This window comes from Caloenas nicobarica, chromosome 1 (genome assembly GCF_036013445.1).
Source record: "Caloenas nicobarica isolate bCalNic1 chromosome 1, bCalNic1.hap1, whole genome shotgun sequence".
Lineage (NCBI taxonomy): Eukaryota > Metazoa > Chordata > Aves > Columbiformes > Columbidae > Caloenas > Caloenas nicobarica.
In genome coordinates, this window is record NC_088245.1 from 106125350 (window position 1) to 106269528 (window position 144179).

Here is a 144179-nt window from a genome sequence, read left to right on the forward strand (position 1 = left end):
AGCCAGGAGACCTACATGTTGATACATGCAAATGCTGTGTGCAGGAGCCCTTACCTCTAATTCCCTTTGATGGAGAAACCCTCTATCTCTTTTCACTGAACTGAGCTTTATCGAAAAGTTAAAGAATCTCACAGGCCCTACACTGAAATAGAATCACACATAGTTCTTACTTGTAACAGCTGCAGTTCCTTAACACAGGTTAAAAGACAATTAATACTCTTGCTCTTATCTTGGGTTATATTAATCAAAGAAGTACAAACCTGTTGCATGTAGATTAAAAAGTTCACATTTCTTCTCTCAAAGCCCAGGTTTTGCTCCTCTCCATTTACTGCAGAAAGGCTATCACACATCCCTCTACATTTTCCTTCTAAAAGCTAACCATCATCTGTGTAACTGTACTGAATTGCACCATCAAGAGTGATATGCAGGGCATGGAAATCCCTTCCTATCTAAACATGCCTCATTCACCCATTACTGAATTCCACCTCCTGAATCATTCAGCCAAAGGTCATAATATAAATGAGCTCCTTCATCCATGAAAAGCTCTGCCTGTATGTATTGTGTTGTGCTATGCACCGTAATCATATCTCCCACTGTCAGCTAACATTTTCATAACCTAATCAAACCATTTTGTATTTGCTTTGACAGTGTGCCTTGGCCATAACAACATGTTGCCAGCCTTGGCAGCAGCACTGACTGGACAAAACAAGTCAGTAGTCTGGGAGCACTCTGTGTGTCTTACACCAGAGGGGACACCAGTAGGGCTGCAGCATGGACACGGAAACCGGAATAACCTTTGATGTAACAGACATATCCTCTAGCAGAAAGATCAATCCTGTCCAAGCCTGTGAATCAGTTGCTGATTTCTGAATCTAATTCTATAAACATGGCTGAGCCCTCGGGCACTGGCAAAGTTTTCCTTTGCTGGCTTTTCTTGGCCAACAAAGTGCTCCCAACAGTGTGCCCAACAAAAATGACCTTCAGACACGGGAGGATCATCAGGACATCAAGAAACCTACAATGACTAGTGTCTTCTCTGCCTTCTTTGCTGCCTCCCCAGACTCTCCCTCCCCCTGAAAACCACGGAGAGACTTAACAGATATATACGTGTATATATAAGTTCTCTGGGCCAGAGTCTATAGCCCACTGAGCAGTGCATTTCTGAGATGCAGGAGACAGACTGAAGTCTTTACTGTAAATGCACTACTTTACAGCTGTTGATTCATTCTGTTCGAGCTCAGGGAAAACAAATGTAGCCTTCCTCCTTCAGTAGACCAAGAGATAATATATAATATGAGACAACGCAGGAAATGGAGTATAAGAACCATTAGTCGATAAATAAGTGTGTGATTAGTTTAACAGTTTTCCTTTACCTTCTAGAAGATGCATGCATCAACCTAACTATGCTTAAACTAAGTGGTGATTACAGGATGTATACATTATAGAGGTGTGAGACAATGATGAGCCAGGGTTGTTTGTGGGCAATAGATTAAAAGAAATGTTCTGAATGTCAAAAAGTCAATAAGAATGTTTTTTACCTTTTTAGACTAAGAGAAAATGGCTTGATCATATCCATTTACCTTATATAAATGTTTCTTAATGTTGATTGAGATAATGAAAGCAAGGACCAGAACCCATTTTCATTCCTCTGTCCTTGAATGTGTTTCCATGAAGGGGTTCTCATCTGCAGATATCATCACCCATATTAGTTGCCGAATTTAAGCAGGAGGCATAAGATTTATGCCTACATATATATTTTCTTCTTTTAAATTTCTTCAGAATGTTGGCTGTCCCTGAGTTCACAAATTTACTTTTCTCCTTTTAGAATTGTTTTCATTTCTATTCTTTAGGCATGTCATTATTATTTAACATTTTTTGCATATTGTAGTAGTACTTGAATTTGCCAAATCATACCAGAAAATTTTGTTTTTGCTGACATAAAAGCCTAGTCTCTGCAGGGTGAGATAATTCCTCACTAGTGTTTGTAGTCAGCACAGAACAAATATGTTCCAAAACCCTTGAAGTGTTGTGGGTGGCAAAATAATTTCTGTTCTAGCACCAGTTGTAATTGCTGATCATTAATCTCCAGTTTTTCCCTACATACATAGAAGTCTTTAAAGTCCAAGCAAGATACCAATAACCTGGAAAATAAATTTGTAATTCTGCTCTGTGTTCATGAGTTATAATTTGTAATTCTGTCATGTGTGTTCTTCCAGGTGGGGCTGACAGAGTTAATCTAGTTATGAGTATATTTATGGATGCCTTTTTATATCTTCCAATGAATCTTAATCACTATTTTGAACAATTATTATGTTCTATTACTCTAAGTTTATTTCGTATCTTAAATGGGAATACAACCAAGTAGTTTAAAAAAATCCTTTCTGAGGTTATACTTTCTACTTTAACACACAAGCTCTAAAACTGCTTAGGGATGAATTAAAAGTACAATCAGAGAAGTGAAGAAAAATAAGAAGAGAAAACTATAAACTAATTTTTAAAACTCCGTTAGGAAAGCAGTCCAGGAAAAGCCAGAGGGCACTCAAGTTAGTTGACAGTGATAAGAGGAATGGAGTATATTAAGAGCAAGACGTTATATAGTAGAAGTCAGAGAGGCAGCTTGAAGAGCAGGAAACTCATTTATTCTCCAAGAAGAGTGTGCAGTGATTATAAAATACAAGCATGCTTATTTTTCCAATAAGCTATCTTATTAGCCATATAACTCTCCATGTGAATCCCAGGTCATTAAATTACCATAGCCCCTTCATTGTATAATAGCTCAAATCTTTCCCACTTTCTTCTCATAAAGTTTTAAGTCAATATTCATGACAACTGCAAAATAAGCTTTAGCTAAGATGAGAAGAGGATGTCACTGATGCATGAATGCACATATACTCATGCACACGGGTACGCGCTTATCACTTTGGTACGTATTTATAACAGCCATGGCTTTTAATTAAGAGTGAAGAACTCTTGAGAGAGTGGGTCACAATCTGCCCATCACATCATTTTATTGACCTGACTGTCAGCACACCAGATAGTAGCTGTAAGTACCAAGAAGGCAGAACTTCATTCCTTCCATTGCCTGTGTCGAATTGTCGACAGGATACAGTATAACAATAATATAAGAATCATTTTCAGCTGCCTGCCTCCCAGAGTGAAACTACCCAACAGAAAAACCACCAAGAGCTGGGTCACAAAGACCCACCGCTGACTCGGTAACCCTTGAAAACTATCAACACAGGATGGACTTCTGATCAACCTGGTAGTGTCTTTGTCTGCACAATGCATTCTCCAAAAGAGATAAAAGTTGAAGGGCTGTCTGATGAATCTGGTTCTTAACAGGGACATATACCTTCCTCTAGATGACTGAATGTGGTAAACGAGAGAATTCCAAGTAATAGAAAGAACGAAGCTCCCTATATCCTTCTGTTTTATTTCACAATCGTAATGGAGTAATAAATATGCAACTGTAAAAAGAGTACTTACCCACCTACTTTTCTGGAGTGAGCAGGCCTAGTGATAGAAGTCTTATTGAGATTAAGAATGAGGGTTTCAAAATGATTTAGAATGACTTAGGTTCAGTACTTCTGGAAAAGGGAGTAGCTGTTTCATTAAAACTGCAGGACTTTTCACCATGTGCCTACCCCCACTAAACTCCAGTGATCAGTTCAGGAACTAGAGACATCAGCTGTCAGACCAGGGGAGACAAATCTCTCTTTGTTCTTCACTGGCAGCAGATTTTAGAGTTCACTTTCTAGTTTACCATTCTGGTTGCACATATGTCCTGACACCAGCATTGCAATGCAATCTATGGGAAAGACTAAAAGGTTTCAAGAAAAGCTTGTTCGAACTTTCCACTGCGACTTGTGGAAACCAAAATTTCTTAGAAAAGTGTCACTTTTTGCTGATTTTTTGTTTCACAGGAAAACGATGAAAAGGAGAATTGAAGCTACCAAAAGAAGAGTCTCAGTTTGGGTTTTAAGTGTTTTTTCCTTTCAAAGTTGCTACAGATTAATTGTGGCAATTTTTTTTTTTTTTTACTTAAACTTGAACTAATTTGAAATGATCACAAAACATTTATTTATCTAATGGAAACACAGTTTTGCTGATGCAGCTGAGAATTTTTCTTTTTAATTATCATGCCAATGTGGGATGGAAGAGAGGCTTTTCTGGCAGTAGCAAAGAAAGAAAGCAGCAGTGTTCTGCCATATTTGGTTTTCCAGGGGAAGGACAGAGGATCCACTAAAGTTTGTTTATTTGAGTGCAGACTCGAGTTCAAGGCTTTAGTACAGAACATCCTCAACTTTTCCCTCATTTACTAGATGGGTTACCTTGTTGTAGAAGGAGATCAGATTGGTCAAACTGGACCTGCCTTTCATAAACCCTATTGATCTCCCATGTAGAGCAACTTCAGTTGCCATTCCAGGGCACTTGACAATGCCCTGGACTCCAATGGTGACAGATAGAGCAAACATGCTCTACTAAAGCGTTGGTGTTGGCCTCAGATGCATAGAGGGTAAAACTAGACTCATTTACAGCCTTTTCTTCCAGCTGTGGATTCAGCTGTTTCCAAGAGAGTTCTCAATAATTCTTGATGTATTTTAGCTTTTGTGAAACTTACAAAGCCTTTCTTACAAGCCTTTTTAACAAAAGTAACATCATAATATAATTAATGGCAGTTTGATGCAGTAATCTGAAATGATGGTGTTAAAATATCTGCAAGCCATTACCACATCTGAAGGAACACCACACTATAAATTAGAATGAGATGGGTATTGTAGTAAAATCATTTAAATAACAGGTCCAATGGATGGTATTTACTTCCATCTTAATCCAGAAGTCTATAAAAGCTGTATGTTCTTTAGTACGTAATGATTTTTTACTACATCAAAACACTTTCTAATCAACTGGGGCTGCATGATTTATCTACTTGATATGTTTTTCAGTGCTTTGATGAGGAGCAGTCCTTTAAAATAACTTGAAACAATGCAAACTTCCTACTTATGTTTTATTTAGGTAATTTCTATTTGTTTGTCCTCCCCATTCCTCAGTCATCTGCATTCACAATGTAGAAGAGTTTACTACCTTGAGCTTGCAGAAGGACTGAGAAAGGAGTTGGAAAGTCATTTCATTACATTTGTTTGAGATATAAAATAACGGTCATACTTGCACAGCAGAATTTATATTAATATTCAGTCTTGGGCACTTTGATTGAAACAACTTTGAAAGGACATCTTGGCTTATCCACTGATAAAACCACAACATGGAAGTGCCTTGACTGATTCATTTCTAAAATGTTTCAACATCTTTAAATAAAAGTTAAGGCCTCAGGATGTACCGGACAATGAAGGCTAATAGGTATAATACTTACAAATAAACATTTCAAAGATCCCATCATTTTTTATTTTCAGGCTAAATGAATATTTCCAACAGGAAAGAGTAAAAGATTAATATAAACAAACTTTGGGCTTTTCTCTTGGCTGCTACGTGCACTGAAATTTCTGGCTTCTGTTCTCAGTGGGCAAGACTTAACAGCTTGTCTTGAAAATATAGTTGTTCAAGATATGTCTTGCATCCTTTCTACAACTGACAAAACTTAAGTTTCAGTGCAAAATTTCCTTCTCTGCTTCCTACTACTTCAGTTTCCTACTCCCCTCCATTTAACAGTGGAGCTTCTAGGAACAGAAAAAGCCCCAAAGGTCATTTCCATCAAACTGATAAAATGCCACAGTCATCTTATCTGGCCACTCACACTCAGAGTATTTATTTTGTTTACTATTGGTGTTCTTTTCTAGTTGGCTTGTGTATAAAGTGCCATGTGTCTATGTTAGATGATGTCCCATATGTCTATTGCAGACAATGAGTATACTGCAATCACTTGGCAATAAGAGATATATAAATATACGGAACTTCTCCTGGGATGCGGTGCCAGAAAAACTTCAGAAGTCTGCAGATGAGATTAGCATTCATGGAAATTAAGACAGGGGATAATGCTTAGCTTTTCTTACATTACAAGCCATACTGAGAATGATTAATGGGTAACTGGTGGCCTTATATATATATCCTCTGCTGCTCTTCATTTTCCCTGGGGAATAGGCAGCCAATTACTACAAATGACTTGGGAATAGAGCCATGAAAGGCTTTCAGTACTAAAATCTTGCTTAAGTCCGAAGTTGCAACCCTTTAAAACTCATCTCATCTGGTGCTGAAAGCCTGGAGGCACATATACAAATTTAGTGCAGCATCTGTATGAATCCAAGGTAGATTCAAGTATTCCAAGTAGAAATAGTGTTCCCAAGACTTGAAAGCACAGATCGCCTTCTCTTGGCCCATTCTTGCATCCTTCTGGCACTCCTGAGCTAGATACATCTCTCTCCATGCTGACAGAGGGGCCCAATCTGCCCAATATCCTTACAACACCTGGTCAGCAAAGGATCAGCACAGTACAGCGTGGTGACAGTCATGTGGCAACATAACTGTGTTCTTCTGATGCACCCTATGTCCTCTCCCTCCAAAACCAGCTGTCTAGCTGGTATCTACTCAGACTTTCTGAAGATAGAAGTATTTCAACAGGTATATCTCCACTCATGTTCAAAGCACAACTCAGATTGCAAAATAGCCTGTAGCTTAGGAGGATTAGTTTGGAAGAAAGGAAAAAACTCAAAACAAATAAAACAAACAATAAAACCACAATACCCTGAGTAACCTGTATGCCTTTAAACCAACAACCTGAATACTCTTAGTCTTACTGCATAGGAGAAAAAGATTCTGCCTTGATGATCCAGCTGAGTTCTTATGGCAAATCTTGGCTAAGCATTTAACTGGGGAGAAGGGAGGATATGAAGAGTGGGTTCAATGTGAAACTGCCAGGTAGGCACTTGTGGCCAAGAGGTGGATGCCTACCTTGCACAGTGGATTGGGATTTAAGACCCATTTCTGTTCTCTGGATTTCCTAGTGGAGACATTAAATGCCTTATTGTTCAACATACATATTGTTCCCGAATATCCCGCTCTGAGAGCCCTCGTTTTTCCACTCTTCTGCTTTACAAAGTAGTTGACCCCATTCTGGTGGTCAGGAATCTGAAAAGTCAGGTAGCAGAGCACACTGCCCTGAAGCATCCTCATTTTCTCGTGTTTTCCACTATTGGCATTTTCACAAGATGACAACTGAGATGAAGACATAAGCTGCATTCACCCATGACCTTGTGTGCAACTTGATTGCAGGTTATCTAATAAAAAATAATCTCTAAGGAACACAGACTCACCAATCTGTGATTGTTTAAATATATGAGGAAAAGATATAAAAGGAATTTTCTGAATCTAAATAAAGTTAGGAAAAAAAAATCCAGAAATTTTATCCTTTGTGTGGTGGTTAAAAAAAAAATCCATCTTTAAAATTACTATACAAAAATAGAAAACTTAGTTTAAAATCCGGTGCATATCACCAGGTACTTCTGAAGACTCTCCATGGCTTTGTGTGCCTGTAGTCAAAGGAACCACACCATTGCAGACTATGAAATGGATGGTTTTGGGAGGGCAAATTTGCTAAATTTTCTGTAGATAGTTACCTGCTTTCCACCTAGAGACATTGAATCTTTTTAAACAAAAAGCCCAGGAGTAACTTCTCCTCATATTGAACAGAAGGGTGCCCTTACCCGGGGCGGGGGTGGGGAGAAGCAAACAAAAAAATCCCATGCCAAAATCATTCAGAACCTTACTACCACCTTCTGCCAAGTGCTGGCAGGGCACTCGCCAGCACCAAGAAAGGCATCAGCACATGCTGGAACAGGATGCATGCAGCAGAGAAAGAAACCTGGCAGACACGGGCAACTCAGGTTAAGCGTGAAAAGGGCCACACAGGAGACTGTTACAAGGTACTTTACAAGATATCGTCCTTTTTCACTGTTTTTCAGCACATAAGTAGAATATTCTTGTCTTGATAACAAACAATTTACACTATTCTTTTTTTTTTTACTATAGAATACCCTTAAATCTCTTCCGTGTGCATACAGAGGTTTTCATGAACGCTTTTCTACGAGATCTTCATCAGTCAATAAGTGTGAGGGACACCACGGGCTGAATAAATAACATGACCCTCAGGAAAAAAACACCGAACACAGAAGAAGTTATTATCCTAGATTCCCAAGCTCCAGGCAATTTATTTGGTGCAAACACCACCAACCCTCATCTGCCTAAAATTTCAGGAGAACCATGTTTGTTCCACATTTCCAGGATAACTCCCCTGAACTGGCAAAAGGCAGTTCACACGTCTCCCTGGCCAATGGTATCTTGCCTGGTGTGTCACAAGGTGTCACAAGGTGCTCATCACCTGGGAAACCGAAAAACAAACACACAAACAAACAAACCAATGAACCAAATCAAACCAAACCAAACCAAAAAAACCCCAAACAAACGAACAAAAAACCCCACCACATTTTATTCTTCAAGCAAAAATTACACAACATGTATCTAGTTCCACCTAATGTTCTTTGGTAAAAGGGAAGAGAAGGGCATCACAAAACCCCCCCCCAAAAAAAGAAAAATAAAAAAATTCTGAGTGCAGTATTCTCTGCTAAGATTTTCTGACTAATACGAGGCTGAATTAATTCACACATGGATTCATCTGCTTAATAAGACAAGCAGCTATATGTGCACTTTCACTGGGGATTATTGAAGGGCAGATTGTCATTGATAATGATGGCAATGTAACAAGGCAAGTCAGAAGCTCACAGTTGCTCAGAGTGAAAATGCCATCCCCAGATCAATAAGTAGGGGTAACTTTTCTGGTTGGACTGCAGGTCAGCCCTTGGTGTAATTTAAAACCACAGCTCCCCACTGGGAGCTGCGTGGCAGAGCTGGTCAGGTTTGCCCTCCAGAATACACTTTTGCTTTTTAACGCTGGTGTGAAAAGCTTGTCATGGAAAGCCCGGTGCTGCACTCTCCCCATTCACGGTGTTTCCACACCACCATAAGCTACGAGACCTGAAATACCCATCCCGTTACTGGTGGGGAAGATGCCCATGGGTAGAACCTCCCCAGTCACTGCACAAGCAGGGAGAGGATGGCTCTTTGTCTGACAAGAGTGCGCATGTCCCTGCATCCACATGAAATGTGTGCACTGCCATAGCCCTGCTACTCTGGATGCCAGGATGCTTCGGTGCTGACTAGGGATATGAAGAGGTCTTCGACTTTCCTTGGAAAACAAACCCTCCTTTTTCCCTGGCCCCGAATTCCACAGGGTAACACAATCCTGATAAAACACTACCATGTGGATGGACACTAGCCATTGAATTAGTAGTGAATTACAAAATGTATCACTCAGATCAAAAGCACCAGGGTAATTTTGCCAACTTAACTTTTTACATGTACAGTAAGATCCAACCTTCCTTGGGATAATCTCTTTCCAGAAGCTTCCCTACTTTCCTGTCTGTTTGGCCCCGAGGGTGAATGAGTCAGATGTCCAGAAGATCATGACCTGTTTCCCTGGGAGAGGTGGGGGGAAGTCTGAGTAACCCAGTCACGCTACAGTCGTGCAGGCAGTGGTCTTTGCCAACAGACACCAAGGAATAATGACTTTATACATAAAACCCAGTGGCTTTGCCTGTACTGCCCCTTAGCACTGCTCTGGAAGGGACCCAGCTGCGGGACCCCCTGGCACAGCCTGGAGAGAGCTGCAGCGTCACAGGCTGGTCCCACAGCACCAGGTGATGCTGGTGGGCACAGCAAGCTCTGCTTGGGGTGCTCTGGGCTGCGTGGCCTCTCCCCATGTCCCTGCAGGGACAGGGACACAGTAGGCTCTTTCAGGTATGTGCTGCTTATCAGGGACGAGCTCTTTCTGAGATGCTTGATTCAAAGCAGTAGGCTTGGTGTTTCCTGCATGTAAAACCAGAAAGAGTAACAGAGCCATACCTGGCAGGAAAATCAGATGGAGATGACCAGAGGTTTGTAAGTGAATGCTATGTGCTTTAGACAAACTCCACATAAATCATCAGAAAGGGGGAATATTTTTGCTTGTTCTCCTGTATCTAAATATAATTTCTATCAAATAAGTTCCCCACTATCAAATAAGTTCTCCCACAGCATCCTCACGGCAAAACTGAGGAAGTGTGGACTGGATGATTGGGTAGTGAGGTGGACTGCAAACTGGCTGAAGGAGAGAAGCCAGAGAGTCATGGTCAATGGGGCGGAGTCTGGTTGGAGGCCTGTATCTAGTGGAGTGCCTCAAGGGTCAGTTCTGGGACCAATACTATTCAATATATTCATCAATGACTTGGATGAGGGAATTGAGTGTACTATCAGCAAGTTTGCTGATGACACCAAGCTGGGAGGAGTGGCTGACACGCCAGAGGGCTGTGCTGCCATCCAGCGAGATCTGGACAGGCTGGAGAGTTGGGCGGGGAAAAATTTAATGAAATATAACAAGGGAAAATGTAGAGTCTTGCATCTGGGCAGGAACAACCCCAGGTTCCAGTACAGGTTGGGGAATGACCTATTAGAGAGCAGTGCAGGGGAAAGGGACCTGGGGGCCCTGGTGGACAGCAGGATGACCATGAGCCAGCACTGTGCCCTTGTGGCCAAGAAGGCCAATGGCATCCTGGGGTGTATTAAAACAGGGGTGGTTAGTAGGTCGAGAGAGGTTCTCCTTCCCCTCTACTCTGCCCTGGTGAGACCTCATCTGGAATATTGTGTCCAGTTCTGGGCCCCTCAGTTCAAGAAGGACAGGGAACTGCTGGAGAGAGTCCAGCACAGGGCCACAAAGATGATGAAGGGAGTGGAGCATCTCCCTTATGAGGAAAGGCTGAGGGAGCTGGGTCTCTTTAGCTTGGAGAAGAGGAGACTGAGGGGTGACCTCATCAATGTTTATAAATATATAAAGGGTTATATATTTGCAGTTATATATAAATATATAAATATATGTCACGAGGATGGAGCCAGGCTCTTCTCGGTGACAACCAACAGTAAGACAAGGGGTAATGGGTTCAAGATGGAACACAAGAGGTTCCACTTAAATTTGAGAAGAAACTTCTTCATGGTGAGGGTGACGGAACACTGGAACAGGCTGCCCAGGGAGGTTGTGGATTCTCCTTCTCTGGAGACATTCAAAACCCGCCTGGACGCCTTCCTGTGTAACCTCATCTGGGTGTTCCTGCCCTGGCAGGCAGATTGGACTAGATGATCTTTCAAGGTCCCTTCCAATCCCTAACATTCTGTGATTCTGTGATTCTGTGAAGTTGTTCTCTTTCCAACTGAATGCCAGGATTTGCACACAGTCCTTAATGATGCCTATTGAGCTTATTGATAAAGGCAAGGCTGGGCCAAGCTGTGAATAGGAAAAAAAAAAAAATCAAAGCTATAACTTGTAACTTTGCTATGGTATAGTTTACTTCAGAAGGTTTCAGAGCTGAGGCTGCAATTTGCTGCACCATCCCTGAAGTCAGAGATCATTTTCCTCCCAAAGCACACATTATTGATTGTTCCTCGCCCCCTCCAAATCCCAGCATCTTGAATAACTATTTTGCATTGGTTACTAAAATAAGTAATTGACAGTATCTGGAAATGCTGGGGTGGGGGAGAGGGCCTTGGGAAAACACATTCTTCTGAAAGCAGAAACTAGGCACATTCAACTTGAAATTGAAGTGCAATTAATCACCACTCAGGCATTGTAACAACTCAGCTAGAGACGTGGCAGATTCCCTGTATTTTGAAATTTTTTCCCCTGTATTTCAAATCTTTCTGGAGGGGATGATTTAGTGACACCAAGTCAAGATGTTTCATGCAGGCGTCATTGAGTAAACACTCAATATGGTTTGTATGGATAAATGACCAAAGAACTTATTTTGTCAATTTAAAAACTATTCTCTTTCTAAAAACAAAGCATATTATCCCACAATGATTTACTTTGAAAATCAAATCAAATGTTAGTAAGGGGATATTTCTCCATCAGGGCTGAGTACGATGTGTGTATATGGTTGGCCTGCTCAGAATTGCAGCCATGGATGTGTAGAAGACCCCAGACGATAATGCACTCTTGCTTCTCTTGTTAGCTTGTAGTAAACATGTGGTTTGCAACCTTTTTTAATCTGCAGACCCCTAAATGCTTTTCAGTAAGCCTCTCTGTCGTGTACTGCAGCTCGCTGAGAAGTGATTTGCTCTTCTTAATTACCATATCTATGTGCTGCAGAAATAGCCATGGGAATGGATTTATGGATCTGAGATTCCTAAAAACCAATGCGGTGAGTGACTTTTTTCTGATCCCATGACTGTTCTGAGTTCATGCACTGTTACCCTTCTGCTACTTACTTTAGTCTTCAGCTGGCATCCACATTTGCCCACATACTACAAATGTCATCCAAATCCTGTTTGATTCTCCAAAGTTTTATTCAGATGCCAGAGAATGGTGTGTACAGAGAAAACAAACAAACAAGCAAGCAAAGTTCCAATAAGCCTAAAGAAAGTAAGATCAGTTAATTTTATTCAAGTGAGAGGACAAATTCATCCTGCTTAATTCTGCTCATCTCATGTCATATATCTCATTTCCTAACTCTATGAAAGACCTAATGGGTACTGGGGGCACTTTGTTGTTACATCATCTGTCTCTCAGTCTGACATAAACAAAAATACATTCACTAACAACGTTCTTGGCTTTGTGCAACCCCTGACAAGAGAGTGAGCTTCCCCTCCCATCTTCTGCCTGATGCCTGGTTATTCATATCTGTGTAGGCAGTTGAAATTTAAGGTGGGCAAGAAGCAGTAAAAGTATAAAGAAATGAAAACAAATTTATCATATCTCTTTCCTAGGTTTTGCCAGGCAGCCAATATTTAATGAAGCTTAGCATTATCTGACAGCCCTTCAACTTCCTTCTAATTAACATGCAGCACTTTGAATAAACCCTTTGAACACGGTGGGACTGTCTGTGAATCCAGTGTTTTGCATACTGCTTCAAAAGACATTGACCTCCTTGCTGTGACTCTGAGGCCAGTTTTTTAGGTTTTTTTCACCATTAATAGCTGTTTCCCTTGAGAACTGCATTGGTGCTTTTCCCTAAATAGAGATTTTATCATACTTCCATGAGAAAGTTTAGCAGGGTATTTTCTATGCCTCAGAATTCAAAATATTAATGTATGCATTTATCAAGCAGGACTTCTTGTATTCATCTGCTACAAGTCACATTCTCCCTGCCAAACAGTGGCCAAAATGATGGGGATCAACTTCAAAATCTAGTTGGTGTCTCCAGGATCCTTTGTTTTCCCAAATGTCTGTCTTTCCCCTCCAAATAGAACTGAATAGCAACTCTCAGATGATACTTTGAGAGATAACTAACAAGAGAACGTTAATTCCTACAATCAAAATTCACTTATTATTGACCAAAAAGCCAAATGTCATGTTTTGAAATCCTACTTTAGTTCATCCAGATCTAACCCTTTGTCTCTGTGATGAAGAGCAGGTATGAAGTGAGCCACATTCCCTTTCCTCCCTTCACTCTTCTTCTGTCACAAACTAGCTCATACATCCAAAGATACAAAGTTGAAGGGTTTAAATCCCCTCGGATGAGAGAGAGAGCCCAAGTCACCCTTATCCTTAGAGGTGGCTGCAAGAGAGTGTTGTGCTGGACGAAAAGGGAAATCCTTTATTCCTGCTTCACCATAACCTATACATAAAAACCTTCCTCATAGCAGAAGGATAATTTAGAGGAGCCTACACTCAGAAGGTGTCTCCTATAGAGCAATAATTTTTCTGCTTCTTTTTTTAGCGGTCATTTCTCTTTGAATTTTGCATGTGGAGCAGAGGTTAAAAAAGAAAATATGGTGAGGATGGATTGAATGTCAGCAGATGCAGAGTTCAGATTTTCACCAGTGAAGACTGCACTCATCCTTGCCAATTACTTATACTTTAAGGTCAAGAATAATTGTGTACATACCTGAGAAAGTGTGGGTGCTCAAGATGCTACGTAGTCTCCCAGTATGTGCCACTTGCTGCAATAGACAGATGAGGCTGACTGTAAAACTACTGTTTGCTTAATGACTTATTAATTCTCAGTTATCAGTCATGATTCTCTTCAATATAGCTTAAAAAACACCCTCAAGGCTAGCTTTAATGTGACAGAAAAAGAGCCATATTGATAGCTCTTCCATAGTTGACTGAAACCCCATTTGACAACACATTTACCATAGCAACAATGCTTTAGTGTTTGTCAGTCCATGACCCACTATTGTACATCACAGCCATGTAGCTTGTTGTGTTTATACTTGAGAAAACCCTTCAAGACATTTTCAGGTTCTTTCTGTGGTTGTTCTAGTCTCTTATTAGGACACCAGTTAATAACCCAAGCTTGTATAGTTCTGCTTTTGCTTATAAAATACAATTTACCTTGTCAACTCTATTTGGCACTGGAAAACTCAAATTCTTGAGCGTACAGTTGTTCTTCTTCAGGCTTGCAACCTTCTATGCCATTAATATACAGTGTATACACCCTTCCAGGGAAATATTACTTATAAGAAATGAGGACAGCGTTCAGAGGAGAGGATCTTGCCATTAGTATTAAACATCCAGTTCTTTTGCCAGGATGTTTCCTGGGACTATGAGGTAAGAGAAAATGAGCATTGAGAAAAACATACTGTTGTTAAGAAACAGTTCTGACTGTATCTATTTGTTTCATCTATAACTTTTTGTTTCCTACCTTGCAATGAAAATCTTGAATTTGAAGTCTCAATGTTTATTTATTATTTATTTATTAGTATTATGCCTGTTTATTGCCTCAGTGGCAGAGTAAATTATGGACCAACTGAGAAACACATAATGGTCTGTTTTCCCAAAAGCAGAAAATCCAAAGAGAGTAGTGTGTGCAGAAGATCCAAAGTGGCCTACACCTCAAATATTTTGAATGTTTCTTGATGAATTGCAAAGGGATTCTTTGAGGATTGCTATTAACAAGTGCTAATGTCTGAAAGAAATTCTCTTCCACTCTTCTCTTAATGGGCATTATCTAATGTATGTCCTACAGGAAGAGAAAGAAAAGAAGTCATCCCACCTTTTTGAACAACCTGCATGAATCACACTTGCCTTAACAACAGATCACATTTCCAGAGGGTCTCATATTAGCACAGGAACCAAAGTGACTAACAATCTGTCTTTGGAGATCCTTTCTTCAATAATTTCTTGCATGAATAGGCATCTTCTTACACAATCTCAGTCCTTTTTCCACAAAGGATGCCCTTCAGGGAAGGTATTATTCTGCAAGGTCTTCATGCCCCAAAATGGCTCAAATCTCAAACTGCTTACAGAGCCCAAAGTTCCCAGCAGTAACAATGTCACGCTGTTGTCAGTGAAGAGAAAGAATGGTAGCAGAAAAATGTGGACACAGGGCTACTAAGATAATCAATATATTGTTATTTTCTGCCTCCTCATCTAGTAACAAATCTCCCCATGCAATTCCAGGTAACATCAAGGACAGTAATTCGAGGGAAGAATGGCATATCAGTTCTGTTGTTGCCCAGATCATACTTTTCTGCTTTTTGAAGATAGATGCAGTGTCAGCAATTCTCCAGTTAAATGACTCAAACTTGATAAAGTCCTTGGTAGAATTCTTGCACCTTCATATGCTGAGTGTTTCATTCTATTAAGGTAGAGGTGATCAACCCCTCAACATGAGGACATTAATCTCTTGGAGTATTGAGATCAATGCAGAGATGACAATTTTGATTTCTATGTTTTTGTTCTATTAGCTGTTTAACCTTAGCCCAAATTTTCTTCCTCGTCATCCGAGGAGAAAAATAAAAGGAAAGATATGAAAAAAATTGCAGGGTTCTGCATTAAACTCTTTCAAAGCCTACCTGCTTGAGAAGTCTTAACATTAAACAGCCTTACTGGATTTACAGACCATCGCTTGCTCCTTTCTGAAAGCTCAGCAAAGTGACAGAATGGTACAGAAACTCAAGTAACACTTTTGAAGATTTAGAAAATGAGTCAGCCTTTGCAGCAATCATCAAAACATCTTTAATTGTGAATGATTTAAATGTTAACTGTGAGATGAAACAGCATCTGAGACCTAAACTGGACTCAGTTTGAATCAAGAAGTCTTTCACATAGTTATGGTCTTATAACGTGCACTAGACCTATAGAAGTCGGTGGAGGACTTTACAGAACTACCATGGCCTGGTCTATAGTTGGTTGCAGTCATGGACATCATGAGGGCCTTAAGATCACCCCCTGTCTGTGGATTTGTTCGTGATTATCAAGTGACATGCTATAACCTGGATTTTAAAAACTAGGAATTGTTGTACTCAAAATTTTGCTCACAGGCAAAGAGGAAACACGGCTTACTTAAAAGCCAAGAATTTGTTGTTAGTATACTTGAAATCTTAATAGTATAATCATTATTAGTTCATATTTAATTGTTAGAGGTAAAGAAAGAATAACAATATAGCTGTAATTGATACACAAACAGTTATTATTTTCCACCCTTTTTGAGGGTGCAGATCCTCTCCCTGCTCCTCTGGGCCTCAGTGTAGGTGGTTTCACGCTGGTGATGGCATGGGGTTGTTACAGCAAGTCATCAGCATTTGAAGGCTTTTGCTGGGGGGAACATGACATTCACATTGACAGTTTATTCTTCCTCATCCCAGCATTCACTTGAGGGCATTTTAATATTTCCTTTTATGTGTTACACCTCTGCTCTTCAGCCACAGACACCCAGAGGTTAACGGCAGGGGTCTGGCAGGTTTCTTTGCTGCTGGCCTCAGAACCAGCAAACAGCCCCAGCATATGTATTAGCACAGCTGTAGCTTATCTGTGTCTGCTCAGAGAACAAGGCTGCTGTCTAACCATTATTAGACACCAGAGACTCCACATAGGAGAAGTCAGTAACTATTGCGTAGAGTGATGACAAGAAACTCCAGCTGGGGTCTCTGCCCCGTGAGATCTTTGGGTTAAGGACTTGTGTGCTAAAAAGGAGAAATCTTACTCTCTAGGTTTGTCTAATATTGCCCATTGAAGAGGTACTTCACCATCCATGCAGAAGAACAGCCTTAAATCACACTGTTTTTATTGTATTACTGCGGTTTGCTCCCGGTAATGTGACAAAGCCACATGGTTTCAGCTCTGCAGGAACATGTTCCAAAACATTGTTGGTGGCCAACAAGAAGCGGTGCTAGTGGAAACAGTCATGCCAAGTAAATTTTACACCCGAGGCCTTAACACCTAAGGTTTTAAACATCAAAGTCGGAGTCCTGAACTGCAGCTGGAGATCAGGTGAAACCAGACCTGTCTCAGTAGTAATGCTGCTATGTTCTCCCAGTGCCCAGTTTTTGCTGAATAATTGGGCAATTTGATTTTGCAGCAGCTGCAGCTTGAGCACTCTCCAAACACAGCTAAATGTATTACACAGGGCATTAATACAAATACACCAGTCTTGAAGTCAAGATATCTTGGATAAAAATATGTATCCTGGAGAAATAGCTAAAGCTTTTGAGCAAAGCACAAATGACCAGCAAAGTCTCCAATATTTCCCTTTATAAACAGGGGAGAACAAGGGATGTGAGGGAGGATGCATTACATTGTGCTTATTGTCCCATTGACATTCTTCTTCCTCAACAAACCTGCAGCACAAATTATTTCTTTCTTTTTCGTTTATCCACCAATATTTTTGTCATGTTTTCTCTTCTTTTCTCTGGGAGAAGCACGACATCCAATACTTCATGAAACAAACCAGCCAAATTGTTCTGATTCCTTTAAAGACAACTTGGCACCCTTTCCTTGCTCACTCACCTGTTGGATAAATAACATTACAAAAACTTTGGACTCTAGATAGATAAGGGCTGCTGACAATATCCTGTGAATCTCAAGATGTACTGAGAACAACATCTACAATCTGACCATACCACTATGTTTCAGATGTGCACGAAACATCATTCTGCTTCTTTGGTGGGTGAGATTCAGGTAAACACTGTCTCTGCTTCGTACCTGCCTTCCTCTTCAGGGAAAAACCACCCAGTCACAGAGGTCTAAACAAAGCAAAAGCATTCTCCAGTCTGGTCCCCAATGTTTACAATGGGTGAAGCAGAAATCAAAATGTGCTCTGGCACTCAGATGCTGCTCAGCCTCAGTGAAGCCAAGTCAACCATGGGCTTCTTTTCAGCAATTGTGAAACACTCACCAGATGGGAATCCTTAATTCCACTTTCATCGTGTGCTGCATTTGCATACGGATGGAATGCTGCCATGCAAGTGAAGATACGTGAACGTAATTCCTCAGGTCATCCACGGGTCAGAGGAAGGAGGTCCCCTGCAGTCACAGAAGCTGGCTGTAAGGGATCCAGGAATGACTGGGGACAGAGAGGGGACATGTACGCACCTTACACAGCAGAGTAACAGGAATTTGGGGATTTCCTTCCAATTAATTCCTGAGATGTGTTTGAAAATGCAGCAGAACTGCATAACGTAGTGAACATACCACTAGACTAAGGGCTGGCCAGCTGTCAGTCCCTAGGGCTTTTTGTTCACCCTCTGGCCCAAGTAAAATTTGTTTATTATGGCATGTAAATAGCTTTGAGGGTCTGGATGTCAAGGGAAGTTGTGTGACTGTGTCATTTGAAGCTTGAGGAATAGTTACCAGAAATTATAAGTGGTCTTTTTGTTGTGTTTGTTTGTTTGTTTTGATGTTGGTTTTTTTTGGCCTGGATTTGAATGCAAAAGTGGCTTTGAGTCAATGTATAATTCTCAGCTTTTTTTTTAATCTGTTTTTTGAACTCTTTCATAAGTGCCTTCCAAATCCCCCAACAACATTCACATCCATGCCTCCTACTTATGACACTTTAAAATACTAATGCTAATGGTCACCTTTCATGAGGCTAAGAGAACAGAAATGTCTCTTAAGTAACTACAAAATGCTGCAAACAAAGAGCTGCAAGTTTTTCCCCAATGAATGTTTCTTTGGAGATTCAGCAGCTGATATTTTACTGAAGTTGTTCTGCCTTTGGGCGATCATAATAGCTCCCAAAAAAGTAATCCACACTAAAGCTTTGAGCTATAAAGTATAAAGCTGCAGGAAATTAGGTTTATTTTGCTGCTAATGGAAAGAGGCAAAATCCTGCAGTAATTTAACTGCTTTTTTCATTTTTAAATGATTGAAAGAGATTAATAAAATTTAAGAGACAGAACAAACTTACACTTGCTATGAGTGTGAAAGGGCACTGTATACTAACAGGAAGTTTCTGGGATAACCATAAAGCAGAATTTAATGAAATTGCTTCAGAGAAATGCAGCAATAAATACATATAATGAGCCAACGAAAGGAGCCAGGAGGCAAGGTGCTTCCGTAGATATGAGTCAATAAGTGCATTAGTGAAAGAAGAATGGGATCTCAGAGAGAAAATTGTTTAAAGTGATTAGAAAAGAGAGCAGAAGTAATTTGTACAAAATTTCACTAAGAGATCTTTTTTCCCCTGGTTATATCAGAATATCTACACTTTTATAGGAGTCTGAGGAGGCTAAAAATGGTAGTTAAAACACTCTGGCTTTACTGTCAGTTAAAGCAGCTTCAAAGGCTGATGTGTGATAGAAATGAGGTTATTCACTCCAGCCCACATGCACCATATTACCAACCAACACACAAAATACAGAGCTGCTGAAGGAACAGCAGCGTCAGGATGACCACAGCTGGAGCTTAGCATTAAAATATGCATCACTTATGATGGGGCCTGTACTACACGAACCCAAAACTCTTCGGTGCATACGTCTCAGTGGTGCATGGTTTTCACCCAACTGTTACAGCACTCCCCATCTTGTGGACTCAGGATGCAACAGGGATTTCTAATAGAGCAATCTCAGAGGCATGCAGGTGATAGACAGCAAAACAGAGCTCCTATCTCCTTTCCTTTATGGCTTTTGTGGATCCAGAAGAAACTGGCGAAGGAGGTGTGCGTCCTATATACACCAGCCAGCTGCAATTTGCTGCACAGAAGCAGCACAAACACACTGTTTGTGATGCTGTTCCTGCCTCCTACATTTTTCTCACTGACATTTGCAGTACTCTAGGCAGCTCCTGTATACGATTCAGAGAAATGAGAGTGCTGTCAAAGTAACTGCCTCCTTTTGCACAAGGCAAATGCACGTCTTCAGTCAGTTCTTTATATGACTTACCAAATTAACTTACCTAGAAGGATACGTGAAGACCTACGGTAAAAAATCACAGTATATATTGCATTTAAAAGTCCCAGTCTACAGACAGTCAGTATGAGAAGGCATTTATTTCTCATACATGAAGCTGAATTAAATCATTATATGCAATACATACATCTACTGAGCTGTAGATTGTGGAAAGTGGCATAAACAAAACATTGTAGAGAGGACATGGAAATAAGACATTTCCTTGAAATCAGAGTCACTCCACAGCATGGAGCACAGATGTGACAAGTCCTGGCTGTGACACCATATGGCTTTGTACAGTCCCATGCTGCATGTTTTTTAGCAGAAAGGAGCTCCAAGGAGCACTCTCACCCGAAATAAATTACAGGAAGGACTCTTGCCTAGAGCTGCTGTCTAGAAAGCAGAAACAGCCAGCCTGTGAAATTAGGAAGCCAGCAATAGTAATTATTTCCTTAGAAGAGAGAAGGGGTTCTGAACGGTATTATACTCCCGTAAATACTCATTCTGAACACTGAGGCAGATTTCAGTGTCTAATTGGGTAATTATATGTAATTTCAGGAGGTATGGATGCTCCACTTTCTGGAACTGACATTTCTTCTGTCAGGTGTTAATGGATGTTGGGGAAAAAAAATCTTAAGCAAACTGCTATGTGAAGAACTAAGACAACGGGCAGACCTTTCTAAGACAGGGAATGCTGCAGGATACGTCTAACTACCAGCTCATTGACAACTAGTGACCAAGCGATAGCATCTGTGTTCATTTTTTCCAGAGTTTACTGGTACTTTCTTTACAGCATCTATGAATGGTAAAAATATTAGTCTTTACCATAAAAGGAATGTAAATGTAAAGCACATTTAATCCATCTGTTAAGAGAAATGCTGAGCATTTTATGTATCCTGCTGAATCCTACTTTTGGACAATCGATGCAGAAAAGCCGGGCAATAGCAGGCCAGTAAAAATAGAAAGTTGCATAGCTTTTGCCTGGAAGTGGCAATGACAATGATTCCCTGGTCCGTACGAGCCTGAATTTGTGTTCATTCCCAGCACCACGACTCTGCTAGCTCCGTTTTATTCCCTGATTATTGATCCTCTTGCAAAACTTTTCTGCGGAGGCGCGTGCCAGCAATACCATCTGCTGGCTAAACGTAGCACCGGCCAGAGGAGCAGGCAAAGGCAGAGGGGCTGACAGCTCCCTTTGCAGCCACTTTTTTGGCCCCTCATCCTCCTGCCATGTGTGGGTCTCTGTGCCTGGGGCAGCAGGCAGCCAGCCCCAGGGAGCTGCTGAGGCAGGAGGAAGGCAGCAAATCCCTATCTCAGCCTCCCAATCCAGAAATTTGTTCAGTTACTCCTGTCTCACATTTATTTCAATGTTCTGGCTTTCAGTTCATAAGAGTTGGGGGTTTGGAGGGTTTTAATTATCAGTTTTAACAGGAAAGCAATGCCTTGCCTGAACACCTCTCTGCTCAGCTGCCCAGGCACGCAGAAGAGCAGACACAAACTCCAGGCTGTACACAGGGATCATCTCTTCCATATCTCAGGAAAAGAAGAGCTCTCTGTGCTGTGCCCTTTGCCAGATCTCTGCACGTAGCAGTCACTCTTTAATCCCAGATAAGCATGCGAAACAATTAAGATCATTTTTATGGGATAAGATAACTGAAAGGAGAGAGCATGTGCAAAACCCCTTCAGGAACTCAGCTGAGGGTATTTTCACTAGATATTTCTTTTGGATTAAGCTGTCCGGTTATATAATTCAGGAACAGTGAAGCATCTGAGAAACATTAAAGAGCATGCAAACAAAGCAGCCAGGAAATATTAGATAGCTCTGGCCTTTTTTTCCTTCTCTGTTTTTTTTCAGGAGATACTTTATTTACAAATAGAATCACAATATTTTGGTCACTCAGCTTCTGTCCAAGGAGTGTCTATAGAGGCTGGGGGTCTTTGGCCTGGGAAAAATAGAGGCTATGAGGTAGGGATGAGGTAGACAACTGTCAAGGGAGTACTGAGGAGACAATAAGGAACAATTGTTAATTTTCTCAAATAAAATTAGCTGGGAACTCTTGCAGAACAAAGAGGGGGAATCAGCCATACATGAAATATGTGCTGGAACTATAGATCTCCTCTTTATAGGATGCCATGGATGCTGAGAATTTACATGGCTACCCAGATGTCGAAGCCCTGAGGGCACCAGCAGCCCTTACTGCTCCATGGCAGCCCTCTGGGGGTCCCCCAACCTGCCCGTGGCCCAAGACGCCATTTCAGCCCCCCAGGACTGCCAGCCCCTGCCTCAGGGATGCCCTAATCCAAATATTGTCTTACGCTGTTATGTACACAGGCACTATCAGTGAGAAACCTTTAGTGAATTCAAGCCAGACAGTCTTTACGGATAAATGTGGGTGAGGGACAGGATTAGATTCACCAAAATTGAGGAGGATCTATCTCCAAAGCACTAAGGATATTGAAGATAGAGATTGAAGCTATTTCATTCTAGGAGGGGATTTGAATTTACTTCCATCACCTCTAAAGAATATGTCCCAATAGCCCAACTGCTGGGTAATTTTTTAATCTGTTTTGTTCTGTTCCTGCAAGAAAAATGAGCAATTTTCTTGATTTAGATTGCACTGCTTGGGGTTGGTTTTGTTTACTTTCTAACCTCAGAAATAATAAAAGTAATTATAGCTTGGAAGGGAAAAAAAAAAAGCTGCTCCTTAACCTTTGCTCTGTGAGGAAGAGGTTTTGGGTAGGGTGTCTGTCTGGCCAAAAAGTGACTTGGAGTTGTGAGCAAAGCCACCCCTCTCCGGTAGTCAGTGAGCAAAGAGAGTAAGCTGGTATTCCCTGGGCCTGAGGAGTGCTTTGCCTTTTCCATGGGACAAACTAATAGCTCTCATTCCAAGGAAGTCAGGATATGCTCGCACCTTGTGCTGACTGAGGTCTGATTAGCTGAGGAGCAGAAATACCTTTGTTGCCTGCTCTGAATCCACAAATATGAGTGTAGGTATTACAGAAAGAGAGGTCTATAGTTCTTTTTGAAGAGAGACATGTAAAGGTGGAGGTGCCGCCTACCAGCTTATAGGAAAAATTATATATAAACAGTTGGAAGGAATAAAGCGTTTCTCAGCCTCAGTCCTTGTGCTCATCAGGAGGACACAAAAGGGTGACAAACCTTTGGGGAGCACTGGGGAGAGCAAAACACTTGCTGGGAAATTTACTACAAGCAGAACTTTGCAAAATCAGAAGTTCCTGTTTTGGGATCATTATTTAGTCAAACACAAACCCCACACAATTCCTATTCCCTAAAATAAGTTTATAAAAAGAGCGGTTTCAAAGACAATGAGACAATCTTATATTTGTTGTATTCATAACATCTTTCCAAGGTCTGTATGAACCTTCGGCTTTCAGAGACAGCGTGCTTTCATGAGACAAAGAGCTGGTTTAACTGCTACCGCTGTATTTTTCAGAGCACAGAAAGGAAAGCTCTAGGGATTTCAAAAGCCCTAGACTCAGCAGAGACTCCACACTTTAATTTGTGAAGTGAAACAGCTGACAGATTTCCAGCTCAATTTTACTTCACAGGTACTAAAGCCATTCATCTAGTCCCGTGTCTTTTGAATTGGGAATGATTAATGGGTTTCAGGACCTTTAAAAATACAAAAAGCAGTAGTTCAGAAAGTAAAGGCTTCACCTGGCATAGAAAGGAAACAAGACATGGTTGCATGGTGACATGACCCAGGTATTGTCCAGGTGTGCTACCTGAGCACTCAGGTAGAACTGGAATAAAGTTTACTGTGTTGAATGGGGATATAAAAATTTGAAACATTTATCTTCCTAGCAATAGTTCCCTGCTGTCATTTTAAAGAAAAGTGGACTCCCTGAGGCATCCTAGAGAGCACTTTTGCATCGTTTTGCCTGTACACATGAAAGCAAGCATCCCTGGAAGCAGTGAGCTGAGCAAAGTATCAAAGAATGACAAATAATTGCTCCATATGCAGAGAAATAACTCCCAGGAATTTTTATCCAAAGCCAGCAGGATTCAGGCTGGGACTGCAGGGCAAGGCAGTCTCCACTTTGACAGATAGACTGCATGTGTTAAGCAAGAAAAAGTGGTTTCAGGAACATCAAGTCCTGGACCTGTGGCTCTCAAGAACGTGAGTCTGAGGGGAAGTGAGTATATTCCGACTTAGGGATACAAGCACTCTTTTCTCTCTTCTAGGACCACTAATCTACTATTTTGCAGATGGTCCGTCCCATTTTGCTAAGCCAGTAAAGTAAATTTTATTTCACAGAATTTCCCTCTTCATCATCTGGAAATGAACTCATGTCAGTGGAGAGGCAAAAGGATATTCTCTGCATATGCTTCAAAGGTGCATATTACATTTCCTAAATTAAGATGCCTACAGTTTCCAGTTAAGAGAGAAAAATGAAATGGCAAGAACTGGGCAGGGTAGCTGTGGACCTTTGCATGCAACTGCAGAATGAAGAACTGAGTCCTGGGACATGGCTGATCCCACCTGGCAACTGCCGTAGAACCAAAACTACTTTGCAATGATTTGTTGAGTCAGACATCTTTTAATAAATCAAAAGAAAAAAAACGTTGCTTAAATCAGTTGTCTTCTTTTGTTGAGTTGTTCATTGTTTAGTTCCACAGCTTTCATAAGCAGCTCTGTACCCAGCAGAAACAACAACTTGTAAAGCATCTTGGTGGCATTGCCCTCTCTCTTTCGGCTGGCTTCTGTGGGCAGAGACACCCAGGGATGCATCCATTGGAGAGGGAATTGCTGCTCTCCCATGTCTCTCCAGCCCCACAGCGTACCCGTTGGATGCTGGCAGACACCCCGTGGACTTCTGACCCTACAGGGATCTCCACATGTTCACTTCCATTAAAGGGTTCCTGTTGTCTGGGCACACGTGAAGGCACTCAGATCATTACACTCCTCTTGCTGAGGAGATAGGAGAAACAAACTGATGCAAATCAGTAAAAAGAACCAAAACAAACAAACAAACAACAAACAAAACCAATAATAACAACAAAAAACTAAAGAGTGCAAGTATCTTCATTTACATATTTTCCTGCTTTGTGAAGTCTCTGGATCCTTTTCGCTAACCCTCAGCTGAGCAGAAAAAGAATTGGAAGAGTCCAACTTTACCTTAAAACATCAAAAAAAGGCAAGATTTGCACTGTATTTGCATTTTACTCCTATCTTTACTATACGTCTATATGAAGGAATTATTCTATACACTACCCACCTCTAGGCAGGATTGCACAACACTAGAGTTCAGTCCAAAACTCCATAGTGCCAGACAATCCACAAAATTAGTGCTATCATTTAAAAGATGAATGAAAATTAAAGAAGAGTATAAATCATTTATTTTTGAGCAAATATCCTATACAATTGTGGCTTGACTACCATTAAACAGCTAACAAAATAATATCAAGGAATCTGATAAAATATATTCCTGACAATCTTTCAAGTCCTGCATTACATTTCAAATGGTTTCAAATATAAGAAAAGATCCAAACCTCACGAGCTTATTCAGGTTGAGCTTATTCAGGGTGCATCTTGTACAACTTTCACAGTTCCTAACGGGATAAGTGTTGATGCATAAAGTTGTACTTCACCAGTGTTGATCACAATTTATATTAAAATAAATAAGCAAACGATGACACAAGCTGAGCATACAGAATTCATTCTAATTACACTTGATCAGGGGGATTCAAGTAAACAGAGTCACACTATGAAATTTCTAGAAGAAAAGCAATCTGGAAGCAACACTTTCATCACCTTCCCAGAGCAGTTTTATCCTGGTATTAGCATTACTCTTATAAACCCATTGGCTGAGGTTACAAAATAAGGTACTTAAAGGTGAATAATAAAACGAGAACATAAAAAATGGTTTTTCATCATCTAAAATATAATAAGCTGGATCTGCATCTTTCAGATGGGTCACCAATGCAGGGATTCTTCACACTTTAATCTTAAAAATTTAAGCATTAGGTTCGTTGTCTCTTCCCTGCCTCTTCAATCCAGATGCAGCTTAGCTAAGATATATGTGATTGCTGGCGTTAATGATGTCATCACAATTTTTGCATACCAAGCCCACTCTTGCGGGAGTCTTTACAGTGAAGTCAGGAATAAAAGTATCTCCAAAATCACCAAAGTCCGTGTTCCTGCGCCTCTGATGCGGGGGTGACACAGTGGGCAGAAGAGCTGGAGCTTCAGCATCTTCACTCCCATGTGTATCAGGCACCTGATATTCCCAGAGGAGTGCCTGGGAGAGCACAGAGTGGTCATAACAGCACTTTGCTTTGTGGCAGCAGGATGCGTTTCTGAGAGGGAGAGAAAAACACCCAGTGTTAAAGTTCAGCTGGAGAAAATATTTATCCTTACAACCTCAGTGGAATAAGAACCACATGTTATGTTTGTTTGAGAGACACGTACCGTGAGCCAGCAGCTCAGCAGCTGAGAGAGGGGGCAGAAATTATCTGTTATCTTTTTAATTTGGAATAGACTATAATTTCAGTACTTTCATTGTTTGTTTCATGACCACACATTAGAGGTGTTATTATTATCGCTTCCATGGAAAATGTCATAAATGGACATTTCTTTCCAAGGAAAAAAAAATATCTCACTCTTAAGATGATCTCTTTCCTTGAGTGGAGAAAGGGGCTGGAAGCTGTTGTTTTTTTCTGATGCGTGCAGAGAAATGCTTAGGAAATATCACCTAATTGTCAGGGCAGAGAGGAGGAGCACCCAATGCCTGCAACTGATGGCCTGTTAGACTGTGTCCTTGAAAAATAATATGCTACAAGGAGAAAATGTGTAGTACTGAAGCGTGCCTCCCTTATGTCTCAAAGCATCAGGAATAAGTGATTTTAATAGATGATTAAAAACTTTCCCCTCTCTATTGTTGCTCTGTAGGGAGTTGCCATCAGCAGTGACCTACTTGATGTCACAGCAGAAACACCCGTTTCAGATGCTGGCCTAAATTCAGATGATTGCTGGTTGGTGCTCATCTATCCACAGTGTGATATACTTGGAAAATAAATAACATTTGCCAGAGGACTCCCTTTCTTTATCTGTGCAGCGGTGTGGGTACAGCCCTCGCAAATGACAGGAAGATGAATGCCGCTCACAGAGAAAGTGCAGCTCTCCTCAATATCCTTAATATACATGTGAAGTGCTATTAGTGCTAGGTGGGGATACATGTTGTCTCTGTAAAGGGCTATCAACCACAAGCCCTCTGAAACTGTGCCAGGATACAGAGAATCAAGAGATCTATTTTAAAACTCTGTGCTCATTTTCTATGCTTCCCAGGGGGTTCTTCAGTCACGTTTTCAAGCTTCAGCACGCAACCATGAAGAACTGCTCCTTTCCAAGTGATGGATTTGCCAGGGGTGGTGGCAGTGAGGACTGAGTCGGTCAGTCCTGTGCTTCTTGGACCCGGGGATTTACTAGAGACCAGCAACTATCATAAATTAACATTGCAGGCATTGGCAATACTACTGATTAGAAGAGTCTTTCCTCAACAAACCTGGTTGCATCTTTAAAGGCACCATTTTGAACATGGAAGGCTTAAACATGGAGAAGGAAATGTTTCAGCTCATCTGGGAGGAGAAGTCCAGTTATTTTTTGATGTTGCTTGTGTCCAAAGCACCTCCTGATGCACAGGCGGCACAAGTGCATCAAGGACAGCGGCCCTGGAGAAAGAGCCAGTAAGAGGTTACATGTGTGGCTTTATCACACCAAAACTGTAAAGCTGAAACAGCAGCCGTGCATTGCCATTGCTCCCAACTCCTGCAACCCACCTCGCACAAGGCGTGTGTGGCCACCCCAGGATGCTCAGCAGTGAAAATCCAGACCTCTGCCCACCAAAGGACATTAGCCCACCTGTGATTCAGTTCAAACCTAGTCACTCTGTCACTACACAATCACAATTAGCATTAGCAGTGCCAGTCTTTCTCTTTTAAGCTCCATCAATGTGAAGTGGTTTGTGCTGTCTGAGACAAAAAGATGATCGATGCTTTCTTCAAAGTCCTTTGCTGCCCTGATTCCCCAGTGAGATTCAAATTTGCAGCCCACCACTTTCTTGAGATGTATTTCCTAATAGTGACAAACACATAGTAAAAGAAATACTATATAAGCCTTTTTTTTAAAAAAACGTTCTAGATTAACTGATATTGAGAAATACAAACCCTGCTATAAGATTTATGCTGGTTTTTCTTTTATTGAAGTATAAACATAGATTCATAGAATCATAGAATAGTTTGGGCTGGAAACGATCTTCAAAGGTCACCTAGTCCAACCCCCTGCAATGAGCAGGGACATCTGCAACTAGATCAGGTTGCTCAGAGCCCCGTCCAGCCTGGCCTGGAATGTCTCCAGGGATGGGGCATCCACCACCTCTCTGGGCAACCTGGGCCGGTGTCTCACCACCCTCATTGTAAACAATTTCTTCCTCATGTCTAGCCTGAATGTCGTCTCCTTTAGTTTAAAACCATTACCCCTTGTTCTAACACAACAGGCCCTGCTAAAACATCTGTCCCCATCTTTCTTACAGGCCCCCGGAAGTCTGCAATAAGGTCTCCCCAGAGCCTTCTCTGGGCCGAACAACCCCAGCTCTCTCAGCCTGTCCTCACAGCAGAGCTGTTCCAGCCCTCTGATCATTTTTGTGGCCTCCTCTGGGCCCTCTCCAACAGGTCCATGTCTTTCCTGTGCTGAGGGCTCCAGAGCTTGGGAGGGGCTTATCCTTTTCACAAAGAGGTGTACCCTGTGCGATGCTTTTAACTGTGGTGCCTGTCAATGTTCAGCCCCCCATTGTGTCATTTGTGCCCCGGTGTGCAGCACACGAGGGTCACAAGCGCAGAGGGTCGCAGGGGGGCTGTGGGAGGGAAGAAGGACAAAGCGGGGAGAGAAAATGAGTGGATGTGGGGGTTGGATGCTGGGAGTAGGGAAGGGACAAAAAGAGACACAGAAGAAAGCGAGAGGGAGGTCAGTGATCTGGGAGGGGACAGTCTGAGTGCTACCCACCACGTCTGCCTGCTCAGTGGGTAAGAGTGCTCACCAGAGAAGCAAAATGTTAGTGCTGGAGGAGGAGTGAAGTACAGTAGGAAGGAAACAGGGGCTGCAGCAAAAATGCAGTGAGGTGGCAGCTTTAACCAGCATTCGAATCTTCCCTCGTGCAGAACACCACCTTTCCAGCATTCCTGCAAGGCTGAAGGTCGCTGCGCTATTGTAAGGACTGTGCTCTCCTGCTAGGAGTCAGTGGATGAGTTACCCTGTGCTTATGGAAAAAGCAACAAAGCAAGTCGATACCGGGCAAGCGAGACTGGCTATTGCAGTGTCACTCTACACATGTGTTTGGTCACTCATATCCCACAGATAAATGTCCTGTCTGCAAACATCTCATTTCAAAAAGGTTCCATTAAAAAAAAAAAAAAAAGAAAAACTAAAGACTTATCAATACACGAGCAGTGTCAGTATGCTGAAAATATTTAGCAAGGGCGACCAGGCTTTTCAAAAACAGTGCATTTCTGGATCCTCAGCTAGTCTTCCCACGCACATGTATGACTTTCCCTGCAATGCAAGCAGGGTAGGCGGTGGTCCGGCAGCGTGGTGAAGTCCTGGGAAGAGAGACCACCAGACACAGCATACCTGCTCTGGGCTAGTCCTGGGGCAACTCTGGGTCAGTGCACTCACCAACCCATCTCTAGTGGAAAAACTCGCTCCCTCCAACTTGCTCTGGCCCTGGGCATGGGGCTGCTGCCGTGCCAGTGCTGAGGTGCCATGGGCCTGGTGAGGTGACTGTGATCCCTACAGCATATTGCCAAACTTCTGCGTGAAATGTTTGCACCACTCCTACAGGCTGCAACCATTCAGCCAGCCAACCAAGTTAGACATCAGGTGCCCATCAGGCATGAGCCTACTTGGAGAAGGGCACGTTGGAGAACATGGTATAAACAGTCTTCAGCCGCAAAATGCCCTCCAAGCATTTATAATTTGTGATTTTGGTTGCTGAATTTCACTTTAAAAAGTTCCTTATTGCCCAAGCTGCCAGCTCAGCCCAAACAGAGTTTCTTGGCCCAGCTCCACAGGGTGTGCCTGAAATGTTGTTTGGTTGGTTGGTTGGTTTTTTTATCTCAAATAAACAGGGCACGTGTAGTGCCATGGGAGTCAGGAGTCCAACACAGCAGGGATTGGTGTTTGAAAAGATTACTACTCTGTGCACCATAGATTAGGCTGGGAAACCAAATATCCGTTGCTCATACATAAAATGCACATCACAGTTGTTTTCACCCTATTATTTTCATGTTACTGTCTCAAGCAGGTCCTGATTAATCAATTTATTATTCCAGTTTTACCTTGGTATAAATCTATTCGTGACAGCAATCACATCAACATGTAACTGGAATAATAAGAGTTATGGGGCACACCGTCAGCAGCTTGTTTAACATAATGCAAATCCAGATTATCTAATAATGTGTATAGTTTACTGACTGAATGAGAACATCTAAAGAAGAACACAAGTACACCAATTATTAGACACAATAGACCGTATTCTAATTTTTCTGAAGACCAGTAAGTTAGATTTCTCTCATTAAAGTATTCATAATCAATAAAATAAAATGGACTGGGAACTATTTCATTTACAGGTACAAAATAAGCACTTCCTAAAGGTTAAGCTTACAGTTTGATACTGCTGGGTTATTCAGCACATAATGTTGGCCTTTAAAAAAAGACTAGCTTATAAACATATAAACATATATATATATTCATAATATTATCCTTGTGCAATTTTCCTTAATGCCCACCAAAACCCTAACGTAGAGTCTTTAATTTTAAAGACACATTTGCACCTACATAAGAACTTGGCTCAACAATAAAAGGCAAAGAACTAAAAGAGTCTTTCTATATATTTTTTTTTTTTTTTTTTTTCTGTATCACATGCATTGAATTTTTTCTGGTTGCAATTTTGCATTTATGCTGAGACCAGTATCTGGCATGTACCTGACATCAGCATACTGTATAACTAAACATCCCAGTCCTAGAGCTCACCAGCTAGCCTCAACTCTCATCAGAGGCGATTTTCTGCCTGCGTTTGTCAACACGCTCCAGATAACACCTCTTGCTCTACTTCCGTCTCAGAAACAAGGGAACTGAGAGACTCTCAGTAACTTCAGTACTTTAGGTAATGAGAAAAAGCCACCATTAATTTCCAAGGAGCGTTTTGCTTGTTTTTTCACTCTAAACTCTATTTTGCATTATACTGCAAGCTCCATACAGTTGTTCCATGATGCAGCAGATACACAATCTGGATGTTGAAAGATGGGTTGTTGTTGTTACCATTATCCCTATAATGCACCACTATATTCTGGTACTAGAAAACATAGCATCCATATGTCACCAAATGGAGGTAAGCTTAGTTATCCTCAGCTTTGTGGTGCTTGTGGCATGGAATAGCATGGCCTTTTGCAGCAATTTGTGTGGTACTTCCCTAATGATTCTCAAGTGAACAAACAAAACAAGCAGTAAGAGGTACCTTCTTTCTGCAAGAATAGTTGGCCCACAGGGCTGCCAGGTGGAACCAGCTCCATCGGCCTCTTGCTTTCAGCATTCTTCACCCAAATGTCTGCTCCAAAGTCGATCAGCAGTGTCACCAGCTCCGCACTGCAATTCCTGGCAGCCGCGTGCAGAGGGGAGTCCAGGCCCTTGCCGGTGTTCACATTTGCTCCTGAACACCAAGAGATGGCAAAGAATAATGACATAGAATAATGGCTGTTCTGTAGCCTATTTCCATTTCCTATACTAGCTGCTATTTCTCTGAATAACCCATAAATGCTGTAGCATCCACCCAGAAGTGTATTTCCTAATGCTGGGGACTGGTACTACAATTTGCAACGTACAACTCACACTGGTTGAGGTAGAGCGTGGTTGCAACTAAAAACTGATCCCAGAGGAACAGTGAATGCCTAGCCCATGGATATCTTGAAGCAGGACAAAGATGTAGTTCCACCTATGTCCCACCTTTGCTGCCCATCCCAGGGTCCCATTCTCTTAAGATACATGCAGGGTTTCAACCTGCTCTGTACCAGAGGTTTAAGCTGGTGAGATTTCCAAATGCCTAAGTATCTGTTGGGGTGAAAATATGAAGATGGAAATGTTCCAGAGCCCCTTTGTAGAGGAGGATATAAGCAAGTGTCCCTGATGAGCGTCCCCCTATCCATTATCCTGGGCTAATGGCTTCTAAAACACCCTAAGAATGGTGAGCTGTAGAACTAATTCAGAAATATTTATAATGTTTTTATAGTACATATTCTCATATATAGAAGTCAGCAAAAAACCAAAACGGTAAAAACCAGAAAATAATAGCCAAACATTTAATATTTAGATATTTGTATTTGACCTCTTCCAAAAAAAGTCAACTGTCCCAAATAGTGCGTAAGGTGATCTACATGATGCTTGCCTTGTTTTTTCCGAAGAGGCTTTGTTGGTCCATTGCTTCTGTGTGAGCTATGTGGCTACTTTAGGTTATATGGTCCTTTTGGTTAGAAAAGGTGCACTACTGCATATAACAAGAAATGGTCTTGTATAATTATCCAAGTGCTTAGATTTATAGCTAGGTTTGATTGATGCGAAGTATATAGTGCAGAATGTTTTTCTGTGTTGGAAATGTTTAAACTTTTTACGAACTCACTGGGAATGAAAACATGTTCGCAGAAATACTATGCAAAAATGATTGAGTCGATTATTTTGGATAAAGAGGAAGGAAAAGAAAAAAATTATTTTTTTTTCCTTGCCCACTCAGGTAACTGCAGCATCACACACACAAACACTGGAAGGGGTGGTGTTTGTTCCAGGCATCACCGGCCTTGTGAAATCCAGGATCACCCATCATTTTGCTGGGAGCTGTAAAGCTGGATTCCTGGGTCAAGAAGACCGTGGTTACTCTGCTACCTCAACTAACCCAGGGCTGCCATTAAAAGCAAAACATCTCCAGATCCCAGAGCATGAGTTCCTCTAAATCTTTCACGCAAAGAGAATCCAAAGATAGATGTTACAGGAAACTAAAGTACACCATCCTTTCTTTTTTCTTTTTACCTGACTCAAGTAGCTTCTTGGCACAGTTCAACTGCTGATTCTCACAAGCTACATAAAGCGGAGTACCCAGATGCTTGATGTTGTGATCTATATTTACCCCATGAGATGCGAGGAATTCAACACATTGCACATGACCTTAAAAGGGATAAAGGAAGAGTCAACTCACAGAGAACAGGGATTTTTTTCAGCAAATCCTCTATTGCAGCAGTGTAACTCGGCAAAGATTCAATGTTTTGTCAAGAGCTGGTAGTGCAATGCTTTCATCCACTCCAGTATTGCCAACCTGGAAAATGGGAGCTGCAAAGCCATGATTAGCAAAACAGTCTAAAGCCCTCACATTTTATCTGATTCATTTCAGACATCTACCAAGAATGAGACAAATCACACTGTGTTTCTGTCCATTGCTTTTGAAGATAGCCAGACGACTCCCTCAGATGTCCACATTGTAGGCAACTGACTTGGACAACGCAACCCCTTCCAGGTGTCACCATACGAACACAGAGGTCCCTGAGAGCCCAGCCGAGTTGCCCTTGGTGAGCACCAGGGGTGACAGAAAGTGGCTCAGGGGAGACCTTATTGCTCTCTACAACTACCTGAAAGGAGGTTGTAGCGAAGTGTGTGTTGGTCTCTTCTCCCAAGTACCAAGTGACAGGGTGAGAGGAAATGGCCTCAAGTTGCGCCAGGGGAGGTTTAGATTGGGTATTAGGAAAAATTTCTTAACTGAAAGGGTTGTCAGGGATTGGAACAGGCTGCCCGGGGAAGTGGTTGAATCACCATCCCTGGAGGTGTTTAAAAGACACATAGATGAGTCTCTTAGGGACATGGTTTAGTGCCGGTGTTGGGTTAACTGTTGTACTCAATGATCTTGAGGGTCTCTTTCAACCAAAATGATTCTATGATCAGATCAACTAGAAAGGTATTTCACATGACCCAAATCAAGAAAATTATCTTCTTTATCTCCCTTTCCTACTTCAACACCTTGCTAGTAACATGGAAAGGGATGCAGATGCCCATGGGGTTACCTCTCTTAGCAGCTTCATGGATGGGGGATGCCAAGTCGCAGGGTGGGTGTAGGCTGGCTCCATGCTGCAGCAATAAATTCAGGCAAGCCACACTGCCACTGACACAAGCACTAAACAATGGACTGTGCCAGTCAACAGTAACTCCATTCACCTGGGGGAAAAAAAAACCACAATCAGGCTTTTTGTTAGTCTTCTCAGTTTTTCAAAATAAATTAAAATTATCCAGTTCCTCAACAGAAAATAGGGTTCTAAATACTTTTTATTTATTTCCTTGCAAAAACTGCCCACTGCTTCTGAAGGTTACAACTTTGTATTAAAAAGATCATTTTAAAAGTCTTAAAAAAAAATGTCCCCAAGTCTTTCCTCCTGCAAATGAAAGTCTAACCAGTGCCACTCTAGGGTCTCTCAGGAGTTACCAAGTTGCCCATTTCTCAGTTATATCAGCTGAAACACACCTGCCATTGCCTGAAACAGTCCATTTTTAGCTGAAAGTGTGCAACCTCCCACGTTTTGTTTGTTTATTTTTAATAATTTATTTTAAACTGAAAGGTAATATATGTATAATTAGTTAATTTTCTTATTAGAATTTTGACATTAACTTAAAAAGTAGAGGTCAGGAGACACACCTATTTCATCACTGTACTTGCATGTTTTTTCCATTTTCTTCCCATTTTATCATCAGTTGATCCTAACAGTCTTACATCTCTACTTAAGACTGTATGTTGATGTCAATGGGATCAGTGTGTGCAGAAAAGTAAATGCACCCTTAATTGTTGCAGGATTAGAAACCCTTTGCAAGAGGAACTTATTCTTTCAGTAAACGATGGGAACATTTCACCTTCATCTGAAGAACAGTTATAAGTGGTTTTTATATTTGTGCTTTTCAGATTGCTTTATTACGAAGTGCCTTTTATAATGTGTGTACTCGAAGCTGAACTAAGTACAGAGTGTAAACCACAGTGATACACTGTCATAAAATAGTACATCGCCTAGCATTAAAATGTGATAATACAACATACCAACACTGGAGGCAATGGTCTGTCCATCATGCCCTCACCTGAGCACCATGTTTTAATAGGACACTGGCACAAGCAGCATGACCCCCTAGGCAGGCTTCATGGAGAGGAGACACCTGGTCTGCTGTAACAAGATTCACATCACTCCCCTGATGAATTAATAGGAAATATCATTACAACCAACTAACAAAACCCTCATATAAAACCAAACCAAACAAACAAAAAAAACCCAACCAAACAAAAACAAACACACACACAAAACCCACACACACAAACTCCACCAACAAACAAACAAAACAACAACAACAACAACAAAACCAGCTCTTTCTATAATGACCTTTAAAGCTTTATGTGATCACACCTTCCTCAGCTACCTGGAGTTGCTGATCTCAATAGGTAAGCAGAGAAAGAGGTCATGCCTTCTACACATCGCTAATAGGTGCAGAAAGCTGTAGTCCATGGACTGTCTGATGGGACAATAGAGGCATCCTTTTAGGAACTCAGAATAATTTTATTTCTACTGCACCATGAATAACAAATTCTGAAATGTTAAAAAAAAAAAAAAAAAGGTTAAAAATTTCTGCTAGAGTTTTTGGCAGGGTCATGACTGCCGCCTTTTTACATGGCTCAAGCATTCTGACCTCTTGCCTGCTGAGTCTGCAGCTGTTTGACTGGATTGAATCCTGAGTTGCTTTTGAGGTGTTTTCTGGTCTTTGGTCAGAGCATGGCATGCTCTGAAGGAAAGCCAGCCCCTGCATTAGAAACCATTGGTTTGATTCTACAGGAACTTTTTTCCAGCAATCTTGGTGCTCCAGAAGGTTAAGCTGGAGGAGTCACCAATAACCCTTCCCTTTCCATCAACTCCTCCACAGGCTAAATCCAAGAATTTCAAAGAAACCGAGCAGTGAGATTCAGAAATTGGTTCTCCCTAGTTGTGGCATTCTGCAGTGGGAAAAGGGGACCTGGGTTCTCTCAGGCACTTCAGAAACGAATGCGGGTAGTTGAATTGAAGCCTCAGCCAGAACCTTGCCTGAGTCTGGAGCTGCCCCACCCTGAGGAACCAAACATAGCTCACAGGTGCAGGAGCTGCAGAAGGAATCCCCCAGCCACTTGGAGATCCCAGGAACTGGGGTACCATTGCCTGCACCAGAATTAAAGTATGAGCTAGGGTATTTTGATACATCACCAGCTTAGTGCACAGAGTCAATGAACCGCTTGTAGAAAAAGAAAAATAATCTGTTACATGCAGATTTCACTGCATTGTGGTCAACACGATTTTCTCACCCTTGAGGTTTCACAGTAAAGCCCAGACTGCATTCAACAACTGAGCGAGCCCAGCAGAAACCACATCAGCCAAGCGGAGGGGTACCTGTTTAATGAGTTTCTTCAGCGTAAGCAGACGCCCATGGATGGAGGCATCGTGTAAGGGAGACCAGTCGGAAACAAGGTCTGTACAAAGAGAAAAACAGGAAAAAGGCTCTGTGGACTGTTTCATCAGTGGTTTTCTGCTTCAGCTGTGTGACCCCAGTAAAAGTCTCTGATTTATTAGACGAGCTCCCAAGCTTCCCTTGGAGCAGCTGCTGGGAGCGTATGAGGCAAGAGGACGGCTTCTCTCTGGGTGCGTTTTTAACTCATCCCAAGTTGGCACTGCGCAGCTGCGCTCCCTTCAGAACATGAGAGAGAGATTTGCAGAACACCACCGTGATCTGACTGAGCTTGCCCCTTTCTTTGAATTATTTCTAGTGCTTTTGTTTTCACAAGCTCACTGCACTTTACCAATTAGCTCAAAAGGACTATGTTTTGAAGAGGGTATGACTGCTCAATCATTTACCCCTGCTCAGAGCTGGGCTGGAGTCAACAATGCATAGCAAGAGAAGGTGCCAAAGTACAAGGAGATAAATTGTGTTACCTGTTGATTTTGCCTTTCAGTTTTCAGTGTTTAGTGTTAGCCTGTGCAGCAGTGCATTTTAAGTAATAGCTGTATTATCTGCTTTATTGAAACCACAAAGTGAGGTACAGCATGTACATAAAATACAAGTATTAATAGAAGGGGATCTTCAGTATTACTGGTTTTATGGCTGAGACCCAGCTGACAGCAACATTTCTTCTTGGAGACATTTCTCTCTTTCAGCATCAATTGCCTCAAAAACAACGTCTGATCTATGTCAATGTCCCAGGTTCCCCCTGGGAAGGAACAGAAGTATTCGCAAAGGGCATTTCACCCAGCTTCTTTTGGAAACGCATTTTGCTATACTCGCTGAACAAGTCCCACTCTCCTTCCACTAACTACAGGGTAAACCTCGATGACTGACTTGGATGTATCGTGGAGGTTTTCAGGGACTATACTAGATTACACGAGTGGAACAGGTTTATTTTGTGCCCCCTGGAGACTGATCATGACCAGAGACGGGACACTGATCTGGTGGTTGGAGCTTCTGTTATCTGGTCAGTATATCCTTCTCAGAGGTGCATTTAAGATGACTATCCATCAGCTTTGGATTCTGAAGAAGAGCCATCTTGGAGAGCAGGCTTGGAGGGACCATTAACCATGCGGCTGTGCCTCCTCCGAGCACAGGGCAGTCTCCTTCCTGCACTCTCCCTGGGGAGAAAGCTTGGTGCCTTCTCCTGCTCTTAGCATCTATTTGTTATAGCTGTGGGTTTGGGTCTTTTCCTCCAGATTATAAGTTTGTTGCCAGAGAATGGGGAAGGTGTTTGGTGATCCAACAACCATGGCCTACAGACTAGGTGTTGGGTGGACACTTTGAAACCTGCCAGCTATTCCACTACTGCCTGTGACTATGAGACAATGCAGACTTGGTAGGCAAATCTGCACTGCCAAGTAAAGAAAGCCAGGAGGATAATTCAGCATTGAGCTTTAAGCAGGGAAGATGTAAAGGCAAGTCAGTCCACATCATTTGGTCTCAAAGACAGAAATGGTCCCAATCTCTTTTATTTAGCAGTACAGAAATATCTAACAAGAAAATACTTCATGAATCAAGTGATCTTTTCCAATCTGGTACTATTTTCACTATGTGATTCATATTTGGGAGAAGCCTTAAAATTAGAAGGCCAAAGGATGGTAGAGGTGTAACCCCAATAGAGCTTTATGGGTGGTACTGAGTACATGAAATGAAAAGAGAAACAAACACAGGAAATCTGGGTAACGTACATCAATTAGTTTTTGAAGAAAAGTGTATTCTTTGCTATTGGCATAATTTGAGCTCTGCCCACCTCCTTCAGTGTTCCATGGGCCATGTCTCACAACAAACATGTAGTTCCAGGAAGTTCACAAACATGCTTTGGCGTCAGCGAATGGAAAGCCATTTCCAGAAGCTGTGGTTCTGGTCTTGTACAGAAAGCCAAACTATGCTACAAGTATTAAAGCACTATATCATTAATTGGCTAAAACAGCTTTGCTTCAAGTGATGCGTGTCATATCATGCTTATCTGACCATGTTGTTGTTCTTGCTGATCCTGCCTGTGTTACCATTGGTTGTGTATCCAGGCTCTGTAAAAAGCTTTTGATTTTCCCATTTAGAAACCAATGCAATTGCCCAATCTGCACGAGTTGCAAGGGGAGCATGTTTACAATAATTCTAAAAATCTAGACTGAGAAAAAAGTTTTCTGAGCTGCAGCTTGATCTTTTTGTGGCCACACAAATACAGGTGGGGTTTTAGGCAAGCTACCAAGTTGTTGTATTGATGTGTGAGCACTCTAGTGATAAAGAGGAAGGTGCACGGTCGGGCCATCACGTCCATGTGCAGAATTTATCCATTCAGTGCTTGCTTGAGAAAAGGCAGGTTTCTAATGAGACTCTAAAAAGGAGCCAGATCAGACCACAGTCATCTGTGGAGTAGCCATTATCTTGTAATTTTGCCAGGTCTTAACAACAAAATAAAAGATTGACCACATAAGTGTCAAAATGTGAGTGGAAAATAAAAAGCTGGGAATTCTGTAATGAGAGGAAACAAAGCTTTTTTTTCTAAATAGAAGTGGGGGCCTACAGTAACTTCAGACTAGCCTTGGATACATTGGGAAGAGGGGCTTTAAAGGCCTGTCTGATGAGTAATTGCTGCAACATTCTTCCAAATCTGCCACCGTGAACAGTGTGGCCCCGAGCTGCATTTCTCCTACCCCAGCTCCATCTGCAGCAAACACCTCGGCCCTGAAGCAGCATGCCCTGCAGGGAAAGGCAAATTTCCCCCATTCCTGCGCTCAAGGATCACCCTCTGGCAAACCACAAATTTTCTGTTTTCTGCCTGTTCTGGGCAGGAGCTTGTGTTTCTCACCTGGAAGAGGAGGGAGGCTGCAGTGGACGCTGGGGTCTCACTCCCTGCTCTGCACAGCACATGAGGCACACCCTCAGTAATTCAGATGATTAGTATTTATTATATACCATACACAGGCTTTTGATTAAAGCCTAAGCAAATGCCAATGCTAGCTGGCCATGGACTTTTAAAATCCTGAAATAGTGACTTTTCAGGAAAGTCCTCAAAACACTCTGCCCACTAGAGCTGCCTGTGAAGGAGCAAGGCCGGTGTACGTGGGTGGCACAGCTGTGTTCACTGCATGTACCATCACAGCAACTAGGATTTCTGATTGCCAAAACTATGTACAACTGCTCTTTTTCAGAGGAATGAGACCATTAATTCAAACTTGAAATTTACCTACACCTTAGACCACAGGCAAGCTGAGTCAGGTCTCAATAGCTTCAGCACCTAGAGGTCCAAAAACCAATGGCTTTCAGTGGCATTCGGTCACTTAGCTCCACTTTTACCACTGAAAATCCCAGCCAGCCCAGAGGTTACATTCTGGTCATATTTGCTCGCTTGCCATCACTTGGGCACTTAAACACTGGGAGGGTGATGTACACAGAGGGAGCCTTACGGCAATTACCACACAAACGTGCAAACCCTGACTGCTCCCTATGCACCACAGAGCATTTGCAGGACCTTTCTAGAAGAGCATTCGTTTTTGTGGTGATGGCTGAAAGTACATTTTTCCAGCCTCTGACCATGTGGAGGGTGTTGCAGACTCTGTGCCTGTCCCCAGGCTGGTTTCCTTCTGCAGCAGTCATGCACGGTGCAGCTTGCAAGGGGCTTTGAAATCCTTTCGGCTGAGGAATGCATACACATTTGCATATACATATGCCTATGGCATTATGTATAACAGTACTATGAATGGTATTTTTCATATCTAAAGGTTTTCACCTGAAGTTTTTGTTGTATGTGACCAGAGTCCAACACATTCCTGCTGTAAGTCCCCAGCAGAGCTTACTGACTCTGCTAAAGAGCAGGTAGACGCAAGAGGAATGGACCAAACCCTGATTTTCGAATTATCTATGTGCAGAAGTGTGGCGTGTGGGCTCCCCTCCTTCCAGACTCCATTTTGCTAGAGCTCATCTCCAGTGCGGATCAGGTTCACTTCACACTGTTAATAACATTGCTGTCCCTTCCCTTCCACCCCAGCCTTGGTATCTACATAGGTGACATGCATGAGAGGCAGACAACACAGCAGATATACTGGTCATCTGTTTTTCAGGTCTTATTTTTCTGTTTGGGATGAATGGAAGTGTCCTGAAAATCCCCAGAAAGGACAAAGGACAGTGTAAAGTCACATTATCTTAATTTACCTCATTCCCACTGCACTCGACATCAGCTGAAGAAGTAGCTTCTCAGAAAACAGGGCTACAGGGAACATGTCTAGCTAAACCATTATGTGAAGTCAAATTACTTTTCTTTTGTCACCATGTCATATTTCCAATGGCTCTGGGCCAGACAACAGAGCAATGATCAGACTGAGGCCATTTGCCTGAATAACTGTTCACTGGTGATCACAACATTCATTGTCACAGTTGACCACAATGCCCTGACCATTGCAGAAGAACCCGCTTGGGCTGGTGGCTCAGCGTGGGCAACAACACTTGGTTCTGCTCATTGAAAAGAAAAAGAAAAAGAGGAAAAGCAAAAAAGAGAACATTAAAAAAAAAAAGTTAAAAGCAAAAAAGAAAAATTAAGTGAAGAAAGGAGAAAGGAAAGGAAAGGAGGAAAGAAAGAAGAAGGGAAGGAAAAGAAAGAAAAAGAAAAGAGGAACTGAGCCAGTGCTGAGTTTCCAGCTGGCACTAATCTAAGTCAAACAAGCCACACTGCAACTTCTTTTTCAGCATGCTGTCGTTTGAGTACTGCATTTTTTTTCCACTTGTACAAACTGCAGGACAGCACCAGACACTCTTTTCTGTGATACACCAAAAAAACAAGAAAAAATTCAATATCAAAGAGGAACAGTTTATCAAAATGCCTTCTGAATTGCAAGGGCATAGGGACGTTGTGTGGGACTGACTGTGGACCTGCCCTGGGAGCAGGACATGGGGAGCAGGACAGCACTGAAGCCTAACCCTGCCCTGTGCTGCTGCTGACAGAGGTGAAGGCTGGCGGTGAGGCAGAAGCGTCACTTACCCCTCATCAGCGGGTTTGATAGAGATGTTGCAGATGACTGACCTCCGGCTCCTTGCAATTTGCCGTCATTTTGATCTGTTGCCTCATCATCCATCTCAGCCCCGTCTGTCCAATTTCTGTTTTTTTCACTTCATGGTTGGTCTCAAGAGTTCAAATTCCACCGTCCCCGGTGAGCCCCCGGCAGTGGGAGTGATCTGTTCAGCAGACTCCGCGCACGAGTCAAACAGACCTTGCAACAGACTGGGACGTGGTGCCAGCAGCACTTCATGCAGAAACTCGAGTACCTGGGTTGGGATTTAACAAAACAGCTCCCCAGCTGCCCTGGGAGGCAGCCAGCAACCCAGCGAAGTGAGAGATGTGCCTGATGTCACATCCTCTCCAACACAGCGCCCAATCGGGGAGCCTGCCGTCCCTTTTTTATCAGGAAGGAAATTCTTAGTTTGCCAAAAAAAAAAAAAAAAAACAAGACAGAAAGAGCCAGTTCAACTAGTTAAGCAAACTCTGCCTGCAGGGGTTTTGCAAAGAAAATCTGCAGAGATAGGAGAGCGCACGCGGATCTACACTGTTCCCCAGCAAGCTGTTTGCAGGCAACTTTGCTGCGTGCCTCCCTGGGAGCCGTACGTTGTGCCTTCCTGGGTGCCGTACGTTGTGCAAAACCACCCCTCTGATCTGCCAAGCCTGTGGCAGTATGCAAGGAATGGAGGGCCAGAGGCGTCCTGTGCAGCGGCGGCCGCCACATACCCTACGGATATTGAAACCACATGTCCGGGGAGCCGCGGTTCCCACTGGGGGCCCTGTGCTGTCTCCGTGGTGTGGAAATTGTGGCGCTGTGGGGCGCTTATTTCCTTCCCCCCCCCAGTTCAATCGATTTCACTGAGTAACAGTCACACCAGGAGTTTCGTATCTAAACAGTACCTTTTTTTTTTTTTTTTTTTAAGCAATTTCTTGGTCTGAAACAAACATCGCAAACGTACCAGTGAACGAATGGGAACATTTTTTCGGGAAGGCCTCCATCTCATTTCTCTAGGTCTGTTTGCAAAAATTCTGTTCCTGTGGATCGTCTGCATTTATACTTTTCTAAATTAGTATAATTCACAAGCGCCAAATCTTTTTTCTATCCCTGAATGCCCACTTGTGTACAAGTGCAAGTAGGCAGAACTTCCATGTGAAAGTCTAAACCATGTAAATAAAAATTAAGTTGGTTTTATTTTCAATTTGTCTACTGGAGCAAAATTTGCGTTTGTGCATTTGGAGATATAAAGTTGCTAATCATGAGCTAATTCTGATCCTAGCTCCACTGAGCCTAAGCAACCAGCTTTCGTCTTTATTCCTATTTATACCACATGCAGGAGATCTGGAATCATAATTAGGGTTTCTTTGCTTACATTTTTAATAAAAGGGCTCTCCCTGCTGAATGCCCTCCTGACTTCTGGGTTTGGCCCCACATGCTGGATGCAAGCTGACACTTTGGTTTGATTGGAAATGACATTTGTGTCTTAGCCATTGAAATTTCCACATTAAAAATGTTGTGGGGAAAAAAAAGTGTAAATGGAGAAAGGGGTATAAATATTGGTTTTGGTGATTAACATGTAAAATGAGAAATGGAAGAACATTTTTTTCCCTTTTAGTATTGCTTGAGTTTATGAGCTGGGTTGGCACACCTCAAGATGCACCTCTGAGATCCCCACAGCATATTGGTAGCCCACAGGCATACTTTATCCAGGGCTGTTGGTGTCCTGGTGCATGTGTATTTATATCTCATGGAGTAAATGGACACAACGTTCACAGAAAGAGTTTCTGGTTTGATTGTACTTGCCTTCCGACAGCATCAGAGCAGCAAAGACAAAGCAAAACCACAACGTGGGCAGGATACAGTTTCTACATCCATTCTCAGAACTGGGCCTCCTTTCAGGGCTACAGGACTACACTCTGAAATTTCATTCTTAGGGCATGATTTCTCCTCTGGATCACAGTATATTCCCAAATAACTAGACAATTATCCCCTGGGCTGGTCCTGAAGGCTTTATTTCATCAGAGAATCTTCAGTTCCTGTGATGATACCACCTGTCTTTGTTCCAGCCTAGAAATGTCTTACATCACAAAACCCTACCTGTCTGCTAATAAACTGGACAAAAGTGACCCTTACATGGGATGTAGCCATCCATTTCTTCGTGCAAGAAGAATTTCTTCAGGCATTAATAGTCCTAGCAAAAATTCTGCCCCAAATTAGGGACTCAGTTGGCTCTGGCTCTTTCTGGTAGGAGTATGAGGTAAGAAGACAGCACAGCTAGTAACTTCGAATCTACAAAAAGTTCATAAGATTAAAAATAAATTCACACTCAGTGTCTTCAAACAAGTACACTACTATTATTTCAAAATGCATTTTGTCCTGACTTTGCATCCTAAAGCGCCTACAGGCATAGATTATGCTGAGCCATGAGGTGAGATATTCATGAAATTGGTAAGTGATGAGATTATTACCTTCATGCACACAGTGGGGAGAAAACCACTATTCGAAAGAAATGCTGTAGTCCCTGGAACCACATGGTTGGATCTCCCCTGAGCCCTGCCTGACCCAGCTACATTGCCGTCTTGCACAGCAATCTTTGCAGGGAGAGGCCAGATCAGGTCTCTTTGTCCATTAGGATTTAGGTAGGGCAGGCAGCTCTGCCCAGGTCGGGGATTCATTTCATACTGTGTATAAATATGTATTTGTATGTGTATATATACATGTGTACATACATATATACATGGTGGAAGAACAGGAAAAGTACCTACTAAAGGACCTACTAGAAGTGAATGCCTTAGCCAACACCCAAGAGTGCAGTTTTCTTTGTGCTTATTAAGGCACAAGGTGGTCTACTTGGATTTACGAGCTGACCCCAGAGAACTAAAGGAAACAGTGGCTCATGCTCTCCCTCTTCAACAGGTGGTTGCAGTGGTAGTTCCCAGGCTTTGTCCCTTCTGGAAATGCTTTTGTGGTCCTCACCCATAATGAACGAGACCTTATTTTCAAATCATGGGTCCGTAAACATTTTTCTTGCTGCTTGTGAAAATGCAGGTTCCTGGGTCTCCCCTGCTTCTACATTTTCCCTGTGTGGTGTCCATCACAGCCTCTCTCCAGCACATACAAACCTTCTCCTCAAAGAATTATTTTCTTTTTGACCTTGCAAAGATTTTCTGTGTCACATACATTAATAAGTTTGGTACTTTTTACTTTTTGCAGAGAGTCTCATTATAATTTCTGCTTCTTATAGTAGAGGCACGATGAGTAGAAAGGCTGAATTAGCAACACAGAGAACAGAGTGAAAAAAGAAACACCGCTTCTCTTCCAATTCGCACAGTTGCATTCCCTTCTTTTTGCTGTGATTTCCCCCGCTACTGTATGGGCAGTCAGGAAATCAACACGTTAGGTTCCGAAAGCCTCTATTATAAAACACATACTGCTGTTTCCCAAGATTAAAGCCGTATTGATTATGCCTGCATTAGTAATGAAGTGTGAGTCCCTGGAGCTGTGAGCTCTAGAGAGCTCCAGAGGGAAGGTTCAAGCCCTGAAAGAAGTGCTTTATTGTGAGCTCAAGCTCTCCTTCATTTCATTTGGAAGTGTGGGGCATGCTCAGACCTGAGAATGTAGTCACTTTCTCTGCTGACCAAAAATCTTGCTTCTCTGAGTTAAACTGTAGATATCCTTATTATGTGCAGCCAGATTACAGCAAAGAGTAGCTAGAAACATATGGGTCAAGAGTTTGATCTCTTGAGCTCTTGCTTCAGCTAGTAGCTCAGACATACTTACAGACACAGTGTGCTGGCTTTGGTCTGGTGTGGCAAAAAATATTATTTATGATAAAATTATTTACCATTTAGAGCCACTTGCTTCTTAAGCATCATTTTGATATGAATGGCATCATCAAGCTAAATTCCCCAAACAAAACATCCCAAAGTCATGGGATTCCTATGGAGACTATACAGCTTTACTGGGTGCCGGGAATATGCAAGAAAGCTTTGATTTGTTTAACCTCCTTAGTTGCAAATCTTTCTTGGAAGCAAGCAGAAAATTCTCCAGCAACAAGGGAACATGTTTTAACATCAACCTGGATCTCAAGATAAACAGCGCGCTCCTTCAAATACAGATCAGAAACAGCTTACACAACACAGAGACACACTAGAGCTTTTAGTCATTACAATGCTATTTTCCCTTTAAATGGCACCTACATCCCTAAGTTCTTCATAAACAGAGCTAGCTACAGAAATCGCTCCATTGTTATTCAAATGCAACCATCTTCAGTGGGTAAAAGTGCACAGTAGCATTGAACCCATGATACTCAATATTACTTTTTGTGTTTACAGCATATCTTATAAATGAAATCACTTTTTTTCTCCTTCAAAAATTTAAATTTTTATAAATAATTCAGTGAAATGTTCCACTATCTTGATTTTTTCTCCCGTTTGCTAATCAGTTTTTAAGTTTTGCACATCAATTATTCATTACAGAAAATACTTCATTATTTACTATCTTGGACAAGTATAATACTTTTTATTATTGTTGTTAGCACAAATATTGCACAAACAGTAAAAACACACTGCTGGTAGGTCTCTCTTGGCATGCAAATTCAGCATTGGTTTCTGAAGATTTAAACCACAGAATCACAGAAAATGTTTAGAAAGCTGGACACAAAACATGGGATTTGTTTAATTTGACCTCAGAATCAGAGCTAGAAATCCTAGCATTCTTTTAGAGCTAATGAAGAGAAATAGGCATTTTTAAGACCATGATTCATCTGACCAATTTCAGATGTCTGCTCTGAGAGGACAAACATTGGGCCTTTAGAGTCAGCCTTCACTGACTGTAAAAGGGAGCACTAAATGATGAGCAGAGATGTGTGTATGTTTAATCACCTGAAACCCGCCCTAAAATTATGGCTATATTCACAGTCAAGTGACCCAACTCTGCCCACCCACCAGTGTTGTCGTGTGCTCTGTACTGCATGGCCTTTGGATGCAACAGCTCAGGGTGAAACCTCTTCACTCCAGCTCTCTACAGCTACCTGAAAGGGGGTTGTAGCACGGAGGGGGTTGGTCTCTTCTCCCAGGTAACAAGTGATGGGATGAGAGGAAATGGCCTCAGGTTGCCCCAGGGGAGGTTTAGATTGGATATTAGGAAAAAATTATTCATGGAAAGGGTTGTCAGGCATTGGAACAGGCTGCCCAGGGAAGTGGTTAAATCACCACCCTTGGAAGTGTTTAAAAGACATATAGATGAGGTTCTTAGGGACATGGTTTAGTGCCAGAGTTAGGTTAATGGTTGAACCTGATGATCTTGAGGGTTTCTTCCAATAAGAGTGATTCTATGATTTTATATTCTATTATGCCAACTCAAAACCCCATAAAAGCAATTTTCTTCTCTAGCCTGTAAACTTGAGCCCTGAGACACTAGCGTATGTCACATTGTCCTCTAAGGCAGTAATTTCCAGCCGATGAGCAAGGCAAACATCTGGGACAGTCATGCGTTAAAACACAGCAGTTCAATCTGCCAGGAGTACTAAATCACTGGCATCATTTCCAGAGGTACCTGGTTTTTTTATTTAGAAAGCTGCTGTGAAATCTCTGAGCAGACACAGAGTGAAGAAGTTCTCCCTTGGAGAAATTAATAATATTGTCCAGTTCTTGTATCTTTAATTTCCTTTCCTCAAATCAAGTCTCTCCTCCAGAAGCTTTCCTTCTCTTACAGTAGTTCTGAGTGTGCAGTGTTTTCATTTTCCCTTCCTCTCACCCTCACAGAAACTTCCCTTTGCAAACATCCAGTCAGCATGGTTGGGGACCAGAGAGACTTCTGCAAGTAACTGTTGTTCCCATAGGCAGGTTGGCAGTTCTGCTTAACAAGAGAGTCTCTAAATCAAAGCTGTCAAAACCTGAATCATAAAATCATAGAATCATAGAATAATTTTGATTAGAAAAGACCTTTAAGATTATTGAGTCCAGCCATTAACAATCTCAACATACAGTTGCTAGAAGGATGATGTCTGATCTCAACAGCAAATAATGGCTTTTGTCAGAGAGAAGAGCAACAACACTTTCACCATTTGGTGCCAAAAGTCTCTTAGTGAAGACCTGCATAAGTGTCTTTGTATGCTTCGAAATAAACATTGACATTGCTTTCTGAACTGGCTTTAAACCTTGTGTACTACAGTCCATGCAAAAAGAATCTGAAACCTGAAAATTCTTTTTTTCAATTCCTTGTGATTCCAAGCCTTTCTTGGGATTTTTTTTTATCCTGTCTCATGGGCTGTAATCGTGGTTTGTCAACACTACCAGGTTACTAGTGTAGTGAAATGATGTCATGTGACAAGTACAGACCAGTAAGCAGAGGGTAGGTGTAGAGACAGCAAAAACCTCAACCTAATACTTGAGAGCTGTGGTAGTTGGTTTTTTTACCACAGTCTACCAGAATTTGGCTAACTGTAAGGTAGTCTTGTCAAATACCAAATTTAAGTGAAACCCAAGTCCAGGAATAAAGCAAATTTCAATTTCCCTCTCGTCTGCTTTTCTAACTTCTCACTGTTAGTTTTAAAAAAAAGTGAAAATTCTTTGGCTTCCTGGCAAATCTTTTTGGCTCCCAAACTTTCCAGTATGAAATAGCTGCTTTTGAAGAAAGCAAAATAATTTCCACAAAGACATTAATTTGTCAGAAAAACAATTTTCATTAAAAAAAAAAAAAGAAAAAAAAAAGATTTTATAGTTTTCTACCAATCCCACCAGCGTGGAGGAAACCCAAATATATCACAAGCAAGTTCAGCACCGCATTGTTTAGCCAAGTCAGCCCTGCTAAGCAGCAGTCATGGTGTCAGGTCCCATTCAGAGCATATTTCCCACTGTGCAGACTGCCAACAAACCCATCACCTTCCCAGGCCCAAAGGCCCATAGCGGATCTTACCAAACTAAGCCAACTTCCATACTTCCCCCTAGCTGATCTCTGTTTCTGCTGCCTGTCAGCACCAGGACACAAGAACACCAACAGCTGAAGAGTGTCAGAAAGGCAGATGGGAGGGTGATAAAAGGCTCATAGGCTGGAGGTATCTAATTAAAGGGCCTCCTCTGCTCTGGTGCTTCTCTTCCCCATTTTCACTGGGGTTAGATGTTCACTGCTCATGTAGCACATTGCATTGCAATTAAGTCTTCCACCCACACTCACAGGCTGCTTTCCAGACCTTGTTGGAGCTTACCTCTAGAAATGTTCCTGATGTGACATATCTCTCACTCTTCTGCCTGTGATGGAAACAGCCAGCATGCTCCAGCTGTTCTCAGAACCATAGTCACACAAGACTTTACTACGGGGAAAGTTACCAACGCCTTATCACTACTGCAAAATGCAATTTGTGGGTTTGCACAAAAAGTAGCCCATGATCCCGTAAACAGTTGTCCTTAACTGGGGCTTCTGTTGGCTTCTGAAAATGGCCTGCAGAAAGCTACACTGCCAGCTCAATTGCTTGGGCTATAGGGGCAGAGAGATAAAATGTCGCTGGACCTTGCATCTGGTTCTGTTCCCTCCAGCATCCTGCTGATATAGCAGGTGCTCTCATTTTATTTTGGCAAAGATGATTAGCAAATTACTAAGGTGAATGAAATTACTAGACTCTCCTGAACAACATACTCGTGTCTCTGCCTTGCTCCTGAAAAATGGCATGGGGTGCTATGGAGAAGAAGGCTTGTGGAATAGCCTAAGTCAAGGCCAAATATTACCATCTGAATGTTCCCAACATTATCTTCAGTCCTAAGAAATCCGCACACCTGGTATGAGGCAGATTAGCTGCTCAGATCAGGAGCTATCCATATTTTCTGTCTTGAAAATACAAAGTTGGGACTGCAATGAGCAGAAATCTACAGCAGTAGTGTGCCTTTGTAGGTCCTTCCTTCGTTGTCTCCAAGCACAGCTTGGCTTTTGTTTTGCATAAGGCTGGAAATCCTCTGAAACAGCTAACGGATGCTGATTCACAATGCTGGTATCATAGAAATAAGAGTTTCCCTTCCTAAAGGATTATGATCTGAGCACAGTAACAAGCATACAAGCTTGCCCTAGTTACCACCCATCCAGCTTGGCCATTTATCTGAATATCTGATGGTGTGGCAGAAGGGAAACCACTTCTGGAAACTAATGTACAGAGTGCAAGGCACACCTGAAGCTGAAGCATTCCGGCCAAAGTATGTGGCAGAACCACCTGACCCTCCCCTTCCCCCAGCTGTGGGAACATCCCTGGTGCACTACAGGCTCCATCTGACCTCTTCTGAGACTACACCTAACCTGGCATGTGGGCCACTCTGTACCACATCCCAGGGTTGTCCCCTGTGTCTTAGACATGAGACTACAGAGTCTCCCTGGGACTCCAACTGCCCTTTGGCTGGCGGTGGAAAGTGAAAGTTGTGCACCCATGTCTTGCACTGGTGGGGTGAAGGGAAGCAGTGGGGGTCAGACCATGTGCTCCTGTGTTCTCCTAGCCTGCACACCCCCTCAGGCTGCTTGCAGGTGCCAGTTCTCCATGCACTCTCCCTCTTCGGGAACAGACTTGGAAGCTGCCTGCAGCTGCAGACCACAAAACAAGAGTTCCTCAAATCATTCTCCATCTTGAAAAGGTGAGTGGGTTGCACCCAGATAATATTCTCTCATCTCCTCTCTTCATGACACTGTTGGGGCAGGCATCTGAAAATTTAGCAGCCTCCTCTCTCAGCTTACTGTTTCTTCTGACAGCTAAGTTTGCTAGAGATTTATACTGGCAAAGAGAATTATCAGCTGAAATGTCCCAAAGATGGGCCTTTTTACTTGCCACACCTTAAGACACATCTGAAAAAAAAAACCAAAACACTAACAAGTGATTTCATGGTCAGTGGCAAAAACATATTTCTTTCCAAGCTGCTGCAAGCATGAAAAACCTAGGTATTTCTCATCCATTTACAATGGAACAGTAGCAGGCAGGGAAATTTTCTTCACAGAATGAGTCATTTCAGCTCAAAGACTTCAATAAATGTCAAATGAGCTGCCATTCCCCCCAGATTCCTGGCAGAGCATCTGTGGTGCCTTGCTACCACGGCTGCTCACAGTGGGTGGGAGGGCAGTGCTTCAGGACCAGAGCCGGAAAGCATTCACTTCCAGCAAAAAAGCGGTGTCAGGCTCAGGGTGAAATTTCTGGCCCTATCTACACCAACAGCCTGTGTGAACCTGCTTGTGGAAACAAGCTGATGTTACTTGTTGGCATTGTTTTAGAGGAAAGTTTTCACCAAAGTCTTGGAAAGCCCTGACCCAAAAAATTCATTCCTGAGTCACTGTAGTTATTCAGGATGCCATGTTTCGTATATATGCCTTGCTGTAAATCTGTAGTGACACCGAAAGTGCAAGTAGCAAAACCGGAATTATCTCACTCATTAGTTAGGGGCTAGTCTGGGATATTTGGGCATGAGCGATCTTTGACAGGTAGTCAGCGATGAAAGGAACAAAGATCCTGGAACAAATCCAAAATATCTTCATACACGTGTCAGGCTACCGGCAGCTGGAACTCACCTTCTGCAACTGCTAAAAGCAAGCATCTCTCTGCAAGATAATAAGGCACAAATAATAAGCAACGGATGTGCCTTTGTGCAGTGTCCTTTAGAACATTTCAGCTTACATTGCGATGGAGACAGCATGAAAAGGGAACAGTAGTGTTTACACAGAGTTTGAGGATGATCTTCAAGGAGCCAGCGATTCACAAAGGTCCATCTGAAAAGTGGGCATATTCTTTGAAACCTATTTGGGGATAGCTATACCCTGGTTTAATATTTGAAAATGCAGTAAAATGATGAACTTTTTAGTCACTCATGTTCTGTGCCCCTGCCACGTTCCCTGTCCTCAACCAGTGTTACACTACTATTAATATTCTTCCTTTAATACTTCTCTTGCAATTGCCATAATCAGTTGGTATACTATTTTTTTTCTGTTAATGCATAAAATGTGAAAAAATACGCCTTATTTTCGTCGTTAATAAACCCTATCACTCTCGTGGGGATTGCTACACTAGCCTTCAAAGAAACACAGGTCCATTGTCACTACCAATAACCATTTGTTCATTGTGACTAGAGTAAAAGAGCTATTTAGTCAGCAGCTATTGCGAGAAAAGTGCAGTGCTAACATCTTAGCTCTAAACTAGCTTCCTCCAGGATTCAGTAAGTTCATGTGTCTGCCTTCACCAAATACAAAGCATAAAGCATGTTCCTCACCATTCTAGAAAAAAAACCCAAAAAAACCCAAACCAAAAAACCAAAACAAAACAACAAAAAAAAAAGACTCCACATACAACTTTGGAATAATGTTTGTGAAGTTAGCGGAGCACAACATGGGCATCGTACAATAAGTTTCAAGGACTGTGGAGCCTTTAACTCTTCTCTTCGTAAGAGAAAAAGGCATGTTTTACTCACAAACACTCCTACAACAGGAAATAAATGTTAGAACAAGTTTTCTCTGGAAATCTCTAAATCTCCCTCCCTTCCCATCCTGTCTGTTATGGCATGTTAACCTCTATAGCCAGCAGGTAGACCTGGCAGGAAATGATCCACCCACCACAAAAACATACTGCTAGCAAGTCCCTGGTAACACACGGCTGAAAATATGGAAGGATGCTGCAAAAATGCACCTACAAAATGCCAAAAAACTCAGCATGTAGTCAATACAGTGGGTTTTTTTCCTTACTGACCTTAGTTTTCATCTTATTTTCTACAAGTTTGGGTTACGAGCATCATAGGCACTAGTGTAGCTGGCTTTGGGCTGGCACCACGCTCCAACATGATGCACTGTCTTGCTGGTGACGGCGGCGGCAGCAGCAGCTCCTGGCTTTAGGCAAGAACGGATGCCTGGAAAGGAGAAGACAACCCTCATCCTACCACCTCGCTGGGGCTGGGATGCTAAGAGCAGTGGAGCAGCTCCCAGAGAGGCTGGCTGGGCAGGGGAGGCTGCTTGACCTCCAGGTTTTGTGACACACGCCGTAGCCTAAAGCATGGTCTTGGTTAGGGCAATTACTGGGCAAGGTCCTGTGGCTTGTGTTATGGAGGAGATCAGACAAAATAACTGCAGCCTTCAGGCCTGAAAAGCTATTAAAAAGCAGGATATTTCTTCTCTCACTGTCTTCAGATCTTTTTCACTGAATCTCTACTTCTGGGGTAAAGGCCAAAACTAGAAAGCCATGTATATTAGCTCATTAGGTTGTTTCAAGAAAACAAGGGTTTATACCCAAACCTTCCTTTCCCCACAAAGACTGGTTTGGGAGTGTCATTTTTCCCCTGTTCCTAGTCACCACAGAGTTTGGTACATCTTCTGGCTAAAAGCATTAAATACCTCGTTACCATAAATACCAAAGTCACTTTATTTTTTTACATAGATAAAACATAATTGGATTCCTCAGATCTCAGTTTTGTGCTTGAAAAAAGTGAGCCAAGTTAGGCTTTGTGATTCTGGGAACCCAAATTTGTAAAAGATAATATCACAGACTAGGGGCATAATGCCAAAAATTGTTATATCGATTATGTGCTGGCGTTTGGCATTTATAGTAGTTTTGTTCTGATTACTATGAATTAAATTTCTGGATATATAAGTTTAATTAACTGAAAAATAAGTTCAAAACCTTTCACACGTGAAACTTTGTCCATTCTTATTAAGTATATATATTAGGTGCAATGGTTTGTTGACTACTCTTGCTTTAGCTGACTTGTTAAAATGCTAGAATGACATGTTCTGCTGATTCATCTCTCTCCCCGCTTCCAGATGTTATTCTCAAATGAGTATGCAAATTATGCTTTCTTCCACAGTTCCTGGCACCTTTTATTGAAGATTTTTCAGTTCCAAACCTGGCATAGTTTCCTGTTTGCTTGCAAAGTGCATTATGAGTTTCTACAAATGGTTCAAAGTATAAGGACAAAGGAATTTTCAAGAAAGAGAAATCAAATTAGGCAGAATGTCTGTGTAGAATAATCTGTATTTGACATTAACATACTATACATCTCTTGTGAAACATTAAAAAAAATCCCAGTGAGGAGCAATTGGTGTGCGAAAAAAGTCAATTTCTGAAAAAAATATGCAAAGGCATCACGAACTGTCAGCTCAGCATATAGGTCAGTGTCAGCTGGATTTTTCAACCAAGAGTCAGTGAATATGTTTCATTTTCATCAGTATCAGACTTGCCGTGTTGCTGTGCTGAGACACACCACCGGAGTTATCAATCCAATAAAGACTGGAGGGTTGTTAAATGCTAATAGCAGAGTTGTGCTGCAGGAGGCAGAGGTCATATTTGGGACAGAAAGGTGTTGAACATCTGCTGGATCTCCTGCCTTGCAAAGTGGACAGCAAGGGGAGGACAGAGAGTGGCACCAAGGGGACAATGTCCCCCTTCGCAAGGGTTTGCACAGGGGAGCACAACACTAATTTCTACTATGGGTGGTGAGAAGTCTAAATAGCATTAGATGGATGTTGACCGGGCTGGAGTTTCCTGGAGGAGGACAGAGTTGGGAGGAAATGAGCTCCCAGTACCACCATCCAAAGTGCCATGGGCATGTCCCATCACAAGAAAAGGGAGCACACAGGTGGACAGATGGACAAAGAGCCTCCCTCTGAGCCTGCTTCTGCCTGAGAAGATGGGATGTTGGCACCTCAGGGCAGATGTGGGGAATTTCAGCTCCTACAGTATGATCACAAGTTTCAGCAGCTTAACACTTTCTCCTGTTTTTAATTTCAGTCTGTGAATGGGAGATTCAGTCGGATGGACAGAAAATCAGGGACTAGCACATCTGCTATGAAAATTTGAATCCTAGAGTGGATGAAGGGTTGTTAAATGCCAATAGCAGATCCTAGAGTGGATGAAGGGTTGTTAAATGCCAATAGCAGAGTTGCACTGTAGGAGACAGAGGTCACCTTGAACACGACAGGTTGGTCAGGAGATCAAAACATAGATCTTTCAGGGGATAAATTAGCAAGTAACTTTAATTTTGTACCTACCATGAGAAACTTTGCTCATTAAACCCTTTCAAAATGTGTTGGTCTATTTATTTTCACTGTTGTATGCCCCTGAGGAGATGACTCACTAGCCAAACTGCTTGCAGATAACTCTGGGAAAAAGTGATCTTAAGCTACAGAGAAACCTATGGAGCCAGGTTTTGGGCCAGGATGCTGAGTTAACAACCAGGGGGGCATCAAGAGCATCGATCTCCACAAGTGTCTTCACAAATTAGCGCAAACCTTGAACAGCAGCATGTGTCCTGCTGTGATCAGACACAGAGAAAACCGGTTATGCGCAGCCAGGCAGCAAGCAAGCAGAGATGCCATGCCTGGAGATAGCCCAGACAGAACCTGGCATGGCCCAATGTCTTGCTCCAGCTCTGCAGGAACACCGTGGCCAGCACAGTCCTGCTCCCCCAAGGATGCACCAGCTGAGGAGCCTGTGAGCAGGACACATGCCATGGGGGTGATGGCTCTAAGCACGAAGGCCCTGCCCTGGGGCTAGGAGAGGCTGAGATGTGCAGGTTCGGAGTGGGGGGGAACCCCAATACAGCAGAGTGGGGAGAGAGGGAAATAACACATCCAACACGAGGAGACAGGCTGACCCTCGCTGAGATGGCTGCTTTTGAAGTGTTAGACTCCTCAAGGAGGAAACTAAAAACCATTTTCTTAGTGACAGAGAAGAAATATGTGAATCCAGGAGAGAGCTGATCAGGAAAGATATGCTCATGAACAAGACTGTAGTGGTGTGAGAAAGATACAGTGGAAACAAAACAAAACGGGAATTGCAAAGGTGCTTGGAGACATGGGAATGCATCTACTGGTACAATGTTGATTGTTGATATGAAGACTCCTTATTTGGAAGATAGGGCTGATACAAAGCCCATTTAACTTCATTTTGCTTTCGATCATGAGCAATGATAGACATACACTGAGTGACAAATGATATCTCGAAGTCTACATCTGGTTAGGTTAAAATCTGTGAAGTCCTCATCACTGGCATTTCTGAGTTCACACTGGATCTCTCATAATACGTAGATAAGAAAATTGATAACTGGCCCAGCAGATTAACAAGAACAGAAGGAAGTCTTTAGGGTTTATTTTGTGCATCAGTAACCTATTTAAGCCACTCCTGCAAAATACTTCATGGCTTAGCAAGCATCCATAGCCCAAGCTCGTGCTTTACGCTGCAAGTCAGTGTCTGTACTTAGAATCAATGTTCATGGTTCAGAAAAGGTTTTCCAATGGCCAGCTTGTTGTGTAATCATTCCTGTGGAGATATGCAGTGCTTTCCACTGAGGGAGATAGTACTGGCAGTTGCTATGGGTAAAGTCATAGAGATGTGGTATAGCAGTGGACATTGCAGTCTTTGTTCCCAGGAAAACCATATATTACCCAAACAACTTGTTTCTGTCAATGATCATAGAATGACAGAGAAGACACTACCTGTTTGGAAGGAAAGAGACCTTGTGAGATTAGTCAGCCCTTCTACTGCCTGAGGAAAAGAAGCTCTATCCTCACCTGACAGATGTTTTTCAAACTCATTCTGAAAAACCACCACCAAGTTCAGTAGTCTTCTAGAAAATTGTCCCAGTCTTTCCCTGTCCTCACATGAGATGGCACATTTGCATAAAAATGAAATACCTCCTCCAGTTGTTTCCTCAGTAGTATTTGCATGCATTGTTACAACACAAAGCAAAGTCAATGAGAATTAAATGGGTAACTTAATCTTTTGAGACGGGAGCAAGAAAGTCTAGGTAAAGTTTCTAATAAAATTTCTTAATGTCAGGACTTCTGAGCTTCTCTTCTGATTTATGAAGGCTCTGTTCCCTTCAGACTCTCTGATATACAGAATTTCAGGAAGAATGATGTCTCCAGGAAGAAGGAAAGGTGAGGTGATTTTTTGATGGGAAGCTAATATCAGCAATAAATATAGGGCAGCTTCTGCTGCTTCTTAACATTAACATTTCTGAGAGGCTGAACAGACTTTGCATTTCCTAAATGGAGATACATTTTTTCAATTTAAAATCCTATGCAAGTGAAATACTGCTTTCATTGATGATCACAGTAGGAAATCAATTCAGTATTGCACATTTTGAAATAGATCCTATAAATTGCCTTAGCTCCTTGATTGCAGTGCAAGTCTGACAACCCACACAGCTGAGTCTCTGCCTCTCTATTTAGATAGTGGGTGGTATTCTGACTGCCGTCTTACAAACAGAGCAGGTAAGCTGGCAGAAAAGACAAGACTGAGAGAAATCTGCTGACATCAGATTAATATAGACATTTCTTTCTTGATAGTATTTGATTTTCAGAAGCTCCTGAGAATTTATAGTTCAAATTTCTGAGATTCATTATACACTGTACTACACAAGGTCATTCATGTCACCGACAACTTCATAGGCAGTAGCTCTTTCCATCAGATAGCACTCAATATGTGAAAACACAGGCAGCAAACTACATCAATTTTTGGCTATAACATTGCAGGTCTGGTCTCATGAACTGCTGGGAGCACAATTTATCTTACTTGTGCTGAATTAATCGTAAGAAACTACGGGAAATGTTAGACCTATGTCTCAGAGAGGGAAACTGTCACGGTGAAATGAAGGGATTAGCACTGAACCAGAGAGGCGGCTGCTGCCGGAGCAGGGACAGGATCTCCAAGGCTGCTGGAAGCCAGGCCCATATTCAGGCTCTGGCAGGCCAATTCCCCACAACTTAAGAGGTATGGGCAGTGAAAATCAGTACTAGCACGCACAGCTCATAATGAAACCACTACATCTCATAGCCTGAAAATGTGTCATCAGCCTTTTGGACCTGTGAAGTTAAGTGGAGACAGACTCTTGTTTAACTCTACTTCCCATTTTACTACAACTAGTGGAACAGCATTGCCTGTCTCGTGATAGAAGTTTAGCAAAACTCAGGTCTGAAGAAACATTTCTTCCCTTCAAACAACCTTCACAAGAAAAACACACAAACCTTTACAGAGTCATGCAGGCATTGCACCAGTCACTGCACCCCAAATTTCTGGATTCAAAGAGGTGTACATTTTTAGCTCTGCTGTGACCAGACTAATAACCCTGTTGATATTTAAACTACTATCACAATGGACAAAATCTCTTCTCCCAAGGAGGAGGTAATGAAAGCCTCTGGAGTAGAGGATGAGGGAACAGACAAGATTGCAACTTCTCCTGGTGAGCAATATCCATGAAGGAGAACATTTAAGTGATGCACAACCATCCTTAGGGGCCCCGCTTCTCCCTTGCTCTACAGTCTGAGGACTTATCTTGAGAAACATCAAAGCATACAAAGCCCAGAAGGAGAGCTACAACTCATTCCTTTGCTTTTCTTTAAACCTTGCAAAGGACAGACATTGAAAGCTGACCTACTGTGCCTACGAAAACATTTGCGGTTCTGTCTTGAAATTAAGCTAAGAAAAATTATTCATGTAAAGAACACAGACAGATCTCAGGTGACATATCTTAGGACTTTTTTAGAAGAGATGAAGGGTTTTTAAGACTTGCACACAAAACCTGCACCTGCTTTGGTCACGTCACTTGCACCTCAGAGGACAAGATGTGTTAATGTCAGGGGCATCTGGGCTCAGGGCAAAGGGACGTACAGTAGCTGAACAGCCAGAGCCAGCTGGAAGTCCTACGGCTCCACTAGACCATGGGAAAGAGGCACAGGATGTGAAGTCGAAGTGGACAAAAGATGTGCAATATATTAAAAACAGCTGATGTTGGGCGCTGAAGGCTTTCATTCTCACAATAGTGGAAGAATAACAGCCACTACCTTGATTTTGATGGTGAGATTGGATAGGCAAGAGAAAGCTGCACAGATACTACAGGAAAAAATATAACATTAAATGCAGAGGTGGGTGGATGTGTGCATGTGCACCTACAAACACGTCAAGTCAAGTCACGTCAAGTGAGCTGTTCATGTACCACAACTCAGGATAGCATAAGTGCATGTGGCAACAGACTATAAGGGAACTGTATCCATAATATCATTCACTCTCTGTGAAAAAGTGTTTTCCATCGGCATCAATTTAAACTGTCACGTAGCAGCTAGCATTTTGTATCCACAGCAGACAGTAAATGATGTCTCTGATTTTTTTTCTTTGATATAATAACTTTGGAATAAACAACCCTTTGTTCCTCTTTCTTTTCTAGTGTAAAGATAGTCACAGACTTATCGATAAAGGAGAAAGTTCTCAAGTGGCTCCGGCAGGTGCAGCTTTCGGATTGCATATAGGCACGACCGACCCAGATGCTTTCTGATACGCAACCGGCACAGCTGGGCAAGGCTGGCAGGACCTGATTAAAAAAAAAAAAAAAAAAGAAAGAACAAGCACCCCCCATCATCAGTATATGGCAGAAAGCAGCAAACACCAGCAAGATTTGAAAATCAGATCAAGAACTACACAATGACTTGCTGAAGTCAGGCAGAGCTAAATACATTATTGTTCATAGTTAACTTCTCTTGTCAAAATTGGTTCAGCAATTTGAAATCTATGAGCACTAAAAGCCTTCTTTTGCATGCACGGCTAGGCTCTTCTGCATCTATCCTTGAGCAAATACTTAAAATGCCATAAATATGTCTGCACTGGAGAGAGAGCCCAAGATGCACAGCCCTCGCTCAGGAAATAAGAAAACTCCCAGCAGTGTTGCAAGGATAAAGACAAGAGGGATTATGGGGAGCTGCAGAGGTGCTTAGTGTAAACCAGCCATAATAGGGTGGATATGGAAAATACAATTAGTTGTTCATATATGCAGAACATGCTTCTTCCGGCTGCTGATGTCTCAGCAAGTACTTGCACAAGTAGTAACTGCAACCTAGCCTTTTTACATGACCACAGTGCTTCCCAAAATAATTTCTTAATGTGTCATCCAATTTTAATTAAGTCTGACTCGCATCTCAAAGATAGAAAGTCTCCCACCCAAACAAAAGGCACCCTGGGTAAAAAAAAAAAAAAAAAAAAAAAAAAAAGGACTTTTTGCCCTTCCTTTGGATTGAGAGAAATACTCTTGTTAAACATCAGAGAGCCCACTGATAGGAAAGTAGGAAAGCTGCCAGGGGACTCATCAGGGTGATGGTGAGGCCAGTTTGGGCAGTGGCTTGCATGGCACCGCACAACACGGTGCTGCCCCGGCGGCTTCCCTGCAGAGTGGCAATGCAGGTGTCCCCAGCCCATCCCACCGCAGGTCAGGTGAGGGGCACAACAGGCACAATCCCACTGGAAATGAGGCTTCATTGCTTCTGCAACTGCATGCTTGCGCATGCAAATGCAACTTGCTGGTGACCGTGTCCCCGACTCCCCTTTGCTTTCCTCTCGCTGGGGCTGCTCCATGTTGAATCTTCACACCTGCTCAGAGGTGCTCAGTTTTAGAGCCTTGGCTCAGCCCTGCCCCTCCAGTTTCTGGCCAAACACTAGTGAACACATCAGTGTTTGGTAAGCAATGGATGGAGATGTGTGCTTTAAAGCCTGTCCTTATATCTTCCAGGTAAGCTTCATAATCTGTGCTTTTACTACAGGAAAATTTAGGAGCCTAAACAGACAGATAGTGTCCCTTTGAGAAGAAATTAATAGAAAAATATGGGATATATAGACAAGAGCACTGGTACTACTGTCACTGGAAGTGAAGAAAGACACCACTATCTCCCAAAGCAGTTAGAAAATCAGAAATATTTTATATTTCACATCACTTAATAGCTAAGAAGAGGAGCAATTAAAGGGGCCCATCTAAGTAACCACAGAAGAAAAGTCAGGGAGTATAAAGAAAACTGTTCAAGATAGGTCCCTGCGGTGCTTATTTCATATAGAAGAACCACAGAAAACACTGAAGAAGTAGGTAAAAAGGACAGTTGTAGATGTTAGATACAGCAAAGTATCTGAAAGCAGGACTGAAGGAAAAGGTGAGGAAACTGAGGAAACTTCATTTCTGAAAAGTGAAGAGCCAGCAGAAGCTCAAACACCCCTAGAGTACCTCTGACAGTAAGTAAGGAGAGGGTGACAAGCTGAAAATTGGAATCAAAAAGAAGGTTCTGGAAGAGAAAATTATTAATATTGGAATATCTCTTTACACAAACTCTCAGTGACACGGGGCAATGGGAGCAGGCCAACTGCAAGCACTGCCTTTGCCCATGCAGTCTGCTGCTGCTGAGCCCTGAATATCCTGGATATGGGGACAGAAGTCACAAGAGGTGAGAAGCATTCAAGCAAGAGTCCTCTCAGAAGGTTTAGACATGACAAATTAAAACTCTGCCTGAAAGAAAGCCATGGAGAAAGGGAGCAGGACAGAAGGATATTAAGCCAATATTTCATTTCCTCTATAAAACTCACCTGTGTGTGGAGGACTGGCACAAAGCCTATGGGCAACACTGGCAATATTAATTTGCCATCCAAGAGCTATTTTGCAGCTGGAAGAGGGCTCTCTGTGCACATTGTGCTTTGCTCCTCAGCAAGGAGGCAGGCTGCCTGTGTGGAGGAGCAGCATTCACCCCCTGTGCAAGCAAAGCTGTGACCTGGGGGGGCACAGATCAATTAACAGGGTACCAGTGAGCTGGGAAACACAGAGAGGGGGCGATGTAATTCAGACCACCCGTGCTACAGGGATATTGCTATTGGATGCATCAAGTTCTGGCTGCACATAGTGCAGGCGAAAATGGCACAAGAGGATATAGGTTCATTTCTGCTCAGAAGTTTCTTCCAGTAGACTAGAAAGATAACTCAAAATACTGTAGAGAGGTGGAAAGTAAGCTGCAAAGGGCAACCTGCCTCCTTGCTGAGGAGCAAAGCACAATGTGCACAGAGAGCCCTCTTCCAGCTGCAAAATAGCTCTCGGATGGCAAATTAATATTGCCAGTGTTGCCCATAGGCTTTGTGCCAGCCCTCCACACACAGGTGAGTTTTATAAAGGAAATGAAATATTGGCTTAATATCCTTCTGTCCTGCTCCCTTTCTGGTTTGTGCTGGGATTAAAGCCCCATGAACCACATGAAAGAGCTGCATGCTGTGATGCTGAATAGTCACCTGGCAAATAACTCTGCTTGCTCCTGGTGACTGAGGGCACACACTCTTGTATCAGTTTCTCTGTGGAAAGCAGGACATTGAGCCACGGTGTGAGGCTGAACACAAGATGGTGGTACTAAAGTATTATCAATGAAGAAACTATCGTGGCAGTTTTTAATCCTTGGTTCTTAGAGTCCAGATAGAGAAATAAGTAAAATTTTCATTGATGGGAAACAAAAGCACAGAACAACTAACTGAACAATTTACCCACTAAATCCCCAACGCGTGGTGGCAGATCTAGCAACAAAACAGATATTTCTTACTCATTTCTGTGTCAGGTGTTGCAGGTTTGAAATCAGTAGAGAAGCTAAAGGAAGTTATATAGAGCATTATTTTTCAAAGCAGTTAAGAAGATGTACTTAGTAAAGGAAATAAATACTGTTCTACTATTTAAAAAAAAAAAGAGAGAGAAGAAAGGAAACCATTACCTTCCCGAAGCAGAAGTGCCTGCTCCACTTTGCTGTTGGGCACAGCAAGATCCAGGGCACATTTGAGTTCAGCATTTCTGCATTTCGGGTCAGCACCATAGTCTATCAGCAAGACTACTACCTCCACGCTGGATTTCCTTGCTGCCGCATGGAGGGGGGTGTCTAATCGCTTCCCCATGTTAACGTTGGCTCCTGGAGTGAAAAAGAGTGCACAGTTAGATCTGGGAGGCAGCAGAAACTGTCTGAACTGGCATCACACGGGCTGGTTTCCACCAGTAGCCTCAATAAATGAAGCGGATGGATGGCACACAGACCTCCCTCATTTCTTTCAATAGCAGCAGTGCAAATCTCAGTAAGTCAAATACCTGCTGTATAAACATCCTTTGAGCCACCAAACCTCCCTGCAGTGGACAGAACAGAGCAGCTTGACCTTCAGTCCAATAGACGTTCAAAACCTGCCTTATGGTCTGTAAATTTGTTAATAACATAAAATCTAATACAGATTATGTTAATTTAATTACTGGAGCAAAGAAAAAAAAAAAAAAACAAACACCACAACCCTTTTAGGTATCTCATCATAATAACTCTGGGAGCACAGCAAGCGCAATGCTTGCCCTGGGCTCTCCAGGCACAGCAGGGCCACATTTCGAGCAGGTGTTAAGTCAGCTAACGCATACTGACAGCAAAAATTTATGCTAGCTCATAGGCTGTGTCCAGACCTGCAGTGATTATTCTCTCAAGCAGCTTTAGTGCTGTCTTCATCATCTGCTGAGAAGCAGGCGAAGTTAATGTTTAGAACAGCAGTTTATCACAATCAGGAGTTGATTTTAGTCCCAATATTAGCCAGCATTATCTGTGCTTCCTGTTGACATTCTAGAAAACTAAAAGTATTTTATTTTCACATTCAGACAGTCTCAGGGATGACTCTGTAACTAGGGCTTTTTTTACTGAGGAAATCATAAATTCTTCATGAATATAGGTGAAATTCTTAATAGCCTCAAACAAGCCTCACAGTCTCAGGCTGCCCCGACACCCTGTGGCAGTAACCCATGATGTTTACAGTGGAGAGGCAGCCCAGAGAGACCAGCAGCACTGGCTCACACTTCCACAGCTCTCCCTGGCCCCTTTTCCAGGTGTACCTAGCTCCAAAAGCTTCTTGACGCAGTCTGTCCTCTGGTACATGCAAGCCACATAGAGTGGGGTCCCGTGTTGCAGGTCTTCTTGGTCAATGTCAACCTCGTGGGCCAGAAGGATCTCCATGCACTCCCTGTGACCTTTGGAGAGAAGAGCTGTCACTGAAGTGCTGTAGAGCAGAATACACCCATATACAACCAAAGAGGCACAAGAGCTGGGAACAAGCCAAGTCTATTTATCTGTACCAGTACAGACAAGTTTTTGTGGAGAAAAATATTCTAAGATTAATCAAAGATGTATTCCTCACCTAGTTATTGTTAGCTTCACCCACAGCCTGAATGTTACCTCTCTTGACCGCCTCATGAATGGGCGAAGCAAGGTGGTTCCTGAGCTGCGGCTTGGCCCCAAATTCGAGCAGCATGTTGACACAGGCCACGCTGCCACTGCAGCAGGCATTAAAAAGAGGAGTGATCCCATCGATGGTGACTGCGTTGACCTGGAACAGCAAGACACACTCAGGATAATCTGATTTAAGAGGAACACCCTTGCAGTGTGCCCCATATTGCACACCAGAAATGCACCAGAAAAAGACGCTCGTCTTGTTTAATTTCAGAATTGATTTTGTTAACAACTTTCAGAGTTACATGTTGCAGCGCAACATACATAACATCCTCCTTTGAGGTCTGTCCTTTTTACCAGATAGCTCGTGCCATAAGGCAGTGACACTGTCTGCTATGAATACTCCCTCCTGGAGATGCTCAGAGGATGCAGGGATTTTTTGGTTTGGGGTTTTTTGGGGGGAGGGGGGTTGTTGGGGTTTTTTGCTTGTTTGTTTGGGGGTTTTTTGTATTTTGTTGTTGTTGTTGTTTGTTTTGGTTTGGCTTTTTGTTTGTTTTTATGTCAAGAACTTGAGTATCTTCATGACTGCCTAGTTTGCCCCAACCCAAAGCCAGAATACACTCAGATGAGGCTTTGCTTTTTAGATGAAAACATTTACTTCGTTTTTAATACTTTGGCCTGAAAACACACTTCCAGCAAAAGAAATTTTCATAGAGACATAGTCTTAACCCCAAATAGAAAAGGAGCTTGAAAGAGTTAGTGTTTATATGCATGTGTGTATAGGAAAGAATTTCCTTCCTTTGTCTCCAACATAAAGACCAGGCAAGATCCACCACCCATCATTCTCCACTGGAACAGCACAGTCCCTGGCTTGTGTTGTCATCAGCACCGTAGCTGCTGTGTTTTAAACACAAAGCAAGCCCTCAGAGGTCATTTATGCAGAAAATCTGCATGTCTTAAATTCTGTGGCACACTGGAGAACAACAATGGTTTACACAAGCACGTGGCAATTCGTGCAATTTCCAAATCATCGAGAAGAGGAAAGAGACAGGAGAGAAAGGGCTGGGGAAGTCCTGGGCCACCAGGGAAGTCAGAGGATCTTGCTACCAGTGCAAGCACAGGAGCTGCATTGCAAAGAGGTCAGAGCACCAGGGTAGAAATACCTCAGCTCACACAGTTTAACTAGCAAGATATTTTGTGTTTAAAGCAGAGAAAGGCAGTGATGTTTAAGAACCTATTGGTTTATTCTGGGTAATTCAGCAGTGGACTGTCTGCAGTTGATACCTTCCTTGGTATCATTTGTCCTTGTTGATTTAACTACTGACTTCTTTATGGTGCTGTAGGAATTAAGTGTTTTTCTCACAAGGTGCTTTTCCCACAATTACAAGCCAGTCCTTGCCATTTCCAGTGTTTCGGTCCTCACACCTTCAGCAGGCTCCAACCATGCAGCAGCCAGTGCGAGGCCACATTCCCCATGTGAAGCTGCACTTGCAAATCGGGCAGGTCACCAGAGGATGCAGCCCCTGCTCCTTAGTGCCTCCTCTGCTTGCTCACTTTCAGGGAAAACCAGTGGGGAGGAACAGATCTAGCTGGAAAATAATCATAACGAGGCCAGGAGGTGGGCAAGCCAGCACGGTATGGGGAGATACCAAGTACCACAGCATGAGAAACATCTGTCTGGTCAGATTTTAGAGCCCGAAACACAGCTTGCTCTTCCTGAAATTGCAGGGCTCTCATTAAGACTGTTTCAACAGCATCATCACTACAGATCTTGTCCTCCTCCTTGATCCTCCTCTCCTTCTGCTAATTGCTGAGCTAAACTATCCCCCCTCCTCCATAGATTCACCAAAAAAAAAAAAAGCAGCTTTTATGCTTTGGGGGTATCTATATTTCAGACAAATTATGTGCTGCAGCCCAGCACTGTATTCTCCCCAGTCTCACTGGGCAGGTGTGGCTGGAGCTGCTAGAGGCACTGGGGTTCTATCGGTATCATTTCACAACAGGGCCAGTGATTCAAGCAAGCTGGTAGCCAAGAGTAAGCAGGGAGATAAGTGAATAAGAAAAAAGTCATCTTTGCTTACCCTCTCCACTGGGCATTGGCTTAAGTGGTAAAAGAGGAAAGAACAGTAAGCTGTTGTGGAGTAAATGGTTTAGTAAAAAAAAAAAAAAAAATCATAATAATAATAATAATAATTTTTTTTTTTTAAAAACGAGAACACAGCAAGAAAGGAGAGCAGCAGAATGGCACGTGTTCTCCCAGAAGTTAGACAATGGCCTGTTGACTTTATTTATGAAGAAACAGCTAGGGAAAAGCAAAAACCAAAGGAACACCAGAGCTATATATTATACCAGGAAGAGGCTGGTTACTTAAAGAAAGCAACAGGTAGTTCAGAGATGTTTCTCTGAGTTATAAACAGGCATTGCCATTAACATACCAAAATCAAGTAAAACTGAGCAGAAAGAAGTTTTCCTTTCATCTTTCTAAGGGATTGAAATTGGCATACGGTTTAGGAATTTAACAAAAGTATTTTCTTCTGCAGAGGATAGTTTGTTTGCCTGTTTTGGTGTTGCTCAGTTTCCTGCCATATGAATATATTTCTTACATATTTCTTATATATTTCATCCACCCCTGTATCTCCATTATTAACATGTATTCCACCTTACGTTCAACTGGTGGATATGTTATTTTATTAGCAGATAAAGTGTTTCATTTCTTCAAACAAATCTATTTTTACTTATGTGAGACTTTCAGACTATCCCAAAGAAAACTGGAGGTAATTCCAGTGATCATTAGCGGGCTGGGGGGGGGGGCGGGGAAAGGAGGTAAGTCATTTTCTTCAAGGTTATTTTCACCTAGCACCTCTCATTCCTTTTCTATTAATTGTGACTACATTCCACATACAGAGAGAAAACAAAATAGAATAACAGGGTGATCCGAGCAGCTGCTGAGGGAAGGCAAACCCTTCACCTACAGAAACAAAGAACTGTTTTATCTTTCCCCGTTTCTGCCTGAGACGCTCCTGTCCGTCCACAGCTTGGTCCTGCCCCACACGCGGCCTGTCCGACATCCAAAAATCTGCGCTCCAGGGGCCCGCATCCCCAGAACTCACCTGAGCGCCGTTCTCCAGCAACGCCTTCGCGCAGGCCACGTGTCCGCCCAGGCAGGCCTCGTGGAGAGCCGACACACGGTCCGTCGTCACCAGGTTCACGTCAAAACCCTGCAAGGCAGGGCGGCGGGGGTGTGAGAGAAGGTGCGTGGGTTGGTTGGATTAATGCTGTTCAGTGCTTCAGTGCTCGTCCCCAAAGATGGTGATGAGGTTAAAGAGGACGCAAGGACGAGCTGTGTCTCCTGTTTCTTGTTCTTTACAATGCGTGGTCAATTGCACAGAAGATATCATGTTTGTTTAACTGATAAGGGTGGCATTACCTCCCCTATTAAGGCCAGCACCAGGAGCTACAGCTGGTGGGACTCAGCTCCCTGAACGGGGACACCCCTGGCACAGGTATCAGCAGCTCGGCCGGAGCCCGCAGCCCCTTCAGTGGGGAGAAACAGGCTCCTCTCAGGTATGGCTCATCCCACGCTAAAGCAGCTGTTTCTAGCGGGTCGGATTAATTGTGTCGGAAAAGTACTTCAACTGACTGTATGGGGTGCCCAGTGTGTTTCACCCAGAGCTGGTAAGTACAATGGTAGACCCGTAAAATAGATGAGACAAATCCCACCCACGAATTTGTTCCTCTTACTTGACCACCCAGACACATTTTACGTCGGAGGGAAAGAAATGTGATTTACAAATAACTCATTACAGGTATTAGCCTAAATGACAGTTCTTACATCTATTCCTGCTCAAACAGAAAACAGACATATTCACAAAGGAGAAAACAATTGTTATATGTGTTTTCCCAGAATACAGTTAAATCTGCTAACTGGCCTGGAAGCAGCTCCACCTCCTGCTTCGCATCTTGTATTTTGTAACACAGTTGGTCTCTACCTGATGTGCTATAAACGAGACAGTACACAAGATGGCAGCAATGCACTTTATGGTACACAGTAGAAAATGCGATGGGCAGAAGTAAGTATCTGAGCAAAGTAACACTGTAAAAGTCACCAGTCCCGATGCGATGAGCATTAAAAGAAAACACTTCAAGATAGAAGTGCTATGATAGAAAAACAATTGTTTTTCAGTAATGCGAAAGTATTAACATAAAAGCTATCCCTAAAAATTTCTTACAAATTACATCAGTGCCAGGGGAATAGATAAAACCTTGAAAAAAATATAGAGATAGTTCCATTTTTCTAATTGTGTAGATGTTTCATATTTAATGATCAACATATTCCTTCAAGAAGAATGTCAAAATGTCTTATAGAGAGTCCTGATAAGAAGAAGAGAGCTATTCTCAATCATTATTCAGATACATATTTTTAACAAACAAAACGCAGTCATTGCAAGCAAATCAGCAAGTACTGGTATCTTGGGTAAACAGCAATCCCTTCCATTATGAGACGGAGAATGATTTCTAGATCTTACTATAGCTCTTTGCCAACCATCGCTCCTGTTAAAACTTATTTTCAATGTATGCGAAAAATCAAACTCTTCTTTCGGTGATGCAACAGGCAGTGGTGAGTTCTTGAGCTCTTCTGAAAATCGCGCACACCATCATCCCCTTATGTCCAGATGTCCCCTGGGGAGCAAAAGCCTCACTGGCTTTCTTGAAAGCTGTGGTCCTATGGCAGAGACTTCTGAGTCTCCCACATATACCCCAAGATATAGCTCCATATTTAATTTTAGGCAAGTAGTGTAACTATATTAGAAGAAATGAGCAATGATTATGCTGCTCCATGAACAGCTTTGTCCCTACATTTATCACGCTGTGGTGAATCAGCTCCAATTCCATCTCTACAGACATTGCTGCCTCGATCTCTTTTCATCAGCAAGGACTTTCATCCTTCACTCCCAAAATTAAGTGTCTTAGTGAGAAGAAGAAAGGGTAGATTAACTAAATGATGTATGACCAAAACACTGGGTGCTTCTCCAGTGTATAACCATGACCAGTGTATAACTGGGGCATCTAGTGTATAACCACAACACTGAGTGCCCCTCACTAATAAGATGGTATAAGGTCAGTATAAATGGAAATAGAGTCGGAAAAACAGCAAAGCGCTGAATGAATAAGCCCACTTATTATCCCTAACCTTCATCACTTCCTTTTCCATAAAAATCATTTGATAGCAGCAGGTGAAGGTAAGAAGGATCAGGAAATGGGAAAGATTAAACTGACTATAAACAACAACCTTTCAGCTGCAGCAATGCCTCAGCAAATGTCTGGAGCAGAGGCTTTCACACTGGCAGCTCCACTACTTAGGGATATTATCCATTCAAGCTGCAGCCCCACTGGTAAAAATTATTTACCTTGAATATAAAAAGTCTGATGGCCAAGTCACAGAGCTTACACTCAGGGGATTAATTTCCCTGCAGTTGTCTTGATTGAGAGCAAGGAAAGCAGGTGCTCATTTCATGCCAGATGAGGGCATTGATTTTAAGCAAAGGTGGCAAGGAAGATGGTTGGCAAAGCATGAAGAACCATAACCTGTCCCTTTGCAGCTGTCCACTTTCATATCCAGCTTCTTGTCCTTTCTAGTATATTCTTTCCTCCTCTCTTTCACCTGAACCCTCAGATTCATTTGGAGCAAATGGTTTCAGGCTGACAGCTCCCTCTTTAGGAAGACCATGCTTGCTGTTTTATCAAGCAAGATGAACTTTTACAGCTTTCTACCGATTTCTTTAAATAGCTGATGTATATGTTGTCCCTATTCTCAAGTCCAGTTGCATGATTTATCATTGAGAAAGCCCAAGGATCATCATTTATCATACAGCAAGGTACAAGCTGTAACAGTTTTTTTCCTGGGCTAGTCCCCAGCATCATAACTAAGCAAATTAATTCATGCCTAAAGGCATGTACAGGGGTATATCATTTATACAACTGTATTTCTTATTCCCTGCTGCAGTCTATTACCAACTCACAGATACAATTCAACAGAAACTATGCTGCTTCCCAACCTCTACCTGTGGGCTTTTACCTGTGCAATCAAGGTTTTCAAAGACAGAAGGCGTCCTTGGAAGGCAGCCTCATGAAGAGGGGACCGGTCTGCCCAGCTGCCTGAAACAGCAAAAGCATAAAAGTTAACTTAGGTAAGCAACAAAAGCAGATTCTAGGAGGACAGGGAAAAAACAGCGGCGTGTAAAGGCAGACCATGACTGAAATCCATGTGGGGTCAGCTGTGAAACTGCTTGATAAATCGATTTCAGCAGAGCAGCTGAGGGCTCAGCACCCCTGAGAAAAGCAGCCACTCACTGAGGGACCTAAACAAAAGCTTCTTGGCAGAACTTTTAAAAACATCTGAAAACATGCTTCAACGGAGACCATGAGTTTAGTGCTGCTGGGACTCACCCAGAGACTTCACAGCCCTGCAGTTCTCCTATTCAAAACTGTATCAGCCTCTGTGTTTCCCTGGGAGCTTTTGTCACAAATCGTATTCCAGCTTCTCATGTACTTCGTTAAGAGACTCCTAGCAGGGAGAAGCGTCGGTGACTTGTCCATCAAATTAACTCTGGCATGTCCCTGGCAGTTTTATGTCCTGAACTGACAATTTCATAAATAATATCCCCCAGCTCAGACTACCAGGTAACAGGTTTCATCATTCTCCTCACTGGAAGATTCCAGAAAAGACATGGAAAAATATATTGTGCCTGAAGCTCTACTTTTCTTCCTTAATCATTTTGAGTTGTTGAACTGTTCAGACTCCTTCATGTAGACTAGCTTGCCCCTTTTCTTATCTTAATCTACTTGTGTGCCAAGAAAAACAATTTCTTGGCCTAGCCACTACCTACAGGCATAGTCAGTCAGTCCAGGTTAAATCCCTGCAACTCAAATAGAGGGAAAATTTACTTGTCCTATGTTAAAATTTATAACCACAGTGCAATAAAGTGTGTTCTAAGTATTTCTCCAAAGGCCAGCTGCATTTACAGTGCCAGAGGACAGAAGCAATACAAGTGTTTGCATTCACGCTCTACTGTACAGAAACCCCTTGAGCACAGTATTTGAAACACTTGTCCTGTTTAATTTTTTCAGCTACACCACACGCCAGAGGGAACGGAAAGAGTGATTTATCTCCATTTCAGGTGTTACCTGAGGCAGGGAGAAATCAATGAGAGGCACAGACGCATCCCTGGGGACTTCAGGCCAAGGACGCAGCAGAAGTTTTGGCCTTGGCCAAGGGCTCCTCCTTTTGTTACCCGAGAACCAGGGTGCACTTCAACTCATGGGGTTACAGTTTTAACTATAGTTATTATGCTTGTTCCTGTTTATTTAAGGAGATGCCTTAAGAGTAAGGCAAAAAGCTGGCATGGAAAGACCAGCTGATGCATTATGTGACCAGGCTCCTAAGGACCAAGCAGGATGTACCAGGTGAAATGATGAAAACAGGAACCACACTGGGACCGAGAAACGTTTTCCTGAAAACATCCAAAACACCCCACATCCCTCATCATGCTGGTGACTGAAATAGGCAAGCTCAGTTCAAAAAGTTAGAAGCCATTGTAAGTGACAAAAACCAGGGCCCTGAAACAGCAGGAAGATTCAGAAGTAACTCAGACAACAGAGCTATAGTGCTTTGTTTAACCTTTTACGCATATAGTATATGTAGCATGTGCAAGCACATTTCACATGCATTCACAATGCATGTGTACGCACACAGATGCCTCACCATGAAAACACATGCTGCTGCATACCAACCTACCTCCCTGAAACGTGTGGCAAATGTAAGTCCCATATGGGGCACATCTTCCCTTCACAGTTGTGAGTGACATGCCTGAAAATACTGCGTCTTTTAAAATTTCTACAGATAGATTAAGCAGCTCTGCTGCTGCTCTTGCTGCAGTGCTTCACTGCAAAGAGAAAAGGCTGTGAAGCTCCACCTGTAATCCAATATAGTCCCCCAGCAACAGCATCACATGATCTTATGTTTTGAAATATTATCCTTAATGGCTTTTTGCAAATGGCAACTTGCAGATAAAAATATGTTGCAGTCTGCAAAACGTCAAGGCACTTCAATAAGAACCTACATGAAGGAAAAACTGCTGTTTGCCACATGTCCGACTACAATTGCATGAAGGCACTTCATGACAGTAATAAACGAATGTAGTTCTATTCCAGAGAATAACAAAATGGTCAATGACCCAGAGAGAGACATGCCTGTACATAACCGCTTTGTAAGAAGTGCTTTGCTGCAGTATTTCTCTTGGCCAGTTCTTACTATCTCTGCTTTGGATGGACAGCTCACACCACCCATGTTCTGCTCATGTTCGTATGCCTGTTCATGGCAGCACTATTCATCATGAAGCAAGTCCCCAACAAATGAGTTACATAACAATTTCTGATGTCACAAGGTTGATATGAATCTTCAAATAGGAAAATATCTTCTCATTAGAAGTAAATTTAAAATACCGTGTCATTTTAATTAGCAGAATTACCGGGCATGCAAACACACATCTATTCATTATTATGACAGTGATATGGAGGAATAGAATCACTTGGGAAAAGAAATAAAAGAAATTTTAAAAATCTAATTTTTTTAAAAAAAAGTACTAGATGGCCTACTAAGCACAATAGACTCCCATGCAGTATATTTTGCAGAATAATTTTAGCTGCATTCATTTTTATAGTCTGATTTAACAAAACAGGGATTCTTGGCTTAGATTCATAAAGTCAGTAGTTACATCCTCCTAATATCTCCTTTCAGAAAATCAACATGCTAAAACTTTTCCCAAATATTCTCTGGCAGTAAAGCTAGCTATTTAGTAAAACTGTCTATAACCCCCACTTAAATAATGCCTTGCTTCCGAGAACAATCTTTTTATTTACCATAGCGCCTTGAGCAAATGTTGTCCTCATTCTAGCTGCGTAATTGTTGGGGTCTCATATTTTGCACACCTAAATCATGCCAACACATACTGACACTGCAAAGACCCCAGAAATGGAAGGCACTTCAGGTTAAAACATTCATCCATGCATTTAGCAACAGATTCCTCATTTCAAGCAACTCAGTGATTTAAATCCTAAAGTTAAAAAAATGTAGCGAATATACATTTAAATGTTAGAGTGTCTATATTTTCAGTTTACCTGGTACTATTCCATAGATCTCTTCTGCTATCCTGGCAGCCTCTTTTCTGTTGCCTTTAACAATATAGAAATGGGTCAGAAGAGCCAAGGAAATCTTAATTAAGAGCTTGAAACAAAACAAAGCAAAAATGGCAAAATAAATGTTAGTGAAAGCATGGAGTATAGAACCGCCCTCCATTTTGGTTTGCTCTTTGAATAGTTTCTCAGGTTGGCTAAGTTGCACCCGGCTATTCTTGGTATCATGTGTCATCTATTTTAAACCCTCCAGAACCTGCTGTTCCTCAGTTACCAAAAATACAGTCTGGTTTTATTTGGTATGAGCTATTTGATACTAAATAACAATACCAAGGATAAGGTAGTTTGAACATCCTGTGACATACAGGAAACAAATAGAAAATCCTTTCCAAACACTTACGAATTAGAATAAATTTTCAGAGAGATGCTCTCCATACCTCCTGAAAGCCTATCCATCCACATTATATTTATTCTTTGATGTAGCAGTTCTGTTTGCAAAAGCTGCACTGATAAAGTTGCAGAAATTGCTCAAAGATACTGCAAAAAGAATACTTTCTGTCTTTCCCTTCTTGGTAACAGGCCTTACTGGTACTTAGATGGAGAACAAAGGCAAGCATATCAAAGAAAAACATCATCATGAAAGAATCTGAAATAAAACCACATATTTTCAAAGCCAGGGCTAAGAAGTCAAAGTTATTCTAGATGAAGAAAAAAATATATTGAAAGTGTGTAATGAGAAACAAATGATAACATACTGGTATTTTCCATCAGTCAGGGGTAAATAATAATACCCATTAATATCTCTTGCAAACAGCATCTTACTGTTTTAAACAAATTAAAATATTTTTACGTTATCCATCATTGATTCAAAGGTGTAATATTTGAAACTGAAGAAGATGCACCCTTTCTTTAACTGTGCCTTTTTCTTTCTAAAGGCACATGCCTTCCATAAAGAAGAGAGTATTTTTTTCTGCATGTAATTAGTTGAATCTGTGTAGAATACACCATTTCCTTTTCATTTAAACTTCTCTTGATCCCTGCTTTCCTATATGCACAGCAGGAGGGAGATTTATTTCTTTCTTTGGATCAGCTCCTTGCCCAGGCTCTCTTGCCCTTCAACTTACAACACCTGTCAAGGCAAAGAGCAGGATGACTCTCCTCTATTAGCAATCCCAGGGAGATGGTGGATATTCAGAAGGAAATTTTACAGCAAATTATTTCCCTGGACATTTTAAATGAAATTTGTTTTGTTTTGCAGCAATACAGCTGGCTCAGTACCTTGCTTTTTCCAGCACTCTGCCCTCCCACGTGCACCAGAATTCTATATAAAATACGTGCAGACAGACTGAAAAAAAACAACCCCAAGATATTTTTTCATTTTTGAAGAGAACCACTTTTTTTACAAAATTCTGAATTAAACAAAGATATTAACTTTTTAGCAATAACTTAACACCTTACATAAATATTACCTATACTTTTCCTTCCACAGTAATATGATATACCTGTAGAAACAATAACACCTACAAATAAAAAAACCTGTGTAATTTTAACCACTTTAATACTGTTTGCAACAGGACAAGACACTTGAAGACACAGATTACATGGCAAGAGAAGTTCAGCTAAGGAGTCAGAGAAAAATAGGCAAGTTTGCTCAACTGTGAAACAAAAAGGAGAAATTAGCAAACAGAAGTGGACCCAAAACACTATGATCAGGTAGCCCTAGAAAAATATGAGATAATGAAAACACTCCTCCTGAAGCCAGAGGAATAACAAAAGAACAGAATATAGGATGCAGATAAAAAGAACAGAAAAAGAATTATGATCATTACAAAGAAAAGGTCAGACTAAATCATGGAGGAAACTTTCTCATGTAGGATCCACAAAACTGGTACTGAATAGGACATAAGATGTAGCAGCACCTTTTTAGAGAAAGAACATAAAACAGACTTTTGCTTGCAAAGGAGATCCATTGATCTTCTTTCACAATCAGCTTTCCAGGTATAGTAGGTAGAACTGGACAAGTCCACAACCCTCAGAAGAATACAAGAAACTGGAAATCAGACGATTTCCACTGAAATTCTCTTATCCCTTTATGAGGGTGAAACTCTGACAATAATGAAAAGCTCCTCAGGTAGTCTAAAAAGCCATGAGGAGGTTTGACTACTTGGAAGTAGTCACAGGAACATGACTGTTCCAGAAGGACAAGCTCTATTTGCGTAGTAGAAAAATCATCCTCCTGGCTTCAGAGCAAGACAACTAAAGATTTTTTTGTTAAATGATGGAGTCACTTGGAAAAAGCTCATGTTCTTAGTGCACAAGGACACTAGGAAATGTACTGTGGTGGATTAAAAAAAAAAAAAAAAAAAAGAGTGGGAAGATGGCTGAACAGCACGGTGGGAAGTCTGAATACTGGTGAAGGTGGCAGTCAGGTAAGCCATAGCAAGACCTGGTCGATCACTTGGACATGCCTGGTATTTCTGAAACTAGAGAACGGTGAGCAACATGAGTGTGAGAACACACATAACGCAACAGAAGAGCGACGACAACCCAGAAACAGGAATCTCATCTTTCCTCCCTCCCTGTTTTGGGCAGCATCATTGTGAGCTGAATGAGATGGATCATGCAACTTCATCAATAGCCTGGAGTGAACAAGTCAGCCCTGCGAAGAAAAAACATACCTTATTGAGAACTTCTGCAGGATGCCCAAACTGCTCCATGAACCACCCTAGCTTTCTGCTAGAGTAATTACTAAACTGTCAAATCAAAATATCCAGAAAATATATTAATCCTCCAATAAAATTGTCACAAGATGGTGAATGAAGTAGTTTAGCTAGACCCTCCAAAGAACTGGAAATCTAATGTTTATATATATGTATGTTTACTCTACAAACATGCAAGGAATAAGCACAAAACAAAAGGCAGTCCAGCTTAGAAGACAACTCATTCTCATTATGGTTCACCTTAACTTCAGCCAACAATGAGAAATGTCAGATGTGACCTGAAGAATTTGGCAAGGAAACAAAGATTTAGATAGATCATATTCTCAAATAAATTGAGAAATATTGTTCTATTCTTACGCTAGACATTCTATGAATTTCATTAGTGAATTTCTAATGCATTTAGTTGAGAGTTTTAATATCAAATATATTCAAAGTAAGACGATTGGGGGAAAAAAGGGAGACAGAAAACCTTTGTCTCAATAGGAAAGCCTGTTTCTTTTCTTAGCAGTTTGATCTAATAAGTTACACTACTTCCCATAGAAGCCTTGCCTCATTTTTGCATCCTTGGATCAGCACATTTACAAAATCCCTCCTTTCAGTAAGGGATAGATACAGTGACTCACCGCTTGCTCTCACACATCAGATGTGGGATTCATCTCACCTACCCACCCAGCATTACACCACTTAAGGCCAGGTTACCTAAACTCCTGCTGCTACCTGGGCAGGATTGCAGCAAATTCCATCAGGTAATTAATTAATTGCCCCCATCTGCCTCCAATACCTGTGCTAGCAGGGAACAGCTCCTTCTCCAGCTGCACACCACTCACCCCTAATTAAACAAGCAGCTTAAAGAACCTGCGTGTACAGGACAACCAGCCTATGCACAGTTGAAGTTCAGTGAATCCTGCACAAATATCGTCTCCAGAGTTATGCCAGTGTTGAAGCAAGTCAGAATCTGAAAACAATGCAATCTACTGGTTAAGTTTAAAATAAAAACGCATCATTTCAGAAAAATGGTAAATTCAGATGTAGAAATGCATTTTGCCTTCAGTTTTCTTCCCATAACAAAAACCAGCTACCTTTTATCCAACTATGTCAATGCGAACATAATTAGGAAAAACTGTGGAAGTTGATGTGCTACTGTCATTAAAGTTGCACAACAAATATGATCAGAGTAGTTTAATGGTAGTAAATCAAATATCACAAATATTTAAATATTTCTTAATTTTAAAAAGTCTGTAAAACCATTTTCTTTTGAGATTTTTTTTAATCTACTTACATAAAGTCTGTATTTTACTGGAGTAAAAAACCCACAGTTTTACAATTATTTGTTTACAAGCATATATGAAAAAAAGGACTAGCAAGGAGAACTAAATAGCAAAAGGGGAAAAAATAAGTTTATTTTTAAAAGATGCAGAAAAACTTGACCACAAAAATAAGTACATTACAGTGTATTTACCTTTAACAGATCTACCCACATCCCTAAAACACAGTTTGAACGACAAATCTTACATTCATACTTTAGTGGATAATTGTTCTGGTTTAACGCACAATTTTCAATTACCAACATTTCCATACCCTAATTCACAGTGTTTGCATATAATATATTAGAAAAACAATTTTGCCTTGTGCCTGTGGGATGGAATTTAATTGCGGATCAATGGTCCCTTCTACGAAAGGGAGGGACCTTCTATATAGAAGGTTTTGGGTGTTTCCTTCCACCTCCACACAGGAGGCTTTGCTCTGTGCAAGACACGACTCAGTATCACTCTCCATTTGCTAACATTTCCTTAGTATTTCATAACGATTAAATATTACCCACAAGCACAACTGAAACATTTTAGTCTTTTTAAATAGTGATTAATTTCTAAATATGTATTCCTAAAATACACTCATTATCCCTGCCCATTTTTTTACTACTGTGATTAAACTTTTCCATTTCACCCACTTATGCTTTTTAAAATGGTGAAGAACTCAGTGACATTGTCCTTTACTCCACTGCATGAGGTAGGTAAGTGAATCAGTCCCACAAAGAGTTACGCGCGATATAAGTTGCATCACTTGTGAAATAGCATATTTATAGTTAAACCAGTTATGGATTAAATTTTCGTGGCAGCTTGTGCAGCAAGTTTTATAATCATCATCTTTCTCATAAGAAGCCCAACCACCAGTAATAGAAAGAAGCAGTATGGAGGACATTTCTGTACTTTCTAATTGCATGTTCCCACGTATTAATGAAAAATATCGATTCTTTACAGAAAGATAAAGAAACTTTTAGATAAACTGTCACTTTGTCTTGTTAGCATGATTATAACAAGGTTTTATTATGTTATTCATAAGTACATAAAGTTCCACAAAAGAGATAAGTCTTTTGAATATATTCTCACAATCCTGTTCAAAATTTTATTTGTGTTTGTATATGTTGCAAGAAATCAAAAAGAAATAAACCAGAATCAACAAAATATTATTAAAAAAATATATGTAACATTTCCCTGGAATGGTAATCAGTATTTTTTAAAAAGTTGTTATAAACTTGAATGTTATGGAAAAAAAAAGTTTGAAAAGTTACATGTTACCTTAGTTCCACCCACTTATCCATGATCTGTGTGGCACCATTTTAGCTATCCTCTACCTTTACAGTTTGAAAAATTCAAATTGCAATACAATACATATTGTACATTACATATCAAAGGCTAAAAATTCTAGTAAAAGAAAATAGACTTTGTATATGGCATTTACTTCACATTACCTTCCTGTGTTTCATGAAAATACGTTCAATTAAATTATAAAATGTCAGTTGTTGGGTCACTACATCTCTACACAAACAAGATGATATTAACAGTAGTTGTTTTAAATACCGCCCTTCAAGGGTTTGAAAACAGTGTATTCATATTGCAGCTTTAATATTAATACAGTGCTCAACACTACATAATACTCAGTCATAAAATCGTAAAATTTTTAGTCTTCAGTGATGCTGGAAAAAGAAATTAACCCAGTGCATTAGGCAGGGGGAGTTTTTATCTAATTTATGTCAACCACCTAAACTAAATGCCGCCTTTCATGCAGCCATTCATGTGTTGTGCTGCCTGTTGTCCCAGGTATAGATTACTCAGGACTGCTAACAGATGCAAGGAGCCACTTGTTTGGTGGTGTGTGTTTGTTTTTTTCCCTCTCCACAAAAAGCATACCTATTGTTTTTTTCCATTTAAGGGACACCTTCCCAAGATTTCACTTGCAGAACCTGTCTGACAGTGTCTTTGATGTGGTCTAACTGCAATCACACACAGTAAACACTGTCCCTCCAGGAGATGGACAGAAATGCCATTTTGGTCATAAGGGGAACAAAAATTAAAAATAAAATAAAGAAAAATAAGGAGGGAGAGAGAGCACAAGCACGATGGTGCTTGTTAAGCCCTTGACAGATTTCTCTCTCACACACACACACACGCAAATGTGTTACTTCACACTTTGGCATAGTCTGCTGGAGGAATTTTCAGGCCTGAGATGTTTCTGAAGGCTGTATTATCTCTAAATAATATAATTTCTTCACCTATGTACTTCAAAAAAAAAAAAGGCTGTAAGCTTACATCACTTTCACACATGTAAGTGAACAGGACAAATTTAGCACCTCTGAAAAGATCAAAACTTCATGATGGAGTTTTGATTTAGTAATAGAATGATTCAATTCTGACTAGAGAAGAACTTCGAAATAATAATGCTATGCAGGCAAAACACTATCACTGGGACACAACTGCTAGAACCAAGTCTCTGAAATCTCCATGGTAATAGACTTAATGACTAATTTCAAGTGTGATTTTCATCTTAGAAGAGAAAAAGTGTGTTTTGTTCGTTTTTTAACTAAATCTTTTCAATAGGTGTCAAAATAAAAAATCACAGTAAATATCAGGAATTAGCAGGGAGTACTGTAAGATAATTTTTCTGGGTTGCTTTCCCAAATACCACTACAGTTTACAGTCACTTTCTGTAATATTCAAGTTGTTGAGAAATATCTTTATTTTTGTCTCAAAAACTTCTGACACATATAAAAGCCCATGTTCTCCTCCCAGCTTTAAGTGCAAAAGAGATGCCTGTAAATTTGTATGAATCCAAAACTAAATTAAAACATAATCCTAAATTGAGGTAGCACATTTAACCAAGTTTCTTTTCAAGAACGTCAGAAAGAAACTGAAGAATTTTAAGAGCAATGTCTCTATCAGCAAGCATTAAAACCTTTAGTGACCGATGTGTTCTTTCCTCTCCATTAGAGCATTTCAGGAACTTGGAAGTTCTTCTTTAACTCTTTCTTTTTTCCCCAAAAAATACTGTTTAGTCCATGCTCCTTTAGGTCCTGTGGCATCTACTGCAACATCAATAACGGAATCTGGAGTCATCCACCTCAGAAACACCAAGAAAAGGAAGTTCAAAACAGCAAGAAGAGCAAAAATACACCCAGTGACTGGGCCACAGTGAGACATTAGTCTGTTAAGTCGCTCATCCATTGGTAAAACCACTTCATCTGCAACCCTGTTATACACCTAAAAGGAGAAGAGACAGGAAGTTAAGATCTACCTCAAAAAATCAGGCAGTACTTTGTTGTCAGTATGCAAAATAAATTAGCTATTCCTGACTACTAGATGGGACAACGATTAACCCAAAATAAGCTTTGCAGATTTTAAATGCTGATTTGTGAGTACTGTTCTAGAAATGTCATTAATTTATTTAAGGAGAAAAAGGAAAATATTTTTTTTTTGACAGACCTCAAGAGTATTTCACTAAATAGGAAGGCTGCATAATTTGTCTCTCCTTTAAAGTTATATAGGGAGGGCTGGGTTTTTTTTCATTAATTGAATGGGTTTTAATCTCATAGTCACATCAGTCATAGTAAAAGAGTCTGAACATGCAATTACTAGATTTTCAACACAAAGATGAATGAATTCATAGATGAGTTGGCAGTCTTCCAAATCTCTGTATTTGAACAATCAAGCAAGTCATAATACGATACTGACTTTTATTTAAAGAAGCAATAGTAATTCTTAGTAAAATTCTTCAAATTCAATGAATGTGAAAAGCAAATACATGTTACAACTGCTAAAAAAATTACATATATATATGTGCACATATATATAATCCCATGTTTCATAGAACAGAAACATAAATACCCACTATACACCACTTAAGACAGGCTTAAAGGATACAGTTTTTTCCTTGAGAACATTTCAAACATCATCCTATGGGTAACTTAACAATAAGCTAACAAACAATTGTCTTTTGTACAATGTAAGTTGCATCCATAGGTCCTCCAATTACATCAACATTTTCCTTCACGGAGGTTTTTGTTTTGTTTTAAGAAAGGGCTATAAAGGAAACTGAAATCTAGACTAACTTCTATAAAAAAACTTTGCAACTGAAATGTTGCTTACAGTTATAAAATCATTAAATTAATTGTACCAACAGTACTTGAAAATTACAAAATAAACTGGTTGTACATGATACTTCAAGGAGACTTGAGAGATATATATCTGAGTACATAACAATGTAATTAAGAGGCATGTGATTCAGCTACTCTCTTGCCTGAAACACAGGGGCTAAAGTCAGCAGCTCAGTTCTAATTCTGAAATACGATTTCAAAAGTGTGATAATTTATTTTCATTACATCCATGGCTCATATAAATTCAGCTATATTCAGCCTACTGGCATTAAACTACCTCTCATGATTTTAAACCACTTGTTAGCAAGTGGCAGAAAAAATTAGTCATAAATTCTGTCTTTTCTTACATCCTATACAGCTTGTTTTCCAGTTATGACAAAAAAGTTACTTAAAGCAAAGACTGGAAAAAATATATGAGTAGAAATGTAACTAAAGATCTAGAATGTTCTTCAGAATGTTTATCAGCAGTTATGGCTTAGAAAAAAATGCAAATAGAAAAAAGCTACCTATCTAGGAATGTATTTGTGGAAAAAAAAGTATTTTCCGAATCTTTTAAACCATGCATGTTTGACAGGAAACACAATGAAAAATTACACTGAAAGGTTAAGACAGAGAATGTACGTAGTAGTGTTTTGAAGCAGCAGCTGTTTCCAAAATGTACTTTAAGAGAATTTAGAAGAAGTGGTTATACATACTCTCTCAGTTCTCTCTGCTACATTCCTCCATGTATAAAATGTCTTTACTTTATTATGAACAGTTTCTGGAGATGGTAGTGTTCCTGATCTGAGCTGGGCAATAGCTTTTTCTAATCCGTCACACAAAGATTTCACGGAGGGTTCACATAAAATAATTAGATTTTCTGGAAGCACCTCAGGAATCCCACCAACTCTTGTACTCACCACCTTTGAAAGAAACAAAAGAAACAGCACACATGTTGCATAGCAATAAAATAGAGCAATGACATTGCTATCACAATGTTTAGATGCAGCACTTAGGATGAATAGGGAGAAAAAAAGGAAAAAAAAAAAAAAAAAAGAGTGGTTGCCATGAAGGCAATGGCTGATACCGTGCTTTGTGAATTTTACCTGTATGTGAACTAAAGGTTTAGGCCCTAGAAAACACCTAGGACAGCAGATTATCTTTAACAATGTTCAGAATGATTCTTTAGTAGCATGATAAAACATGAGACTTGGTTTATGAGACACCTTTTCTAAAGTTGTTTGTCACAGTATACAACTAAATCTATGTAACCAGATTTTGGACTTTATCTCCATAATCCCTTATGCAAACTGTTACCTCTACTTGGAGAGGACAGTTTTACGACATCCACCTGTAGCTGATCCTTTCAGAGCTACGGAACATTTATATGAATTTCTTTATAAGTTCAGTAACTTTAATCTGAATTATTATTTTTAAAGGGAAATCAGAAACTACTAAGGCTCACATTACACAATCACCTCTTAAACAGCAGGCAACAATAAGGAAATGGCAGAACTTCCCAACCTCTAGAGGGGAAAACAGATGACAGGGGAGTAACTGCCACAACTAGGTAGTAACTACTATAAAGATATTGGAGGTAAAAAAGGCCCTCACATTTTCTATACTTCTTGTATATTAGATACTCTCATCGGTCTGTATTTTTGAAAAGTTTCTTTAGATTTTAATGTGAGAATCTCAGTTCTTTAGATATGTCTATTTAATTAGTTGTCAGTCGAGTTGCAAATAGTCCGGAAAGGGCTTTAATTGCTTGCTTTCTCTCCCCCTCTTATCTGGAATCCCTATGTGGTAAGGCCAATACATCCTCAGCTAATATAAGAAAACAAATGCCAGTTCTTGGTGCAGGAAGAAAACAGTTCTAATTCAATGTCTGACTGACCAAAGTCAATCCATGCTCATGCATCATTTATCTGCAACTGATCTTACAGTAGCGTCAAAGTAAACCTTCAGGAACACCAGCTACCCCAAAACTCTTTAAAAGAAGTACATACAAAATAACATTTTGGAGAGGCAGTCTGGTTAGTTCAAAGAATTGAGAGTTAGCAGATCTACATGCTTTTCCCAATTCTGCACAAGTTTCTTCTGGGAGCTTAAGCAGTTTAGGTTAATCCTCAGCTTCCAGGTGATCTGTAAATGGGGATAGTATTTGTTCACCTTTGCACAGACAGAGCCTCAGACGAAATCAAATATTACAAGCACAGAGTATTTAACTATGAACTTTGTTTGAATTGGATACATGCATTCTAGATAGCTGATGGAGTTTGTTTGTTTTCTAATATACCTGTAAACCACAGCTTGCTGCTTCCACAATTGCCATACAAAAGGCCTCAGTGAGGGAAGTGTTGAGAAAAATATGCCCCTGGACTAGAACATTTCTAACATCCTGGTGTTCCAAGGCTCCTAGGAGACGTACCCTGCATATAAGAAAAAAAAAAAGTTAGAAAAACACTAGATTTGTGCTCTAATAATGCTGTATAATGTTATACATATTCTGAAAAATGTACCAATGGTTCACACTTATATAGCAAGAGTAGGAACACAGACATGTTTGCCCCATTTTCTCCAGATTTTTTCCAGCAATGAAGAAATAGAAGACTCTGCTTCTTATTTTCACACTAAAATAAATGTCTGAAAATAAAGTTGAGGGGAGAAGTTGCTCTGTTTTAATTGCACTGCCTTCAAAACATTGTTACTGAGCTTTGTAGTTCTGTAAGAGAACATGTCTTCGTACAGTTAACAATTAAGATTTGTCATCCTTTCTTCATTTAGATCCATTATCTGAATTTTCAATGGGAGGTCTGATCAATCTCAAAGTCTGGGGGCAGAGGGGAAGTATTTAGGGTACAATGATCAGGACCTATTATTTTGAAGAGATATTGGGAAACAGAAAAGGACAAAATAAAAATAATACTAACAATTTTATTGCCCATCCAGAGGAATCACTGACTGAAGTACAGAGCGGGCAATAGAAAACAGAGAAAAGGAAATGGAAAATTAACAACCTTGTCCTTGCCACATAAAACTGTCTTTGAGTAACAAGAAAACCACAATGAAATACACAAGTGCATATGCATCACAGAAATATTTTGGTAACACAGTAGCACCAAAGGAACATGTTTGCAGTACCATAAAAACACATACTAGATAAGCACTACTCTGAAGAGCTTCATACTGGAATAAATTACTAGCAGTCATCCTCACAAGCAGCAGTCACGCAAACTAGCTGACTATGTCATACGGTGATATGTGATCCAAGCACCACAGCTTCAGAGAGGAATATGATAAATTTATGTCTAGGTCAGCTTCCTCCAACTCGAGCGAAGGTTCATACAGTATATTTCTATGAGTTAGCTCGCAGGATCATAGTCCAGCTCTGAAAGCCTTCAGTCAGTGTCTGGTCTATCTGCCTCACCTTCAATAGATCTCATTGGCTCCAGCCTCACGGTTTTAGGGTTTGGAGTTTTTTTAGGGGAAGAGGGGCAGGCAGAAAGGGTGTTGCTGTTGTCTTCCCTATCCCTAAAGTACATTGAAAGGTCATAGACATGCACAGAACCAACCTGTCATGTAGCTGATATCTTTCCCGGACTTCTTCCAGTACGATTCGTTTTGGTCCTTCTCCTCCAACTAAGAAATGTAACTCTGGATATTTCTGACAGAGCTCGGGAATTATACCACTAAGCAAATCTATACCTAGGAATACAAAACGTAGGGCAAGCCGCTATTGTCTTTGATTTTAGAACTTATCATGATCTAGCCTACTGCTATAACTCTATTGAAGAGAAAGAAAAAAAAGAGTTTCTTGAAGACAGTTAGAAGACAGTTACAGTGCTGAATGCAAATTTCTGAAAAAAAGACAACTTGTGAACTATTAGGAAACAAATATGATGAAAAAAATCACTTGTTTCTTGATTAATTAAAAAAAAGTTACTACACTTCTAACAGAATATATAGATTAAGGCCTAAATCGTAACCCAAATATGAGCCAAACCTTCCATTTTACTAATTTTAATTTCCAATATCTTCAATGGTACAAAAGAAATACACCTCTAAACCCAACATGTGCAAATTGAAATGTGCATTTCTTCTTGAAAACACAGACACAAAAGCTCAGAACCGCCACCTGACAACTCCTGTTGAAAACCCAATCTATACCATAGATACAGTGTAAGTGGCACCTAACCAAGACCTTTCTTACCATACCCTAACGAAGAAAATATGCAAAATAAACTTACATTTTAGCTCACATTACCTTTTCTGTAAACAAGCCTGCTGACAACAACAATTGTTATTGTGTTATCATCCCTCCTTGATGGGTCTGGAGTGAAGTCAGTGGGATCAACGGCATTGGGGATGACAGAGACTATCCGAGGGTCCAAAGCTGCTCGCAGCACTGTGTTTTCCTTACTTGTGTAGGAGACACAGATGATGTGATTCGTATCACACAGGGACACCGTCAGGAGCTTGTTGGTAAGCACCGAGCTGACGTCCGCAAACCCGAAGAGGGAATGGTCGGTGAACACCGTCCGCAGCCCCATGGTCTTGGCGTGGAAGAGGGCATCGTGGGCCATGGCAGAGAAGGAGCTGTGGGCGTGGACGATGGTGACCCTCTCCCGTACAAATATGCACCTGAGCAGGGGCAGGCTGTGGAAGAGCGTGGTGGCCGTGGACTGGTTGTACATCACCTTCAGGGGCAAGTAGTAGACCTTCAGCCCGTTGGTGAGGTAGCGGACGCCCTTCCGGCTGCCGTAGGCGTGGGTGACCACCAGGACCTTGTGGCCCCGCTCGATGAGGCACTGCGACAGCTGGTACACGTGGCTCTCCACGCCCCCCATGTTGGGGTAGAAGAAGTCCGACACCATGCAGACGCTGTGCGCCCCCTGCGCCGGCACCCTGGCCGCCATCCCGGGCCTGTTCCTGCCGGGGGGAAACACAAGGCGCCATCACCCGCCTGCGGCCGCCCGCGAGGACCCCCAGCCCCCCTCACCGCCGACGTCCCCACCGCCGGGCCCGGCCATCCCTCCCGAGCAGGCCGCACCGCGGCCCCCGCCAGCGCCGCGGGCCCTTTAAGAGGCCGATCGCCCCGGCAACCGGCGGCCGCCTCGAGGGAGCGGGGGGGGGAGGGTGGCGAAGGGGGGCGGAGGCGCGCCCGTTGGCGCGCGTGCCCGTAAACACGTACCTGCTGGCCGCCGGCGTTCTCTGGGCGCTTCCCGGCGCCATCCCATTTCCGGGCAGGGCCGCCCGGTCGCCACGGCAACCGCACGACTATTCCTCCCACACTCGCCTTCCCCGCCCCGCCCCCCCTCCCCTCATCCCCCGCCTCAAACGGGCGCTCCCGCCTCCGGCCCGCCGCAGCGCCGTGGCCAATCGCCGCTCGGCGCCGCGTCACGCGGTGAAGGAAGAGGCCAATCGGAGGGGCCGCACGTCGAGTGCGCGGCGGGGGAAGGGATGCGACGCGACGCGACGGAAGCGGGGTGGGGAGCGCGAGGCGGCGGTTGGGCTCGGCGGGCGTCGCCTCCGGTGTGCGGGTGGTGATCAGGCCGCGCTACCGGGCCCCGGGGAGCGGAGTGAACCCTCTCCTGCAGCAGTGTTGCCGTCGTTACGGTGGGAAGCCTGTCTTGGCCACTTGTTTTCAGAAAAAAAAACAAGCAAAAACCACCTTGTACACAGAAAAGTGTAGCCCGAAGGGATGAAAAAAGTGAGCAGCACATTGTAAAGTCACAGAATCACAGAATGTCCTGAGTTGGAAGGGACCCACAAGGATCATGGAGTCCAACTCCTGTCCCTGCACGGGACAACCCCACAGTTCACACCATGTGTCTGGGGGCTTGTCCAGTCTCTTCTTGAACACTGCCAGGCTTGGGGCCGTGACACCTCCCTGGGGAGCCTGTTCCAGTGTCCACCACCCTCTGGGGGAAGAACCTTTTCCTCATGTCCAACATAAACCTCCCCTGGCACATCTTCCTGCCATTGCCTCGAGATCTAGAGCTGCCTTAACGCTCCAAAGGCTTTGGCCTGCCTGCAGTGGAGAAGCTCTTCTGCTGGACTCTTTGGCTCAGTCACAGCTGGAAGTCCCAGAATGTTACCAAGTTTTTGATCACAAGTGCTGGGACCTTGCTTTCTCTAAATGAAAATAAAAATACAGTGATTTTTACAGGCAGGCCCGGAGCTTGAAAGTTGAGAAAAGCAGCTGGGTTGTGTGAGTTGTGCTCTCACACCCAAGGCTGGCATCGCTTGGCTGTGTGTTTCTGGTCATCTCAAGGAGCTTTGCAATCAGGTGTTAGTGGCTTGAGCACCAGCCCGACTGCTGCTGACTGCCGAGAAGGATGCTATCTCACCAAGCCAGGGTTGTTCATATGTTCCCTACATGTTCCCAAAATTATGTTTGGCAGTTACTTCTCCTTGCCAAGATAGTTCTGAAAGGACTTTTGTTAGATCTGTTTCTGTCATCACTCCTATGCAAATATGTGTGTCATGATTGACAGTAAAAGCTGACCTAGGCTGCAGTGCTGGCTGGATTCCTGGTTAGGTTGAAGCTTAGAGAGACATGGTTTGGAGACGCTGATCCCAAGAAGGACCAATGAGGAAATCCGGCACTTCATTTTATGACTGAAAGATGTTATTGTGCTGAATAAGAAAAACATTGTTCTTTGAATTTTTCTTGTGTTCAGAAAAACCAGTACTGGCAAATCTGACTTCATCATCTTGCTCCTCCAGGGTGGCAAGAACCTGAATTTCCAGATGAGTAGCTGAGTTTGAGGACAGAAGGGAGGAGGCTTCTCACCTGCAGTGACAGATATCCTGCTGTGAAAGGAGAAGTGACTGGGGACGAGAGAGCCATAGGGATCCTAGTTTTCAGCAGAAACTGGAGCCTGGGTGTAAAGCAGCTTCCTTAAATCCCATCTAGGAATAAAAAAAAAAAAAATATATATATATATATATATAAAAAAGTAGTGCTAGGAGAAGGAGGAAGGCACTTGGAGGTTCTCAGTTGCAGCACCCCGTGTAATAAATGACACTGGTGACCTTTTTCTTGTCAAGCTTCCCTGAAAAATCAAGCTGTCAGAAAAACAATGCTTATAGTTTTAACTACTTTGAAAATTAAATATATATATGTATATATTTTTATACCTTCTTCTGTGCTGTCTAGAGAAGCTGTAATTCTTAGTATGCAAGCCTAAAAAATCCAAAGAGAAATTGTAGCTGGTATACAACATAGCAGATCCTCTGTTTTGCAGAAGAAGTGGGATTTGATGTATTCCATAAGCAGATGCTGACCAACCACTGTGCAAATCCAGAATACTGGCACTGACCTACAAAACCTTCAAGAGGACAGATCCACTTTATTTCAGAAACCTCTTTTTATGCCACATCAGTTGTGGGGTTTTTGCCCTGTATATTTATTTGAACTTTGGAGCGGAGCCGATGCTTTCTCAGAAGCTGGCGATAGGCTCTAAATGTCTGTCTGAAGGAAGTCAGGAAAAGTATTGTGGTCAAGCCTTCCTGCCTTTGGTCTGGCACGTTAGCTTCTGTGGTGTGACATCTGTGCTCTTCATTAAACATGTCTGGTTGTGCTTAATGTCATACCTGTCAGTAGCCCAACTCAGTCCCCCTATATCAGCAGCCTCTTCCCACTATCATGTTCAAACAACTGAAAAACTTGTCTACCAAGAAGCCAAGGAAATATCTTAATGGGAAGAGGAGGGGAAGGGAAAGGAAGGGAAGGGAGGGGAAGGGAAGGGAAAGGAAGGAAAGGGAAGGGGAGGGAAGGGAAGGGAAGGGAAGGGAAGGGAAGGGAAGGGAAGGGAAGGGAAGGGAAGGGAAAGGAAGGGAAGGGAAAGGGAATCTTTGCTACTGTGAAGCTGGCTCCTAAATTTTAAGTCTGTGGCTCTTTTATGAGGATGGGGTATCACACAGTTTTCGCTGGCTGTGTTTTTGTGTTGTTTATTCATAAAATCGCCACTGATTCTGGGCAGATCCAGAGTCTGTCCTGCCCTGATCTGAGGTGAAGCTGTTGTGAAGGGACAAACAGCTGAAAAGAGAGTTTTTTTCCTTTCCAAATGCCTGAACTCGATGCATTGACTCCCTCATTTAAAGCACATACAAGGTCAGAGTGAGACTGTGGGAAATGTAAAGTAGAGAGTAAAGATGTTAAACCAGTGACAGCAGAGTAATTACTGCTTCGAAGCCTGGTCCTCGAATGCTCCCTAAAGCACCTCATAAATCGAGTTAATGGAGGGAGAAGATGGAGGAGACTTAAAGAGACTCCAGTGGCTTTGTTCTGCTGGCATATGCCATCTTGCCTCAAGGAGACCACTTCAGTGTTCTTGAAAAGGCAGGAAAACTTTCTGCCAGGTGCTCTGCTCTTATCCTCTCCCTCTCAGCCTCCTCTCATGCCAAGTTAGCTACTCTGTCCCCAGCCTGGTGGACGATGTTGCTTCTATTGTGCATCTGTCTTGAGCAAAAATGATCAGTTTGGTGAAGTTACTTTGCTGTGTGCAATAAGCTGAAGTTTTAAATTAATGCATTTGTTTACACTTAATCTGCCTAAAGCATGCACATTTATTATTTCAAAACAGTAGTAACTGACAAAACCAGGCAAAGTATGTTCACAGCAGAGTTGTGAAGCAGTGCTGCTCCAGAGCCTGATGCTATGGGAGAGGAACTGTAGCGCTCCTGGAAAAGAAACCTCGTGACATGCAGTGGTGGTGTGAAAGTTCACAACTGGCTCACAGTGAAGGACATTTCTCTCCTAGGATTCAGGAAAGCAAAAACTGTTGGAAGTCCCAAATGAAAAACAGAAAAATAGTACTGCCGGATGGAGAATCGTGACCTATAGGTGCAAGCATAGAGCGAGATTGGTGAGTGAAACCAAGCAGTAGAGAGCCAGAGACAGCCCAACACCCTGTTTGAAAAACCACAGTGTTTTCAGTTTCTGATCCTGCTGGAACTAAATTTGCTCCAAAATGAGGAAGTAAGCAGTATTTGGAATCTTTGTCCTGAAGGAAAAAATGGACTGTCTTCTCTTTGTTTTGCTTTTATATGGTAAGGCTGGAGAGCCTGTCATTTCTGCTAAGACTCCTGTGAAGAGAGAGTGAGAGCCCAACTGTCTACCTCAGCAGTTATTTTTGGTGCTAGGAATTAAAAATCAGGATCTAACAGGTTTCTGTAGTACCTTTAAAAGGCTGGGTTTGCCTGGTTTCTGCTGAGTACAGCCAATCCTGTATCTGGCTGCAACACCACCCAGAGAGCAGCCAAGAAAAATGGGTTTCTCATTCAAGCATCTGGATTTTCATACAGTATTTCTCCCATACTTGTGAAATCTCACAGAAGGTGGATGAAGTGACGTGTTAATACAGACTGTAGAAAGGGTTTCTTTTCTTTAGTCTGTATTTAATGCTCATTTCTTTCATGGACTACACTGCAGTTTGTTAACCTTTCATGCTTAAAACATTTATTTTAAAAGTATATTAACATGTCACTTCATCTGGGTCAAATGAGATACAGTAACACACAGATCTCATATCAGTTATTATGAAGCCGCAGCGTGTTGGCCAGACTAGACTCGGTTTTACTTTTTATTTTTTCTCAGCTTTACTAGATTTTACTGTCTGTTTAGTTGCAGATCTGAATTTCTGTTTCTGCAGCCTTCAGGCCACATTGAAGTGCTTTAGCATTTATGAATCAGCTGCATTAGAAGATAAGGCCTGTCTTAGACGTCTTCTGTTTGTACCTTTAAGACTGTATTTGATGAACTCTTTTAAAAAATCTGGGAATCTATGTCATGGAGTTAATATAAACAGAAGTGCCAGAACTCTCAGATGAGTTTCAGTACTAAAATGCTAACCAAATGTGTTTGACTGAAAGTATAAGGACTTCTGATGAAGGAAAAGAAAAAGGTGCACTGACAACAGCAGATGGAGCTATTGGAATCTTAAAATGTGGGTATCCTGGTGGGGATGCAAAATATTCTCTGTGTAAAGCTGAAGAATGTGCACCTAGTATGTGTTATTGGCTATGACTAATGCTCCTACTTCACATATGCTCCAGAACATTATCAACACTCTTCTCTGTGCTCATGTTACCCATTAGTGTAGTAACTACCTGCTTTCTATAGTTTAAATTAAAAGAAAACTGAATTTCTTATAAAAACTAAACATGAAATATCCTATATTTTGATAGTTTATATACAGATTTAAACTGTAAGGCAAAAATAATTCATTGCAATTATACTTAAAATCCATGAAAGGAAATAAGGCTTTCTCTAAGTTGATAGCGTTATTGTAGCTTTGAATATCTAAAGATAAAAACAAGGTAAAGTCTCTAGAGAAAATAGTAATTTTTATTTGACTGTTAGATTCAGTAAGACTCAGAGAAACTTCCAGGCACACCAGCTTTCTTAAGATTTGAAGCGGAAGCCACAGATTTCAAGCTTTGTCCAGATCAGAAACAAGTGCTCTGAGTTTGATTTAATTAATATGGAGCAGAGCAAGGTGATAAGGTGATTTGCCTCCAGGGGACAGGTAAAGAGGCACAGGTATTATTAGCTATGAAAACTTTAGGAGCGAGCTGTGGGTAGAGTTTTAGAATGGGGTGCACAGGGAAATATCAGATCAGAGAGACTGGATGGCTTTAGAAGGATTTTCATGATATGGCTTCATAACTGAGCTACAGGAAGACGTTGATAAGAAGTGTTACATAGTTCTTGTGAATATGTTGAGCTTTTCCTTGTGTTTCATCACTTGGATTGGTTGTTTTATTCTGAAGAGTGAAGCTAAATAACCACTATGCAACCGTATTTGAGTGTTCAAACACAATTCTGAACAGTTAGCCCACTCATAGGGAGCAAGAGAGGACCAAAAGAGGTGCATGAGTTTGCTTAGGGGGATCAGGGGCTAGGGGAAAGTTTTGGCTAAATGCTTTGCCAATAGGTCACCTAAGAGAAGCTGATGGGTTAGTCTGGGTATCTTGCATCACTGTTTCAGCTGGACCTATGATACTAAGCAACACGTTAGCAATGCAGCCTTCACCAGTCAAAAATACCACTTATCAAAACAAGTAGGGCAGAATACTAGGTGGAATGTTTCCTGTTTTGTTACCTTCTTCACAATTTGTGTTCATACCCAGTAACTGGATTTTTATTTTATTTAACCACTGTTGTATTTTTAAATATATAGTATATACTAATGCAGACTAGAATTAAATCATTGACTGTTCAACCATAAACATTTCAAAGGTAGCTTTTGATGTTTAAGAAATGAAGCATTTCACACTAAGTCATAGATCCTCAATGGTCTCAACCTGGGAGGACCTTTCACATTAAGTAGTATTGTAAAGCATGATAAAGTGGAAAAAAAGAAGGGTGTTAATGGAATAGAAGTCAAAATACAGACTAAGCCCTGGCAGCATCCTTTTATGTAGTCACTTTGCTTTATTGGCTAAAGGAGCAATTTCCTTTTAACTTAATTTAAAACAGACTTTCTCCCCTCTACTCCCCCAAGTGAAAAGTTTTTATTGAAGTTTTTGAGCAACTGCTGATATGGGAATCTGACAGAAATAAAATGAATAGCAGTCCATCATTTGTAACCCCTGACTTGTTTGTTTTTTAATGTAGACTGTAATAAATGAGAACATAGATTCACTTGTTCCGATAACCACCTTGTAGTTCCAGAGAGACCAAGTCACTCCATGAGTCCAAAATTAAAAGGTGACAACCTCTTTGATATTTTAAAGTTGAAACACTTTTATCAGTTATTTAGAAAATATGAAGGAGACTGGCAGCTGAAGGAGCTTCAACAAATTTTGTTTTGGGTTTTCACGGCCCATTCCTTTTTTTATGCTATTGTAAAGCAAAGTAACTCTTGATTTAAATAGCATAAGTCCTGGTTTACAGTGGTACAAAAACAAACGACAACAACATAGAACACAAAACCAACCAATCAACCAACGACAACAAAAAAACTCAACAAACAAAAAACACCCAAGAAGCAGATTCACTTTTTTTGGCTGGAAAACAGGAAGGGACCTTAAGAGTCAGCTGGCCTTGATGCCCAAAGGGTACATATAGGTTTATACGTTTGCAATGTATATGAGGATGACAGGGTTTATATATGGTCTGTCATCCTTCCTATGAAAAATGCTTGCTGCAAGCAATGTCACAGTACATGACATACGATGGCTTTCAAAGTTAATGATAGCAGTGCTTTCAAGATTTGCTTGACTTTCTTCAGCGTTACCAGCATTTTGTAAGATCACACATACCTCTGCCCTTTTAGAAGCCAAGTATAATTTTTGCAAGTAGGTAAAGATTTCCTAACTCTTTGAAATGCAGTGTGTATGTTCTGCTATTATTCTCATTCAGTCTTTTCCCTTGCCCCCTCTCTGCAAAAAGCACATGCAAGTGAAAGTTACTGATAAAAACTGATGGTTTTAGAAACTTCGTGCACATTTATTTAGAATTAAATATTATTATTTAAGTGTTCTCATTCCTATTGTACACACGAATATGTAGAGGCCATAATCCAAATATCACATTAAAGACCTCTGTAACTATATAAAAATTAAGACACACTGTAGCAGGAAGTTTTAGCATTATTGGTCTGGCTATGAAATCTGTAAATCATGGCCATATGCTTAAAAAGCAAGCCGTGCTGAACACTAATAAAAGGCATTTTGAACTTCAAAGAGAATGTTCCTCTGCTCAATAACCTTCCTTCAGAGTCATAGGCTAAGAGCTAATGATATCAGTCAAAAAACAGGTCTGCTATGAATTTTACATACCTCATTTAAGTCTTCTGAATTGTTGTATTAAATCTCTCTTATTAAAATCCGATATATCAATATGAAAGATAACATAGAGCATTTCTATTTTAAAGTTTGTTGAGTATTTTTAAATTGATCAAAGGATCCAGTATTTCTCAAGATAGTATTATGAATTTTTATAACTTGTCATCAAGTTCTAATATCTGCTCATGCTTCCATCTCCACCCGGAGCCTCCTTTTAGTCACGGTTTTCTATGTAAAGGATTTATGGCTGTGCAACAGTGTTAGTAACATCTGGATTCTTCTTCTGTGGCAGTGAAGACCATCATAGACTAGTGGCATTTACAGCATTGTGCTTCAACTCTTGAGCTTTTCCACATAGTATTTCAGTGAATGTTGGAAATATGCTGTATATGCTCTAGCTTTGGTAATTTTCTAATCATGCAAGAGAATGGGATAGAAAGAGCAGCACTCTGCAACACAGAGACTGACAAAGGTCCTTAGGAGCAGGTGATCTGTTAGGATTGTGCACACGAATATGTAGAGGATGTTAGGATGGGAATTTTTTTGTGAAAGAAAGAAGCTGTAAGGTGCCCATGCTTCAAACACAGTAGCACAGGAGTGCAGTCCAAAAAGTAGGTGGGTCAAGGCTTCAGGAGATGGAAGTGCCTTTCTTCAGCAAGAGCTAGCAGGAGGGGAAGGATGGTCAATGCTCATACTCAACCAATGATTTTGTAGGGTTAGGGAAAGATATTTTCATGTTCTGGCACAGTCAGTGTGAATCTGGTCAACTCAGAGCTCTAAGGCATCTTTGCTTTCCTGCCCAGGACAGTGCCGTGCTTGTGGTGAATGGAGAGAGGATGGATCCATCATCCTAAGCTGCAGGGGAAGGCTGCAGGACTGCAGTACTGTCCTGGCGTGTCTGGCGTTCTTGAGTATGGGACACCAGCAAGAGCTGTCCCCTTCCCCTGCCAGGCCTGCACAGTCTGTGTGCTCACCTCCACCTCACGTTGTGACCTGGTGGGCCAGGGACAGCTGGGTAACAGATTAATGGGTTAATGGAGAGAGGAGTCTTGTGAGGTCCTGTGCTGCACCAGAAGGGAAAGACCTGAGGGTGAGATTAGCGTGTGCATATTCACACCCATGCACACACACACGCACCAAGTCTATTATCCTCAGTACAGGAAAGACATGGACCTGTTGGAGAGGGTCTAGAAGAGGCCACAAGAATGATCAGAGGGATGGAACACCTCTGCTGTGAGGACAGGCTGAGACAGTTGGGGTTATTGGGCCCCTCAAGAAGGCCAGGGAACTGCTGGAGAGAGTCCAGCGCAGAGCAACGAAGATGGTGAAGGGAGTGGAGCATCTCCCTTATGAGGAAAGGCTGAGGGAGCTGGGTCTCTTTAGCTTGGAGGAGACTGAGGGGTGACCTCATTAATGTTTATACATATGTAAAGGGTGAGTGTCACGAGGATGGAGCCAGGCTCTTCTCGGTGACAACCAATGATAGGACAAGGGGCAATGGGTACAAACTGGAACACAAGAGGTTCCACTTAAATATGAGAAGAAACTTCTTCTTAATGAGGGTGACAGAACACTGGAACAGGCTGCCCAGAGAGGTTGTGGAGTCTCCTTCTCTGGAGACATTCAAAACCCGCCTGGACGCCTTCCTGTGTAACCTCACCTAGGTGTTCCTGCTCTGGAGGGGGGATTGGACTAGATGATCTTTTGAGGTCCCTTCCAATCCCTAACATTCTGTGAATCTGTGATTCTATGTTCAGCCTGGAGGGTCAGCTCCAGGGAGACCTCATTGTGGCCTTTCAGTACTTAAAAAAGTCCTATAAGAAAGATGGGGACAGACTTTTTAGCAGGGCCTGTTGTGATAGGACAAGGGTAATGCTTTTAAACTAAAGGGGGGAGATTCAGGCCAGACATAAGGAAGACTTTTTTTTTTCAATAAGGGTGGTGAAACACGGGCCCAGGTTGCCCAGAGAGGTGGTGGATGCCCCATCCCTGGAGACATTCCAGGCCAGGCTGGACGGGGCTCTGAGCAACCTGATCTAGTCGAAGATGTCCCTGGTCATTGCAGGGGGTTGGACTAGATCCTTTCCAACCCAAACTATTCTATGATTCTATCCTGCAAAGGCCTGAGTGAATTTCAGCTCTGTGTACCAGAGTTGACAATCCTATTTGAAGCATGAAGAAGTACATTCATAAGCTTTCTGGAGATTAGAACTAAGAACCTCTAAGGACCATGAAAGTTATAAACTATGTAAATATTTAAGTTTGCTGATTGCTTAGGTCACTCTTGTCAGTGAATGCCACCACAAGCAATTTCCTTTTCCACCTTCACAGTAAGCCTAAGACCTGTTCTAAATCCACAAGCTTTCTGGCACATTGCTGCTGCAAAATGGAAATCCTTCACAGATAAAACAACCCGTAGGGGATTAAATGTTAAAATAACGCTGAATTTTACATTGACCTTCAGGTATGGTTTTGATGATCACACATTCTCTGTTGTTTGAGCATGTTTCTATCAAAAATATTTACCTAAGCATTTAACAAACTGATCTGCAAGAAGTAAGCACAAAATTTTGAGCTTAAGGGTTAAATTCACCCAGAGGCTTATGCTGAACGAAGTCGTGGACATGGCAAAATCTCACTCCATCCCATTGGGATCTTCAGTCCTGAGTTAGACCTCCAGGCATGGGTCTGTTTTGCAGTGATCTAGAAAGGTGTGAAAACCTTGGAGCAAGGTTCACAGTGGTGGTCAGCAATGGTACCTTTCTAGCTTGGGTATCCTAGCGGCTATTACACTCTCCTGGGAGTTAGGTGGTTCATGTTCAAATCTCTCTCTGCCTCACTAAGAAAAGCTTTTGAACATGGTTTTCAGCCTCTCAGTGACTGCTGTATCTAAGAGTCTTCTGGAGTTGGAGCAGACTTACATGTCTTTCAGGTTGGAGCAGTTCTGTTTTGTAATAAAAGCTTAATGTATTTACTGGGCAGGACAGAAAGCTGAGGAAGCCTCTACAGATAAACATTGACAAAACTCAGGCATAATTAATACAGAGTTCCAGGTGCTAAACTTCAATTCAGGAAAAGCTGGGAAATGCCACCTGAAACTCTTTCCACAGAATTTAGCTGTACAAATACTGTGCTATAGTATTGCACAAAGGTGTATTTTTATTCCATGTGACTCTAGTGCCACCAGTTAAGTGTCTGGTTCAGCATCATCTGCCTGGGCTTTCAAAGCACAGTGCTTCTGCAGCTCCCTGGCTTTCTGAGGAACGCGCTAAAGCTGTAGCCTGTCTGCAATCCAACCATGAGGTCAGGATGTCCCCAACTGAGCTGAGTGAGAAGTGATGGGGCACATCATTGCTTTGATGGACCCTTGTATAGCTCAGGGGCGTCACTCACCATGTACACATGTCTGAATTTAGAGCTTCTTGGAGGAGCAGGGGAAATGTAAGGGGGTTCTCCTGCCAAGCTGGTTCACCTGATTTTGAACTGGGGTCATGTCCCCCTTCTTGTCCATGCAGAGAACATGTGAGTTGCAGGTGGCCTTTGCTCTGGAGGAGAACCCTCAGCAGGTGAGCCCAGTGCAGACCAGTAGGTAACCCTGCTTCAGGGGCTCCACCCAGTGTGCTTGCAGGTCAGACCACATTGTTTGGTCAGACGATCCCAGGCCAGGTCCCAGCACAGATAACAAAAACAGGCTGCAGGTATTTTTGAACAGACCTAGATCACAGCCGGCTTAGGGCAGTCATCCAGGGTTGAATCCTAAATGCTTTACTCAGACAAAAGAAATGTTAAATTGTTTGGTGCTTTGTCCAACAATTCAATCTTACAGGATTTGGCTCTATTTTAAAGCAATCTATTTTTTCTCTATATACAAAAATTTCAGCTACACATCAAAGAGCCATTTTCTATTCCCTGTGTGGTGTCTACGTTTCCACCCCTGTAGCAGTTGTTTAATTTGCTCTATTCCCTTCATTCACATTACAATGTAGAATTGGAGAATTCAGCAAAGGGGAAAAAATGATTCAGTCATCAAGACTGTCACTTCTGGTTCAAGAATATTGCTCACAATATTTTCTGTGGAGAGTCTCAGCCCAGACTTTGGTGGCTCCAAAAATAATGCCGTCCTTGTACTTGGTTTGGTTAAAATACTGTTACTCAGGCCTCACACTGATGGAGGAATTTCAGTGCAATGGAGATATTTTCATAGCATGGCAAGCTAAAAGGAAAGCTATCTTTTAGTGTACCATGCCTTTCCAAAAATCACTGAAGAGTTAGTACTAATGTGGCTGTTATCCCCCTAGGGATATTAACACACTACACGAGGAACAAATCAATAAATCACACATGGTTGTCGGGCAGATGTGGGAAAAACGATTCTTCTTTACTGAAACTATTGGATCAAGTGACCTTGTTTCGACCTGGGTTTGGGCAAGAAGCCAGGCTCAGTGGGACAAACATACGAAGGCTGTACTTGACATGGCTTGGGCTTTTGCTTGTTTGCTTTTTGTTGGGCAGAGTTTTAAAATAACAGAGAAAAACTGAAACCACTCGAATAACTGATGTATTTATTTTCTTATATACACTTAAATATGGCACATCTGACAGTAGTTGTACAATAAACTCAAAATGATAATCAAAGCTGCACAGTAGATCAAATAACTCAGTGTTGAACCTATTAGAAGATAAATCCTGTACACTGAATTTCTGAAGAAAGTTTCACCCAGGAGCTGCATTAGCTAAGGATTCAGAGTCTAAGATTATCTAGTCTCGATTTCAGAAAGACTGGCTGGTGACTGTGACTCTATTACCAATAATCCAGCTTCATCTTCCATAATGTAACATTGGACTGGCACTTCTCCCTCCAACACAGCCAGAAATTCATTGGTTTTTGTTACCTCTTAGAGAACAATTAACAATGTCCCAGAGGAATCACCTGCAGTTAGTGATTACTCTAATAAATAAATGCAGACTGGATTCATTCTTCTGCTATTAATGTGAAAGATGTTCATGTTTACTATTTTTTTTAAAGTCACGTGACAGCTACGTTGCAAAGCAGTGGATTTTCGGAGAATAGGGAAAGCTCAGTCAAGGAGTTTCTTTGCTTTGAGACCCATGAGAACCTCTCTTCTCCTTTGGACAACGACAATGCCTAGGACACATTGGTTTTGCAGTCGGGCATGTTCTGGGTTGGGATGGACATTTGTCCTCACAGCTGTTTGATAAAGAAGAAAAAAGGAAAAAGATAGAAGGTTTGTAATATGATAATTCCTCGCTGTCACAGTCCTCAACATTTTCAGCACTGAACACTGCAATGCTCTCTACACAGCCCTTGGTAAAGTGTCAACACCCTACAACACCGGGAGACACAACTGCTGCCTGACAGTTCTTGCCTGCAGCAGTGTCTCTTGCTGTTGTCCATTTGTCCACAGTCATGACCTAAGTAATGTTTTCATTTCTTGTGAGCAGTGAAGCCCAGAGTGTCAGCACTAGATAGATGGTGCTGCTATCAAATTCTGCAAAGTATCTTACTCTCCTGACGCTTCAGCTCTGGTTCTCCAGGAGTACAGGGCATAAAAATCTGGTTTAAAAGTCCTCTGTCCAGACTATAGTAATTTCTAGAAGCCAAACTCATGTAAACAAATAATTGCCTTGATCTCCCTCACCTATGTGAAACACATCAATGATCAAGTCTCTCATGCTAACTTTCAGCACTGCTGATTCTGTTTTATATTTATTGTCAACTTGCTTGTCTGTATTTTCAAAACTGAACCTAAAGATGCAAAGGTTACTTCTTCCGCAGCTTCTTCTCCATAAATGGACCTATGAAGCCTATGAGAATGGACCCTGTGGGTCACCATTCAGTGAACTGCAGCTCTGCTAAGGTACCCAGGGAAACTGGATGCTGACTGTCTTCACATAAGCTTCCAGACAGAGCTCCTGCATCTCCTGAGTATCTACATGTGGCCAAGCTTTTCTGAGAAGGAAATTTTGAAAATAAACTAATGCATGAAAAAAGACTATTTTAAAAGGGTATTTTCTATCGAAATTTTGCCAGAGAAACCTCAAAACTAAATACACAAAAGGATTAGGGAAATGCATAACAACCCCCGAACAATTTTCCGCCTTCTCAGTGGAATCAGAGCTGAGTGGCTTTGTATGAGTACAGAATTGCATTAGCTCTATTTGTAATCACTTGCTCTGAGGACAAACGTTGTGAGTGCCAACTTAAGGAGCTTTTGTCCCCAGGCATCCATGAGTCTGCAATCAGCTGTGACAGAGAACACAGGATGGGTTCTACCTACCTACAAATGCAAGACTCAGTATCTCACTGTAAATCTCCTGTGTCACACAGTAATTTCAGTTGTAGCACAGTTTTAACCATTATTCCCTTAAGATTAAGGGGAGGAAAGGTGGTAAATATTGGTAGTTGAATAGCACCTTCACCTAGATTTCTTTAAAACATGTTAATTTAATAAACCTTAGACTCCTTCTATGAGGCAGGCATTGTAAATACCATCTCTATTATTATTATCTCCCTAACTGCAGCAAGGTATCTTATTCTGTGTGGGCCTCCTAGCTAATTCACCACTTGCACCTCCAGCATCTACACAAGGTAACTGAGATCTTGCAGCGTAGACACTGAATGACAAGGAACACTTACCTGCAGGTTTCAGCATGAAATATCTTGTGTTTTAGAGCACAGGTCTCCTGGCTCTCCCTACACAAATAGCAGCTGCAGTTCTCTTTACTTTGAAAGAAATCTGTGGGACACTTCTGTCTACAGATGCATTCACAATTTTCTTCATCAAATTCCATGTGTTGTCCACACATAGCCAGCTCAGCAAGAGGAGGGAGTCCTGCAATAGCACATACAGCTTTTAGCGGTAAGATTTACATGTCTAAATCTTGCTTTCAAAGAGATTAACTCTTTCTTTGCAGTCACTAGGACTCACACAGATACTTTCTTATAGATTCTAGTCTTCAGAATTTCTTTTGTAACTTACAGCACAGAAAAGGACTTGAGAGGATTACGCTGATTATTTTACTTACTCTGATACTACTATTTCTTGTGGGTTGAACCCTGCATAAAAAACCCCTTTATTTTAGGGCTGTATATTAAGACCCTGGTGTTAGGTTTTGGGATGCACAAATCTTCACTGGACAGCAGGTTTTTAAAAGAAAATCTCAAAAAGGATATAGTCTTTACCCATGACAAAAATGCACATCTGTGCAAACTGTCACACTCGCCACTCGTACTTCACTGCCCATATACTGCGGAAATTTTGCAAAAGTAATGCTGTGTCTAGTAAGGTGTGCGCTGGTCTAGCACTTCAATAAGGAGCATGTGCATGCTTGTCAGTTAAACATAGAAGAAAATACTTTGCTTCAGAAACAAAACCCCAGCCAAGAGAATGCACTGTCTAATACCTCATCTATCTTCCCTCAAAATACACATCTGGAGTACAATATGAAGCTAATCCTAGCAAAAAGGGAACACATTTTGTGAAAGCTTTATTAAAATGCTAGCAGCACATCCCTGGTTAAAGGTCATGGCATATTGTGTGTCACTGGGAAGGTAATTTCCTGTACTTTCAGAATTAGCTCTTGGATTTAACCTATGGAATGTGGAATGTAACCTGCATCTGTGACCTCTGCAGCCTTAGCTCTGATCCCAGTGGCCAGAAAAGGCTTGCACATTACTTGAAAGAAACCTACATTATTATTTTCTTAATGCTGGGAAACCAATATCCAGGCAGAATAAAACCCAAGTCCTATTAGAAAGGAGGAAGGAATCTGCCCCAAATTCTTGCAAGGCAGACTCCTTCCTTGGGGTGATAAGTCTTGGCATGTGTGAAGTGGTGTAGAGTGTTTCAGTCTCACTTTGTTTCAACCTCAAAGACAGATTTAAAGTTATTTTGTCCCAGCCACTGCCAAAGACAAAGTACTTCAGAGAATGATATTTTATCTGTGGAAATATTAAGTCTATGTCAACAAAAGCTATAATTCAACAAGCTGCAAATTTCAATGCTCAAAGGTGACCTTACAAAAGTCTGAAAAGTCCTTTGGACTTACTCTGAAATATAGAGTACTAATCCTTTCTTGAGTGAAAAGACTAACTTGAGCTTAACTACGTAACCTGATGGTCAAATGGTGTGATCCAGAGTGAGAACAGATCCTAGAGAAACCACTATGCCATTGATCTCTTGCTTGTTAACATTAGGAGATTGTAATCAACAGACCAGTTTATTAGTTTATTTAGTTTTATTTTAGCTTGCTAGTCTAGGAATTTTTTGCCAGCTTGCTTTTGTTGTTGCCTTGGATGTTTTATTCTTTTGCTTGTTGCATGTAGGTTAAACCACAAAGGCAAGGCTTGCTTCTATGCCCATCTGCTCTAGTGCTATGATAATTTTACTTTGACCAGCACAATTTCCTGAGAAAAGCAATTTTTAAAAACCTTATACAGGGCTTAATGTTTACTGCTAGTAAGTATCTTTATACTTACACAATTACATCCCAGAATATTGCCTGCAAAATTCTTTGACAGATTGAGGTTTTTCAAGAAAAGCAGAGGGAGAAGTGGTGTACACTTCTACAAATTTTACCCTCTTCCACTTCCTTCCACAGACCTGAAGGGGTATATGTGCATAGTCCGGAGTATGTATGGCATATCAGTTTGAAAGCTTCCTAAATATTAGGTGGGTGCGAAAGTAACTGCAGTTTTTGCATTGCTGAAATTTGCTGTTTGATAGTGTAATACATTCTTAAATAAATGTGGTTATGTTATACATCATTTCAATGCTCTTTTCTCACTTTATGTTTTTTTGCTACTGACATGACTTTCTGTTTATTTTATATTTATTTCAGACTATGGAAATGATGTTAGACAAAAAGTAGATTCGAGCCATTTTTGTATTCAAGTTCAAAATGGGTCGTAAAGCAGCAGAGACAACTCGCAACATCAACAACGCACTTGGCCCAGGAACTGCCAACGAACGTACAGTGCAGTGGTGGTTCCAGAAGTTTCTCCAAGGAGATGAGAGCCTTGAAGATGAGGAGTGTAGTGTCCAGCCATCAGAAGTTGACAAAGACCAATTGAGAGCAATCGTCAAAGCTGATCCTCTTACAACTACACGAGAAGTCGCTGAAGAACTCAACGTCGACTATTCTACAGTCATTCGATATTTGAAGCAAATTGGAAAGGTGACAAAGCTCGACAAATGGGTGCCTCATGAGCTGACCAAAACTCAAAAAAATCATCATTTTGAAGTGTCATTTTCTCGTATTTTACATAACAACAATGAACCATTTCTCGATCGGATTATGATGTGCAACGAAAAGTGGATTTTATATGACAACTGGCAATGACTAACTCAGTGGTTGGACCAAGAAGAACCTCCAAAGCACTTCCCAAAGCCGAACTTGTACCAAACAAAGGTCATGGTCACCGTTTGGTGGTCTGCTGCTGGTCTGATCCACTACAGCTTTCTGAATCCCAGTGAAACTATTCCATCTGAGAAGAATGCTCAGCAGACTGATGAAATGGACTGAAAACTGCAATGCCTGCAGCTGGCATCAGGCAACAGAAAGGGCCCAATTCTTCTCCATGACAACGCCTGACTGCACATCACGCAACCAATGCTTCAAAAGTAGCCCAACGAATTGAGCTACGAAGTTTTGCTTCATCCTCTCGCCAACTCACTACCACTTCTTCAAGTATCTGGACAACTTTTTGCAGGGAAAACACTTCCACAACCAGCAGGATACAGAAAATGCTTTCCAAGAGTTCATCAAATCCTGAAGCACGGATTTGTACACTACGGGATTAAACAAACTTATTTCTTGTTGGCAAAACCCTGTTGATTGTAGTGATTCCTATTATGATTAATAAAGATGTCTTTAAGCCTAGTTATAATGATTTAAAATTCACAGTCCAAAACTGCAATTACTCGCACCAACCTAATACCTTAATAGTATCATAAAAAGTAGTCAGATACTTTTAAAAGTCATATAATGTTTTGCACTGACTACAACTAATAGGCAGGACTGATTTTGGCTATCTTATTCCCAATTAAGTCTGTTCTTAAGAATTTCCCACAATAAAGATTCAGCACCTTCCCCATGCAATACATACCAGGGCATATTTTTTTTCTACAGTTAAGAAGTTTTCCCTAGTGCCCATCATACAATTTAAGGCCCATGTAAACTAAAGAATTGTCCAGGGTATCTACTTCACTAACTCTTTTAAACTATTTCCTATTCAGGTTGCTAATATAGAGGGAGTAAAATGTCCAAGCAAAAAACTTGAGATGGGGATAAGCACATATGAGTGTTTCTTTTCAGGTGAGCTTCTACACCCTAAGCCAAGTCAATCTAGGGATGTGGAATCAAAACTATAACTCTCACAATAAAAAAATGAGACAAAATCAAAATGAAACACAAGCAGCCTGGAGATAGTAAAGCAGAAGTGTCCATTTGTAATTTCATCTTTACCTTCTCGTCTGTTGGGGTGCTGTACACATTCACATTTGTCACTATCCCAGATCCAACCATTATGGCAAAGTTTGTTGGTAAAGGGGCATCTAGAAGAAAAAAAGTATATATATATATAGGAATTTTTAAAAATTAGGAGCCTCAGTGTAGCTATTTGGCAACATGTGCCTACTGTTATGCTGGGTCTGCCATGCGAAGGTACAGCACCTGCGTGCATTATTGCTGCAAACAGAAAACCTGGGGACTGGATGGTTTTGCTGATAGGGCTGAGCTGTCTGGCTCCCAGCAATTAGAAGGAGCAGGTAGAGCACATATTTCAGATCACATCCTTAGGAAACATCTACAATTTCATATTTCCACTTTTCCATAAAACACCTCTACCCCACCCAAGGTAGTCTTTGTCTTCATACTATGCAACTGTATTCAATTTTGCCATGCTGCCAGAAAGTGCAGCTCTGGTTTAAAGTTGCCCGTGCTCAAGGATGTATAGTGGAGTGTTTTCAGGGTCAGAGGGACCAGTTTGACTTTTAGGCACTTGGCTCTGGGAGGGGACCTCACAAACTGGAAGAAGGCTGAGGTTCTTCTGTATTTGTGTAGGAAGATGATTTAGAGCAGCCAGCAGGCTGAGTGAGGGCTGGGGTGGCTTTGCTGAAATGCCACCTCTCTCCCAGCCCAGATGTCCCACTGAAGGGCAGTTCTGGGGGCAAGCCTACATGCAGGGCTAGACAGAGACATCTGAGTTGACTTCCAATGAGTCACTCAAACTCTCTCTGCTCCTACAGTGTTTGTTAAAATAATGTAGCCTGTTCTCAACAGGACTACAGGTATTTTATACTGTTTTTTGAAGTTTGATGTGAGATCACTTTTCCTAGCCAATGGGCCTGACAGATGCAAACCAGGGCTGGAACAGAAAGTGGAAAGCCATGGTTCACACTGATTCTGACCTAACATGCCATGAGGTATGGCAGACGGCTTTAGCTTGACCACAGCACTCTGTGTGCCCTGGCTAAATAATGTGCAAGCAGAGTTGCTCATGTCAGGTTGAAAAAGTCTATATACTCCTACCCAAATAGTTCCAGAGGAGCACAGTGCTAATGTGTGCACTTTGAGTTCACTCTCAGGCACCTAAGTGTCTTAATGACTCCAGATCCCACTGAACTAGCCAGCTGTGCATTGGATTCTAGTGTCCATACACTTATAATTCACCAGGTTTTGTTGAAGCTTTCTAACCCTGAGTGATAATCAAGCTTTTTGAAAAAAGTGTTGGCATAACAGAAAGTAAAGCAACCGTTGTAATGACCAAATCAGAACAAAATAGTTTTCCTACTTCAAACTTCACAACATGTGTAGCAGTTTGTAAAAGAGGAAACTTACCCATCTTCTTCTGGGTACTGGACAGATCTTCGTATGATGGCATACTGATGGCGCTGAGTATTTGATTGACACTTACAGCCTGTGTGATTGGCAATTTTGATTGGCACGGGCTCAGGAACACTTGTCAAGGGAACTGAGATCTCAAAGAGCTAGGGGGATGAAATAACATTTATTTTTCAGTTTGCATTGTATAGTTACTATTTGGAGTTTTAAATCAAAACCTCTTATCCTTTCCCACCATTTGCCCCACTCTTGCTCTTTTCTAGAGATAGTTACTGCAGATATAAATGAGCAGATGAGCACTGAGGGTTTTGAAGAGAAGAATAAGCGATGCCCACCAAGGTAGGAACTTGCCAAAACAGTGGTCCTGGTACTCTATTACCAGCTATTAAACACTCAAGACCATTCAAAATTATTTGCAAAAGCACTCAAAAGCTTCTTCTGGGTGCTTGGGCCAAATGAAAAAGATACAGGTGTTGAGAACTTTGTTCTCAGTTATATCATCTGCTGAATCTCAACTGCATATAGAGACAGCTATTTAACTGTCCTAGGGTGTAATCAGACCATGCATCTTGAGGGGCCTCACTTAACCCCCATGGCCTCCTCAGAGAGGGAAGAAACATGAGTAAATAGAGAAGAGTTCATTCTGCTTCAGCTGGGTTCCTGCAGGGGATCATCCTGGAAACATCTCTCGGTTGACTGTAGCAGGAGCCTGAGGAGCCAAGCAGCTGACCTTCAGCACATCCCAATTGTTTTGGGTGATCTCTGAGCAGCAGTGTGGAAGCCCCAGCTCCTTGGCCAGCTACGTGTGGGAGCTGTTAAAGTCACCCACACTCCCTCTACCCCCACAAACCAGCTTCCTTCCCATGGAAACCAAAGCACGGGGCACATCTTTGCACGCTGTTGTGTCTTGGCTTAATGCTGCATCCACATTCAGGGACTGAGAAATATTCGTAAGATTGACTGCTTAGATATTTAAATTTGAGTGTCACAGTGTCTAAATTTAGGTGGCACGAATATCCTTCAGTGGGTATTTTATACTAAGAAAAAAAATGCTCTCACAAGTACAGGAGTAATTCCATTCATTTTAGAGGAGTAAATCTGCACTGATGGTGGTGTATCTGGGAGTGGAGCCTAGCTGGGGGCTTTTGAGGGAATAGTTATTTTGAAAGATGCTAAAAGAATGTTACAGTCTGCAGAACTGCAGTTTTTCAACAAACTTATGAACTGCTGCTCCAAAACCACATAAATAAAAAAATACTTTTTAGCCTGACCTAGCTCCCTGAGCTGATCGGATGTCTTTTGTGTGTGGCCAACAGCTCATAACAGCTTTCTCCTTCTGGTGTGGAATGAAAGCAATTAATTAACATTGATGCAAGAAAGACGGTCCCTGATTTATTTTACTCCAACTATATTCCAGTACAACCAGACACAGTAGGATTACATTCCAACAAACCTGAAACAAATACAGAAGTAAATTGGACATGCTCCCCATGAGGACTTGCATTTTTTTTCTAAATCAGCTACCCTTGATCTTTGTTCTGATTTAAAGAAAAACCTTTTTAATAACTAGAATTTAATATATTACTCTAAGTCAAAGGTTTTTATCAACTATAAGTAGGGTTGCACAAGATTAAGATTAATCTAGGAGGATCAGTCTCCTGCATTCCTTTCGTAGGTATGAACACACATGGTTTCATCCATGTAGCTGTTTGAAAGTACTAAACTTGGAGCTCTGCTCACAGTCACCCACTGGAACAAGGTGTCTCTGTACATAGGCACTAGAGGAAGTCATACAGAAAGAAGCTCTATGGTTATTCTATGCTCAGTTTCTGGCCCTGGTCATTAAAACTTGGCTATTTGTTGCTTGTTGCACCTAAGCGGTATTGGCTTCTGATTTAAGCTTTTCTTTTCCAATGTGACTCGTGATTTGGGACAGTCAGATCCTAAGGCATTCAAATTGAAAGCATTTAATTTTCCATCTCTACGCATATATAACCACTTTTAATAATGCAAAGTGAATGTAAAATCTTATTGCAAATGCCTGCATTTACTCCACATGGATAAAAATTAATTCTTCTGTTTGTTATGATAGTGCAGACAGATCTTTCATAACAGGATCTCAGAAACCAAACATCCTCTTTCCACTCCAGAGTGAAAAGAAAGCAGATGAATAGACTCATTTACCGTTTTTGACACGTAAGTTGTACTTGTATTCATGCAGCTCAGACTTTCCTCATTGCAGCAGCCTCCGCATCTGAACACGTTCACACAGGGAGGCTTGAAGAATTTGTTGGTTGTTGTACCCAGCTCTTTGGCAACTTCAACGCAGGTCTCCCTTGGCACGCATTGAGTCTTTTGCCATTCCTCGTCTATGACTGGAGAAAACACCATTTTTATGAGCAATCATGGCAAAGTTGAACCTCTGATTAGTGAGGCAGAAGCATTATATAAATGAAAATGAAGTGCTGGCAGGCCATTTGCACTTACTTGGATCGATTTACACTTACTTGGATCGATCTAAGGCCCAGAGAGAGACTGAGTGCAAAATTATCCCAGTAACTTACACCAGCTGCACTGGCAGAGAGGTCGTTGCATTTATCCGCCTTCAGCTTTCAATGCAGATGACCAAAATCTCCACTAATTCCAGTGGGTTAAGTAGAGCTGCATCCATTTCCCCTAACCGAGAGTCAGCTCCACGGCCTCTGTCTGACAAAGTTGGTCCATACCCTGGTCTCCCTTTCTCCAGCGTGGACGTCCTTATTGTCATTTTATCCTCTCTTTGCATGTACCCCACTGCAGACTCTGTAGAGCCTGGGCCTGACTGCAAACACACATTAATGATTAACAGATTCTGGTCGGAGGGTATTAATACTCCCTACTGGATGTAAGCCAGTGAGCATCATTTCCAAAATGTCTGATGAAATCCAAGACAAACACTCTCACACCTCAGTACCCTCAGGGGGCTCGAGTTTGAATAACAGGAACATGAATTCGAGCATGATTTATCTATTCAAAACACTGCGACATCCTTCAAATACTGAATTGTTGTCAACTAGTATTTATTTTAGACTGATCTGTCAAATTTTAACTGCAAGAAGGATTTATGCATTAACTGACTAAGCAGAGAGAGAAAGCAGTGACATTTACATTATATTATCTCAAGTCTTATTAAGTGGCTCTGCTTTCTTTGGCTTTTACTTATGAGATTGAAATTGTGGAATTACATGAGAGTCATCAATGATTATGCTTTAAGTTTTCCTTACAATTATGAAAAACATTTTTCCTGTCTGCCCCCTTCCAGCAACCTTCTGAAAGATTAAAAGCAACTTGTGCATTATTAAGAAAATTTCTCTCTCTTCCAATGCAGTCCACCTCCCTACTATTGTGCAAGCAGGGCATACATTTACATGGAAGTTCTGAAAAAAAAATTCTAAAGACTGTTAATCTAAATACTATATCTTTTCTTTGGATGAACATTTATTTCTCTTTCCTACCTGACTTTCCTCTTATTATTTATAACTTTTTCTTCAGCTGTGTGTATATAAATCAGTTTGTTTACTCCTGCAAAGTCCTTTGCCAGGGTTGATTCGCTCCACTTTCCAGTCTCACAAAAAGTACAAGAAATAAAAGCTTAGGGTCTGTTTTCTGATGTTACAGCATAAATTAAGAGAAGAATTACTAAAATCAACAGAATTTTCTAGAGTAGTGTTAGTCTAACCACAACAGCAATCCAATCCTAGTCCTTAAAATAGAATATAAAGTGTCTGCCAAACTCATTAAGGTATGTGCATGCAATCACTTGAGATGTCACTTCAATGAGCGTAAGCCGTGATGACCTTTCCAACTGCACACATCCTCCTTTTATTAACCTCTTCTTTAGCAGAAGGGCTGTTATAGGAAGGGGTGGTCAAAGAAGTGGATGCCACTTTTTGTTCTGAAGCACTGTGGTCACCCTGATATTTTCCATAGGCAAGCACAGGGCATCTGCTGAGAAATTTGGCTCCGATACAGACTGCAGCTTGAAAGCGCTGCTGTCCCAGGTAAGCTTGGGGGAGGCTATGGTTAGACAGGGTGACACGAGCTTTCAGTGGATTCATCATTAAAGCTCTAAAAAGGAGGAACAAAGCCTTACAGGAGTTTGGGGTGCTGTGGAAGATGGTCTAACAGCGAAACAATGAGGAGCCTTGACCGGTCTTCTTGTTAAAAGATTTTATTAAAACAAAACAGATGCCCTTGGCATAAAGATCAATCCTTAATGACTGGAAAGGGTGTGGGAAAGAAATACGTGTTTATAGGCTCGTTTTTTAAAAAGGAGCTTTAGTACCTTGAACATATTAAGATATTAGAACAAAAGTGGTTTCTGTCCTGGGATAATTCCACTTTGGATGGAAGAATGGAGAAGATGACCCAACGGGCTTTTTTTAACTTAAATTTCAGTGGCTTGGCTTTCAATGAGAAAATTGACATCTCTGTGTCTAGAGTTAGACTTTTAAAGGAAAAGTAGGAAACAACCCAACAGCTGTTCCAAGCAATTAGGAGAAAACTGTACGACTATAGTCATCTGACTTTATTACCTGAACAGTTATATCGTCCTGCCATTGAAAAAAGCCCATTGCAATATGCACTGACTCAGTAACACTTGATAACATTCTCTGTTGTTGCTCTGTATTGACAAAAGGAATATTTTAATTTGTCATTAGTGCTGGTTCTCAGTAAACGAGCAATAGTGAATACAGAATTACAGAATTTGACACTGGGTATTACTTCTAATAACAGTTCTGTGGACTCTTAGACTTGTAAAAGTGAGCAAACAAAATGTCTGTCATTAATTTAAGCCCTCTTAATTGTTCTTCCAGTGTATATTGGATTCTTTATTTCTGTACAAAATTTCTATGAGAAGTTTAAAACCATGCCTGTCATATGAAAACCCTTTTCGGACTGGTACTCATGTCTGCATTTCTGTGCTGTGGCTCAAAGAACAAAATTAAGGCCTTTGCTCAGTCATAATGTAGCTGAATAATGGTATGCAAATATGGCTGTGGTTATTGTAAAAGTGATATTGAAACAGGATCAGTAATATCTGATTTCCCAAAAGGAAAGTGGTATGATCATATCGCTTCAGGGAACAGACTGAACAAAAAAAGAATAGCTCAATCTGTCCTTTGTTAGGCTACAGTGTAGTTTCGTTGCAGGATATCCAATTGCTAGACAAAAGTAGAGTAACGGTGTTTTATTTTACATCAATGAACATATAGTGCCTCTCAAGTCTCTCACAAGGAATAACATTCATTTTTGCTCCAGGTGAGGGAATAGATTTTGATTCCCCACATTCAGGTGTTGGTTGGTTCTTTCAATATCTACTACTTCTCTCCAAAGAGACTTTCTCAGATAGACTGGGATTAGGGCAATGCCTCCTTCCTCTGCAATTCCCACACAGATACTGCTGTTGATACAGTGCCTTATGTCAGAGCACACCTAATAAAAAAAAGGGATTTCTATGCCTGCAGGAAATCATGTTTGTTTCTGCCTGCAAGCAAATTCTGACATTTAGCACAATGCTGCTTGCCGGTCCCTCAGCCAGTCATTCCAACCTGTTCTTTGTACGTTGACTTCCTCTCTTTTCTGCGGACTGATGAATCCATATATAATACATCATCCCTTTGGAGACAATACAGAGAACAATAAGCCTGATTTGGCCACAAAACGAGGAAACATACTCGGGCTGTTGCCTGACGTTTTTTCATATAATTTTCCATGAATGCCCTGTTGTTTCCAGTATGGGTGTATTCTAGGAAACCCCTGGTACTTAACTCTTTGCTGCGTAAGAACCAGTGGTCCTGAAGCTGAGACCAGACTCAGCTGCAAACCTGCACCTACCTTTCAGTGTATCGATATCATAGAAGGCAGCAGCAAATCTGGTAGAACGATGTGATGCAGAGCGGGAGTCTAAATTGGCCAGACTTTTGAGTTTTAGCCTGCATTTCCACAGCTTCCAGTCCTCAGAGTGAGTGATGCGAAGCAGCTCTTCCAGGCTGGATGCTCTCCTGATCTGCTGTTCTGAGCGCTCTAGTGCTGACAGAGATGTCCTCTGGAAAGGAAGGGGGACATCAGAAAACCAGTACCTTTACAGCCTGTCCCCAGTGTAGCACACGGAACATTTGTACAAAAAGGCAGCACATTACCAAGGACAGCCGAGAGTACCTGGGAAAACAGGAGCACACAGGAATGTCCCGGGTTTTGACAGTGTCCAGTGCCAGACCAATCTGCAGGATTTGTGCCTGTATAAATTGGGAAGGAAAGATACCCACTCACCCTTTCCATCACAGCCATTAGAGCTATTTGACAAGTGGAGGCTGTACTCCCTGCATCCCAGCTCCTCAGGCAACCTGGCAGGAACCGGTCACATCGCTGCTGTGCCTGAGCTGGCCAGCTATGCCACGGTGAATCCCGGGTCACCCCTATTTTCGAGAAGTATTCAAGAAGAGACTGGACAATGCCCTTGGACACAAAGTGTGAACTGTGGAGTTGTCCTATGCAGGGACAGGAGTTGGACTCGATGATCCTTGTGGGTCCCTTCCAACTCAGGACATTCTGTGATTCTACAGACAAGCTGAATGAGTTCAACTGCCAGGTTCAAGTGCCAAAACTCTGGTTCCAGGCATGAGACATCACTGCAGGAGCAGGTGGTACAGCTGGAAAATGCCCTAAGTACCAGGGCCCATCTACACGGCAGGCAAACACAACATTCAATGTGCTGCAAAGTGCAGGATGCATCTGACATTTCTGATCCTGACTATCATTTGGGTCATGCTCAAGTCAGACAAAGCAGCCTCAATCCAGCCTCAGTGCAGTGGCTGTGCAGCAGTGTTAGTGCAGTCACGGCATGTTCCACCTGTGTGATATACGTGACCATTCTCCACTTCCACGGGAGAACACTCCCTGCAAAGGCCTATCCCATCAGTTTAAAGTCATTAGTCACTTAAAAAAACCCCTATTTAACAGAAACTTTATATTGCACAGCATCCCACAACAATACTGGTTTCTTTGGCTGCTGCTTTCTGACTCTGTGTTTGTGCCTTTATCAAGGCACTGAGTATTTATTTCCACTGACTCACCACTTCTGCTGAAAACTGTTGCCTCCAACCCGAGTAAAAGGCTATCACTGTGAGTGGCTGTGTTGCACAGGGCTGGTGCTCTCAGCTGGACTCTCTGGTCATGCAGTTGACTGTACTTTCTGACTTGCAATTAAAGGGCTGCAGTGCCAGCTCCCATAAATAAAATGCCAGTCCTTAAAGGCAAAGCTGAAGTATATGAAACTGGTCGTGAGGTGTGTAGCACCCTGCAACCTGAACCAGTAGCAAGCGAGTACTCTGTATAGGACCAGGGAAGGGGTGGAGGAGTGGGTCACCTATAAGAGGAACATTTCTAGATGAGATCTGAAACCCAGGAACTGAGTGCATCTGTTATTTGTTATTGAAACATTTGTGGCATTTATTTTGCAATGATACAGATGTTAGCCTGTACACACAAGCCAAGTTCGTTTTGGGGTAATTACCTTCCACTGACCTAAAGTTCCCTATTTGGTTAACTCAGAATAAGTTATTTGCTCTTCTTTTATACCCATACAGAACATTATATTGTGCTGTAGCAAGCTGCCCTGTTTCATTATGGAGATGGCTGTTTTTCATAGGTGAATAATTTCTCATACATTTCGTATGTGTTGAAAACTGGAAAGCCCATCTCAGTGCTTATGGACAAATAGCTCAGAAGGAATGTGAATACTTAGCATCAGAAACTGAATTTCAAGACAGTTTTACAAACCAGCTACTCAGAATTTTGCTGATCTAGGAAAGCTGAAATTCAGCTTGAGGTCAATGCATCAAGACTCATTTGTTCTAAGAACCACAGCTTGTATCCGCCCCCATTCACAAACTCTCTCCTTGACCCTGCAAAACATGTGAGTATAGGACCAGCGCTGACACAGTAATGGGTCAAAAGATACTAAATCCAAACTCTATTAACCATTAACAGGACTTTTTTCTCTCTCTTTGCCATAAAAAGGTTTTCTAGCTGAATCATCGTCCGACACTTGTAAACTAGAATGAAGTTACAGCAAACCTGTAAAATTACATGTCGGTATTCTGTAAATGAGAAGACATATCCCTGCACTTCTTGTAAGATCAGTAGTTTGTGACTAGCTTTTCCATCCCTTTTATTTTAATATCAAGGGTTTTCATTAATTATTATATGAGTAAATAATTTTTCAATCTAAGATCAAAGAGAACAGAAAAAGTGTACATGCCTCTTTATGGGTTCATCTAAAACAAGAATTTTTACTGCTTTAAGGATTCTTGCATTTTTAAAGCTATACAAGTTCCTTAGTGTGGACTGAATACACTGAAATGAACTGACTTTTTGCCTTCACAATTAGTATTGTATAGAAAGAGAAACAAGTGGTAGAAGTAATTTTTATACCCCCAAAATGCATGTCCAAGAGGATTTGAAATGTGTTACTTAAAAAAATGTACCTCTGCTATTGATGCATCATAGTGGTGTTGACAAAGCCTGCCTATGTATGTAGCTTGTTCCTTCTCTTATTTTACTATTTTTCATGTATTGGAAACTGGAGGAGCACAGTCAAAGGAAATGGAAACGGCAGTGCTCATTACAGAATTCCTTATGCAGTCATCAGAAATATATCCTAATTAACTAAACCATGATTATCCAAAACTCACACAGAGCCCTTGGAACTGAGTTATCGCTTCTCTGTCAACTCCAGCCCTGCTCAGTGTTGCCTGGGCTATTCAACTCTGGACTGAACCTGTTGCTTCTACTCTCTCCATGTTTCCTAACAGCTACCCAAGCTCTGCAGTCTAACGAGATCACCAGTTGCCTACCTGCACAATGTCAGAATAATTGTCTTTCTTCTTCTTATATTTGATGTCTTGCTGTGGAGGGAAGAGATTTACAGCTGATTTTATAACTTCTTCACGGGAATCTCTATCTGGTAAAGAATTTCCTGATGCCCTTTCCTATAACAACAACAGCGCTGAGATAAAGTGTGGTCTCTCCCTTTGAGCACCGCTGACACTAGGTGAGATGCTGAGCTGAAGGCACTGCTATGTTTTAAGGGAGGGCTGAGTCCCAGATAACTCTAGGTTTTTACAATGTGGACATCTATTTTGTCTGTGAGATGATAGTCACTTTCAGCTCCCTCTATAGCCAAGACAGAGAAATATAGACACTTTTAGAGCATGATTCATTTGAAATCACATTGAAAGTCTTTATTCTGGCTTCGAAGCAAGCCCAGGCTCACCAGATCACAAGAGGTATCAATGTCATGGATCCTTGGTCAAATAAATTTCACCACAGCTGTCTGGGGTATAAAACATCTGAAGAGAAGCACTTAATTTTGTTCCAATCTGCCTAAGCACTGAAACAGGAACAGTGAGTACTGCCTTATGTGTTTGGTTTGACTCCTTTGAGACTACTACAGTACTCCCACCTAAAATGTTCTTTTAAACACTTGCTATTGCATAGACAGACTCTTCAGCATCTTGAAGGACATCCCTCATTTTTATACGCTTTGACCACATAGAGGTAGCTGTCTACAACTTTAAAGCACTCAAAACTAAAAGCTTAAGAAATGAAAAGAGAGTGGAAGGTGCATCAAGCCCGTCAGGGGGGTATGGCCCTGTGGCCTTGGACACCGCAGACTGAACTGCTTCAGTCGGGCACTCTCTTGCTGTGGCACAGCAGCACTGAATAGCGTGTGGTCATGATGTCTTTCTGAAGCATTCATTTCTGGTCAGCCTGTTTTGAAAAGGACAGCATCAAATGAAAACATAGAGCCTTTTATGGTCTCAGATGATACCACAGATGATGTGCCAAAGGGCTGCTCGCACCATGCAGATGTGGAGACTTCTTTCATGTACTGCAGTTTAAATTCAAGCCCTGTTAAGAAATAGACAAACATACTCTGACTGACTGAAAAACCTTACTCAGAAGAGTGCAGCTTTGCGCAGAAAAGTGAATAAATGTTTCAAAATGTGAAATTGGAGGAAGGTGTTAGGTTCGACAGAGTCCCAAACCTACCCCTCATGTGATGATCAAGGACTTTATCCCCTTTCACAGTGATATCAAGCGGACAGCAGTTAAAATCAGCTTTTGAACAGGAAGAAGCTCCCCACTCAGCCACAGAGCAGAAGGAAGCATACGGAGAGGTCAAATCTCCACTGAAGGTTTTGGGAGACCCATCTCCCCACATAAAGCAAGAGGAAGAGAGCTGCCATCCATCTGCTTCTCATGACTGCAGTTACATGCTATTTCCCACTTTTCAGATACCACTACCCCCATTTTTTAGGCTTTTTCTGATAACTACAGTCCTTCCTTCCAGGTTCTCCTCTCATTCTCCACCCTGCTCATCATCTTGTACAGCTTGAATCCCACTGTTTATATGTTGTTTATTTCAGTCCTTTCCCCATATTCTGCCTTAAGAGATGAGCCAGGTGGGAGTCTAATGAGACCTACCTCAGGCTGAGCTGTTCTTGTTTCTCCCTGGCATGCTCTTGCTCCGCTTCCCTTAGATTGGCCCAGATTTTAGTAGTCAGCTGGTGTGAGCCATCACCACTGTAGTCATTTTTGGTTGTGATGTTTGAAACCTAGATGTGGAGCAGGACTTCACTGCACTTGGCGTGATTCCCACAGGTAGCAAAATTATGATCTCTGGCCTAAAAAAGGTTAAAATATAGAATCATAGAATAATTCTGGTTGGAAGAGACCCTCAGGATCATCGAGTCCAACCATAACCTAACCTAACTCTAGCACTAAACCATGTTCCTAAGAACCTCATCTAAATGCCCGTTACACCCCTCCAGGGATGGTGACTCCACCACTTCCCTGGGCAACCTGTTCCAATGCCTGACAACCCTTTCCATGAAGAATTTTTTCCTAATATCCAATCTAAACCTCCCCTGGTGCAACTTGAGGCCATTTCATCTTGTCCTATCACTTGCTACTTGGGAGAAGAGACCAACCCCCTCCATACTACAAGCTCCTTTCAGGTAGTTGTAGAGAGCAATAAGGTCTCCCCTCAGCCTCCTTTTCTCCAGGCTAAACAGCCCCAGTTCCCTCAGCCACTCCTCATCAGACTTGTGCTCCAGACCCCTCACCAGCTTCGTTGCCCTTCTCTGAACTTGCTCCAGCACCTCGATGTCTTTCCTGTAGTGAGGGGCCCAAAACTGAACACAGTATCCAAGGTACGGCCTCACCAGCACCAAGTACAGTGGCACAATCACTTCTCTGGTCTTGCTGGCCACACTGTTCCTGATACAAGCCAGGATGCTGTTGGCCTTTTTGGCTACCTGGGCACACTGCTGGCTCATATTCAGCCGGCTGTCAATCAACACCCCCAGGTCCTTTTCCTCCAGGCAGCTTTCCAGCCACTCTTCCCTCAGCCTGTAGCGCTGCCTGGGGTTGTTGTGACCCAAGTGCAGGACCCAGCACTTGGCCTTGTTGAACCTCATACAACTGGCCTCAGCCCATCGATCCAGCCGGTCCAGATCCCTCTGTATGGCCATCCTACCCTCCAGCAGATCAACACTCCCACCTAACTTGATGTCATCTGCAAATTTACTAAGGGTGCACTCAATCCCTTCATCCAGATCATTGATAAAGAGATTAAACAGAACTGGGCCTAATACTGAGCCCTGGGGAACACCACTCGTGAGCGGCCGCCAACTGGATTTGGCTCCGTTCACCACAACTCTTTGAGCCCAGCCCACCAGCCAGTTCTTTATCCATCGCAGAGTACACCCATCCAGGCCATGAGCTGCCAGCTTCTCCAGGAGAATGCTGTGAGATATGGTGTCAAAGGCATTACTGAAGTCTAACTACACAAGATCCACAGCCTTTCCCTCATCTACTAGGTGGGTCACCTTGTCATAGAAGGAGATCAAGTTGGTCAAACAGGACCTGCCTTTCATAAACCCATGTTGACTGGGCCTGATCGCATGGTTTTCTTGTATGTGCCATGTGATGTTACTCAAGATCATCTGCTCCATGACCTTGCCTGGCACCAAGGTTAGACTGACAGTCCTGTAGTTCCCTGGATCCTCCTTCTGGCCCTTCTTGTAGATGGGTGTCACGTTTGCCAGCTTCCAGTCAACAGGGACCTCCCCAGTTAGCTAAGATTGCTGATAGATAATGGAAAGTGGCTGAGTGATCACCTCCGCCAGCTCCCTCAGCACCCTTGGGTATAACCCATTTGGCCCCATAGACTTGTGGGTGTTCAAGTGGTGTAGCAGGTCACTAACCATTTCCCCTTGGATTACTGGGGCTTCGTTCTGCTCCCCGTCCCTGTCTTCTGGCTCAGGGGGCTGGGTACTCAAAGAACAATTGGCTTTACTGTTAAAGACTGAGGCAAAGAAGGCCTGAGAGAGAAAGTAGAGAAGGAGCCATTTGCAAAGAGTCAAGGCAATGTCTGTTACATGCTCCGAAAATGAACAAATTAGCTTTGGAGCTATATCACCAGAAAGCTCCATATGTCCTAAACCTTCAGTACCCTTAAATGTGCACCCTGTAGTCAACCAACTACATTAAGCTATTTCCTACAAGAAAAAATTATGTTCAGTAACAAATGTCTAAGTTTAAGTAGTTCATTCTTATCTCTTCAGCTTACTACTACTCTTAATGTCATTTTTCTAAGTATCAGAGTGGATCCCATACCCAGAGATAAAAACCAGATTCACATCTAAATGAAGTTGTATGTTTTTCATAACACTGACCTTTCATATGTTCCAAAATTCTTCTTCAACTGTTTTCTTGTATTTGGGCTATGAGCAACACCATTGACATCAGGAAATGATAACGTGGGTTAGTATTGTGATTTTTGGATAATTACAACTTCTGTTCTTCCAAAAGAAACCATAATGGGCTATCTGTCTTCTTCCTAGCAATCTCAGATGCCAGAAAAACCCTAAAAGTAGTTAGCATTGGAAAGGAACAAGAGAAAAAGTGGTGGTACATTCAGTGGCCTTTGCTATGTTGGAATCTGTCTTAATCAGACACTGAGTTCATTACCCTTTTGATTTATGTTAGTCAAATATTTGGCTTATTCATCATGTCATACAGATGCACAATCCCACACATGGTCTGCACTGTTCAAACTGAGCCCCTTCTTGAGAAATTAGTATTGGCAGTCTCCTATCAGAAGTTTGCACCTTTTCTCCCTGCTTGACAATCTCCAGGTTTTCTTGCCTAAAGAAAAGGACCCTATCCTTTTCAAATTGATGCTTGAGTGAGTCAGCAGAACCCAAGTTTGCGAAACGCTTTTCTTTTGAGTGTTTCATTCTTTCCAGCCTGTCATAGATGGTCTTTGCATTAATACTGTGTTTGGCCCACTTGGGATCTCCTGAAGGTGTTTTGAACAATGGAGGAAAGATGTGTGGAATTCAGTAGTAAAAGAAAGGCCCCACAAAAGAAAGGTCCTAAATTTATTTCAGGATCTATAGCACAAGCACATGCCTGGGACTTAAAATTAATTATTTTCAAAGCCATCAGTAAATATCATTATTTTTATTGAAGAAAACAGATGCACAGTGAATAATATTTTATGTGCATGTGAAGGCAAAAATAATAGTTGATCAAAATCCATATTTTGCTCAATCTGAGAAAACTCTTGCTTGCATTTCACTCTGTACTCAGGCACACCCACAGACCCAAGAAAGACATCCTGAAAGATTACGTAGATGATTACTTCCCTCAAGCCACAGCCTAACAGTCTCTATCCACAATGGAACATAAGCCTCTGCTTAAAGCTAAACACATGTAAGAGCTCTTCTGAAAATGAATGTTTTTCTGAATTAGGGTCACAGATACTATTGTGGCAAGCACTGCATAAATACCAATGGAAACCTTCAACATTATCACTGCATTTGGGGCCAGAACAAATGATTAAGGGACTTCTCAATAACCTTAAACTTTTTTTTATTATCCATCCTCTCAGAAGTTAAGCAACAAAAAGAAGGTAACAGCTTTATGTTGCCAGGGAAAGCAGATTGTAGCTGCATAACACAAAGTGATGATTCTTTTAATGCCATTATTTCACAAACATGGCCAAACAGGTTTAAGCTAAGTTCAAAATAAATCTTTCAAAATTAACCAGTCCAGGGGGGAGTTTTCACCACAAAGTGAGGGCTCTTGGACATCGACAAGAAGTACTGGCAATATGTGAGGACATTATGGACCTTTATGTGAGAGTGGTGTGCTTAATGCAGGAGTAGCACCTCAATTCAGTTCAAGGGGAGTCATGTAGAAGACAAAGAATTAATGCAACCAGAATTGAACTCCCCGCCCTTTCCAGTGCTGCCTGAAGGCTGTTCTCAGAACCAGACCCAAACCCGTTTAAATATTCGGTATATGATTCATCACCACAGGAATTACCAAGGAACTTTGTTGGTATGTATGCTACACTGGAAAATAACCTCCTTTTCTTCTGTAGTGCATTCGCCAAGGTGTTTTTATGACAGTGTATCCGCTGGTCATTGTTATGGGCTCAACTTGCAGAGAAATGGTGCCTACAGCTCCCTGCCACACGACAATGGCTGAAAATAAAAAAGTCTGATCCTATGGGTATCATTCACCTAACTGAATAGGAACTAGTTATTTGAGATACCTGTTATAGTTAGTGGAGAAAAATAGGTCCATTGGGTGCACATTCATCTCATTCTAAAGCCTTTTGGATAAACTGTGCCTCAAAACTGCCTCTTTCTATTGATGCTAAAGGAGGAGTTGGCAGGTCACTAGCTCAGCTGTAGTTAAGTGACTCAAATCCAACTCAACTGAGAGCAGTCAAATGAGATGAAATCTCCTCTTCTTATCCCAAGCACAGGTAATGTACGGGGAACAGCAGTCAATTTTTCTCAGGTACACAAAGATAAACAACCAGGATGTGCAACTGCACCAAGGCCTGAAGGACCCGGGACTGGCTGAAGGCCAGAGAAGGAAAACACTTCATTCCCTGCCTCAAAGCCATGGGATAGCTGCCCAGCTGTGCTGTGGCTCACAGCACACAGACTGTGAGCTGGTGTGGCCAGAGGACTGCAAAGGAGTTGCTGTGGAAGAGTCCTGTTCTCTCTTGGCAGGAAAACAAAGCGGCTCCTGCCATTGCGAGGCCAACGCAAAGATCTACATGGTGTAACACAAAGATCTAGATGGTGTCTGAAGGCCTCCTGTTTGGCTATTTTCCTGGTGAAGATAACAAGCTTGTGTGGAGTCTCTGCAGTAAGAGGAACTCCTTTTGGGGATTTTCATCATTACTAGTAGAATATTTAGCATTACTGTGGCTCTTAGGAGTATGGGGTCAGGTACAAACAAAATAAAATAATGATCCCTAATCTAGCATCTACAACCAAAGTAGAAGATGACAGAAAACACAGGAAGGCATTCATCCAAAGGGACGACTGAAGAGATGCAGAAAATATTGCTCAGAGTGATGGGCGATGATTTTGAGATAGCAGAGGCTCAACCATTGCCAAATTTTATCATAATAAACATTGTCTATAATACGGCATCTTGTATCCTTGGGGTGTTGCACAATGGGTAATACAATTGTAAGAGAATCTTCTGCAGTCTGAAAACATCAGGCTTGCAGGAGTGACTTGCTGCCTTATCAACCCACAACTGCATCACCCTATAAACATCTAGCATGAGGCGTCTAACTTTACCACATGTCTGACACATACTAGTTTGCACTAATTTTACCATCACCATTGCATTTCATTTCTGAGGACTGAAAGAACATCTACTTTTCAACAGCTCAAATAAAATCAGAATTTTGGTTCTCTGTCAGCTGTGAACTTCTGATACAAGAATTCCCATCCTTGACTGTATCCCCTGTAGAAACATGATTATCTATGCATTATTAGTGTGCAAATAAGTTCTGTTCTAATACTTAGAATAACAGTTTAGGCTCTCTCAGTGCACTGCTTTCTCCAGTCACTTGATCATCACTGTTACAGCGTTAATAACCTGGAAGGACATGCTACTTATGGTGGGAACAAGTTTAGGTCCCGTAAGGCAGATTTCCAGCTGTCACATTTTTAGTAGAGTGCTTTCTCCAGTGAGAATTGAAAGCGTACAGCTATATTGTCCAAGCATATGCAAAAATATGCAACTGGGCTGAATTTCTTCTTTAAGAGGTTGAAAATGGCCTCAACACTCTTTTCCCAAATACAAAATCAGTAAGGACTGTGTTAGAGTTGAGAAACCCTAGGGTTGCATCAGATAGTCAAGCTGCGGTTTTGGAGCTCGGAGACGAAGTACCAGGGCAGCACTTTTTGTTTTCCAAAGCCCCCTCAGAAAATTGATGCCTTGATTTGCCTGCTAATATTTTCGGCTGTGCCCACTACTACAGTATTTCCTGCATCTCTTGAAGGAAGATTCCATGTAACACTCACCCCCAGAAATATGCGTATCAGACATGAGTCTCCTGGCCGTAACGCCCAGACAGCTGCTCCTGCTGTGCCTGCGGAGGAGGAAAGGGTGCTCTGAGTGGAAAACCTGAAGGTCACCTCTCTACCCTTGTCAGGGCTTGCTTGCTCAAATAAAGCTCAAGGACTGAAGAGCAGGCATTGGAAAAAAACCTCTTGCTTCCCACGTGCATAGCCTAGGTGAGACCTCTTCCCTTTCTGCCCCAAGAGTTAAAGAGTGTTGGCCTTGGCTGTGCAGTCTTTCACAAAAGGGTGACTGTAATCACACCACCCTGAAGTCCTGTATGTCATGACTGCATAAAGCCCTGTTCTGTGAGAAGAGCAGTGGAGAATTACCAGAGCACAGAAAGAAAGACTGGTAGATATGTTACTTGTGGGTTTGGGAGGAACGTAAAATGATAAACCTAATAGTTTGACCAGATGTTTGTATAAGGGGGCAGACAGGGAGATATTTATCTGAGACTGTCACATTTCTCACTGATACAGATGTGATGTTTGACGGCTTCTTTTGCTAAAACATAGTACATTATCTGATCAAGAACCAAAACTGGAGGGGATGTATTTCGAGACTGCTCCACCTCTGACATTCAGTGTGGTAAACAGTTCCCTCCAGACCCCCTTGCTTGGGAGTCTGCCTCCTTGGGCTCCAGCCTTACCTCTAGGGAAGACAGGAGATTTAATTATCCCTTTCCTAAACTTAGTGGTCAAGGTGGGGATAAAACAGTTCCTACTTTAGCTGAAGATTATCTGTTTTCGCAAGTAAATCATAATAGCTACCCTGTGGCTTCAGGAGGACAGCTGCTTTATGTTTTGAGTGGCCTTTTGAACTAGGATAGATCTTTGATTGTGCTACAGCAAACAAATCAGACTTCTTGCACTTCAGTAGCATGGTCACATTATCAAAATCCTCAGAGATGAGACATTTTGGTTGCTGTATTCTTGGTTTGAATGAACCAAAATATTCAAAGCAAAGAACTTGAAACATCAGAATTGTGCATGATTTTATGAAAGTGTGAGTCTCAGAATATTTCTTTTTCATGTCCAAAGCAATCAGAGACTCAGGATATTTTATGAAAATACCTCTCACAACTATATACTTTTAGCCAGCTAGATCTTTACACCAAAATGAGGTGAGGGTTTTTTTTTCCCCAGACAGTAAATATTTTGACAATCATCTACAACTCTTATGAAACAAATATTTCTTCCCACAACCAAGTGTTTTGGCTCCCATGGGAAACATCCTCACAGCAGCTGAAGTGTGATTTTGAAGGTAACAACATTCACTGCGTGTCATTTTGTTGGCAGTAATGGAAAAGATGGACAGGCAGATAGAAGAAAAGCATAGGTCTGCTATGGTATGGAGTTTCTTCCTGTTCAAGTCTAGTCACTACTTTGAGAGATTTCCTTTAGGTCCCTCCTACAGTGATCAGGCAAAGTATATTTCTTTGGTCAGTAAAAGGACATAGCTGGATTGTCATAAATATCCAGGGTGATAACCCATTGATGTATCCCAAATGCTACTGTCAGCTTTGGCAGTCCCTCAGTGTGTTTTCTGAGCCTTTACTTGTATTCTTGTTTTATTATCTTGTGGTGCTGCAATCTGTTCAGGCAGCCATGATGCTCCGTGCAGAGCACAGTTAGAAACATCGCACAACGCTTACTTCATCATACACGTAGGTGCTTGTCTAACACTGTGACAGGGTACACATGTCAAAAATAGCATAGTATGTGTGTTTATAAAGACTGTGTCCAGACTGCAGTCACTTTCTTTTGATATTTGTCCATTCTTTGGAAGTCACTGGGGTTTGGACAGTGATTTTGAAGTGGCTGAGTTACGAGAGGCCTGAATGAAATCAGACAACTATGTATTATTTTAGTACTTGAAGATATTTTTTAATGTGCTGAAGGTTCCCTCAGTTAGTGCTTTAATGGGTTTCTGGGTTTGCCCCAAGACACTTTAATAAATGTTTTGGAAGTACGACTAGCCAATTGGACAACCGGGTTTCAAAATGTCATTTCACAAAGCGAAGCCTTTGCCAATACTGAATGAACTTATGTTACCCCAATCACATGCACACATTTTCCTGGAATTGTAATTTTTCTTAAGTAATATTTCCCTAGCAGTTCAGGAAAGTATCCTAATGTGGTTTCTGAGTCACATTGCTAATTAAAGTGAAAAGTTTTGCCTGTTTGTATGGCACATTCTCTGTGTACAACATGACATATGATACAGTAACATGATGCAACTTTTTTGCAATTCAACCTGACTCAAATAGAATTCACTCCCCAACTGCATGCAAATAGTGACAACGAATTCTCAGAACTAACCCAGCATGCTTCCCATCTGAAAGCACAGCTCAAACAAAGCCATCCTGATATCCTGACAATAAGGAGAGCAGCCACCACTTTGCAAACCCATGTGGCACCCACATTAGATTGCCAAATCCCATGTGTTCAACTGCATGTACTCAGTATGACGCTGCTGAAGTGACAAGGACCCTAGATGGCGTTCTACCTCTAGCTGAGTGGTCGCACACTCTGAGGAAAATAGAAAAAAAATATGCAGGTGTCCTTTGGGAAGCTGAATTTTTCTTAATGTGAGCAAATTAAAATACCCTGCTCAATTATTCTTCTGTTCATTGATACAGAAGCCCACATATAATTATTTCACAAGGACATCAAAAGAAGAACAAATTCTGCTTGGTCTTCCCATGGGCAAATGGGGTCTCTGCAGGTGTAGTGGGGGCACTTAGCATTTTGTCCCCATTCCCTAAATCCCAACGAGAACTATGAAGATTTCCAAAACATGCTGGGGAGGTAGGGAGCAGGCAGAGAAGTAGATAAGGGATGGGCACATAGTGGGAGAAATAAGGAATTCCTGAGGAATAAGGGTTTCTTTAGGAAAGGTGTAATGTTGAGTTTACTTCACTGCAGCACACTATCTTGGGGCAACCCCCCCACAGCAAAGCTTGGGACTACCTCTCAAAGCCAAGCTCAAGAAACAGCAACGGCCAGTTTGTGACTGAACTTACTTTCCCTGAGAGAAAGGTCTAAAAGAAAGACAGATCCCAGTCATTTAGTGGTAACTATAAAAACTAGTGTACAAGGTTTTTAATGGGAATAAGAATAAATGAGTTACCACCTACAATAACTGTACCTTACATATTTTTCCCAAATTGATATAGTGTCCATAGGTGATAAGACACAAGTGAACCTTACTCAGCTCTAGTCTGGAGTAGGGACAGCAGTGATCAGAACAAAATTTGCAGACAAAACAGCAGAGGTCTCACAAGCCAGAGGCTGCACCAGTTTTGTTGGTTTTGGTTTGGTTTTTTTTCACATTTTCAAGCAGGCTGTTTCTCTGTTTGCCTCCTGTGGGAGCCTGCATCAGTACCACCACATCAGTGGTTAGAAACAACGCAAATGCCTGTGAGGGAGAAAGCACAAGTGGGTACATACAGCAGAAACCAGCAACACTTGCTAAGCCTGAGCTGATTGCTTGTTTTGGTTGCCTTGCGACCACAAATTAACAGAAAGTTGCTCCACTTGCCCCCTGAACCTGCCTTCCTGCCTTCCTTTGGTTTCACAGAGTTTCAGATGTGAGCCACAATTCATGTCAAAGTTAAATTAGCGCTGTCTTCATTTCAAACAGCTGACTAACAGAATGGATTTCTCAAATGCTGCATCTGATTAATCTGAACAGCCTGATGTACTTTTCAGATCTCTGCTCTGTCCTCAGACATTACAACCCTAGCTGAGATGGATGGGACTGAAACAGCAGCTGGGAGGGAATTTTTTGCCGTTTCTCATGAGAGAGAACTGCTCTTGATAAAGTAGCAGTGAGTTACTAGTTTCCTTTCCAAATTGATAAGAGCCAAGGACGGATGCCATGTGGTACAGCAACAACACAGAATTATTCTCTTATGCTTTGCTGTACCTTGTCAAAGCAGTAGCAGATAAGTCAGAACAAGCTGGCTTTCCTCACAGCCTCCCTGATAGCTTCGCGCTCCTGAAGGAAAAAATCATTTCTGCAGGAATGCAGCAAGTACATTTTCACACGTTTTTAGTTTATCATGCCTATCAGAGATGGCAATCACAGAGAAACAAAAGCAATAGTGACAAAGCTGGGTTAATAAAACACTTCTGAACACCACAATTTCATAGTCTTTATTTAAAAGAGTTTGCTAACTTTGAAAGGAAGCTGGATGTGAGAATGAAAAGCCTCATTTAAACAAATTGTTTCCAACAACCTTTAGAGTTGTTTTTTTCTAGCTGTTGAGCAGTTTGCTCTACTTTCAGGGGTTGATTTGAGGAATATCACTCCATGAGATAGAAGATTTGTTAGAATCTCTCTTTTCTAGAAACCGAGCAACATTTGCAAACAGTTATTAGAGAGCTGTGTAGATCTATCTGAAAAACAGTGCCAGTGGTAATTACAGAGACAAAATCCTACATACAGCTCTGCTGCTCAGGTTTCTTTGCAGAGCTCTGTTTTGATTGTGCAGACAGACAGACTGCAGCTGGCTCTGGGAAGAGATGCAAAGAGCTTCCTGATTCCTTCCGCTCATGGTTTGATGGCTCTTTGGTATTTTCATGCCTTCCCAAGGGTAAGGCATTCTCCACTTAGGTGGTTTGGAGCCTGGGGATCGTGGGGAAGTGCTGTTTCACCAGTGGGCAAGGACTGTACCAGCTGTGTTTGGAAAATGGCTTCCACCTCTGTCCAGCTCACAGTGGTCATACAAGATTGTTGAATCTAAGAAGATCTGTTAGGGTAAAAATGACTACTCAAGGCCGTATCAATGTTTTGTGGAGAAGTACAAAAGGTCTAGCTGGCGAAAATGAGTGTATGTAACAGAGAGCAGCCATATTTACCTCCCAAGCTAAGCATATCTAACCCCTCGGTCAGAAAGCAGATTTCTAGTTCAATGATACTCCTCAGGCCTATCGACTGTGTGTTTCTCTCTAATGAACCAAAGGAGGGCTCACCATGGGGAGAAGACCTCTGCAAAAAGAAAATGCTATGAGTCAGTTATAACTTGGGCATTACCGATTGTCCCTTTCTCTCGCCTTCCCCCTAATGCTGTATTAATAACATAAGGGCAGAATAGGGCAGGAAGTGCTGGGACTCAAATTCTCAGAGATCAAGACCTTGCAGCCTCATTATAGAGGCAGTTTTAGTGCTGGAAGGTAGAAGCAGCTCTGACAGATCGTTGGCTTCTCTTGGCAAAAAAATCACCTCGTCACTGATGAATATAAGACATAGCTCTTTGCATCTAATTTTAAAATGCTGGAAAAAGTAGCCTATGCCTGTCATTGCTCTAGGAGAGGAAAAATGTGTGGGGGAGAGACAGGAAAAGAGACAGCGAAGTTTGCGGTTCTCTAGCTGAGTGGCTCCAAAAAGTAAGAGACTGTCAGGATAAAACTTCCACAAGGAATTTTTTAAGCACTTCCTGATGAAAAGAAGAAAAAAAAAAAAAAAAGCGTAATACTCGGTCTTCAGAAAACCCATGTGGAAATCTAATTGTTCACTGAGGACTTCATATGTCAGGCTGGTAGCCTGGACCAAGCAATGGGTGTGTGAGGCAGAGGGCTTGCTGCCAACCCTGATGTGAGTTCAGCTCGGGAGGCCTGCCCGACACCTGCGCGGCTGCGCTCTCCCCGTCAGAGGCTGCCGACCGCTTCCCATCATGAGACTGTTTTCCAGTTGTTTATAACACTGCCAGACGTCAGATGTTCAGGATGAAACTTTCCACACCAGATGTCTGCCTCAAAACAATTTTAATTTTCTTTTTTTTTTGAGGGGGGGGCGTTTCTCTGTCAAAATGGTTTGACCGCACTTGAGGATGAAGTTCCTTCTTTGTCCATGTAAAAACATTTTCTGGCAATCTCATCTTTGCAAATGTCTGGTGTTTCTCTGCTGTGGATCACAGATGTGAAGTTTTGACACCTGAGGAAGTTTTGTTGGCCCAGATGTGTCTATGGCTGTCTCTGCAAATATCCACTCAAACATAAAAACCTCTGAGAACAACAGCAGAGACTCACCAGGGTTGAGCAGCTAGATGCTCAGCAAATGGGGTCTGTGCTGACCCCACTCCATCCAGGAGCGAAGCAGGACATGGGGCCACCCCTGGTCCAGCCCATGGGTCTGAGAGCAGAGGACTTGCCCTTCCTCTCCCTCAGGCCGCAGACATTGGGCAACCAGGGAAGGTAAGCTGCCAGCTTTGCCTGTTGAAGGGGGAGAAGATGAACACTGATGGAAGAGGGCAAGACCTGGCCGAGGAGGCTGAAAGCACCTGAGGAGACCAGAACTGGAAACTGGAGTCAGGAAAAGAAAAGCTGGGAAGTTGTGGCCACAGAGACAGAGCGAGAAGCTAGGGATGGTCGGATATGACTGGAAAGCAAAAGGGGCCTGTAGGGCTGTCTCTGAGGAACTGGGACAGACCTCTTGAGGGTCTGAGGGAGGAGCAGGACATCCCCACTCAGAAGGACGCAAGTGGGAAGGAGGGCGGCACGCAGAGAGCTTGAGTGGGAGCCCTGTAGAGAAACAGAGACCCTGAGCCCTGGGGGTGAGGGAAAACCAGTCAAACACTAGGACTGGAACAGGTCAGGAACGGAGAGAGGAAGGACGGGCTCGGACTGATGGGCAGGGGACAACTGGCCTTGGTGTGCACGTGGGGAGAAAAAGGACTCTTGTACCCAGAAGTGTTTCGGAAGGGTCAGGAAAAGCCAAGCACAACGGAGATACTCACTGAAATATGGCAGCTTGTACATAAGATTTTTAATGTTCTCAGCATTTATTGGCATATTTCCAGAAGGGGAAAATTTAAATCCTGACGCTGACACCAGCTGATGGTTTAAACCATCCACAGGTTTAAAACTCCAGGTGTCCTGGGCAGAGGTCAGATACTTGAACTCATATAACAGGGGCAGAGCAGGCTGCTGGTGGTGAACCCTTCTTAGGCCTACTTAATTGCATATTTCCTGCATCCCAACCTTGTGGTCTTTATACAGACAATATGGCCATTGATCTTAAAGAACTTTAAAAAAAAAAAAAGGCATGGTAGATAAATGCAATACATCATTTCTGTGTTCTGCAAATTCAAATTGGTGCAATTGGTAAGAGTAGGCATAACCATCTACATCATTAAACACTGTCACATGAAGGACTTTCTGTGGGGTATATCCACATACACACACAGATAAAAGCCCACAGTTCATGCATGTCAAAACAACCCAGAAATCTAACATACATGTGAAACATTAAAAGAAAAATTGTCAACAGCTTAGCCAAAAGTCCCTACACAGAAAGAGCCATAACAAGTGGAAAATGTCTTTTCTTTGTGACAATCAGCGGCCAATGCATGTGAAGCACAGTCCTTTTTAGTGTGATCTACATGATACCTTCAGGATAGTCTTGGAAACTAGCAGTGATTGGTTATTATATACAATACTCTGTGGCTGGGCTGGCTTCTTGGGAGTGGTAGCCAAATTACAATGGAAACGATTATAGATGCACAGACATTGGATGGATAATGCTATCACAGTGCATAATCTATAAACCAGTTTAAATTAGCAAGAAGAGCTCTTGCATTTATTCCAGGCAAAGTGGATATGGTTTCAAAATTTAGCTAGTCTTTTAATTAAGACTAACTAATGGTTTACTATTATGCTGAATAAACTTGTATCCCATGTGAGGACAGAATCATCATCTCTGCCAATTATACGATGGTTAGTTTTCTATATTAGAAAGCACTTTCTGATTTAAATAAAGTGGTTCCTACGTGTAAGAAACCAGCGATTTGTCATGCAGCTCATAAAGGTAATGTATACAAGACTGATTACACTGGTCCTAATGCCTTCAAAGCACTGATTGCTGAGATTGTAAATTAAAAGCTTGTGAACGGTGAGCAGGCAAAGGGGTTGGTCATTAGTTATCCTGAGGCGCACATCGCTCACTACTGCTGCCTTCTTGTGCTGGCAACAGCAGTCTGCAATTAAGCACAGAACTTAACATTTCTTTTCTAAAACATAGGTCAACGTGCTTTGCAGTTCACAGACTAGTGTGTGGTCATTTCTTGCAAGCAGGAGGTTTTCTGAACTGAAAACAAAAGCATTAGCTTGTTTTGCTCTGTTAGTGAAAAACAAATAATTCGTTGTGGACCACACACTGAATTAATCATTTTTGGGCACACTTCACATGTAGAAACTTGTTCCAGTTTTTGTTCGGATTTTTCTAAATTGTTGTTCTGAATGTTCTCACATTGTCGCAGAAAGTCAGATCTGAAAAATCCTACTTTCAAGGTGAGGCTTCAGCTTAAATTTTGTTGCATGTACTATATTCAAAAGAAAGGTTAATTTTCAGGCAATGTGCTCTATTGTTACTAGCTGCTGCTTATTTTAAAGTCCTGGATAACATTCTCCTAATAAAACAAAAGAAAAACGTTTCTCTGATTTCTAGCAAACAAGTGAACAACTGATGAACACGTGTTTTTAGAGAAAATTTTTCCATACTAGGATACTAACGCCTGCAACTCTAAATACCTGAAATTAAAAGGTGTATTTAACAACTATTCTAAATGCTCTGATTTGCATTTTTGTTTAGATTTTGTTTTTATTTTGTGTGCATGACAATAAAAGTTTAACTTAAGGGCGAAGTGTACAAGTACCTAATAATAACTGGTAAAAAGGTATAAAATATTAAACAGCAACTACGGATTTAACTTCTTTATAGATTATCCTTTCTTCTACGGCTGCTAAAGATCTGTGCAACTAAACCATCACAAAATAAACACACACCAAACCAGCAAAAAGACTACCACCTTGCACGTGAAACATATGTAATCCTGGCAATTTGAATTATTAAGAATGACAACAAATAAAGATCACCTACCTTTGTAGATCCATTCTCATAGTCAGATCCTTGCAACAGATGTAGAAAAGAAACTATGAAAATATTCACAGTTGCCCACAGTTTGTACATTCTGATGTTTAAAATCCACAGGTTGCTACGCAGTCGTTGTCATATAGCTAGAGGTGTCTGTTTCAAAATGCATTTCTCTATCAGCAATACAGAAAAGCTTCCAGAGTTTCTCTTATAAACTCACAGAGAATTCCAACAGAAGAGAGTAAATATCTGGCTCTTTACTGCTCAAAATAATTGTGAGTCCATCTAGAGAATATAATTTCTTAGAGCAGGTTTTAGACACATTCGGAAGAAAATCATGATAAGCATTTAAATAGATGTGTATCTGTATATATACAGGTATGGATTCAAGTTAATTAAGTTAATATATCTTCCATCAAGACACAAAGAGGCATTCAAAATCCATCTGTTGTGCAGAAAATGTGAGAAATCTGCTCTATTCTGTGCTCTGTGTTACAGCAGCCTTTTAAGATGGTAGTGTAATGGCCAATGTTTTGAGCTCGAGAGCTGTAATCCAACTCTGTATTAAAACTTTTTTCACAGCCTTCATGGAAGCTTGCAGAAGCATGTGTCTTAAATCTGATACAGACTTTGGCAGTAACACAGTCAAATTTTGGCTCTAATCCCATTTTGTCCCTACCAATAGCATAGCAGTTTTTAAACTAACTGATGCAATCTAGACTCCCATTATTTTGAAGAAGATTACCTGAAACATGACACTTCAGCACACACTCTTCCACAGCACACGTATTTTAGGTTACTTCTTTAAAAAAAAAAAAAAAGAGAGAGAGGGAAGGGACGGAAAAGAAAAAGACTTTCTTTAATGTGTTCTATTTTATGTGGCATAGGGTTTTCTGAATAGATTTGAAAAAGGAAAGCTAAGAACTATCTTTGACAGGGAACAGGATTTTGATTTTTTTAATGAAAGCTCGTGAGGCTACATTATTTCTGCCCCAACATGTGCACTCATTTTCGTTGTTTATTTCCACTGTATATTTTCATTGGGTTTAAAATCAAAATGGAGATCTAACATTTAAAATTACAAAATAGACAAAGGCTCTGATAATTATGCATGTTAAATTTGTATTGCTGTACTCACATAATATATATTCTGTTCAGGAAAGTAGTTCCACTCTTACATGGCTTAGGGTTTGCAGAGTCAGACTCTATAGTTGTTAACATAAAACAGACACATTTCAGAGCACTGGCTTCGTACCTCTGTTGTCCAAGCGGTAGCTCTCTTAAATACAATTCACACTTCTGTAACTATCATGAGTTTGTATAATTTCTTCTTAAGTATTCATGACAAATAGACATTATAGAGAAAATTATTTGAATCCAGTCTTTCCAGCTGTTGTCAGTTAACTGAGTCATTACACTTTAAAAACATAAGTGTAACTGTATTATTTTTTAGCTTTGTCATGTTTTGTGAAAGCAATCTATTTCTCATTTTTTGGCTTCCTCCCCGACTCAGACCACACCAGTTCATACAAGAACAGCAGGAATTCCACCCTTTCGAAGTGGGTGTGAAAAAGCTCCTTTCTCTGTGTACCTGCTGCTCCCCCAATACCTTCCCCACGTGCAGGCGGCCAGTGATATTCATGCAATTCCACTGGTCCCACACTTCAAGGGACATTCTGTGTCTGTACTGTAGTTTACCACTAAAATACTTTAACTATATTATTCATAATTTTAAATTAAACCTATTATCTAATGCTTCTGTGCAGTTGCCTTCACCTCGCTTAATGTCTCCCTTTCCTTCCTGATACTAACATACATCTACTTGCGGGAACTGAAAGCCTCCTAAACTAAATGAATACTTCTCAGCCTGAGATGTACTGCTTCAGCATAAGTGAATCAAACCAAAAATAACCACTCTACTCTCAGGACTGCATGATAATAAATTTATACTGACCTGTAGTTGAGTGGAGGGATGTACCTGGCCATCAATATCTCTCATTTGTGGGATCATTATTTGAAATCAAATCTAGATTCACAAAACAGGCGCGAAGCAATACATGCCCTAAAGCCTTGTGAGCGGGATACTTATCCAGCCTCTCTCCAGCACAGTTTGAGGATGAGCTGCTCTGTTCCCCTGGCAGGGCTGGTGCAAAATTTCACCAGCCAGACCAGGCAGCTGGAGCAATCCTTTCTTCCCTCCATCCATCAGCCAGGCTGCTTCTGTCCTTCTCACAAGCACCACCTCTCCACTTCATGAGTTGGCAGAAGCAAGGGAAAGCCCAGGAGCAGCACTGAGGTTTTAAATACCAGCCATGGAATTTCTCCCATCAGCCCAGCAAGCATTTAACTGCTTACACAAAGCAAAACAGCTTCTCTGAGGAGAGAGAAAAGCACCTGTGGTGGTATGTTCTGCAAATCAGCAAAGAAGGCAGGTTGCTAAGAACAAGAGCATAGCTCAGGTCTCTGCTATAAATCAAGAAGGAAAGCAATTCAATCCCAAGGGGTCTCATCCTCAGCCTCATGGTGAGGGTGGTGATTGTCTTTCTGCCCTTGCAAGACCCATACTTAAGGGACTCTTAGCAATACAGGACTAGAAAAGCAGGGCTGTTTGTTTTGGAAATGTTGAAGGGAAAACACGTCAGTAATATTCTGTGTGTGTTTTAGTTCGTCACTGTTACGTACCAATACCAAATTCAACTCTGAATTATGAACACATTTGGAAAAACCAAACTTACTTCTTTCCTGAGGCAAACCATTCATCAGAAACTCCACCCACATCTGGCTTCAGTGGGATTTTTGTCAGGAAGGCTGAACTGACCCTCAGGCACAGAATCAAACTCGTTAACAAGAGCACGTTAGATGCTGCTGGCAGAAGACAAGAAATACCTAGTCTCTCCCTTGGGATTGAGACACAAAGACTAGCAAAGAGAGAAAAAACCCCTTTTGTTAACAGCAGTGAACTTTAAATGTACCTCAAAGTTGTTGATGAAAGCAAAGCCAAAGGAAGAGAAATCAGTTGGTGGGACAGCAGAGCAAGTCTGATGATGGACTTTGGGGAAAAAGCTTATTTTCACCATCTGCACTACTGGCCCCATCCCCTTCCCTATTGCTCTTTTCTCTACCCTTCAATTCAGTATACAAATTGGTGCTCTCTCCAGCATCATCTCAGCTCTGCTCCTCTCACAGCTTTCTTACCATTTTTCATGCTCAGTGCTGCTCTGAGAACAATTTAAATACTTTGACAATGGAGCTGAAAACTCAGAAGTATGTTGAGATTATAAGTGCAGGCTGCCTGCAACAGCAGTAAACAGACTTGCATGTCTGACCAGACACCGCCTAGGGCTATGCCCTGTGTTTTCACCTAATATTTGAACGCAATACATGTAAGTATAATAATACTCACATTCTAGTTTCTTGGTTTATCTCAGTTTGCTGTTGTAGAACCACCTGCTCAGTTCTGTGCATGGCTCAGATTTGTATTTTTTTTTTAATTTAGCGCTGTACAAGAAAGTACTTGAATAAAATTTTCATGACTATTTATATGACTCTACTTTTGTAACTGAGTAAACAGCTGCATTGGCATCAGAAAGCTTAAATACTGTTAAATGAAATAAGAATTCAAACATTTTTGTCATCTTTGGGTGAGCAGCTAATAGATTAATATTGTGGCAGTAAGTCAGCTCTTTGCAAGAAGAGGATAAAAAACTTGGTTTAGTCAAGTCTGTTTCAAATATTGATCAACACCGATGTCCCAAATGGATGGACAATATGACTGAAAAGAACTTTAAATCTATCTGCAAATGTTATGTGTAATGTGTTCAATATTATTTTAAGCACATTAGTCTTTATTCCAAAGTAATAGTCTCACATACATTGGACAGGAACCCTGATTCAGTGATTCCCATGCTACATTTTTCATGATGGAAAAGAAAATATAAAAGACCCAGAACCTGGTAATTATCTCTAAGAACAGGTTAATAATGTTTTCTTGGTATTTTCCACTGATTTTTATGATAAAATATGCAGACCAAGTACAGCTTATTTACCAGAACTTCCAATCACTTTGCTTTGCAGGTTCTGTGCTTGGGCTTCACAGCAAATAAAGAGAAAAAAGGCCAGTACAGATGACTAGAACTCAAAAAATAGCACCATATTTACCTTATGCATTTCTTGGTTGCATATACGCCCAAAGAACAGAAGAATTTCTTGACAGTGCTGAACAACTCATATTCTTCAAACTGAAATTCTTTTAGGTGAGACAGTAAATTCCTTCAGTTATCTGAAAATAACTTACACCCACAGATAGGTCCAGACTAGTGTCACTATTTTCCAGACAAAACTAAAAACAAAACACCTCAAACAAAACCCATCTTCATTTGGAGAAATGTAACAAAATACAAAAGGAAGATATTTCAGGCCTTTTAACACAAGGGTAAGACATAAATCAATAGAACTACTCAGATCACAGAAGGTTTGTGAGGATATGCCTTAAATAAACTTCAATTAAATTGATCAGTCCCAGATTGCAAAGTTAAAATTGGAGATCAATAAAGGTAGTTCATTGTCTTTACTTCGAACAAAGGCTTATTTCACCAGATACTTCGCACTTGAGAACCCTGCACAATTTCAAATTCAGCATGGTGCAATGTTCAGGGAAATAACATAATTCCCAAGGAGGGTCATTAAGTAAGTATTTGTAAGATGATTCTATGAGCAAATCTGTACATTCCCTCCAAGTAATCAACACACAGAGGAACTTTTGTTTTCTTGAAATTACATAGAAAAAGAAAAATTATGTCAAATATTGCAAACAAGAATCTAACTTAGATTCAATAAGACACTCATGACACAGCAACTATACGGCAATTTGAGGTCACTCAGTACACATTATTAAATTAATTAATAATTGTTAAATTAAAAAATATTTTTTAAGTAAAGCAACATTTAGTATAATGGGTACTGGCACCAGAAATTTTTGTTAAACTGCAGAATGCTTGAAACATCACACTAAGTGCTAAGATAGATTGATAACATTTAGAAAAAAATGTGCAAAATCCAATGACCAGAATCTGTAGAGTCTCAGATTGAGCGTGTGACAAGACTCTGCCAAAGCTCTGCTGGTGGAGTGATGGGGGCAGCACCAACCAGCCATCCCCAGAGCCAGGCCTCACGCTAGCCAGAATGCTGTTTCATCTTGTAAGGTTACACTCTAGCAACTCTTAAATTACCCTAATTGCCTACTTGCTGCAGCAAACCTAGAGCTCCGTGCAGGCTGGAAAACCTGCCTGAGAAGCTGGGCAACCCAACTGGGTGCTGTGCCTCTACTGTGCTCTGGGCTGCAGTGGCTAAACTGCTATCCATACCTCGATCTAGCCAGTTTAAAGTGCACTAGGGATTGTCTACACAACCTACAAACACACCCTTGGCCAAAGGGCAGGCACACTCTTAGCTTTAATTAATACAAACCACAATCTCCACTGGTTCGGCTCTCAGCCACGCCATGCTGGGGCCCAGCTCGGAGGAGGGGCACTGTCAGCAAAAGGCAGACAAAAATCACAAACATTTTTGGTTGGATTTACGAGGGATGAACACACCTTTGAACTGCTCTGTCTTCAAAAGGCTCTGTGCCAACCTCATGAAGAGCACAGCTGCCTTGTTACTCTTCTCTAGTTCACATTTGTAATACCTAATGCAAGGAAAGATGGAAAACCACTGTGGGGATGGCTGCTGTGCTGAGTGACAGCTTTAGCTAGCCTATGTATGAAGAAATTGGTGTTTCTGTGATTTCAGTGCTTCCTTTGCATGTGTTTGTGTAACTCCAACTTCTGGGGAGCTAAACCTACATGGCCCCTGATCCATAGAGCAAGACCTTTCTCTAGATTCCTGTAATTCATATTTATCTACAACAATAGGAGCTCTATATCTGCTTGTCTTCTGTGTTTACACAACCATTAATGAGGGCACAACTGGAATGATAATCAAACTTTAATTACAGATGCATGTAATAGCATTCACAAGTCTTTATTTCACTTGTGACTTCTAGAAGTCCTCACTTCTTTCTACAAATAAATGAGGCAAGATGAACAGAAAGATAAAAAAGGTCTCAGGCTTAAGGAAAAGAAAGGAAAAGAAAAAAAGGGGGAGGGAGAGACGGAGGGGAGGGAAGAGGAGACGAGAGGAGAAGAAGAAAGAGAGAAAGAGGGAGAGGGGGATCTCTGACCAGGGAGCAGATGTCATCCTTCACACCTATTCCTATAGCAAGAGCCTTACCTCCAGACTGTGAAACACTGGCTGGCTGGTGTTTAAGTACATCTGAGGATCAGTACATGCCAGAGTCAGATGTCTGAAAGAGCTCACAAAGCAAAGGAAGGAAGCAGATACCAAGAGAATGGATTCAATGTCAACACTTCAATGTCTGCATTCAATCCAACACTTCATCCTCTGCTACTATACAGTAAGCAAGGGAGGTGTAACTGCAAAGCACAGTGAGTATCCAGACTGCAGAAGCCTGAACATGTTGTGAGCAAAACAGATAAACTCGTGGGTGATTATAAAGAAGAAAATGACAATAGGTTCTCATTTTCTCCAGTATACATGGCACTGTTGCTAAATCACTGCAGGACTTTAGGGTACGCGCAGCTTGGACCAACGTGTATAACTGAATAGACTTTTCTTGTATTATGCACATCCAGACTGAATTTCTCAAGAGTAAGATGTGACTGCAAATGACATCAACACCCTTAACCTGGCAATCTCTGGGCAACATCGTGAGCAAGTAAAAGAGCCTTATCCGCTCCTGCTGTACACTAGGAAGACTTCTATACTCCTGCTGCTGAGGACAAGGTAGTACCAACTAGCAATTACTCTTCGATCAGAACAAAATGTTAGATATTTCCACGTGGAAGAGCAATAATACAGCTTGTACTTTAAGCATTTCATTTTTTTCTCATCCAGTACTGTGGAATCCTACAGTAATACAATTTAAATGGCTCTAGGGTGGATGGTGGCAACAGAGCAGCTACAAAACATCAGGGAGATCTGACACAGAGTTATTATGTTGAAAACAGCATCATAAAATATCCATTAGATGAGAAAACATTTAATCTAGTGACTGTTGCATTCTCAGAGGTCAAAGAGCAAATAAATATTTCAGGCCTGGTCAGTTAAAGCTGAATTTTTACAAGGATATTTTCTGAAGTGGTCCTTACCGCAGGATCGCCTTCAAGTGCTCCTGGAGAGCTTCACCCAACTCATCACAACACTTGTTTGAGGTAGGCAGGCTTTGTGACAGAAGTGGAAAATGCAAGATCAGTTTCATCTTTGCACACCAGGGCAGACTTTGCCAACATAAGGAGACGGTGGAACTGTAGGCATGACTTACTCTATCATAACAAGACCAAGAAAAAAATATTCCCACAACCAAATGTATTAACTTAAAATGTAAATTAGCCTTTGGTCTTTTTCTGGACATTTTAATCATATCCACTCTTCTCCAAAAAGTTCTTAGTTAAAAGTAATACAAACTACTTCAAGTTGAAGTGCCTGGACAAGTTCCAGGGTGCCGATGTTTCTTGCCTCCTAATTCTGAGGTCCTGTCAGGGAGATGAGGCCTTCAAATAAATAGAAACAACCCCCTGGAAACACTTTCTATGCCCAAGTTGCAGACTCGACCCAGTGGGTATGGCTAGAGTGTACTCTGAAAACATCCTGCCTCTGAGGACCAGCAAAAAACTTCAAGGCCAAGCCAGAAACACAAAACAGCTTAAAGCTACCTGTATTCACCCTCCTCACCTCTCCCAGTCATCATCAAAAACAAAGCAGCTTTTCCCAGGAGCTCTCATTAAATTAAATTAAATTAAATTAAAAAGTAAAAATTCCTTGGAACAGCTGCCTTCACCCAGCGTTTCCCCTGAACTGAGACAACACTCTCAACACAGACATTTTCACAAATGAAGGCAACTGACAGACAAGAAATAACGTGCAGGGAAGTAGAAGCAAAGAGGTTCAGAGGGAGAGTATTCTGATACACATTCTAGATAAACTGAGAACAGGTTGGGTTGTGGGAGGTACCACAGCAAGAGGGTGACAATAGAAGGATTTATACATCTTTTTTCTGCAAGTGCTTTCCCTGCTTACTTCTGTAGCACCCTGAGGCAACATTCTTGGAGCAATATATGCATATAGAACAGATACCCTGGGAACAAGTACAAGGTTCAGGACAATTGGCCTTACAGTGAACACCCTGAGAGTATGCACACAGTGGTTTAAAATGACAGCAAAGCCCCGAAAGTTAATCTCGTTATTTATATCTATTTTAGGACTGTTTTTACTTGTTACTGTAAAGTGAATCTGAAAATAAATCTGAAAATAAAACCTATATTATGCAACTTAATGATTAGGGATGAAATGTTTATTATTTACATTTGGTTTCACTGCTTTAACATTCACAAACACTAGGCAAATAAAAGAGTAAATCAGCTCCCTGATGTCAACAGGAGAGAATTAATTATCTCACTCTTGAGGATGTTTAGAAAAGTAAATGTATACTGTAAAGTACATATATGACAACATTCATCTCTAGCTCTACTAAGATGATTTTTTCACGCTTAAAACACAAAAGCACTTCTGCGCTTTTCCAAGAAACCCATGCTTCCTGTCTCTTTTACATCCTATTGCTATCAGTAATGTATACTGACATAAACACTGTTTGTCAACCGCACCCTGCATTTCCTATTGAAAAGAAAATAGAAGATGGCCTGGCCAGCTGGCTTTTTTAAAAGATCCCCAAGTTGATAGTGCTACTCTAGGTCTGTCTGCCTACACACCAAGGTCAAATGAACACTTCAGATCCATTTTTTTCTGGCCAGTCACCTATGTTAAACAAAACACTTCTCTGTATTTGCCATCCACTGCAGACATCAGGGTTCAGAAGGCCAGGTGCCATCGAGGCTTCTCAGGGGACAGAGGGAGTCCTGAAGAGGCTCAGAAAGTGTCCTGGCCTTCATCCATCTCTGAGCCTGTTGGTCTCAGACCCAGCAGAAACCCATTTTTTTAATGGATCAGACCACTGCCTGATATTCCTCGCATCTGCTCCCAAGTGTAAGATTCTACAACTGTGTTCACATGACACAGAAAGCCTGATGGATCACTCACTAGTCATGGCGTTATAGAGTACAAGAGTTCACTTGGCCGTATAAACCATAAGGTTTTACAAAGTGTATTCCATAATGTCACTGCATTTCTGAGAGACCTCCTCATCCAACTGGAAACTAATCCACTGGTGGCATTTGATGAATACACCATGAACTTAAACCTCTAACGCTGTCTTTTGGCCGGATTATTCATAACAAAATCTTCTAGGCCCAGAAGGGCAGTCAGGGAATGGCAAGCAAATCCATGCTGTTTAAAAGAAAAGGAAAAAGACAAGAACCAAGTAATATTATGAGATATTCTTAAGGTCATATCAACTCTAGGTTAATCTTTAAATGCAGTGGAGAAATTTGATAGAAGAGTGTCTAATATAAAAAGGGAACAGTATTTAGATTCAGGACTAGCATTTACTTATTAAAAGTAAGAATTCTAAAAAAACAAATAAAACAGGCAGACATGAGTCAAAAGGAAATTAAACCTTAATTAGCTAAAAAACTTCTGGGAATCTATCACTGTTTTGAATGGTTAGAAAACAGTAGTTAATATCAAATTTTTGACAAGTTTTAAAAAACTGCAAAAAATATATACAATCCCTTTTCTGTACCTAAATTTTCGACTTTTACCCCTCTGATGCCTTCACTTTGACAGAAAGCTCTTCAGGTACAAGATCTGTCCTTGTTGGAGAGATACCAAATCTTAAAAAGCTGGACACGTATTAAAATGTTTTCAGGTTTCCGAAAAATATTTATCAATGCTCCATAAAAGACACTAAGAAGCAGGTTTTAATCCAATAGGGAAGTTTTAATCCAAACTTTCAGGATTAACTGAGAACTGAGGATACCTCTGTATTGTTAAATATAAGAGACAGAGAGTTTTGAGTATTGGATCTCTGCTTCTCTGCCCTAGTTCATGGTTACCTTGCTCTCTGACCCTGTTTGGACCACTCTGATTAGCTCACTTGATTGCAACGCCCAGGTATGGTTCTGGCAATAGTTCATTCCAGAGATCTTTTTATCAATGAGAAAGGCTGTAGCAAAGGGATTCCTTGATTCATCTCACTCGGAGCTTTATGATAGTCTTCAAGCAGGCTTTGCCTCTTCAAACATGCACAGGTGTCTTCCTGCCATGCGCCAAGGCATGGTACATAAATAACTATGACCTAATAAGTAAGTTATTAAGGATAGTGGTGTTTAAAAAGTCATGAAAAAGGGTAATTATGACTTAAAACTACAAGAACATCACACGGAGCTTAGAGGAGATGTCTGACCAAATACTACAAAGCCCAGATGCAGCCAACCTGCTCATAAATTCTAGCCTGACAGGTTGGCCTGAAGCAATCTGGGCATAAATATCTTGACCTCAGAGACAGCACCTGTCCCTCTTTTATTCAACAGTATACAAATAGTCCAAGGGACTACCTGAGACTTAGAAAATGTATTTTGTTAGGAATGTTTCGGGAAGATCTGCATCTTCTATGACCTTTGATGCAAGCAACACTGACTTTCCTGATTTTAATTGTCTTCTGCTATTGAGGGACCAAAGCACATACAGTAAATACATTTCAAAGATAATTGCTTATAAAACTTTCTGCCAAGCGGGAATCCACATTAAGAATATTTCTCTGGCATGCATACCACCCCACTCACCATTGTTCTGAACACAATAAAGAGCACTCAGCAGAAGAGGAAGCAGAACATAGCAAAAGATCAGATGAGACAGGTAGAGGATAAGAGGATCCCACCATTATGCAAATTCATCAAAACTCATAGTGACTTAAGGTGTCTACTTTGTTTCCCCAAAGAGACACTCTGTCTCCCCACTACAGTCTCACAGGTGATCCCCAAGACTGGAAAAGTAGGCGATACACAAGACAAACCTATCTGGAGACCAGTTAGCATGTTAAGTGTAACTACAGGCCTATTATTGTTGTCCTATTCTCCTATTTTGGGGAAAAGAAGAACTTTATGCTGGTCTAGTTACATTTTTAGAATTGCAAAAGAGATTTAAAAGGAATGATCAGGCCAGGCGAAACTTCGTTCTTGCAGACATCAATGGAAAGGTCCCCTTTCCAATTCCAACTTTGCAATTAATGCAGAGGTTGAGGAATTGATGTGTATCGTGGAAATTGAGATATATGTGACCAACTAACAAAACCACAAGCATTATGGAATATTTAGGAACTTTCTGATCTAAGAGTCTGAGAGTATGTTTGCAAATTTATACTTTGAAGGCTGCAGGGAGGTGTAAGAAAGATGATGAGCCCACAGTTATGACATGGCAACCATGTCAACAACTCTCATCTTAAGTCTTATCAAGAAGTGCCCTTCAGGCTGCAATTATAATATTATGGCAGAGCTATCTTGTTCTCAAACTGAACAGTCATCATCAGTCAATACACTGTGTGGTGAAGTTCTAGTTTTTGTTTAGCATCATCAGGACATTTGAATAAAACAGACATTTAAATAGATAATTTATTTTCTCAGGTCCTTTCTGAGAATTCTGATTCACACATCACTAGTACCAGTTTGCCAAAATATTGAACTTCTGCCTTTATATGGGATCATTTTTCCTCCCCTTGCTCTTCTAAGGGATGGATGGAAACATTAGTGTTGTGATATGAAAGATTACGTATAGATCTAAATGTAGCTCCAATGGCCTGTTGCTGATCTGTCAGTTTCTGGCTTCATGGTTGAATGGCAGAGCTTTGACTATATCCCCAGACACTTAAGCATGTTTATAACGCTGTAGAGAACAAGCTATATATAATAAATCTAGATTAGATATGTAAAATGTGTTGCCATTTATACGTAAAATGCTTACAAAGGGGTTGCAGAGTACCATCGAAGACAATTACAGAAATGTTCCTAGGCAATTCTGCTGATCCATTATGAACCTGTAGATCAAAGAAGTTTCAAAAGACAAAATACATTTTACATGTCTTTCACTTATAAAGACAGCCAAATCAGATAAGGAATATTTTCCATTGCTAACCTTGGCCAAGAATGCTAACTAACAGTACAGTTCATAAGGGTCTCACTGAAAATAGCTGTTCTAAATATGTGGGTAGATTAGGCTGTCTAAACATTTGTAAAAGCACAGGGAAAGCTCTTTGGAAAGGCTCTCTTTCATTTATAATCGTAATATTTTCATAGACTATGACTTTTATTGGCTACTGCATTTAATTTCTATTGGATCTGCTTCCCTTCTTCCAGTGATGAGGATTAAGCAATAATTCCCAGTATCTTGAGACATACAGACCAGACCAATTGAACTCCAGCATATGTATTACAGCTCTGATTAGGACAAGAGGAAATGGCCTCAAGTTGCACCAGGGGAGGTTTAGATTGGATATCAGGAAAAATTTCTTAACAGAAAGGGTTGTGAAGCACTGGAACAGGCTGCCCAGGGAAGTGGTTGAGTCACCATATCTGCAGTGGTTTAAAAGTTGTACAGACGAGGTTCTTAGGGACATGGTTTATTGCCAGAGTTAGGTTATGGTTGGACTTGTTGATCCTGAGGTTCTCTTCCAACCAAAGTTATTCTTATTCTGTGATTCTATCATTACTGCTTCTTCTTTTGATTGGAAGTGCTGAACAGACTTATATTAATAAATTGACCTAAATCTCTTAGCAAGTGGATTAGAACTGCAGACATGAACATGGAAAAACTGCGTCCCTCTGTTCTGATCATCCTAATCATTCATTTAGTACCTAGAGAGTGCAGGAGAGCTAAGCAGTCAGATGCTGCAATACAACATCTATGTCACTGCTGGAAAGTGTGTTGTCAGGGGCACAGCTTTTTTCCGCAGGTTGCTCTCCATGGGTGGCCCTTGCATTGTGCAGGCATGCAGCCCCTCTGAGATAAAAGGGTGGAGACCATTGGGTCCTAAATCAGTTCCAGCAGGTGGCAAGTCAGATCTGCTGGATGACATTGAGCATGTAAATAATACTCTCATAATATA

The 144179-nt window shown here is 41.6% G+C and overlaps 4 protein-coding genes across 6 annotated transcripts; all 4 read right to left on the bottom strand.

The window, feature by feature from the left end:
* Positions 1–26327: 26327 nt before the first annotated feature.
* On the bottom strand, positions 26328–42007 carry ASB9 (ankyrin repeat and SOCS box containing 9). 2 transcript variants are annotated; one of them, XM_065640119.1, is made up of 8 exons: positions 41728–42007; positions 36641–36720; positions 35313–35420; positions 34256–34406; positions 33234–33368; positions 31675–31866; positions 27670–27835; positions 26328–26464 (listed from the first exon to the last, which is right to left on the bottom strand). In XM_065640119.1, exons 1-7 carry the CDS (start codon positions 41819–41821, stop codon positions 27711–27713), a joined length of 885 nt encoding a protein of 294 aa, XP_065496191.1. In that variant the 5' UTR covers positions 41822–42007; the 3' UTR covers positions 26328–26464; positions 27670–27710. The 2 variants fall into 2 exon arrangements, with proteins under 2 accessions (XP_065496191.1, XP_065496201.1); XM_065640129.1 differs by lacking the exons at positions 26328–26464; positions 27670–27835; positions 33234–33368 and adding an exon at positions 33400–33530 and having other exon boundaries at positions 31789–31866.
* A 10344-nt stretch (positions 42008–52351) lies between these two features.
* ASB11 (ankyrin repeat and SOCS box containing 11) lies at positions 52352–73091 on the bottom strand. 2 transcript variants are annotated; one of them, XM_065631760.1, is made up of 7 exons: positions 72887–73091; positions 69786–69865; positions 66820–66927; positions 63716–63866; positions 63376–63510; positions 62237–62428; positions 52352–59052 (listed from the first exon to the last, which is right to left on the bottom strand). In XM_065631760.1, exons 1-7 carry the CDS (start codon positions 73062–73064, stop codon positions 58928–58930), a joined length of 969 nt encoding a protein of 322 aa, XP_065487832.1. In that variant the 5' UTR covers positions 73065–73091; the 3' UTR covers positions 52352–58927. The 2 variants fall into 2 exon arrangements, with proteins under 2 accessions (XP_065487832.1, XP_065487838.1); XM_065631766.1 differs by lacking the exon at positions 72887–73091 and adding an exon at positions 71505–71652.
* Positions 73092–78076: 4985 nt separating this feature from the next.
* PIGA (phosphatidylinositol glycan anchor biosynthesis class A) lies at positions 78077–86263 on the bottom strand. The gene is made up of 6 exons (XM_065648710.1): positions 86223–86263; positions 85296–85960; positions 84604–84736; positions 83328–83460; positions 81745–81951; positions 78077–80156 (listed from the first exon to the last, which is right to left on the bottom strand). The coding sequence occupies exons 1-6, from the start codon at positions 86261–86263 to the stop codon at positions 79893–79895; spliced, it is 1443 nt and encodes a 480-aa protein (XP_065504782.1). The 3' UTR covers positions 78077–79892.
* Positions 86264–98408: 12145 nt separating this feature from the next.
* Positions 98409–131612, bottom strand: VEGFD (vascular endothelial growth factor D). The gene is made up of 7 exons (XM_065647621.1): positions 131075–131612; positions 111572–111782; positions 107879–108069; positions 105692–105840; positions 104318–104406; positions 100488–100683; positions 98409–99038 (listed from the first exon to the last, which is right to left on the bottom strand). Exons 1-7 carry the CDS (start codon positions 131162–131164, stop codon positions 98912–98914), a joined length of 1053 nt encoding a protein of 350 aa, XP_065503693.1. The 5' UTR covers positions 131165–131612; the 3' UTR covers positions 98409–98911.
* Positions 131613–144179: the final 12567 nt, after the last annotated feature.

Coding starts and splice junctions, on each gene's coding strand:
- ASB9 (XM_065640119.1), bottom strand. CDS start 41,821: ATGGATGATGAGGCAACAGATCAAAATGACGGCAAATTGCAAGGAGCC. Junction 31,867..33,233: donor CAAGAAGCTACTTGAGTCAG/GTAAAAAGAAAA, acceptor CTTGGTGTTCAG/GAGCAAATGTGAACACCGGC. Junction 27,836..31,674: donor ACTATTCTTGCAGAAAGAAG/GTACCTCTTACT, acceptor CTCTTTCTCCAG/GGCCGCTGTCCTTGATGCAC.
- ASB11 (XM_065631760.1), bottom strand. CDS start 73,064: ATGGAGGGCGGTTCTATACTCCATGCTTTCACTAACATTTATTTTGCC. Junction 66,928..69,785: donor TGAAAACCTTGATTGCACAG/GTAAAAGCCCAC, acceptor CCTGCCTTGCAG/GGTTTTGACGTGAACCTGGT. Junction 63,511..63,715: donor TCATGAGGCGGTCAAGAGAG/GTAACATTCAGG, acceptor TTCTCTCCAAAG/GTCACAGGGAGTGCATGGAG.
- PIGA (XM_065648710.1), bottom strand. CDS start 86,263: ATGGCGCCGGGAAGCGCCCAGAGAACGCCGGCGGCCAGCAG. Junction 85,961..86,222: donor AGAACGCCGGCGGCCAGCAG/GTACGTGTTTAC, acceptor TCCCCCCGGCAG/GAACAGGCCCGGGATGGCGG. Junction 83,461..84,603: donor AGATATCAGCTACATGACAG/GTTGGTTCTGTG, acceptor TCTTATATGCAG/GGTACGTCTCCTAGGAGCCT.
- VEGFD (XM_065647621.1), bottom strand. CDS start 131,164: ATGTACAAACTGTGGGCAACTGTGAATATTTTCATAGTTTCTTTTCTA. Junction 108,070..111,571: donor TGATATCGATACACTGAAAG/GTAGGTGCAGGT, acceptor TGTTTTCTCCAG/TCATAGACGAGGAATGGCAA. Junction 100,684..104,317: donor GCACCCCAACAGACGAGAAG/GTAAAGATGAAA, acceptor GTGCTATTGCAG/GACTCCCTCCTCTTGCTGAG.